Source organism: Cololabis saira, chromosome 17 (assembly GCF_033807715.1).
Source record: "Cololabis saira isolate AMF1-May2022 chromosome 17, fColSai1.1, whole genome shotgun sequence".
In the NCBI taxonomy this organism is placed as follows: Eukaryota; Metazoa; Chordata; class Actinopteri; order Beloniformes; family Belonidae; genus Cololabis; species Cololabis saira.
The window spans coordinates 19,153,679-19,297,857 of NC_084603.1; the positions used below are offsets into that span (position 1 = coordinate 19,153,679).

At 39.1% G+C, this 144,179-nt stretch overlaps 5 protein-coding genes across 7 annotated transcripts; 3 read left to right on the forward strand and 2 right to left on the reverse strand.

Moving 5' to 3' along the window:
* Positions 1-775: 775 nt before the first annotated feature.
* On the reverse strand, positions 776-72,029 carry hpse2 (heparanase 2). Its single transcript, XM_061745653.1, has 12 exons — positions 71,626-72,029; positions 69,820-69,974; positions 68,643-68,804; positions 29,070-29,243; positions 27,390-27,561; positions 21,855-21,902; positions 13,076-13,169; positions 11,538-11,644; positions 11,288-11,402; positions 7,554-7,699; positions 5,349-5,495; positions 776-2,422 (listed from the first exon to the last, which is right to left on the reverse strand). Exons 1-12 carry the CDS (start codon positions 71,898-71,900, stop codon positions 2,260-2,262), a joined length of 1,758 nt encoding a protein of 585 aa, XP_061601637.1. The 5' UTR covers positions 71,901-72,029; the 3' UTR covers positions 776-2,259.
* Positions 71,728-96,284, forward strand: LOC133463891 (metal transporter CNNM1). 2 transcript variants are annotated; one of them, XM_061745652.1, is made up of 11 exons: positions 71,728-71,920; positions 75,806-77,280; positions 82,947-83,090; positions 86,135-86,275; positions 86,420-86,589; positions 86,722-86,821; positions 88,523-88,668; positions 89,135-89,378; positions 90,804-90,908; positions 92,076-92,171; positions 92,499-96,284. In XM_061745652.1, exons 2-11 carry the CDS (start codon positions 75,819-75,821, stop codon positions 92,576-92,578), a joined length of 2,688 nt encoding a protein of 895 aa, XP_061601636.1. In that variant the 5' UTR covers positions 71,728-71,920; positions 75,806-75,818; the 3' UTR covers positions 92,579-96,284. The 2 variants fall into 2 exon arrangements, with proteins under 2 accessions (XP_061601636.1, XP_061601635.1); XM_061745651.1 differs by lacking the exon at positions 71,728-71,920 and having other exon boundaries at positions 75,795-77,280.
* On the reverse strand, positions 94,856-100,568 carry got1 (glutamic-oxaloacetic transaminase 1, soluble). Its single transcript, XM_061745654.1, has 9 exons — positions 100,361-100,568; positions 98,602-98,783; positions 98,388-98,511; positions 98,039-98,151; positions 97,850-97,954; positions 97,555-97,705; positions 97,030-97,195; positions 96,790-96,932; positions 94,856-96,032 (listed from the first exon to the last, which is right to left on the reverse strand). Exons 1-9 carry the CDS (start codon positions 100,467-100,469, stop codon positions 95,893-95,895), a joined length of 1,233 nt encoding a protein of 410 aa, XP_061601638.1. The 5' UTR covers positions 100,470-100,568; the 3' UTR covers positions 94,856-95,892.
* A 12,073-nt stretch (positions 100,569-112,641) lies between these two features.
* nkx2.3 (NK2 homeobox 3) lies at positions 112,642-116,413 on the forward strand. The gene is made up of 2 exons (XM_061745094.1): positions 112,642-113,273; positions 114,959-116,413. The coding sequence occupies exons 1-2, from the start codon at positions 112,877-112,879 to the stop codon at positions 115,609-115,611; spliced, it is 1,050 nt and encodes a 349-aa protein (XP_061601078.1). The 5' UTR covers positions 112,642-112,876; the 3' UTR covers positions 115,612-116,413.
* A 2,175-nt stretch (positions 116,414-118,588) lies between these two features.
* Positions 118,589-122,094, forward strand: nkx3.3 (NK3 homeobox 3). Of its 2 annotated transcripts, none has more exons than XM_061745043.1 (2): positions 118,589-119,031; positions 119,834-122,094. In XM_061745043.1, exons 1-2 carry the CDS (start codon positions 118,824-118,826, stop codon positions 120,388-120,390), a joined length of 765 nt encoding a protein of 254 aa, XP_061601027.1. In that variant the 5' UTR covers positions 118,589-118,823; the 3' UTR covers positions 120,391-122,094. The 2 variants fall into 2 exon arrangements, with proteins under 2 accessions (XP_061601027.1, XP_061601028.1); XM_061745044.1 differs by having other exon boundaries at positions 118,589-118,971.
* The last annotated feature ends 22,085 nt before the right edge of the window (positions 122,095-144,179 follow it).

Here is a 144,179-nt window from a genome sequence, read left to right on the forward strand (position 1 = left end):
TTTGTATAGAAAAAAAGAAAAGCAAAGGGCAAGACTTAACCAACATCCTTCATTTCTTCTCAAGCCTACCGAGCATGTGGATCAGCTGACACTTAGACAAGTGTGGCTCAGGTTTGGTCCATGTGGGCCGAAGCTGAGGTCTGGACTTTTAAACCCATCCTGGCTCCTCGTTTCCCACCAGCAGCTGCCTCATGCAGTGACAAGACACCACTACAAAGACTTGCTCCAGCAGCTTCCTCATCTGGGGCTGCAGAATGTAGCAGTTTGTGAATGTGTAAGAGACTGTGAGTGACTGAGTGACGGACCTGAAAAACAGAAACTTATATACCACAGAACCTCTGCGAAAAGATGCTGCAGGAACCTTGACAGTTTGTATTTACGGCCCTTCTGTTCACAGTTATACAGTACCTGCCTCTCGTTGTGCTCCCGTATGAGGATAAATCACATAGTCTCTGTTTTCTTTTCTTCTCCTTGCCTCATGAGCTTTCGAAAATCCTGCTGTGGTGTCTGGTTTCAATACTTAATGTCAGTTCACAGGACGGAACATAGCCGTTTATGCAGCAGTGGTTCTTAGCTCCAAATCCTCTCTTGTATGCAGCAGTTCACAGACAAAGTTTAATGAAGTCTGATGTCTGGCTGTGCTGCTGCAAACCTGCCTCTGCTTCCTCCCGGCACCAGGAACTGAGCACAACAACACAACTTGTTAGGCATTTGTGAGTATTTTCTTTTTTTTTATTAATGTAAACTTTTATTTTGTTAAAAGAACGCAGACACACTTCACATGCTCTTCAAAAAAATATGGACATCTCTACATTAAGTATAAACACGTTCAGAGGCAAATATTCTTTATATATAACATGTTCAGACACTGACTGTGGTCTTGTTCACCTTCCTTCATGTAAGATTTTAACTGTTACTCTTTAACTCCGAGTACAAAATGAGCAACATGACGTGTTTTTAAATAAGATAGAAGAAATAATACATAACAAAAGGTTATTATTTTTCCTTGCAAATATATTATATCTGCACTTGTGGCTTTCAATTGCCCCCATTTGTATGGTCACTGTTATTCAAAGAATTCATTCTTAGAATTATTTTTGATTTTATTTTATAATCGGCATCATTCCCGCTGACGTTACTGGGCCTCGTTTAATAGAACTACAGAACACAAAGAAAAGTATTTCATCATATAAATTAAATGTATATCCAATGTAACATATCAAGCTTAAATCTCTTTCATCACTCTTCTTTAATTTACATTTTATCTAGTATTGTATGATGATAAATCTGTACAAAAAAAACCTTGTAAAATATATAATGTTTTCCATAAAAAAGAGACCTAGCAGCATTAAAGGTTTATAAAATATAAAATCACACAGAGGGAACATAAGTTAAAATGCACCTGAATAGTTGGGATTTTAGAAGTGCTGGACGTGAAACAAAATACAGATTTTTGTGTGGATTGGTTCACATTGGTTTTTTTTTTTTATATTACTGGAAAATGGTAACATACTGGCTCTGACACTGAAATTGAATCGAAGCGTCCCCTCACACACACAAACAAGCCTTCAAAAGAAATACACTTCTGTTTTCTGCGACACGTCCAACATGCTGATTGTTATTAGTATTAGTAGCTTTATCGATAGAGCACATGCACACACAAACACACACACGGCACGTGACGGAACGAGGACGTTTCATCTTTGTGGGAATGGTTATGCAAGGGTTTTCTGTTGGTTGTCTGACGAATAAAAAAAATAAAAACATTAAAACAATTCAAAGCTTGACAATCAAAGAAGGAAAAAAAAATCGTAATCATGATGGTAAGACTTTTTTTTGATACTGTCGTTCTAAAACACAGAAATGCCTTGAAAGTAAAAAAACAACAACAATAACAACAGCAACAAAAATTGTCCATATAGACTTTGTAGCATTTGAGGAATTACTGGTGAAAAGAAAAGGAAAGTGTTCAGTGCAGTCCTTCACATCTGTCATGGGTAAGCCTTTGTTGGTACAAAGAATCAGCGAGGAAAGGATCAGCTTTATTTGTAACTTGCAGGAGTGGCTTAAATATCACCACAGAAATGACCATCTCAGTGGTTAGAGACCAGGATTTAACCAGAAAATCTTCCTATATTCAAGTGTCCACTCTGCTTATGTGTCCTTAAGCAAGATGCTGAAGTCCTCAGTCAGTGATATTCTGGTTGTTAATGTTTGTGTCAAGCTGGCAGAGCACCGGTGGTGAATGTAGGGTCGCCGTTATCTTCGACAGGCGTATGCGTTAATGTTTTTGATGACGTAAAAGCCTATGGTCATTGGAGGCATAGCTATTGTCCTTCCGGCCCTCAAGGTCTTTGGCTTCAGTTCTGGGAATGTCTCATTGTCCCGCATGTGGAGCTTCTCCCCGTTCAGCTGGACGTGTCTGTAAACACGAGGAGACAAGAAATATGACGATCAGAGGGTTTTCTTTTATGTTCCCTGTGGAGCGGATTATTGCACAGCTTGCAGTAATAAAGAGAAAAAGCAATAACAGGCAGTATCTGGAAAAAAATAAAATAAAATAATTAAAAAAAAACAACCTGTTATCTAAAAGTTTGAATGACAGTTTGAGTGTATTGTTATTCATCGGCAAACTGATGAGAAGAAAATGAAATCCACAGAGAGGGAATCGCTTAGATCACGAAACGTGACCACATTCCTCAAGACCTGAACTTGTACAAATCACAGTTCAAAAGGAAAGTTCACACTGGTGGAAAAAAGGCACTTGCACACGGCATCTACATAGTGCTTAAAGATATTAAAATGCATATGTTTTAAAAAATAACAAGGTTTTCTTTTTTCTCCTCTTAAGCCATATAGTTGCAGTTGATCCTCAACATGCCTGTAAAAATGTATGCCTTGATATTTAACCCCCCCACCCACAAAAAGCCCAACTGTCAGACAAAAGCTTTTGTCCTCTCAACTGCTGTGCAGCTGTGAGTCTCTGACGTGGATCAGTGATCTCCCCGGCGGTTCAGTCCTTACCTCGGCGGGTGACAGGGTTAATTTAATCTCTGTAAACTTCACCTGCTTGCAGGCACACAGAACGGTGGTAAGGCTAAGTAAGAGACGTGTGTCTGGATAATTTCATTCTACTTCTGTCAGAGTTATGATTCTGTGAGTTGTACACTTGGGGGTGCTGCTGTTACAGTTTTTGTCATTAATAAAAATGGCACATAAGTTCAAACTGACTTTTTAAGTCCAAACTTTTCTATTAAACCTAAATCTTTCTCGAATAGTTCAGGGGGAAACTGATTTTACATTGTGGATTGTAACAACTTAATCTTTTTTGCAAAAAGAAATGAAAAGACATTTTATTTGTCATGTTTCTAAAAAAAACAAAAACCTGATAAGTGATACAGTATGCAAGTGACTATAATATTGTAGAATTTCACATTGTGAAAGAATAAAAAGCTGTAAGTTGGCTTTTCAACACGTCAAACATCAAAATTTTAGAGACAATATAATCCAGTCATACAATTAATCTTATAACTACTGAAACGTTTAAATCCACTAATGAGTCTTGTGCAGCCATAATCCATTCTGCAAGAACGGGAACTTTTGTCGACTTTCTTTTTCCGGACAAAATAAAAAAAAAGGACATCTGCCTTTTGTGGAGGCTATTAAAAGTGACATTTTTAAAAACGTATTTTGAATGATGAACTTTTTCCATGACATCACTTTAAACGAGTACTAGTTAAAACAGACTTATGTCAAAAGGAATGGAAGCGTAGCTATTTCACATCCCATAAAAACTATTTTAAAATGGATATTGGCACAAATAAACAAAAACAACAGGTAATCCTGCAACAATTCAATGAGCTCAGATGACTTTAACTTTTCCCAGGTGACTTTGTTTCTCTTTACATGCACAACACAAGGTTGAACAATTTTAATTGTCAGTAATTGCTGTATAAAACATTATTTTCTTAAGAGACTTTGCTTCACTTTACAGCACAGAAAAAGTGCTTTTAACAATTAACTTTTGAACTTAAAAGAGTTGCTGTTAATGGCATTGTAAAGTTTATGATAATATGCGAATAAAGGCCATTGGTCTGGAGGTTTTTACAAGAACCAAATTCAATAAAAATCCCATATAAAATTATGCTCAATAAGAAGAAGTTACGAGTCGAACTGAATTGCTCAATGCTGCCCTTCAACAAGCATTAGCCTAAACACTTTAAAAAATCCCACCACTAGACAAATTTATGGACATCTGGTGCTGGTGAGTTGATCGTTAAAGTCTCATGCCCTGTCTTTGGTAAAGGAAAGCACTTAAGGAAAGAAAAGGGGCATGTCGTTAGCGTGGCAGCTTATTACTTGCCTTGCTATCCTGTTCTAACACCTAAAACATCCTCCATCATTACACTGTTACTGGGGGATCATGCCTGAGCCTCTATTAGGCTGCACATTGGGATCACATAACTCAAAAACAGAGACACACACACAGTCCTGAGTCATTACGTTGTTATTCCAGGATTTGTGGCTTCAGTCAAAGTCAGAATAACAAGCCAGGGGCTTAAAGGAGAGAAACCAGACTGAAACCATAAACCTTTCATTTTAAAAGACATGGACATGTAGGACTCTATGATATCAAGTATACATCAAGTATATATTTGGTAAAATGACGTAAAAAAACAACTACAATTGAATGAATGGTATTAATATAAATTAAATAAATCTATATATTATAAATCTATAAATAAATATCTAATAATAAAACAGGTTAAACAAGGTCACAGAAACAATGCTTAAAGGAAGCGGAAAACTTTGACTTTAGGATTCAGTAAAAGTACAGTAAACAGTAACAGTGGGAATAAACAGACTTTATATTGAAAAAACAATTAAAACATATTTACATTATTCTTATCAGCTTTTGCCAATTACAAAAAATGAGTATGGATAAGGGAAGGAAGAGATATGTGGCTTTAGTGCGACTTTAGTGCGACTTTAGTGCGACTTTGTTTTCTGGTGTGGGAGGCACGCAACATCATGACTCAACAGAAACGGTTCCCTGTGGTCTTAAAATTGAATTAATTTGATTCAATGCAGCCGTCTAAAAGGCCTTTGTTTGACACTATAAAAGTTTAACCCGTGAAGGGATTTATTAAATTGAAATTTTCCTTAGTCCTTCTCATAGAATCACTGATTTTCATGGTGATAATCAGCAAAAGTAAATAAAGAAATAATAACTAATGCAGCAGTTATTATCTTATTTTCTGCAAATGACAGCATTGTTGGTCTGACAGAAAACAGTTATTATTATTTTGCGTATATGTGCATAAATGTACATGAAAGAGGGGGCTAACCTGGCTCTGAGTCCCTCCGTGCCGTACGGCTGCAGTAGGTATTGATGGACAGTCTTGTTCCGTAACGTTCCCGCCAACTTGATTTTCTTTCTTGAGCGATGCAGGTTGATGATGTAGATTGTTATGGACCCCCTCACATAGTTATGACTAATGCCAGAAAGACAACAAAGAACAACACAGCAACATTACTGTCGTCTTTAAATTCCAACGAAGACTATCAGGCCAGAAGAAAAAATATAAAGAAAGGATCTTCTCCACATCTGTTACAGGAAATTCATAATATACTGCAATGCCATGTCAAATAAAATTCTCTATACTTTAAGATGACTGCAAAGAGCAGAAAGTCTTTGATAGTTTTATCACACATAGTAATGGGATAAACGCACCAGTCCTTGATCTAATCTAGATCAAAAGGTTTGCAGAAAATTAAGAAAGTAAGATAAAGTACGTCTCAAAAATAAGCTCCAAGTGGTCCTTTATCAGGGGGCTATAAACTATTATCTATATTTAGTATGATCCACATTTCAGTTTTTAAAAACAATAATCGGCTCCTTTTGTACAGTATCCAACAGTATCTATTATTAAAGCCTGCTGTTGTCTGGTCCAGGGTCAGATGAAGGGTGCGAACACAAAGGCCGACACTTCTTGAGTTACACAGACAACAGTGTCTGAGTCCGTCTCCCAAAAGCAAAGCACAGGGGAACCAATTTGATAGGAATACTAGCTAAAGGTAAATAACTAAGCGAGACAGATAGGACAAACATGATAAAATTTAATTAGGGCCCAGGTATATGACAAAGACAACATAGCTGTACTGAATACCACATGTCAGCCGTGGCGTTGAGGGTCGGGGGCTGTATGGCCTGATAGACATCTCTCACTGTTTCAATCTACAAATCTTATATCATAAAAGCATACTTGGATTTCTGTTTAATGTTTTTTTTTTTTTTTTTCCCCCTTTTAGGCACAGGAAAAGCCATTTATGCCATTAAACCTACAAGACTGAAAAAAAAAGCAGTGTACTGTTGTTGGGAACAACGTGTGGCTGGCTCCGGGTTAAACTCTTGGAGCCTTGTTTCGGGGAAATGTGCGTCGAGGTTCAGAGCAACAGATTTGATGTTTAGATGGAGGAAGATATAATGACCTTTCAGGTCTTTCGAATGATGAGGTTCCTGGAGATCCAAACCAGGAACACAAACTCGATTTAATGCTGTTTGATGTATGAGCATCACTGGAAAGAAGAAGAAAATACCATACAAACCACTAAAAGGGGTAAAAGGGGAGTGAAAGTTAAATTTCTAAGCTCTAAAGACTATTCAAACCACTGACTGCCTGGACACATTTACTGTACAGTCAAACCACCAGGACTACAATGGTTTGTCCAATTATGAACTGACTGTAAAGCCACTAAGTAGCAGAAATTATAGTGGCTTTGGATTAGAGGAAGAATGTATTAGAGCCTCGTTGTCTGATGATGAATCCAACGCTGATTGGTATGTTGAGTGGATACGAACGACACTGTGTACCATCTCTTCACTCCCAATTTCCCCAGATGACTGACTGACTGCACTTGTTGAAAACTATGTCAAATATTTGTATGCATGTCATTCATGCTGCAACTCCTGCTTATTAACCGACCATCCATCTCTCTGCTATTTTTCCAAGAGATGTTCCACCTGTAAACGAGGCCCGTCTAGAGTAAGTAAGTCTAGCCTGGTGCTGACAGCCTCTGGCCTGGGTTAAATGATAACCTTGAACAGGCGATGGTGGTACTCTTTATGTCCTCCCAGCACAGACTACCTTATTGTCCCTCCCCCTCGAATATCCCCCTCCAGCCGGTCGGAGATGGGATACAGGCCTAGCACACCTTTCAGCGGCTCTTTGACGACAGGGAGACAGAACCCGCACACCTGATAAGTGATACCCGTTAAGTTTTATAGGGTCTGAGCTGTGAATGTCCACTGACTGCTTATTTATGGGAAGCCAAATGGGTCGGCAAGGGATTTTGTTCTCCCCCACCAGACAATGAGCCTCAGGTGTTTGCAGCATGACGAGGGAGTTGTTTAAACTTCAAGCAGAGTGGTTCACATCTAAATCATCGAGGCATTTCCAAAGCACTTCAAAAAGGCCCTGAAATGCTACAAAACTAAAACCTTTAAAAAAATAAATAAAACAACTTCAAGTTATACTAGCGGCGGTTCGTACTTGGAGTAGCTGGTACAGTGGGCATAGATACGTAGCTTGTCTCGTATGACTCGCCCTGGTTGCGGCTTCCTCTGCAGTCCAGCCACTCGCACGGCTAAAACCCTCGGACCGACCAGACGCTTGAAGACCAGAGAGAACCAATAATCCTGTAAGGTCAAACACAGTCACACAAACATTTACTGGAACATTGCCTTCATGAGAGCATTGGTTACTTTTTCATCAGGATCTTATATGGTTGTTTAAGTCTATAATACATAAAAAGGCCTGTGTACACTAATTGATGAAGGTCACGGTTTAAACGGACTGACAAAATTATAATGTAAATATAACCTTGGATGGGGGGACTGTGGTTATGTAAAGGAGATAAAATATCACCAAAACCTCCCATTGTAAGAACAGTTGAGGTTTTGAAAACCCAAAACAAACAATTTGTCGACATTTAGCTGGAACTGACTGTTCCACGAACCATGTCCCCTCTCACTTCACAGCACCTGAGCTGCCTAGAAATGACAAGTCTTAAATGTGACATCTTTACAAAATATTATGCTAGTTCATAAATTGCTGTTTTTTGTAGTCACCGTTGAGTGGGCCGCCATACTGAGCCTCACTCTACAGACAACACAGACTCAACATCGCTCCAAGAGACCCAGAACAACATGTGTTCCTCAGGAAGTTCCCATGCAATCCTGCATATGGCAACATTTAAGGGCTTCTTTTTCCACGCTGGCTTTAACTTAATTTGCTGCCGAGGCATCGAAGAAACAGAGCGCAGTATAGAGCTGTATATTGTTGACCGCGGCTGTAAGGATGGATGGATGGATACGCAGTTAGATCCAAGATCGACGATGACTATGTTGTTTATAAAACAAAGACGTTATGAGTCGGTAATTCTGGCCAGAGACAGTTTATGTTTAAACTTACAAACACAAGTACAAGAAAGTCAATGTAAAAAAAATCACTAAACGGATATATTTCAATCTATGGCTTTGTTAAAATCACCGACAAGTACAGGGACGGGCATTACCTAAGACTAAAATTTCTTATTGAATATCAGCCGAGGGCCTAGAATTTCAGCAGCCTGACTGTTTGTCTGTTTTCATGACTAACTGCCTGCTGTCTCCCCGTCTGCTCCAGATTCTCCCTCCCCAGATAAACAGAGAGACAAGCATCCACTGCAGGAACAGCCAATACTTGAGCTCCAGTCAAAATACTATATAAACCAAATGGAGAGAAAGAAAGGCTGGCAAGTTCACGGATGACAAAACTCCACAAAAGAAAACCCATAAAACAGCTGCCAATCAAACCTCTGCTGCTTAGAATTTGAGGTAAGAGAGGACAGCAACACAGCAAATAATATTTAATCCTTTGTTTAACTAGTTAAACTGCTTGAAAGAGAACTTGCATATCCCTCCATTCGAGTAGAGTTCTCAAATAAACAAAAAATTATTCTTCAATCATTAGTGTCCTCAGGTTTTCCCATAAATGATTAAAGTAGCTGTGACAAATAAAGACATAAAAATGCACATGGCAATAGATGAAAAAATTTAACTGCGTATATCTATATATATCCGACTACTCAAAGAAGGAATCCCGGGTGAGATCACTGTCACTCTCGTTAGGATGTTTACATGTTTACCACCCATATCTGGCGGCAGATAGGCGGCACATGTGGAGTGAAATTTTTTTTACAAACACACACACGCACGCACGCACGCACGCACGCACGCACGCACGCACGCACGCACGCACGCACGCACGCACGCACGCACGCACGCACGCACGCACGCACGCACGCACGCACGCACGCACGCACGCACGCACGCACGCACGCACGCACGCACGCACGCACGCACGCACGCACGCACGCACGCACGCACGCACGCACGCACGCACGCACGCACGCACACACACACACACACACACACACACACACACACACACACACACACACACACACACACACACACACACACACACACACACACACACACACACACACACACACACACACACACACACACACACACACACAAAATAAGAGTAAGAGTGGGACAGAAGGGTAAGTGCAGAACAGGGGGAGGGAGGAGAATAAGTGTGGAAAAAGATGAAGTGGTTGAGCCATTTAGTGGGCTGGGGGCCTTGAGTGGATTCTACCAATGGTAGAGTCATCCCACAGGGGAAGGAGCCAGCTCATAAATTTCCCGTGAAGAGGACAGGTTGGCCCTGCAGTGAATTCTCACAGCAGGTAGGCTCGTGCAGCCTCCAGACATCCAGCCAGGTTAAAAGCATTGTGATCCTAGCAGGAGATCGACATTCCCGGAAACATAATGGAGACACGGAGGGGGGAAAAAATGAAGCCATCTTGATTGGATAATATCTTGTAGTTAGGAAGAAATAAGTGCGGTGAGAAAATAATAGACTGAGCTTAAGTGATGGGTTCATGAGCCAAAAACCATAAGCATTCAAAATTGTCTTTGAGAAAGCCAATACTCTTTTTAGCAGCTATTATCAATCAAATATCTATTAAATGCTTTTTTGCTTTTCTCTACTATTGTGGGAGCAGACTTAATATCAATATCGTTTAAGAAAGGGCTTGTCTTTTCTGTGATTCAGGTAAATGTAAACCTTGTGTTTAAGTTTTTAACAAATACCTTTATGAACTTGACTTAATGGAGCATTTTATCCCTCTTTTTCACTTACAAAGTACATTTTGGACTGATTTGAGAGGGATCAGCTTTAGAATTTATACTTTAGAAAAAATAGTTTAATAAAAAATAAAGTATGTCGTTTTTAAGTCATGAAGCACATGGCTACAGCTAAAAGTGCTTCGATCTCAGGTGTCACCACGCTTCAAAGTATCCTCAGATGAAACATTGAAATCTATTTTGCCTTCAATGTGCACATTAGTGTGTGATTACACAGACAAAGTGTTGTACACTGCAAATAAAATAAAATGCAAATGCATAATAATAATAATATTCGCTGAGAATAAGTGTCTGTGTGTGTGCATGTGTGGATAAGAAACATGCTTTTGAGATCTTAAACAAGGCTAAAAGGAGCTATATGATGTGAACGATTTACCATTCATGTCTTATTTAAGTGTTGTTGGAATGCACAACTAAACTCGTAAATTTGAAATTTTATGTTCTGTCTCAGGATGACCGAAACGCAGGGGAACTTGGCCTTGGGCAGTTCAATCCAAGACAGCCTTGCAGGCTATTTTACTCACTTGCCTGTGTATCGGGATCTCAGGTTGCAGATCTCTCACCGGCCAAGTGTCCTCACAAAGAAGCACACATTCATGATGGGGGTAGAGGGATGCAGTGACACTGTCCTGCGCTACTGATAAAGGGCTAAGGTTACATGGCATTTCGCCCCGTCGTCTAACCACTCATCACCACTAAACGCCTTTCATCTCAGCTAATAGCTCCCACGGGAAAGAGCAAGAGGTGACGTCAATTCAATTCAATTTTATTTATATAGCATTCATTACAACAGAAGTTGGCGCTTTCCAGAGACCCAGAACATGACGCCCGAGCAATTATTACATAAACATACTGTAACATAAACAGTGGCAGGTAAAAAAACTCCCCATATTACGCAAGTAATAAGGGGTTTTTTAAAACCTTATTACTTGCGTCGAGGGACTGGGTCTCGTACAGAAAAGTCCAGCCTTAGAAGGACCACTTTGGTCAGATATTTGTGATTAAAATTGAGATGAGATGCAGACTTACAGGTAAAGGGTTAAAATGTTGATCCACAAGGTGTGTGTATCCGTAGTCAAAAAACGATTGACGCAAAACCACATCGATGCCCTGCACAGCAGCCACACCCAACGTGTTCATCCATCTGGAAACCAGGAACACATACCCACAGAGAACAAGGTTAGAACTTCTACAGATGCCCTTTGTTTTTAAATATAAAATGTAATTTACTAAACTAATATGTGTTCTGAAAAAGCAACAGTATGATAACAGGACTCACAGGAAGCTGGCCGCATACGTCTCAGAGAGGTTATTGATGCCGCCTGACCATGCAGGGCCCAGGCCACCCAGCCACACCTTCTTGCCAGGCGTGTGCATGTTCACAACCTGCAATGGTGATGACAATGAAGATCATTTGACAAAATACACTCTGTAATAAACTTTGTTGATGATTCGTGGATGATTCATTACAACAGAATCATGCACAATGCAAGTCAGGGGGTTAATGATCAGGTGTGCCAATTGTAGATTCTTTGTGTTAATGAAACACATTTTTTTTATGCGCTGGATAAATTTTAAAGGCCGTAAAATGGTGGAGAGTAATTAGAGCTGGCAACAAAGGCCTTCTACAGATGCAGGGCAGCTTGTACCACAGGAGGCAGAGTGATTTATTAGTGGTGGGTGTGAGATACAAAAAGCTGTGGAGAATAAAAAGCGCAGAATGAACGTATCAATGAATAGGTGAATGTAACTTTTAGAGAAGGGTGCTTTGTTCAGCTAAAAAGACTAGAAAAGAAAATTTACAATTTACACTGAGAAAAAAATGAGGATGCACAATGTTTAATGATGCATATGTGCACAGAGCAGAAACACAGAAAACAGTGGCCAGAAGAACCAAAGTTACACTGAATGCAGTTTCACGGCTCTGCCCTCGCTGGAAACATGAAGATGAGGAAATATGGTTTAGCTGGTAGCCTAAAATCCTACATAAACTAGACCAAATATTTGAACTATAGCAACCATTCTTGCACACAACTTTAATGTTTAGCTGCAACAACTTACAACCCTATGTTTAACTGAAAAAATAATAACAAGAATGATACATTTAGATTTATAGAATAAGTAAATAGTAAATTGTACATATTAATTTAAAGTGTATGTGCAACAACTGTTGTGTAACCATTGATATAAGCACACAAGATATTATTTTGAAACTAGGGTCTGTGAAGCAGGCTTTTCGGTGCTTTATTTTTAATTGCACACAGGTGCACACAGCTCTGTATGCACACACTAGGATTTTTGTCTGTAGACATCTTTTATGCATCTTCCACCTGATCTCAGTTGATCAGTTGTAATGCAGAATGAAACCCTCTAATGCAAACATTTGTCAATTTTTTGCGTGTGTTATTTATTTAATCCTTTCATTTTTGTAAAAAATGGTTGCTTCTTTCTCTTTGATGCCGTTTGTCTCTCAAAATTCAGCAGGTTTGCCTCGTGGCAGATTTACCCAGAGCACTCACTCTTGTGGTTTGCACATGTGGCTTCTTCACAGCAAAAAACTGTTTATGGACCGAATGATCTATAACTTGGCAAACACAAAAGAAATGCAAATGTGTTTTATGATTAAATTGGATTATTCCTTCATATTTCCCTTTGAAGCGGCTGGAATGTAAAAATCGACAGAAAAAATAAAGGAACCCCAAGAAGGCCTGCTGCAAGTCTGTGATTTATTTCAGGCATAAAAAGTGTTCATAGATATTTGCCTTTCACCAGTTTATACTTTAGTAAAGGGTTAGGATTCGAAGGAAGCAGAAGTACCTCGGAAATTTTAGCAATCTGTTCTGTCAGTGTGTCCAAAAGACGGGTTTTTAGGAAGTCCTCCCCTTTCTTCACTCTGCCATCTATGTAATAACTGTAACAGAAGAGAAAGAAAATGCTGTGAGAGAAAAACTCTTCATAGTCCTTTCAACATTAGTAACAAACCTTTTGTTTTTTTACAGCTCATCGGAAAGCAATAGAAAAATGTAAAAGGTCAGTTTACATTTCTCATCACTTCATCTGTTAAAACATTCTGATGAATATTTTTTTAGAAGATTTTAAATTATTAAGTTTACAGATGAATAGTAAAATGCACAGTTTATTTACCCTCGGTAATGTTGTTATATCTTACAACAGGATAAACAATCACAAACAAATTATTTAAAAAAAAAAACACTTTTTTTTTATGAGATGGCTGCTCAGTTAATAGTAGTACTATATCCAGTTTAGTAAGTGTTTGATACGATTAGACAATAATGACAACTGACAAAAGGTAGGCCAATGACATATCAACTGTAAACACGAATTATCTTCATTAGTGCAGAACCAGACCACTCATTATACATCCATCCATCATCTACAGCCAATTCTCCCTATTCAGGGAGCAGGAGTGTGCTGGAGCCTATCCCCGCTCTATTCAGCCAAAAAACAGTCCTCCATAGGGCTGTCCACTGTAAATGTAAAATATAATGCACAACTTACTTTTCTTGTTTCTTCAAAGATATTAGAAGACATATGTCAATTCCCTATACTTTGATAAATAGGCACACACATGTTCAATTTACTTCAGTTTATTGCTACTCCAATCCTATTTGAAAATGTGGTGTTGCATAACACCAGATTTGGAAAAGCTAGACTTTTCAGACTGAGCATCAACCATGCAGAAATACATCTGCAAGGACTCTGGATGAGACAGATAAAGACACAAAGAGAAATGAAAATCATAGATGACGTTAAGCGAGCATGATGAGGGAAGAATTCATTGGCAGAGCCAAAGACTTGAAGAAGATCGCCCTGTGGGCTGCCCAAAATCCTCTCCAACATCCGCTTCAAGAGTGCAAGGAATGAAAACAAGAAAGCACAACCGCACTGGAGGTCAAGCATCAGGTATCACACAAAAATAACATCTCATTTGCAGAGAAGAGGATTCAACAAAAAAGCTGCATGAGTCACAAAATCCAAAAATGATATTTCTACAAACAAATGGTATCTAGACACAAAGTGATGGCTCCCAATTATCAAATTACTTTTGATTACTAAAGCATTAGCACTGTAAACATTAAATAGATCATTTACAAGTGCACTCAACACTGTTCGGATGGAAAAGCTGAATATGCAAGTATGTTTTCTTGTTTCGTTTTAGTGGAAATAAGCGTCTCAGTGTCCTGCAATGACTTTCAAAAGGTACCGGTACTTGAAAATTTCCAACTGCTGTAAGTAACTTTAACAGAAAACACCTCCGAGTGGTTTACAGTTCAACAGTCAACTGATCGTATAGTCAGAATGACAGGGTAATTTTTCAACATTTCATTAAAATGGAGTGAAACTCCAAACTGGGCCTCTGTTCCAAATGATTGAAGCCAATTTAAGTTATTTTTCTGCAAGAAAACAATGAATACTATGACAGGCAAATTGCACAGTATTCAGAAAAATAAGACAAATAGAAAAAAAAAAAACATTGGCATGAGCCTAAAAAAAAAAAGAGTTGAGCTTTGTCTAAGACTGTTTTGGAAAAGTCAAAGGTGTCAACAAGATGGTGAGAAAACAGCTGAAATTAGTTCATGCGGGGTGAAACAGTGTTGCAATCTGAGTTTAACCTCATTGAAATCTTCCTCAGAGCATTCAGGAGGCCCCAAGCCCCCGGCCTCTTACTGTAAACAATGCACACATAAAGTTTCACAAATGATTTAGTTATCCTGTCATCTTTCCATAGAGACCTCATGGTAATTCTGCAAAGTTCCAGGAAAGAGTTTCCACTTCATATAGAAAATGAAGACAGCAAAAATTCTTATATCTACAACTTGCATCAAATTAGGAAATCAGGACCAGCTGGATTTTGTCTGTGTTACATAAACACAAGATAACCTGTCTTTGGAAAATACTCATGTTGGCTCACACTCGGTCTGTAATTAAAACAGAAACCTTTAAATAAAATGAACATAAAAGCCCTTGAGGGTTTGTTTTTATTTGTTGTTGGTTTTTTTTTTACCAAGATTGGAGGGATTATAGATCGCTACTATGCATCAAAAAACGAACCAGGAACTCCTCCTTTCTATGTCCAACGTTTGGGGAGGTACGTCTGCAGCTACACTGACCAGACTTTAAAAAAATGCAAAAATGAGCAACATTGTGCGTCAGTGTTTTTAGAAAAAGACCCAATGGCTAGCTTGTTTTACAAAGTTCTCTCTGAGTGCCAGCACCACATCAAAGCCAGTGCTCTATTAACACAGATAAATGCCAAAGACACAGATGTGATAAAATCAGACAGAGACGGATCACAAGGGAGGAACAGCGTTGATGCCAAAAATGGAAATATATTGAAAACTAATACTATTCCATATATAATTGATTTATTTTCAAACATATAAAGGGAGTGGGAAGAAGAGACTCTTTTGAACTTAGATTGTGATCATATAAGGCATCAAATTATTCACACAGTGATTTTTAAATTATTCCAGAAAATATTCAAGTATTTCATGAGTCCAATCTTGAACACTTTACTTGCTTCACAGCAGTATCAGGCACCGTCCATCTGGTGCAAAAAGAGACTCGGGGTGAACAGTGGGGTAGCAAAGAATGGACAGGATGTATTTCATGATGTGAACCAACAGCTCATCATCAGGTCAATCAATCATTACTGAACAGCAGAAAGATATGTAGCCTCCCCCAGGAATGCCATCATAAAATTTACAGCCCCTATGCGAGTTTTGTACTTGAGTAAAAAGTTGAGTCGCAAATCTTTAACATCTCTTTCATAACTATGAGCAAAAAGCACAGAATGCTTCCTGGGATGTGGCAATACTGACATGGATCAAGAAAGATGTGGCTTTAATATGACATCCTGGCTTATTTAAAATCTGACCACATAGCTGTAGAGAGTAAAAGCGATGAGTTTATTGGTTTCTAAAGAAAAACATGGCTTAGATTCAGATTAAGGCCATGATTATTATTAAAACAAATCCAAGAATTTAAAACCAAAGACCATCTTTTATTATGACAGAGTTTTAACAGTGGGAGATTGCTTGTTTGTTTCACACACAGATGTTAACACAACTAATACCCCACTGCTGGAACAATTAGGCTCACATTATGTGCTTGACTCGGGGGCATCTAAACAAAAACTATTGTAGAAAAGGGCAAATTTGTCTAATTCCCTTTTCTTGCCCATATTTTCACAGTTAGAGCCATCTGGTCACACATTTTTGTCTGTTTTAAATCTCTCACCATAAAGCAACCCCTGTAGGTAAGGCTTTTGACTGTACATACGGTTGGAGGGCCTGGCTGTAGTTAAGTGTTTGATTGAAGTGTATGTTTGTCTAAAACCACAAATGTCAACCTCATGGCAGAACTGGTGGAAAAGCCGGGGAATCAGCATCGAGATTCATCTGCTGGGGACCGTAAATGTTTGTAAAAGGTTTCATGGCAATCTATCAAGTAGTTGCTGAGGTTTGTCAGTCTGGATGAAAGGGGTGGGCCTATATTTACCACACCTCGTGTTAAAAAATGGCTAAACAAATGGTTGAAAAAAATTTAGTTTAAAAATATCTCAACAGGAACATCAATTGCCAGAAATAGTGAATTGTTGGTGACAATGGGAGTAGAAGTGCTTGCTACTGAAGTAAACTATTCCTAACTATATTAAAGATATTAAAAAAGGGTAAAGAAAAAGATTATTGTGCATGGATACCAATCTCTAACAATGAGCAATACAATGTATTTTAATCACCTGTGAGATGAGTTACTTGGACAAAAGTACAATTAAGTATCCAAAATTATTGTGATTCTCCAAACTGAGAAAATGTACATTTCGTTTTTCTTTTTTAATATATGCTCATTTTGAACTTCATACCAGCAAAATATTTCAAAGATGTTAGGGGAAAAAGGCATGTTTACTTCTTTATTGTCAGTGTTGGACAAATGGAAGTTTTAATGTTTTCCCACTCATGTTTAATGCAGCTCTAACTTTTTTAAATTCAATGGCTGAAGAACTGCAAGCAAAACATGGCCTGTTGTTGTCTTGCTGAAATAAACAAGACAATGCCATCCAGTGAGATCATGTCAGTTTTCAGTGTGCTGTAGCTTTAGGGTAAAACAAAACATAGGTTTCAGGGCTAATTTTCAAACTTAGACTTTTTTAAGCCATTCAGGTGAAACCTTTGGACAAGTTGTCTCTGTTTATCTCAGTTCTGACAAAGAAAGCCAAACACCTATCAACTCTAAAGTTTAACAGATCAAGATAATAAGTCAAATTTTGCAACATCTGGGATTATTGTCCTGCTGCATATTCCTATTACAGCAAAGCTTTGGCTGTCACGAATATGGTCTCACATTTGACTGTATAATACCTTTGTAGACAGGGAAGTTAATGACAGACTCAACGAATGGGTAGGAAAAAAAAAGAAAATCCAAGTCATCATTATTCCTTCACCACCGTGGTGGACAGTTTGTTTGCAATGTTTGCGCCAACATGCTGTCTTTGCTTTCCAATAAATGTTTTTGCGCCAAAAATCTCCACTTTGGTCTTGTTTGCTCAAAGGACATTGTTCAACAAGTCTTGTGGTTTATTCAGGCGCAACTTTTCAAACCTAAGGTGTACGGCCATGTTTTCTGAGAGAGTAAAACAGCTTTCTCCAGTAATCCTTATAACAAGCCATATTTGTTCCGTCTTTCCTAATTGTCCTGTCATATACTTTTTACATGCTAACTGAGACTGGTAGAGTGAGGGTGCACTGACACCAGGACAGGGGACTCTGTTTGATTGAGCTGGGAATGCTGAAAAACTTCACACCTTCATTTGGTTTAACTCATTTTCATACCGCGCTCTTGAAACCGTCTGAATGACATCACACAGTTACAGCAGCTGGCCGTTCACAGCCACTATTGGCTGACACAAGCACAGACTAAAGGTGCGGGTATTCTTCTGCGTCACACACACGCAGAGCACACGGCGCACCCGTGACGTCGTCACGAATCCTTCGGACTTCTCCGTCTCTCCATTTGGTCGCGGTGCAGTACCCCCCGCGGCCACTAGTTAGCGATCTTTTCCTGAATGGTTTATCCGACTTTTTCCGGTCACAGTGAATCAAAGAGATAAGGACAACTATTGTGCAAAAAACCAAAACAAAAAAAATCACATATAAACGAAGAGAAAAGCCCTGAAAGTTCACTACTGATTCAAACCGGAAACCGGAAATGCTTCGCTTTCAAACGAACCAATCACAGCCCTCTCGGTCTGCGTGTGGTCTGCGTCTCCTCGACGCGTAGTTACAATTTTCAGGAGGTGCACGTCAGAGACGGCGCAGGTGACGGCGTGTCCTCTGCGTCGACCCAAACCACACGCCGTAGACACGGCGTTGTTTTGACGCAGAACCATAATTCAGCCTTTAGAAGGAAAAAAGTACAAAGAAGAACAAAAACCCGCTTCTGTCTCAATGCTTATATCCTTCCTTCTTGGCATTGTGCCTAAATGCTCCAGACAAAAAAAACCCTGAACACCTTTTCTTATATAGAGTTGGTCACACTTGCTGATGATCAACTGTATCTGATTTGGAGCACCTGGTTAATATTTACCCTCGTCATTTCTACGGATCACACAAGGTTGTACTCAGTTTTTCCTCTGCATTTCGGATTTTTTTTTGTTAAATAAATAATGACAGGGTGTCATATAGCATGTGGTGTGTATCAGAGCATGTATTTACCTAATTCTAAGTCCTGGTATGGAACAGATTACTTTTATTATCAAAAACTAAAAACTGAAAAAGGGTGTAGTTTCTTTTCCACTTTACTGTATAAAGTGAGAATGATTAAACACTCTTACGATGTTTAGCTGATGAATCCAGAAACGGATATTTAGTAACTGAGACAAGATGCTTCTTGTGTGAAACTCCAATGTTGCGGAAAAAAATGTCATAATATCATGCAAACTACACATCACTGCTTCGTGGTCTAGACTCCAGAGGTACATAAAAGTCTGTCCACGTAGACAACATAGTTCATCACCTTAAGCTCCAATACATCTGACCACTAAATGCAGATGGACAATCTAGCAAATTTAAATGACTTTCTCAATCAGCTTATAATGAATCTTGTTTTTTGTTTACTATACCCGATCAAAAAAGAAAAAAAAACTTCAGACGGCTCCTGAGGCATTAAAACTTGCTACATAGACGTGTGAATGAGTGTGCTCCACTTTTGTAAGGTTGGTTTCTTTTAAAGAGGTCAGAGTTTCAGTCACGCAGCCTGGTTAGACTGGAATCTGGACCTTGAGTGTAAAACAGGCTAATTGACAGAGGGAATGAGCCGGAGCATATGGTTTGATTTTAACAGTGTGGGTGGTGTTTTTCCAAGCCTTACTGACAGCCCTCTTACCTTCCGTTTCTTACAATTTCTCCTAATTATACCTGACCTTCACCTTAACAACCCCAGTCACATGGCGTTTGTCTGAGCTCTCAGCGGTTGTATCTTCTTGTACACATTTTGAGGAGAACAGGGTGGGGGGGTCACAAACTCCATGCATTCCTACAGTATGTGCAATAGACAAATAGCAGGTGGTACTCATTTAAAACACTTTCTGGTTTCTTTTCCTGTTGTTCCATTTGTAGAATAAACAAAGTTTTTCACATTATTCATCAGTCTCTCTCAGTAATAGTGTTGATAATGGCTGTTTCTGGACACTACTGACACTCAGTGTCGTGATAATGCTGCAAATACATACATTGGTACTGACTTATGGTCAGTCAAGAGTATAGTAATCTTTCAAAACACCCCATATTTGTTCAGTCTTTTCCTAAATGTACCATCATGTAGGCTGAAGGCTGTGGAGTGTGAGAAGTAGCTCTTGGGGCTTCTGAAAGATTTCTGTAGACTGCATTGTCGAAATAAAGATGAACTTGCTGGGACATCAATTCCTGAGAAGATTGGCAATTATCTTGAATGTTTTGAATGAACTGACTTAAATGCCACTTGTGAATAATCTTTCTCACTGATAGACTCCAAATTGTTTGGAAATGGCTTGATAACCCTTCTGAAACTAATAAGCACCAGCAATTGTTTCTCTGAGGTCATTGCTTATGTCTTTCCTTCTTGGCACAGAAACCTAAATGCTCCAGGTCAGAAAATTCCCAAAACTTTAGCTGATGATCGACTGTATTTTTTTTGCAGCACCTGGCGGCTATTTGACTTTGGGTCCCACAGAACTGCTGTGGTTCGGTTTAGCAGCGTTTGCGCTGTTCTCAAGTCTTACTTCAAAAGCGCTTCCAAACACCGCCTCATCTGTCGGTTTGTGAGATTATGAGTTAATGTGAAGGCTTCAAGGTCATGTGAGAATTACGCAATAGTCAATTATCTAAAGATGTGTATCTTGCTGTGTCGTCTTCTTTGTAAAATGATACATGAAAGGAGTAGTGGTGTGAGTTCTGAACATAACCTCTCCTCATATGTGGCTCAAATTTCTTCAAAAACCCTCTGAATTGTTTAACCACAGCCTTCACAGGTTGGGGCCCGCTCGTGGTATTTTATCTTAAAAAATTTACCATCTTGAACATTGGTTTGGTGACCTCAGGATCACAACTCTGTTTTTTGTGGATGATGTAGTCCTGTTGCGATCCATCAGGTCGTGATCTTCAGCTCTCGCTGGAGTGGTTTGTAACCGAGCGTGAAGCAGCAGGAATGAGAATCAGCACCTCCAAATCAGAGAGCTCGGTTCTCTGTCAGAAAAAAGGCGGATGGCCCCCTCTGGGTCTGGAATGAGGTGCTTCCTCAAGTGGAGGAGTTCAAGTAACTCTGGGTCCTGTTGGTGAGGGGAGAATGGAGCCAGAGATTGACAGGCAGATTGGGACGGCTTCTGCAGTAGTGCAGACTCTCTACCCGTCTATTGTGATGAAGAAAGAGTTGAACCAACAGACAAGGCTCTGTTTACCGGTCGATTTCAGTTCCTACCGTCACCTATGGTCATGAACTGCGGGAAGTGAGTGAAAAAATAAGATCCCAGATACAAGCGACCAAAGTAAGTTCCCTCCTGAGGTTGGCTGGACTCTCCCTTAGAGATGGCATGAGAAGTTCAATCACCCGGGAGACTCTGGGCAAATTCGTTGCTCCTCCACATCGAGAGGAGCCGGTTGAGGTGGTTAAGGCATCTGTTTAGGATGTCTCCTGTTTCTGGCATGTCCAGCCGGAAGCAGTGGCAGACCCAGGGCACACTGGAGGGATTATATCTCCTGACTGGCCTGGGAATGCCTCAGTATCCCCCCAGAGAAGCTAGTGGAGGTGGCCGGGAAGAGGGAGGTCTGGGCCTCTCTGCTTAGACTGCTGCCCCCTTGACCTGATTTCACGGCAGCTCTGCGTCCTGTGGGATTTGAGCTTTACTCTTAATTTCTTTTGAACCAGTAAGCTTCTGCTTAGTTTCTCTCACAATGATTCTGCATTTGGGATTTTTTTAAACTAACTAATGACAAGGTGCAATAGTCAAGAATAAAGTTCAATTATGACGTTTGCAAGTTAAATTCTGGATTTTTTGTGCACATCATTATAAAAGGGAAGAAAAAAAGGGTAAAATACCTACTGTTGCCACGTAACAGCATCAACAACAGAGCCAGCGTTCTTCATAAATCTAGAAGTCAGGAAAAACACAACAGATATTTAGCATATATTCATCAGTTGATCAGCAATTAGTCTTATTTCTAACACTTTACAGGTATTGTTACTATAATACAGTTTTACAAATCAGACTATCTAACTGAGAGAACCTGTGGATAAAGTGGATGGCAAGAAACATTTAAGCAGCATGCAAATTTGTTTTCGTCAACATGTCCTCATTACCCTGAAAATACTTGGAAAGCAAAGATCAATTCACCAAAAAACACGTTACTTTAACAGTCATACAGAAATTAAATAAAAAAACCACACAGATGACAAAACATTACACAATCCTTGATGAGGCTGAAAAACCCACAATAATTTCTTTTTTCATAAACAAAAACAAACAAACAAAACCCTTTTACTTGTTTTTAAATGGTCAGAAATGGAAGGCTAGCTTCTACTGCCCTATGGACACAAACCGTACCAAGCCGACACAGTCAGAAAACTCATTACATTACTGTGACTGGATATGTGGTGAGGAGCCGTAGAAGATACGCCCTTGCAATTAACCATGTCATCAGATGTTGTATGATTAGTTCTTAAACTAGGAATACAGTATATTGAATCAAGTATATTATACTATCCTCATTTGTGAAGGCAGTGTGGTGTTCTGTTAACAATAATATAACAACAACAAAGGGTAAAATGTTTGACAACATCCTATTACAGTAAGCCAACATGACGGTCATAATTGTATAAGAAACTCAAGTTTTGACATGTTGCATTTTGTTTATCTAAAAGGAAAGAAAATCAGTCAGAACAACTGAGAACGATTTCCTGTTAGGTTTGACATTAGCCCCTTTCACACAGCCAGTTCGAGGCGGGAACGTTGCGCCTTTAAGCCGCCTCGCTGTTCTGTGTGAAAGTCACGGAGGCGGAATGGGGGGGCCAAGTGGCCCCACCAATAAGCCGGCAGCGGAGGTAGTCACAGAGCCGTCACAGAGACGAAACGGGGTCTGTGTGAATGACACAGCCGGCATGCCGCTGACATGACGGTCGGACTGACGCTGTCGTCACGCCTCTGATTGCGGAACGCCGGCATGCTGTGTGAATTTACAGACGGGAGCGGCGTTATGCCGGCGTTGTATGGTTCTGTGTGAACCAACAAAGGCGGCGTATTGGCAGGACTTCTTTACACCAATATTGCGGAATCTCTGTGTGAAAGGGGCTAGTGGCAGGTGTAAAAACACTAAAGAAGATAATAATAAGACATTTGCGTGATATACGTCAGGGATCCCATTCCAGCTATACTTTTTTTCATGCATTTTCAGTTTGTGTGTCACAATCCTTCATAACTAGGTATAATAACAGGACTTCGTTTGAAACTATATGTCAGTATTCAAATTTTAAAAAAAAATCCTTATTTGTAAACAGTGTAACATGACAAGTAGGATAATATAGTAAAACTGAAAAAAACCTACTAAAACAGAAAAAAAATATGTTAAAGGTTAAAACTAAACTTAAAAACTAGTTGTGTTTATGTGGCTTTTATTGTTAGTACATCCAAGTGTCCCAAGAACCCAAAGAAAAAACAAAATGTTCTGAACTGTCTACTTTTTTCGGGGTACATCCTGTGCACCATCCTAAATAAATTCCTTTGTTTATCAGCCCTACTCCATCCAAACTGTGTTTTTCTACAATACATGACCCAAATCGCTCCATATTTGGAGCTAACAGGAATGTACATGTCTTAACATGTCTCTAAACATCATGTCACAAAAATAAAACTTTCACTGCTGTGGCTTGTTTAGTCTGTGCAGCTCTGATATTTGGAATGTTGAGCAGTTTAATGTCAAATTAATCTTACTTCCTGGCAGCAGCAGAGTGGTTGCGTTGTCAAACACAAGAGCCACCCCCTTGTAACAGTGTCAAACACACAAGAATCATCCTGTCGTTAAATGTGACACCAGTGACCCATGCGTACTCTAGCTTTCTGCTCTTCCTTCCCTCAGTCTTCCTCCTGTTCTTCTCACCACTAATCTTCTCCACCCACCTTCAACTATTAGACCACTTCTGAATCTATACACTGAAAATACACATGCTGATATACACAAACACACCTTTTCATTTATAATAAATCTGAACGTATCTGGATGCAGCAATGCGTGACAATAGAAGTAGATTCAGACCGAGGTATACATTTAACTGTTCATGCATGCACCTGCACATGCATACTAGGAATGGGCGATATTTTACCGTTCACGATAAACCGTCAAAAAAATTCCTCACAGTAAGAATTTGTCATCTCACGGTGGAAGGAAGGAAGGGAGAAAAGAGGAAGGGAAGAAGGAAGGAAGGAAGGAAATGAGCTTGAAAGAAAGAAAGAAAGAAAGAAAGAAAGAAAGAAAGAAAGAAAGAAAGAAAGAAAGAAAGAAAGAAAGAAAGAAAAAGAAAGAAAGAAAGAAAGAAAGAAAGAAAGAAAGAAAGGATAAATTCCCTTTGATGACGTTTTTGTGTAACAAACATGGCGGATCTGAGAGCGAGATAGATTTATAGTTGAAAAGGTGGAGTTGAATTGGTATTTTTTTATAGTCATTTTTATCGTTATCGGGATAAATGCCAGAAATTATCGTGATACATTTTTTAGTCCATACCGCCCATCCCTAATGCATACATGTGTATGTGTAATTTTAGAACTGATCAGACTGATTTTAGTGACTGTATTTTAGTTAACAGGAATGCTGCTTTAATATTCCACTTCACTATTTGGTTCACGTCCATCATGTTAAATTTCTTGTTCTTTTAACCCATAAGATGACGCCGGGGTCACACTGCCTTTATGTCCTGGAAAGTTCCTTACACATATAGGGTGCATAACAGACGCACACCATATATTTTCTTCAAGTAGAAATGGGAAATGATGACCGAAGTTACTTTAGTTGTTTAAACATATTACAGAGCATATTAGTGACTTTCATATCAAACTCTATAGATTGTTTCATTCAATACAAATCTAATTTTTTCTTTTGAATTAAAACATGCTTATCCCCCAAAAGGAATTATATACAGTTTTGCAGTTAAAATTCAGTCAGTACTATAGATATTAAAAAACTAAAACAAAACAGAAAAATAAACTGTTATTGAATCCCTGGGTTGTGAAGAGCACCTGAGTGTAGTTGATTATATTTAGTATCTTCTGTAGATTTCTTCGGTGAACAATCAGCCCCAGAAAAAGCCAGACTTCTCTATCAGCTTGTTCAGTTTCTTTATGTCACTGCCTCTTCTGCTGCTGCTGCCCCAACAGGTGAAAACACATACAACGGCACTCTCCACCAAAGACTTATAAACGACAGACAATTGGCCCGGTTTCCCAGATCAGTTAAGTAGCTCTTAACAGCGAAAGACTTCTTTCAAACCTTCTTAAGGAGCCTGTGAAAGAAGTCTTTCGCTGTTAAGAGCTACTTAACTGATCTGGGAAACCGGGCCAATGTCTTGCTGCAAGCACTGAAGGACCTAATGTTCCTCAAGAAGGGTAGTTTTCTCCCTTATGCAGACAGCCTCAATGTTGCATCTCCATCTCAATCTGTAGTAGACATATACATCCGGATGTCTGATGAAAATGGTGTTTGGTTTATTCCTTGTCCTTTAAAAATCCACAATCATCTCCTTTGTGTTAGTCATATTGATAATGAGATTATTGTTAATACATTATCCAACAAAGTGGCCCCCCATATAACTTTACTTAGTCTCCTGTCCACAACTGCTACACACCATAAGTGCAGAGTAATCTGAGTACTTCTGAGTTGTCCTGGAGGTGTGATGTCTACAGTGTGAAGAGAAACAGTGAGCAGTCCCCTGTAGTGCACCTGTGCTACTGACCAGGTGTTTATACACACAACCTTTCAGTCTCACAAACTGTGGTCTGTTTGTCAGGTAGTCACTATTGTCAGGGCATCCATCTGTGTTTTCTGGAGATTCTGACAACGCAGTACAGACTGAATAATGTTACATGCAATGGAGTAATTGACGAACACCACCTTCATAGTGCAACCTTTTTCATGTCCAGAAGAGAGTGGGCTTCTTGAGGTAAGAAGATGCTGGAAACTCAACTCCAATCACATGACAAAGCAAACTGCTGTGGGTACTGAAAGGTGCTTATTTGATGACTTTGGTGGACTGATAATATCATCTTTAGGATTTACAATTTGGGATGTTAGGGTGGGATGTTAATACTGGAACAAAGCAGGATGTCTTCCACAACAGCTCTACAATAGTTTTACATACATACAGCTGGATTTCATAGTTGAGTCAATGGATGCAGGTCATATGCTGAAAACCAGGCTCAAGTCATCATCCCTCCACCACCATGTTTGACAGTTAGTTTGAGGTGTTTCGGCTGCTATTGTTTTTGCCTTATAGTCAAATAAATTCCCTTTGGTCTTGTCGGCCCAAAGGTTATTGCGGTTTGTTGAGACACAACTGTCATGCTGCTATGTTCTTTTCAAAAGTGAAAAAAGGCTTCCACAACCGTTCTCAACAACTTTTGCAGTCTTTTTCTAATCGTACTGTCATGACTTCAGCGTTTCACGTGCTAACTGAGTCTGTGATCTGACCCTAAGGTCAGATCACAGGTATTTGAGGTACTCCAGATTGTTTGAAAATTATCTCATAACCCTTCCCAGACAGATTATCAGCAGCATTCCAAGAAACATCCGTTGCTCCTCAAAGCAACGATGTTTTGATGTCTCTTCTCCTTAGCATTTCATTAACACACACCAGAATATTGTAGACCAGCAAACTGTCAAAACCACTGCTTTTACGGAGCCTGTCCCACTGGTTGATGGTCAGTGCAATGCCTGTGATTAACAGCTCTTAGCTGTTACTGATCCCGTTAAGGCCATAAAGACAATAAGGTTGAACCTTTGGAGGTTCAAGTTTTTCCACACATTGGTTCTGCAGTTTAGCTTTAATTAAACAAATAATGAGATTATGTAAGTTATGTAATAATATTGCATTTACATAATTTGAAGACCTGGTAAAGATGATTTGTTCAGTCCTGATATTTAAAACCCCTAAAATTACTATATATGACTGTTTTGTTTGCTTTTTGGCTGTAAAGGCATGTTTATAAAAGGTGACATTACAATGTCAGGAGGCAGCAGCCTGCAGCTGAGATGGTGCTGTTAAATAAACAATCAGGGTCAAAAGCTGCTGTGTCTTCCTCCAGAAACTAGCAGGTGGGATTTCGTCCCGTCACCTTATTAGTCAGATGACACTTTATTTAGGCTGACACAGTGTATGTGGAGCTGAGACCCTGAAACCTCCAGAGTGAAAATCCATAAACACTGAACTATACTGCAATGTGTGTGTACGTGTGTGTGTGCATGAAACGCAGTGAAGCTCCATAAAGTCTAAAACTGCTTCAGCATACTTTCCACTATCTTCCCCCTTTTTTCTCAGCAGGATGGCCTAACAAGGAGTGGAATCCTGGCAATCAACATTGTACTTAGTGACTCACCCATCCAGCAGCAGGATGGCATTCTTCCTGGGTCTTCCTGCATTGGGGCCAAAAAGGTGAGCTCTGTGGTAGTAGCGCACGGACTGCAGCAAGGTCCGCAGTCTGATGTAGTCCTGCGCTAACTGGGTGCTGTTGACTGCACGGCCCACCATGCCGCGGTAGGCATTTGGCTCTAGTAAAAGAAGATATACTACAATGAGCCACAAAGATCACACAAGCAACAGTGAGAAAGGGGGAAGGGAATATTGTTGTTGTAGTCTGATCTTGCTATCTTACAGAGTATCCAAGAGCCAGTGGGAAAAAAAGAAAGGGATAATTGGGCAATTCGCAGTAATATGTATGGATGGACTCAGTGTCAAGGGAATGGTTCAAGCACACATGGTGGCCTTGCAGATTCATTAAAGAGAAAGAAAAAAAAATAAGAGCAGGAGGGAAAGATATACTTCACCCAGAAAGGAAGACTACTCGCTTTGCAGATTTAACATTGTTTAACCATAGAACATTATTCCTTTCCCTTTATTCAACCTCCAAAATCTGCACAATGTCTGCACTGCTTTGATGATTTACTTGAAATTATTGCTTTTTCAATGGTTCAAATCCTCACTCAAATTTTCATATTTTTAGATCAATGGATTTTGCGTGATACTTTCAGGTTTAGGGTCAAAAGTTTCTTTGGTAAGTTTTTTACATGTGAAAAAATAAAACATGGCTCGTGCAGCTTCTGGTCTCAAGATTACAGTAATCTAATTATAGATATATTAAAAATATTAATTTCCACATAGACAACTATCCATTTGAAGTGACATGAACAAATATTTCCGTAATATTGAATAAGTGATTTTTAGCGCAAAATGTTTCTTGTAAGGAACGAACTGTCAAGTTTACGTATAACACTAGAGCTGCCTGTGTGTTGCCAATTACTTTTCGTATTTTATTTATTCTAAAACCTCTGCCAAAGGTATGACATGTCTAACTATTCCTGTCATTACTCAGAGGCTGATAGAACAAGTTAAGATCTTCAAATTCTGTTTTGAGCACAGCATACCATCAGGAAGCAACTGAGCCACATTCATTCTGGAGCATGACAGGGACCCCAAACACACAGCTAGATCTCTGGGAACTACTCTCAAGAACCAGGACACAAAGGAGTCTTGCAGCAGATGGTATGACTCCCATAGGGCCCTGATCTCAACATCACAGAGTCATCTGGTATTACATCAAGCAGCAGACTCAACGGAGAGACACTACCTGACAGTGATGTACCGTGCTTTTGTTATTGCACTGTTATTTAGTTTTAAAAGTATCTTCATTCCGTTTTTACTTTTAAAATGTATACATTTAAAATGAATATATATTTCTGTTTAAACTGTAAAAGTTTACTCTGCTTGGTGTTATATCCTTGCTTTTAACAATACTTATTAAAAATGAAAAAGTAATTAAATCAAGTGGAAAAAAAACAAGCTAAATATGAAAAGTATTTTGGTTGCTTTGTGATTCGGGAGTAAAAAAAAAACCTCCAAGTGAAGAGGAGGTACTTCCAAACTGTAAATCAGAGTCAGCAACACTTACATGCATGCAGCAGCTGAGGAAAACAATACTTAAGAACTTGCTCTTTTACAACAGACTGAAGCCTATTAAAGACCACTTACAAGGCAGCATGTGGTATGTTGTTGTACTGACCATTGCCCAGCTCCCAGGAGATGTTGTACTTCTTGCCAGCGCCGTACTTCAGGAGACTCAGTGTGGACGAGGTGTTCCAGGAGTTGTCTGGGTTTCTGTGCAGAGCGTTGAGCCCCAGGATCAGGTGCAAGCCAGCACAGTCAGCAAAGTTGTACAGTTTGTCTAAAGACCTGGCTGGGAAAAACCCACAAAGCAGTTGTAACTTTGATTCTTTAAATTCATCTGGAATCATATGACCATATGAACATGATCAAAACCATGTGGGGCTCATGGATAGCCTGATATTTGTGCTTTATTTATTTATTTTTACTCTAAATGCCTAAATACTTTGCTCTACAACCATATTAACGTTGATCTCCCAGCCTCTGCTGCTATGTAAATATTTGCAAACAGGGCTTTTTTTAAACTAGCAATGTGATGTAAAAGAACATGAGAAACTGCTTCAGCTGCTTTCACTAAGTAAAATGTAAAGTAATGGATCCAGGGACCAAAATGTGTATCCAACAGTAGCCATAGGTGATTAAATTTGGAATAAGCCTTTATAAACTGGGGTCACCAGTGGCCTGCAAATAATTCAAAATGATAGTGTTTTGTGTACTTTTTAAATGTACTTCAGGAAGGTAAGCGTGACATGAGCCTCACTGTCCTTGATACCTATAAAACAGAGAAGCCATTGATCTGGGGTTTGGGTATCGGTCGATACGGATCCAATTTATTGTTGAATTAATTAGCTATATACCTCGCTATTTGGAAGACACTAAAGGCAACAGGCTTCACTTCGACATTTCTTTCCAAGCAAAACAATCCTTTCCTAAGACAAAATGAAACAGTGTAACATATATACAAAAAAGTAAACAATATAAATCAGATGTACATAGATCGATTATAGCAGCTCCAAATTGAAAATACATATACCGTAGATGACCATTTAGTAGCCCGGGCGTTTAATATGCTAAATCCACTTGGACCCCAGGTGTTTATAAGAACCAGGCGGGTATTTGCACCAGGCTACAATTTATTTTTGCAATGAGCAGCACCAGACCATTACTTACAAAGAACATATGAGATCACCATAGTACCACTGGAACTAAAATTGTACACACTGTACACAACACAACACCTCACGACGAGCTCCCGATCACGAATCGTGAGGTCGCAAGAAAATCAAGCGTGTTTGAAATCCTGGTCGCTCCTCGTGAAGGAATCACAGTTGAAGCAGCTGCGACCCAATTTGACTCATCCTTTCACAGAGAGCATGCACAATCTCTGATGTTACGTCAAAAACTATTATTTGTAGTTTAAGTTTTGCAAATTCACATTACAAATCATGTTTTAATAGCAAAAAAAAAAGAGCGCATTTCCACGTATGGTGCGGGTCGCCGCGTCCCCTACGCCGAAGGCTCTGCGTTGGTGTAACGCGGAACCATAAATCAGCCTTCAGTGTGTGCGCTGTCTGCTCTTCTCCTCTTTTTTCTCTTCTCATTTTGCTGGACGCCGGGTTCCTCCACCGAGACACAACTTTTGCGGTACGCGTTCTTTGTTGTGTCTAAAAATGATTCGCAGTGCACACACCCAATCAGAAACGGTACAGATATTTTGGGATTTTAATATATAAAAAAATAAAATTAAAAATAATAAAGAATCCCCTCGCCGCTTCACTCCGCTCACATGCTCTGGTATACAAAGACAGTTTGTCTGTGTAACGGCGACACACGGAGCTGATCAGAGCAGTATGAACGATACTGTACACAATACAATGCAAATACAGTGTTATTACCAGGTTATTACCGGTAGTCGCCCGGGCGTTTAATTGAACCGGCGTTTATTATGCCAAATGGACTCGGACCCCCGGCGGCTATTAGAGCACAGGCGCGTATTTGCGCGCGGGCGACTATTTGGTCATCTACGGTAAGCTAAATCTTTTCCTATGTCATAGATCCGTTCTGGCTCTACTAGCTCGATTTCAAGAGCTCCAGTTCGGTTCGACTACAGCCCGATTAAGGTGTATACAAGGCTTTTAAAACGTCAATATCAGTCGCAATAAGACAATAATTTGACTTTCTCTAAGTGCATGTAAATGTATTGAGTGTTAGACGGATTCATTTTTCTGTCAACAAGACTTTGCTTGAGTAGGCCATCCAATACATTACCAGCTGCCAAGGGCAAGGCAAGGCAAGTTTATTTGCATAACACATTTCAGCCACAAGGCAATTCTAGGTGCTTTACATAATAAAAGTTACAGTGCAGTGGCAGAATAAAGAAAAGTTACACTCAAACTAGAGTTACAATTGAGTTCTAAAATGAACACGGTTTAAAGTTAAATTCAGAATAATTTAAATCAGGGATTTTCAATTCCGGTCCTTGGGCCTCCCTGTCCTGCATGTTTTAGATGTTGCCTTGCATCAACACACCTGATTCTAATTAATGGTCCTCATTAGTTTGTCATCGAGGTCTGTACAACTCTGTTGATGACACAGCCACTTGTATCATGGTGTGCTGAAAGCAGGGTAGCATCTAAAACAAGCAAGGCAGGAGAGCCTGAGGACCGGAATTGAAAACCCCTGGTTTAAATAATTCAGTCAAAGGCAGCTGTAAACCACATTCGTAGTATTTCAGCGTTCCTGCAGTTTTCTGGAAGTTTGTTCCAGATCTGTGGAGCATATAAGCTGAATGCTGCTTCTCCATGTTTGGTTCTGATTCTGGGGACAGAGCAGACCTGGACCAGAAGACCAGAGAGGTCTGGATGGTTGATATGGCAGCCCCTGGTGTATTTTGGTCCTAAACCATTCAGTGATTTATAAACTAACAGAAGCATTTTAAAGTCTGTTCTCTGAGATACAGGGAGCCAGTGTAAAGACCTCAGAACCAGAGTGCTGTGATCCAGGCAGCAGCATTCTGGATCAGCTGTAGCTGTCTGATTTACTTTTTAGGCAGATGTATAAAGACACCGTTGCAGTTATCAATTCGACCGAATATAAACGCATTGATGAGTTTTTCAAGGTCCTGCTAAGACATTAGTGCTCTGATCCTGCAGATGTTCTTCAGGAGATAGAAGGCCGAGTCTGTAATTATTTTAATGTGTCTCTGAAAGTTCCACTACGCTACATGACTACACTCACATTTTGGGCCTTATCAGTGGTTTGTCGCTCTAATAAATGAAACTGTGTGCTGACTAAACGCTCGTCTTTTGGTCCAAAAACAACTACTTCAGTTTTGTTTGTGTTCAACTGAAATAAATTATGGCACATCCACTCATTGATTTGTTTCAGACATCTACTCAAGATGTGCATGGGCTGATTGTCTCCAGGTGACATTGTAATGTAAAGTTGTGTGTCATCTGCGTAGCTTTGGTATCGTATATTGTTGTTTATTATTATATGAGCTAGCAGAAGCATGTAGATGTTAATATGAGGGGTGCTAGGATCGAACCTTGGGGAACCTCACATTTAATTTTTGTTAATTCCGATGTGAAGTTACCTATTGACACAAAGTAGTATAGGTCCTTTAAAGGGGACCTATTATGAAAAACACATTTTCTCTTGCTTTAACATATATAAAGTGGTCTCTCCTCAGCCTGCCAACTCAGAGAAGGAGGAAAGCAACCAAATTCTGCAGTGTCTGTACAGCCGCCCGGATGAGCCATCCAGTGTGATGTGGCTTCTACGAGCCGTTCAGATTCTGCTCCCGTCCTTACGTAACGACGGGAGCGATTTACATAGGTTGGCCTCTGATGCGTGAAACCACGCCCACAACTAACTCTGCCGGCCGGAGCTTCCGACATTTTTTCGTAGCGGTGTATCGCGTCATTCAGGCAGCCAATCAGCACAGAGCCTCATTATCATAGCCGCCCCGCCCACTCAGAATCCAGCATAGATAATGAGGTTAGAGACTGGGAAGATAAAGACATGGCTCAGAGGCTGAATTTCTAATTTATTTAGCTTGTTTTTAAGACATTCAAGGGCTGTTTAAAATAGGTATTAGATGCCATAATAGGCCCCCTTTAAGTAAGACTCAAAATAGTCAAGTACTGTGCCAGAAAGACTGACCCAAATCTCCAAACGCTCGAGCAAGATATTATGGTCAACGGTGTCAAATGCTGTGCTGAGGGCCAATAATACTAGCACTGTGGTAAGTGAACACCTTGACAAGGGCCAAAGTATATTTGATGACCCACCTCATCCTTCATTTCAATTATTTAATCTGTCAATAACAATCCATCAGTTGTACTGTTTAGTATTTCATGTTAAAGGATTTCCCTCCGTATTACCTGACCTGTCCTGTCTTATATTTCTCTACATCCACTCTGACCTTGTGGATAGAAAACAGTCTTCATCACCACTCTGACGCCTCGCCTCTGAGCCAACAGTGCCACATTAACAAAGGCAGCAGATTAGCCAGGTCCTGACCTGACAGTGGAGATGAGGTCAGACTACAATATTAGAGACTCACTGGTGAGGTAGCTGAACTACTCAATTATCGTACTTTGAAATGAAAATATTTTCAGTGGCACACCTTATATAAGACATCATTTAATACATTCATTTAGGAAAGCGTGTCTTTAGGTTCATATACTGAAAGTAATCAAAAACAAAATGTATGACTAAATCAACGTACTGCTCCTTGGAGTAGGAAACAGCTTGAAAGAGTGTTTCTCATCCCTTGGCTTTTATGGTTAAGTGTAAAGCAACTTTCACCTCTTCAACTTTACACTTAACTTCAGCATTGTTTCATAAAACATTACACATGTTCCCAAAAAAGAAAATGAAAAACTCCAGCAGTTAAAACCAAACATATAAATTAGCCAGATGCTGGATTTACAAGGCTTGCTCATTCAATAAAGATAGCATTTCTCAACCATGAAGTGTTTATAGGTATCTTGCGAACTATGTATTTGTATATACGTTGAGCAGCACTTTGATATTTTAAAAGCAGAGTGCATTTCTTTGTCATTCACCAGGTGCTAAACATTATACTTTTGCATTATGTGTCCGTTTGTACACGACAACAGATTTTCTTCTCCAGCAATGTTCAGTGAGAACTCAGACAGACTGATTTTCCCATCATGGACTCCTGTGGTGTTGTGCCCCACAAAGCATCGAGCTCTGGACTCTTCTGCTCTGCTCTGCAGCTGACTGCTCACTCACTTTAATGTCTGCTGTCTGCATTAGAATACAATATTCACCCTGTGCAGGAAAGGATAGGGGGCCTACCACAGATGTTGGCATATGTGAGAACGCCAAAAGTATTTGTTTTTATTTTAAAGTGTGACTGCAAACCTCTCTTGGATACCTAGAGATTTTGTTTTGAAATTTAATCAGTTTGGAGTAATTCCATTAAAGTAAATATTACCCTGAACTGCAACCCCTACTTCCTAGGTTCAACAGGAACCAGATGAAGTCTATACTGATCTGGTTTTACTAGAATTTGCCCTAAATTCTGGATTTGGGACCAGTGCAGCATGCCAAATGGTAACTTCTTCCAACATGAAAAGAAGAGAAAAGCAGAGAAGGACTGGGTGCATGTGAGGTTATTTACTTTTCTCAATATGTGATATGGTGCTGAAAGGACGTGCAAGGTTCTTCAGAACACAAAAATAAATATATATACACATGTATATAAAGATATATGAAAACAAACTTAAATCTAAAATGAACACATAATTAATAGGACTAATAATAATTTACTGTTGGTTTGTATCTCCAGTAAGTCGCTGGTTGTGTATAATAACATAACAGAAATAGAGAAAACTGCTTTTGGTTGTAGCACCTGGATTTCATAAGCTATCAGCAGGGCAAAGCCTGAAAAAAAGTACAAAAAAAGTGAGCAGTAACAACAGTCCTGTTGCACACAGGATTCTACAGAAGCATATTTCTCCTGAGTAAACTGTCTGCTCTCCATCTAATTAATAACCACCAATAATGTTATTATCAAAACCGCTATTACCCTAACTCTTTTCCTCTGTGGTTGAATCAGAGCGGTGTCTGTTTGCAGGAGCAGAGTTGAGGGCAACAGCAGAGAGAAAGTAGCGCCAGATGTGGCTGTAAACATGAGTGATTCCAGGCCTTTCCTCACCTGAGATCTGAGCAGACGGCAACCAGGCTTGCTGCACGACAGAATAAGCAGGTCGGCACGCACATCATCGACGCATTATGAGATGCATTACACTGCTAAAAATACTGTTTTCCTGTTGGCAGGTCCAACAGCAGCATGTACAGTCAAATAAATATCCATGCACTGTTGTCAGTTAAGTCAGTTTTACTGGTTCAGCTAAAACATCTTCAGACCTTTTTTTTTTTTTTTTTTAAATATACCTATAATTTTGACAAAACTTAATATTCAGCACCACTTGAAAGTATCAAATAGATTATTAGTTAAAATCATTTTTATTATAACTAAATAACTAGAAGAGAGAATGGTTATCCACCAGAAGCAATGCCTTGTAGTTTTTTGTTTTAAAAGTAATCTAAATTTGATTGGTTTCCCCTATTCTGACTCTCTAGCAAGTTTCATGAAATTCATCTTGGTAGTTTATCCAAAACCTTGCACACAAACAAAAAACTCTGCATGCATACCTCCACCGCAGCCCTCTGCATCAGTGGGAGAACAAACCGCAGTGAAAACATATTTCAGGCTTGGCAGAATACTTGAGTCATGCCGACTGTAATAACTTACTGCAACAACTGAAATTACTTAAATCTTAGTTTTATTAAAAGAATACTGAATATAACACATTTTTTATCTTATTTCAAATGGTAAAAATTTGGATAAATACTTGTGGATAAAATGGCAATGAAATTGACATTTTATCAAATAAAATGCAACTGTTAATCGCAGCATTAATAGCAGGCCATTTAAATGATGAGCTTAAACATTACAGGAATTTGTACATTTTTTAGTTAAGGCTAACAGTTTATATTAGGTAATCAGGAACACTGTTCAGCCTTTCCCTTTGACGACAGTTGATACTCTGTGAACCTACTAGTGAGCACTTTCTATAGCTTCTGTTGCCTTTACACTGAAAAAACAACACATTGTCATCCATGGAGGACATATTATGCAGCATGCATTATGTAGCAGCAAAACTGAAAAGGACATGGTTTCATATGTATATCTCCTAAAGAACGAGGGGTTAGATTTACCTTCCCAATGTTCATAATATTGCATATCAGCAAGGCCTTAGAGAAAACACCAATTAAGATATGCTGGATCTGTGAGTTTACCACTCCTTATCAGTGAAAAACTGGAGACAAGAAATCTGCAGGATTCAAGGAAATACTGAGATAAATGGTAAATGTAAGGGGGATAGCAGAATTTACTGCTTTTAGACAATCACTCTTCCACCTGGGAGTAATACAAATGATGTACTGTTTTTTAAACAGACAAGCAGATAATCAGTCAAGACAACACACATTTACCTTTACATCAAGTGAAGCTCATGCCATTGATGCTCAGAAATGTTTTTGAGTAGAATATTAATGTTAGGTATAACTTGTTGTGCACTCTAACTTTGCACTATGGTTTAAAACCGTCACAGCACACTGGCAGTGTCTTTGTGACCCTTAGTGTGCTATGAGGGTTTAATGGGTGCCAATTAAGCTTAATTGCACCCTCACTAAGATGAAGACCTTTATTAGAGGTCAGACTTAACTGTACTCACTCAGAGGAAAACGTCTCCTTTATCTGACAAACAGTACAGCTAGAAACAAGGAAAGCAATTCAAGAAAGCTGAGTGTGTAAACTGTATGTGTGCGTGTGCCTGCTCCTGCGTGTGTGTGTGTGCATCTAACGTGGCGTGCCTTTGTGTGTTTGTGTGTAGCGGAAAGAGTGGGGTCTGGATACTGTCAAGCTGTCTATCTGATAGAAAAGCCAGCTCTGTGAAGCAGAGAGGCCGCAGCATCAGTCAGTGCTATGCCTCATTTCGGCTGCTCTGCATATTCCTTCTACATACACAGGGTCTGCAGGCACACACACAAACAACGTTTGCTGGTTTACATACCATCCACATGAAACAGAAACCCATTTTACATTTCAAACAAAACCACATTGGTCTCCGCTGCTGCACTTTCAATAAGTTACTTTCAGTGGGTTAGACAGGTGTATTTTTAGCCAGTGTGATTTTATATTGTTATTAGATTCACTTTGAAGCTGCCAGTCACCTTTATGTGCACTGCTGCATTAGGAATATTCCCATAATTGATATGGGAATCTTAAAGAACAAGATAAGGGAGGCTGAATAACTTTCACCTCTATCAGTTCAACAACATCAGACATTATTCATATTTGTTTAACTGTGTAACCAATATGCAAGATAAAGACAAAAAGTGGAAATCTTGTATAGGTGACAGTGTCAAGAGTTTCTGCTGACAACAGTATTTCAGATACACGTTCTTATTTACCTTTCCGTTGGTTTAAAGGAGCTTGAGGCCGGATTGTGGTAGGATTTATGAAAAAAATCTGTATACATTTTAAGTTTTCTAGTAATAATGTCAGATGAAGCGTTCCAAACCCAAAAGAATGAGCCCTCTAGTGTATCTCTCCTTTCTCTTGAACAGGCTGTGTGCTGCAAAATGTGCTGCAATTCGGTCCCGAATTTCCCGCGCTGGGCTGCGGATGTGACGTCACATGACGCTGCATGCGCGTTCTCCCCGTTCTCCCGTGCTGGCTTCACTGTTGGCTGCAGTACCCCCAACGGCCGTCGTGGTGAAGGGTGGTGCTAGAGAGTCTCATTTCTTAAAAGGAGCCTCAAGCTCCTTTAAGAAAGATATTCAAATCAACATTTATGAGGTATTTTTAGATGATCAACTTCAAATATACTCTTTAGCTTTAGCCAGGGGCCCCGTTTACGTTTAAAAAGTTAACTAACAGCCTTTAAGGATTCTTTTGCAACATTTGCTTGGCTGAGCACATTGAGTCCATGCTCGTCGTGTGAAATGTGCTTTATAAATAAATTTGCCTTGCCTTGCCTTGCACAAGAAGGAGAGTGGATCGTGACTATAACTATGCAAATTGCAGAAGAGAATTTCCTTTCTCAAATTCCAATTCTAGCGATTTGTAAAAACAGTTCTTATTCTGAACTTTGAAATCACATTTTAGAATTGCTAATACAGTCCCACATTCTCCATCATTTGCCTTGGGAGGAAAAAATGGCAAGAGTAGCAAACATTTCTGGTTTGTTCCTAGTTTAATTCAATACAAGATATAATGACTTGCAGCCAGACAGCACACTGCCATGGAAAACGTCAGTTTGTATGTTTAGTTCCATCAAAGTCAGTCTGGAGCATACAAGCAAGCACACAAACACGCAAATGCATACAAAAAGACTCTGGCTCACTTTAAAAGTCAAATCAAAACCAATTCCTCAAGGGGGACGTGCAGACAAGGAAGAAGGCTGTTTAGAGATATTAATTTTGAGTCTTTTTTCCTGTTTGCGGATACAACGTGCTCTCTATATCTAAAAACATGTATCTAGCTTCCAGAGCCCTTAAAAAAGGATTGTCTGTGTCGACAAGGTTGATGAGCAGACCCGTAGCAGGATTTCAAACATTGTACATGTAAATTAAAAACACTGATGCAAAAGCAAATGTGTATGAAATTATATTACACTCATCGCACTGACCCCAATGCGTACGAGATGCGAGTAATTTCTGTGTCAGCTGTAGCAAGTCACATTACACGGCCTCCAAGTGTGCAGTAAAACATACACACTAAATTTGCATTGAGAGCTTGGTGGGGAGAGCGCAGTGGAAACAGCTAGTTCGAGACTGTACATTAATCAAATTGTTCTTACCAAACCGAGGACAATTGCTGATGACAGTATTCAAAGTTTTACCATTCGGTAGAAAATGAATCCAACATATATACTTAATAAACACCACATGCACTTACAGACAACCAACAAGACCAATCACCAAAGATTTAGACACTGACAAAATATGCAGGGAAACCCATGTGCGGTACATTCATCATCACTGTCTTCATCATGGTTTCAATCTCTCTTCTCCACAAGAGTCAGTGGTTCACCTTTTTCTGCCTTCTGTTTTGTCAGTGGCCCAGTTCCAGATCCTCCACAGCTGCAGACCAAAATGCTGATTGAAGCAAGGTTATGTCTCAAGACTTACATTTTCAATTTTACTTATTTGATGGTCACAAAAAGTCTAAAAAGAGATATTAATGCAGCTGGATCACTCATCTGTATGGGTCAAAGCCAGACCAGTATACCATTACTGGCTCATGTACAGAAAACTATTAAATGTGGTGTTTTGCTATGTTAGCATGGTCTGTACGTGACTGATCCTGACGCTAACTTGACACTGTGTGATAGGGTTGCACAGGGGGAGAAATGTGGTTTCAATATACTGCAAGTCTGTGCCGCTCCACCAGCATGTTGCCCTGAATCCACTGCCTCCATGTTTACACACACGCACGCACGCACACACGCACTCGTCTCCACATGGACTCTTCTTTCATACAGACTGGCTCCAAAATCCAACAAAACCATTCAGGTCAAACCACTTTTGTATTGTGGAAGAATGCAAAATATGTGTTGGGCACCTGTTTTCGATTCTGTTAGTAAAGGGGTACTGATTCGTGTGTGTGTATGTGTGTTTGTGTGCGTTATTGTGGAAACCAAAATGTGAGATGAGGATTACCCAAATCTGTGAATTTGCTGCAACTAGACTTGCGTGTGGCCCCCTTCTGTGAACCCCATGTAAGGAGATGCAGAGCAAGTCGACAGGCCGGTGGGTAGGACGAATGATATGTTAACATGCACTGCTCCTGATGTAATGTACAACCACTCTGCGCTGCTGTGAGTGTGTCTGCTCCAGCCCAGACAACAGGCTGCAACAGACAACAAATCAAAGACAGAAAAGTGGACGATATAACATTAACTGTCTTTCACAGGCTTTGGCCCATATAATCCAAACCATTTGTTGGGTGAGCAGGGTGTGAGAGAAATGTGTATGGTGTGTGAGTGGTTTTCACATCTGTTTGGCAACGGTCTGTCCATCACTCCCTAATAGGAAAAGTACGCTTTTTAGATACTAATGACCCCAATGTGTTGGGCTTGTAAAGAAACGAGGTGTGCGGAAGTATTCTTTTCCCAGGGGTGAAACATCATTATGTCTCTTCCTTGTGTTTGCACTGCTACCTTTAAACTAACAACTAAACACAACCAAAGGGAGAAGAAGTTTAGCACGTGGCAGCCTGAGCCAAAACTGTTCAGGAATGATTACTTTATTACAAACTGAGGGGGGGGTTTAGAAAGTCCTAAATCCAAATGAAGATTTATCTTTGGCTCTGATGCAAATAAATGTGTTCATTATCCATTATTTCCAACATCTGCAAGTACGGGAGTTTCTTTGCACTCTGCAGCCCATTCTCACATTCAAAACACCCACCTCTTACAAAATTGATGTACAAACCCCTACTTCCACACTGTCTGATATTTTTGTGTTAATAAAAGGTTATGATTACAACTGAAATAGCTCCTGTAACACTTAAGCCTTTTACTCAACATTACAGGATTGTTTATAACTGACAGCTCGGCTAAGCTCTGGTTCAGAAAAAAACCCTCCATAAATGTGAAGGACAGTCAGACAAGGCACAATGTATGCTTAAAAAACACTAATAAATGTAATTAGCTATGGAGCTCCCGTAGGTTACTTTTAAAAGTCGGGCTTTTTCCGAGTTACCTGCAGATATTAGTGATACAAAAGACCTTGAACAAAGCAGTGCATTGAAACAGATTTAAATTGACATGGTATACATTTCTGCTCTACAATGTAGACATAATGTTGTGAAAGTGATTTGAATGTTGTGTTGGCAGATTAAAGTTGAGTTAAATATGTCATGAATAAATATCAAAGTCTTCATGTCTCCAGTGTCAGATGGTTGAGAAGATGTTTGATTTATGTAAAATGGACCTTAAGTTCCCCCAAGAGTCATGGGATGAAATGATCCATCAGACTCTTTTCATATTATTTACTACCTTTGGAAAAAATGAGACGAGGGACCTGCTTGGGAGTTTCTGCTACAGGAACAAGAGTACATTTGAGCTGACCTGCAAACAGCTTTACTGTTTTTTTCATACAGTTAAGTTATTGCTTCTGAAGAACCTCATCTGGGACCATTCCCTGAAAACACTCAGAGGAAGATACCGTTGAGAGGTCCCATAGAACTTCTGGGCAAGGTTCAATTGATTGGATGAGTAAAAGTTATTTTGGAAAACTGGCAACCTATCAGAAGCAAGATGAAGAACAGGAGGTTTCTGACTGAAATAAACAGTGACACATCAACTATCCTGGTTCCCTCTTTTGTTCAGTTATTTTCTTTTTATTTAGTTCAGACACAGATTTATGACTTACGTGGTGCTGGCGAAGTCTGAATTAATGTCAACATTGTGGTTTTCATAATCCGATTATATCACATCATAAATCCATTGGATCCCACAACATAATGTAAAAAGAAGGCACAAGAAACTAGGTTTGAGAGATTTATTCCTGTAAAACTTAATGGAAAATATGAATCATGCAGTATGATTTCAGTAGGCTGTTGAAAGTAAACTTGATGTAAAGTGAAAAATATTTTAAGAAAGAGGATGTCCTTACTGAAGCCTAAATAAAACAAAAATGAAGTCTGACATTAAGCAGATGGAGTTTGAACTGAAATCTGATTACCATCAAACACTGCCGTTGTTTTTGTGAAGCCTGAGTCCTTACAGACAGAGCTGTGAGCGCCATACTCGACATTTTTACTACTAGAGATTAGTAACACTGTCATGTCCAAAGAGAGCAGTTGTAAAGCTTCACCTCTTATCTGGTTATCCGTCTCGTCACACACCTCTGCTGATGTTGTAATTGAGTCACTAAAACTCTGTAATTGCAGAGAAACAAGACTCCTCTTCACAGATCGGCTGAAATGTTAGGGAGACCAACCTGAGGCTGTCCAGCAACTAATCCATCAAAGAGTTTGCACTTAAAAGAACTTTGGCGGCTCTGCACAAAACACCTGCTTAAGATACAAAAACTGGGCAGATAACTGATGACCAAGGCTCTCAACAAAGGTCTCAAAACAAAAAAAGGCAAACTAAGGGCAAACAAAATCTTTACTGGAGTATATAGCACGTCTACTACATTTGCTATCCAAGAGGACTATCTTTGATCCCAGGGTGTATGATGAATGAGGGTTATGAAGACCAGATCCTAAGCAGGGCAGCAATACAAACACACGGTATCCCAGACTCCCTTTCATTGCTGGAATAATCACCATAATCACAGCAATCATCCTCCACTCTCAAACTATATCCACACACATTTCTTATGCTTCAGTTAGACTAAGGGTCTGTCTTTAGCTGAGAATGCAAAGCCAAATTAAACACAGAATCCCCATCTCCTATTGCAGTAGTTTTAAAGCTAATTATTTATACATTTAAAATGTATGATCCTGCAAACATTTTCAAAATGTTTTGACGACTGCTTCTTTCCACATGATACTGGCAACACTGAATAAGTAAGATTTGGCTATTTAGCAAATTCAAATTAATGACTGATAAAAGATCATAATTGAATTAAACAATTGGACAATTTATGTAATAATGTAAGAATTATACTAGGATGAAACCTTTACACATGTGATTACATATTGCCCATTGACTTTAGCCATGAAATAATTCTCATAAAAAGTTGCCTTAGATGCAAAGTTAACAACTCTTCTTATTTCATACGTTTTTAAAGTCCTAAGCAAATAGCTAAAAATTGTCCTAATTTTGCACAGTTTTGAATGATTAAAGGAGAAGTGCTTTAGACTTCAAACTAAGTGATGATCATGCATCATGTCACTGCAGTGAAATAGTGATGTAATGGTGCAGCAATGTAGCTCATGTTCAAAAAGTAAAAGAAAATACAGTTCACCTTCAAGATGATGGTCCCTTTTGAGTTCATGAAGCAACCCGTTATGACAAACTGTGAAAGATAGTTTAGCCAGATGTTTATAGAAAGCCAGAATGAGAGTTTTTCCAGCCATTCATTTTGACTAATAACTCCCAAAGTCACAAACCATAGTCTCATCACTCTTGCGTTAGGGTTTTTGAGTTTTCTGATCATGTCTTTTAGTTATCTAAAACGACTATTAAACTAAATTTTAGACTTCTTTTTGTATATCTGATAGCTTATTTTCTTTCCCTCCATTTGTGCTTTTCAATCACACTAAAGACTTGTTGGCAGAGGTTTTCATGCAACTGAGAATTTGATTCGCTTTGGTCAATTACTGTGTTTAGACATTTAAATTTTGAAGTTTAGAAAAATTAAAATCTACTTTCGGGCTTTAACACTTGTGGTAGTACTTTGAGCTCATGAAAAAACCATGAAGCATGCTTAAATGTTTACAATCAATCATAATCAGATCTTTTAAGTTTTACAAATAAATACTGCATTTCCCACTGTAGAAAACCTCAGGGAAAACAGAGAGATGTCAAGTTATTTCTTTGAGCCCATCTTTCAGGACAAATGCTTTAGTGTTTATTTTGTTTTACTGATTTGATTTGCACAATTCAGACAGTATGACATTCTCTGGAAACCAATTTCAAGTAAATAAAGAAATAGTTCTGAAAATTTGTTTTGGATAATATCAGCTTTCTTATATTGGGATCCACTAATCTCCACCAGTTACAAAACCTCTGCAAAAAAAAGTTTATATATATATATATATATATATATATATATATATATATATATATATATATATATATAAAAGCACATATCACATTTACAATGCTGTACAAAAAAAATGAAACACATAATTAAACTTAGTGATGTAAGACATGCAGGGTCTTATGACCGATGAAGGCAAACACCTACTAAATTCCTGGTTAATTCTTGATTAACAAGGAAATCAGAACAGTGATATTAATAACAGCAGCAGCACACATCAGTGAATACAGATTTATACTTTTTACATAATGTTGTGAGACAAAATTTCAAATATCTTTGTTGATTTTGGATTTGTCTTAACTCTTCAAGCTGAACTAATTTCAGCTCTCAAAATAAAGTAATGCAAAATATCCCATCAATCACTATTACTCTAAAAATCCAACAAAACAGGTTTGGGGCAAGCCTCCTTGTCAGACAGATGACATAATCTAATCCATAAATCCTGAATCTAAGGGAGTAAACAAGCTCCCGTAGATAGCTGCCTAATTTGACGCATGTTTTCACTGACTTGTGCAGCAGACAACCACCAAATTTAATCAGTGTGTAATTCAAGTCTAAATTGCCCCCCGATATTTCAAACCTGTTTATATCAAGTTAAATATATTTTTGATTTCTGAAGATAAATTTGATCAAATCTGATGAAGTTAAGATGTTTTAAACTTTAAAAGTATGTCAAGTTGGCCAGAATAGACTATGAAAATAAAGATACTCTGCAAAAAATTCCCATCTTTGAGTTTTACGAATTTATAACAAAAATAATACTGACACAAAACGTGCTTATTTTGAATTATGATTTGCTCCCACTTTTTAAACTATGCTTTAAAAAATATACAATTTCTAAAGTACTTTAGATTCCTATAATTAGGACTGAATGATAATAAAAAGCTTGCTATGGTGTGAAAATGATGGTAAATTTGTATAAGAAGCAGGTGATGGCTGTAAAGCATCATCGCTTAACAGCTCAACTGCAGACATCACTGAGGTTTTGAGTCGCATGCTTGTGTGTGTGTGTGTGTGTGTATGTGTGTGTGTTGACTCAGCTCTTTTCCCATGTCTTTTCTGGACCTACAGTGCAGGTCTGAAGGCAGTGGACTGGACAGACGAATGGGCCAAGCTACTGGTGTCAGGAATGGAGCACGCTGGCTAAGACAAACGTGGGTTTCCCCGCTCTCCAAAGGGAAGGACCTGGCCAAGCCAAAGCCAGGCACACATCTGCTGCTGGTTAAAGGTGTCAGCTCATGCCATTCACAGCAAAGGTTCAAAACCTCAGAGAAAGATTTCACTTGGCCTCTTCTAGCCCCGGCCACTGCAAGCAGCCTTGTGCACTCCCTGAGGGAATGCAGGTCTGGAGAAAATACAACCGAAAATTCAATTCCACTTTTCTTTTCCGTGCTTCGCCCCTTTGACCAAGGCAAATTTCATTACACACTTACAGACTCATAAAATTCCTTCAATAACATGGCCCTATCCCACAGACCAAGGTTCTTCTAAACTTAAAAAGCCTCAGAATAAAAAAGGCTTTGAGGGCAACCAGCTATAAGTAGGGAATTGTTTCAATGTGTAAGCTATTCATTCAAGATTCAGGATTCACTTTATTATCCCACACTGTTAGAAGTAAAGATTGGGCTTCAACTCATATAGATTTCACAGAAAGATGGAAAAGAGGAATCCATGACAAAAATAGACAAAAAAAGGAATTACAACTGGAAAACAGTCATTTATAAAGCTCTGCAGTCCATGCTTACTCCATTCCTACCTCGTGAACATCCCTTTGAAATGTTTTATTGAAGTTGAGATGAAAAAATCTCAAACAAATCGCAGAAGTCGTGTTTCATTTGCTCCAAATGTAACTGCAGTATAATGTGTCTCAGTGCTCTATGTCACATGATTTCTATTTGTTTATAAAACCACCCCTTGCATGACATTTGTTGACCTGAAATGGTTTCAAACAATGTACATTTTCACATTTGTCTAAAATTGCCAGGCTGGTTAGAAATATTGTGTTAGAAATAAATAATGATGTATTATCCTAATTCTTTGGCTCGATGGAAGAACAGGAGTGCCCCCTCTTTCAATTCGGTTTGGAAATAGTGGAGGGGGGGCATGTGATTGTCATGAATAACAATACATCATGTATTACTCTTTGCCATTATTCATTTAACAAAAACTTAGCCAACTGCAGAAGAAGTGTGTGGAAAAACTTAGCACGGCCTCACTGCTTCCAGGATATAAGAGGGTGAGTAGCAGCCACAAATGCACTTCATTATTTGATCTTCACCCAGTTCGACCAACAAAAGCTAATGTTTTGGCAGTTCAGTTCACTCAGGTATATGTAAACTTAATCTCAAGGAAGAAAGACATCAGCAATAATCTCAGAGAAGCAATTTTGTTGTTGTCTATCAATATGGGAAGGTTTAAAAGGCCAAGTATATTCACATGTGGAAAAACATTCAAGACATTTTCAAAACTTGGACATCTCAGCGAATTCACCCCAAGATCAGACCGTGTAATGTTTAGTGAAATTGCTAAAAAGCCCAAGAGGTACATGTCAGATATAGGCCTCAGTGATCATGTTGATGCTCATCCTGGGAAGACTTATGAGGCCAGTGAGAAACATTATTCATTAGTGGACTTTCAAATCAGTTCATTCAAAATATCCTACAGACATGCCAATCTTCTGAGGAGTAGACCTGCCAGTAAGTTCACTTCAAACTAAATGCTCAAAGAATTTGCAAAAGGAAATACATCTCTGACTCTTCAGTTTCAGATTGCATCCTCGATGTCAATAATGGAGTGCATGTAAGAGTTGCAGGGGGTAATTTTTCTATTTTAAAAAAACATGATAGCTTTACGTTTGCAAAGTTGCATCTCAACAAACTCCCAAACTTCTGAAACAATGTCCATTGGACAAACAAGACAAAACCACAGATATTCAGCCACAATGAGAAATGCCTTGTTGCATGACCATGAACTTGAGCCAAATGTGAGGCCATCTGTCTGACAGCTAAAACTTGACCAGAATTGGGTCGTGCAACAGGACAATGATCCCAAATACACCAGCACATCTACAAAAGAATGCAAATGAAAAGACCAGAAAAGTCCAGACCTCAAAGTGAAATGCTGTGACAGGATCTTAAGAGAGTAGGACAGAAATGAATGCTGCAAACCAAAATGAAGTCAAACAATGTTGCAAATTTTTTAAAAATCCTTCTGAACAATGTGAGACACTGATAAGTGTCATATAGAAAACAGCTGCTTAATATTATTCCTGCTTAAGTTGGTTCTACAAGCTAATAAATGAGAAATTTAGTTTTTCCACATACTTCATTGTTTAATATCAGCAATGATTAAGATTGTTGGTTAAACATTCCAAAAGTACTGAGAAACAGCAAGTGAATGAGAAGAAATAAGTGCAGTCATGTCACAAAACCGATGACTATAGTCGCGTTTCCATTACACTTTTGCGCAGAAGAAAATGTAATCTCTGAATTTGCGTTGAAGGTAGCGCTGCAGGGAATCAGTGTTTACACTGAGTTTTACACTTAGTTTTAATAACTCTCTATATCTTGTCCTCTGAGACTTCTTTTCAAAACAACAAAAAGTAAAATCCTCAACATTGAAGAAGATGGACAAAAAAAAGTTTAATCTTTTAAAAAATGATTGCGATTGCTGGTACAGCTGTTGAGAAAACAGCCAGATGATGAATGCAGCAGGTGATCATTCAAACGATTTTTTCAGAGGAAAGGCCTGCATGTAATGCTTGAAGAGAAAAGTGTAAATGAGAAAAATGATATTTTAATTTCTTCGTTACAGAGTCTGTGTTTTGATTTTCAGATTTTGGGTTTTGAGTCCCACATTTTGATTCGCAGTACATTTGGCGTTGAATTGACTCTATCGGAGGGACTGTTTGTTCTCTTGTTTCTCACACAAGGGTAGACCAACTTACTTCACGCAGCTACACTGTCCCCATTTTGATTGTAATGTAGAGTATGGATTAATATTTTGGTTTCACATTACATATCACTCCTTTAAAGCAGTATTAAATATATGACAAGGTCTAATACAATGCATTTTGTTGGTCATCCAAGAATGTAATTATACACATTTTAAGATATAATAAGTACCAGATGTTGTTTTTCTCAGATAAATAAAATCTTGGAATTGTAGCGGAGTTTCCTTTCTTTTCAATAAGCCGACAACTGACAGTGTAACATATTAGATAGTTTGCATCAACGTTGTATATTCATACAGCATTTAGACAGAAACGGATGCTGTCTTATACCTAACATCTTTCATCTTCCCATATATCAATTCAACCTGTTTTGAATTGGACTACTCTGAGGTTACCATGATGACATATTCAGCCTTTCAAAAACTTTCTGGTAATAGATCCCAGTAAAATTCAGAATAACACTTGACATCCTTCATATGGTTTTTGTCTGCTATTGAGACAAACAATATACATCAATCCTTTTTTACAGTACTTAAAAATGTTTTATATTTAGATTAAGAGATCAATTAAAAGTACTTTAAATATGCATCACTGCTTGAAAGACCAAAAGATCATAAAGTAATATACATATGTTCTCTGTTATTGTCCAACAATCCATAAACGAGTAACATCTCCGAATAAAAACCCATTGTCCCAATTACTGGATACTGCACAACAAGGCAAAAAAAGAAACAAATGTGTGTTTGTGCACATGAATAAAAAAATGTTTGTTCACACATGTAGTATTAAGTGTCCATTACATCTCTGATGAGACAGTAGATTTTTTGGATATGACTAATATTGAGTTGTATCCAAATTGCTATCTGAGACTGGTCTCATTAAAAATATATTGCCATTTTAACAGCCAAGTGTGGCTTCCATTAAGTGCCTGTCCAAGTTTCTAACAGGCATTTTAAAATGTGAAAACAAACCCAAATACAGGTACTGCTAAGATGTGGGCTCACACTTGAAGATTCAAAGTTCTGTCTGACAAAAGCACACAGCCCACCGTGCTTACATTTTTTTCAACTGACAAGTGTAAACAAAAAGTCACGCTGACCTGAAAGTTGTTCAGTAATCAGAATCTTTCACAACAAACAGAAATGCAAAAGAAATTTCTAGTAGAAAATCCCTGTGTTTGTAAGACTTTGCATTTCAACCGTTTCTTGGAACTAAGGATCATGCTTTTGGATACTGGAGATGTTTGTTATTTGGCAGTTTATTTGATGTCTGTGGTAAATCATTGTTTTGAAAGGTCACTGGGCACCTGTGTGGTTCCAGTGTCTACTAAACAGTATGTATAAGGGCCTTTCTTGCATTTTTATTCTCAAATTCATGTGTTGTTTGCTCATAAGACTGATTAGGCGTTAATTGACCAAAATCATTTCATCTTTAGGCATAAGTTAAGACCCTTGAGCTGCTTTCTTCAACTGTTAAAGTCTTGCTTGCAGTTGTGAGTGTTGCTGCATATTCATGTTGCAAGTCAATAGTTCAAGAGAACAAAAGTCGGTTTAATGAAAAGTACAGGACATTTTGTCCAGGTAAGAAAAAAAAAGCTTGCAGGACTGAATACAAAAACAGTTCAAGTGTCTTTTGTTGCCATAACAACAGCTGCTACATTTTTGTGAGGAAAAAAGAAAAAAAATGTGGCAAGTGCAAAGAAAATGACTTTTAAAGCTAAAAATCTTTTTCCAACATATTGAAGTGCAACACATTTTATGGGGGTGAGAAAAGTATGGTGCTTACCATAATTTTTTAACAGGGCTGTATTTGGTTTAGACAAAATGAAGTACATACTGCTTACTTCTGCATACTTCTGACTGACCGAGAGCCAGTTTGAATATTTGCTCCACTTACTACAAAACCACCTTTTACATTTATAATTACAACTAAATGAGAAAACTATTGCCTTTTTTCCATAAAGGATGCAATTTCCTGAAGTCTTAATTAAATATATTTGACATTCTTTGGTCAAAATACCCTGTGGATACAAATGTATCGTGGTTTTAGAGGGGGGAGTAGAATCATGTGGGCCTATTCCACCCTCCACCCCCCAAAATAGGTACATCCAAACTACAACTCTTTTCAGATCAGTCTCACGGGTTTGTACAACCACGGAAACATAAATTTGGACCCAAATTGCACACTAGCCCCCAGTGTAGTTACAATATTACCCAACGGGATGCTCTTCGGCACAGAAAGTTTTATGCTTTTCATTATATGTCCATTTTAAGGGAAGACATTGACTTCGCTAACACATTTGAAAGTGCTCTGTTTTCAACATTTGGCATGTTCTTCGTCTGAGAACTTTAGTTTTTTTTCTTCCAAAGAAAGTTCTGAGCTGCAGAAAAATAACCGTGTTAGAAAATAATATTGCTGGTGTTTTTGCAACTGTAAAAGCTACAGTTAGAATTACCAAAAGTGAACTGTTGAAATGTATTTCAATTGAAATTTGCTACACGGAGATCCAGTTGTAGACATTAGACTAATACCATTCTATAGGTCACTGAGCACCAAGCAGCAGGTTTGTCATAAGATGTTGATTCAACCAAAAGATTAGTCATAAAATTCTTACAGAGAAACATATTCAGTCATACCACAAAAAATAAGTATTAAAGTCCCTTAGTTTTGGGGAGATAAGAGAAAATACAAGACCACAACTAAGGCCACAAGATTTCCATTTGGCATTCATCTTAAATTCTGTCTGAAAGTATATTTGACATTATTTTGGGTTATCTAAAGATGCATTGTTCTTAGTAAGAGATACAAAGATAATTTTATTTTTTTTCCTACTTTTGATTGTTTGTTTTTTTAAAACAGCAAAAGCCAGATGTTTTTTTTTCTTTCAGACGACCTCAGATATCAACTTCTACACAGGATAAATAGGAAGTGGCTTTTTTACCATATACCCCTCTGAGGCATCGACATGTTCTCATTTTATGGGGGGGTCAGAGGTCTGGGACGGCCAAGAGCGATGACTCTACAGCACATAGACTCGTCTTTATAACCCTTAAAAAAAGGAAGAGCAAGTTTTTTTTAATTATTACATTTAGATCAGTATTAGAGCATCAACAGTTTTTTCGTGTGGGCTCAATAAAGTCTCTTTCTGCCAGGATCAAGATATTTTTACATAATCTTATATTTAGAAAAATGCACTTTTGATGCCATAGAATTAATGTGAAACAGTTTTCCACATAAGTGTCAGAGGTAACCAGAATTTGACGCTTGTTATTGGGTTGTGAAAGGTTTTTGGAAACATCATTTTTGTTAAAGATGTTTTCTTAAGAGGGCCTCAGTGATGTTATATGTGCTCTGAGGCTGTTGGGGAGTTTAACACTTGTGAAGCTACTGAACCACGAGCACTTACAGTTTTGCTCAACCGTTTAGACACAGTTTTACACAACAGGTGTTGGCTCAGTCAGTGGACCAAGACGGCCAGGGCTAGCTGCCACAGTAAAAGACTAGTTTCAGAAAGAAAACGAAAAACACTCTTTGTTTCTCTCTTAAGAGAAAAATATTTTAGGTTTTCCTCTTTGTTTGCTCTTTTTACCCCATCTTCCCATTCTTTTTCATGTGCCTTGGCTGTTCTTTCATCTCCCTCCTTTTCCATTCGTCCATTCCCCTTACACAGTTTTAATCTCACTTTGTTCAACCGTGCTCTTGTTTTTCTCATTTTGGGGACTGAGAGCTGTGCTGTGAATCTGCAACTCAGCAGGACACCACGGAGTGATAGATGGCCTCTGACAAGGTCCAGCACAATCCAACCAGTCATCTGCTCCAACTCAAGAAAAAAAAAAAAAAAATCGAATTAAAGAGGATTCACAAGTGGCCAGAAAAGAAACATGCCAAACTCTTATGCAAGCAACATTTTCCAAACTTTACGTAAATATACGAGCAGGCCCTTTTACACAACGACATTAATGACCCCAGTGTTGGCGTACGAACACAGACTGGCATTTCTTACGCAGGCATTCCTAAATGATTTAATCTCTCACAATATGAGGTGCCTTCTACACATGGAAAGAGGCATGCTAGCAGGCTGCATTAGGTCCCGATAACGGCTTGCAAAAGGAAACGTCTACACTGGCTGATATTAAACTTGGAACCTGACCAGCAGATGAGTAGATAGAAGAAAAATGACTAAAGAAATTGAAGAGAATAATGAAAAGTGTGTATTGCATTGAGTTAGATAAAAGAAAGTGCTGACAACTTTTTTGTCTGAAATTATTGGAGAAAAAAAAAATTTAAGGTAAGGAATTTTGTTAAGGTGTCCAGGTAAAAGATTTACTGAATTTTTCCAATTCTTAATGATGATGAATATAATCTTGTTTAAGTTTTCTTCTCTTACTGTGAAAATGAGACACTTCCGTCACACACACACACACAAATGTTTCAAGTTTGTGTGAAACTAATGACTGTGTTAACTTCCAGTCTAAGTTTTTGAGAGAGGAAACATTGGTGTAACATTCTTAAGAAACGGGTCAAATTGCTTCTCTAAACAGTGGTATGAGGTTCCAACTCTATTACTTGCCCTACTTTGAGAACAAACTTTACTGATGATAAATACACAGAGACGCACACAGACACATATGCACAAACTATAAATAATGGATGAAAACCTGATAATCAAATTAAGGGAATAAAAATATGTCTTGGAAGTAACAAGGGAAGCATGTTTTCCTTCAGAATAAAAATTTCACCTGGATTTGTACGAGGATTACTCACACATTGTAAGTGAGTATAGGTGCACATACACACTTACTCTACAGATGTACCGGTATTCCAGCTACAAACTGGCCCAAAAGGAGTCAACAGTATGGTGCCATGATTTGAAATCTGACACAAAACGTATGTTTTCTACAGTTCTGAGGGAAAATGTGGAGGTTGGATGTCATGCCAAACAATCTTAGGAGAAGAAGGGCTGCTTTCAAACATTTCCCAGGCATCAGGCTATTAAAATGACATTCGTTTGCAACTTGCTGGCACTTGTCTCAGGGCATATTGCAAACACATGGAATTACATGTTATGTCCATCCGTGATTTAAAGACTAGGTACTGTTTCGATCAAGGAAATACACACAGTGCTATATCTGTGCAGACCATGTGGAAAGAGTCAAAAAAGGCAATATAGCAATCAAGACTTTGCCACAGTGAGATTACATCATGGTTAATAGTAAACTGACACATACAGCAATAAATAAAATAAAATAAGGCATTTTAGAAATACAGCCAAAGAAACACAAAAAAGGTCATGTAATCTTATATGTAGTCATATTCTGACAAAGCTTCTTTGTCTGAAGATGCCAGTCTGTGTTACATTGTAAAAGGTCTCCATGTGTGAAACTCTAGTGTTGCGCTGCAGGGCTTCATTCTGGACCCAAACTTTTTCACTTTGTACATGAACACGAGTAATCTAATCATCCGAGTTATTTAAAGGATGGTTGTCATTAGAGATACACCAAAAATAAACATGACTTTAAACACAACTTTGCTAAAAAGTTGCATATGGTGGCCGAAGGTAAGAAATGCATTGATCCAAGTCAAAAGTATACGACGCTTCAAGCCTTTTTCGCACATGCGCCACGGCACTGAATTTTTCTAACTCTTTCTTGAAAGAGTTATTGAGGGAAAATGAAAACGTCACAATCTGATGTACAGGAAATTGTGCTGACTTTACCCTGCCAACTCACTAATACACCCAAGTAATGTCTAACAAAGGCCATGTGTGAGGAAAGCAAGTTATGTCTAAAAAAGTAAATGTGCTCTCTGATGAGATTTGCCACTTGATACTCTTTTGTGATTGTCTGTGTATAACTTTACACTCTTTCATCAATATTGGAGAGATTACAAATATTTGTTTTTGGATCTAAAACTAAAACAAAACGAATGTTATTCACAAAAAGATGTTTGCAAGTTGTATGAATTATTTCAAAAGCATCACCCTACACCTCAGAAAATCAAATATTGTTTATTTTCACATACCTCTGGAGAATGCTAATGCTGATTCTGCTGATTAGTCACAAGATTACACACTTTCGCAGCACTTGAGTGGCAAGTTCAAGTGTTCGTTTTTAGAGCTTGATGGCTGCTTTTTACAAAGAAAACTTTCTTCTTCTTTTGTCTATTGTTACTTTATGTACAAATTGCCACAGCATATGCCATTTATTAATTTGAAATTGGTTCTACACCAGATATCCTTCTTGACACAACCTTCCCTGTTTATCTGGGCTTGGCATCATCACTATGAGTGGCTGAAACAACAGGGTGATTTTAAAGTTTAGAGTCCTGCCCGGGGACAAGTTGATGGGGTTGGGGATCGCGCCAAGAACCTTCGGTTTGAAGGGCAAGTTACCCTACTGACTACACCACCACACCCCAACAAGCATCTCAAACTTAATGAAAATGGTTGGGGAACAGTGGCTTTTGCCAAAATTGACTTAAAAATACTTAGCACATTGGGCACCTTCATTTCGTCAAGTGTACCTCCTGTTCTTTGTAATGCCCTTCATCTTCAACAAGCGGCATGTCTGATAAAGGGGAAGGTAAAAGTTTGAGAGTAACTATGCTTTTATAGGCCTATTAACATCGAAGGTTTATTAGATGTAACTTGACAAAAATATCAACACCACTTCAAACAGGAACTAAAGAACTTTGTGCTGATAATGGGCTTCATGCACAAATCCAACAGGTGCGACTTGAGAGGGTAAGGGTGTCATTTTCTCACTAGTGACACCTATGGTTTAGATGAATAATACAATGCCTGTGGTGAAGCAGCACTATAAACAATCTGCTCCCACATTTACCATGGCATTGGGCATAGAGAAGCGATTATTATTTAAATTACTTAGCCATCCATAGAATCACAAATAACTCAACACACAGATCCTATCAGGCGACAGGTTGCTCAAGTTGACTGAGCTCTCTTGTGTCCTCCAGTGGTGGCTGGTGGTCGAAGCAGAGCATGAAGAATGAAATGTTTAACCCTATTATTGCAAGAGACGTACCATTGGCATGCTCCATCATAAACAAGCCCTTACATGGAGATCGCTAGTGAAATTATGGGAGAAAAATAAACAGATACTAATAACATACTGTAACTAATTGTTGCAGTTGTAAGCTGTAATCAAATGGAAGTAATTATTCCATTGTAATTAATTACTTTATTATTGATCAACAATTGTATCTATTATTGTTTTATTAATGGACACTAAAAACCTGAGATAACTATAATGTACTATACATAAAGTAATAGTTTAGAGTAAAGTGTTGCCATAAAGCATTTTACCCTTTACCTGATTTCCAACAGATTGCATGAGGCAAAGTTGGTGGCTCTTCTTTTTAAAAGAAGAAATGTGATACTTAATTCGTGTTGGTGCAGCTTTCATTATTAGTCTGAGAACAATGCAGCAACCCTAAATGTAACATGTGTGTTGTTTTTCCTTTGTTTTTGTTTTTTATTAGGTACTGGTCGTCGTTGGTGTTCTCCACATTTGTAGTAAACAACGTATCATTAGTTCAATGATAGGTCATTTAAGCGTGCAAAAGGTCAACAAAACAGTCTGCTGCTTTTATAGCCTGGTAATCTTGAAAGTGAATGAGTCATTACATTTAAATGTTTCCCTGTTCGTGAATGTTAAAATTGTCAAATAAAAAGCAACCACCCAAACATAAGAACATTGCACCACAACACAAAAACAATCGTACAGCAGCTGCCTCGTCCTTCATCCTGTATGTGCTTTAAACAAAACGCTGTGATTTTTGCAGCTTACTTTCGTCACCATGTCTCACTCCAGAGTGCTCTCCCCAGGCTCCACACTGGAATATCTCCAGTAGTGAAAACGTGTCTGACATGGATAATCTCCTGCTGTCTAGTATATGTGTGAAGAGGAAACTGTGGAGAAGCATGAATAAAAACAGTTCAAGACTGTAGTGGAAAGAGTTCTGATTACAGAAATGCTCTTGGAGAAAAATCACAAAAGAAAAAAAACAAAAAAAGAAATAATCTTGAAACAAGCACGTGAAATAAATATGGTTCTTGCAGATGGGCCCTTATTGTGGTTTTTTTCTTTTTCTTTTTCTTTTTACAACACCCAGCATGACTTTCAAAGTGTAGTGAACCATTTTATGTTGATTGCAAACAGGATTATGCTCATTTCAGAAAATTTGGATTTTTGAAATAACTTCAGTAATGTTGTGGAGCAGTTAGAAAAAGTATTTTAGGGGTTTTCCCCTGACCATGAATATTTTTGCCATCCCTTGGCAGTGCTGCTGAAGATGGGAGGAGTTTAGCTGTAAATTATGATAAAAAGTTAAGCTTAAAACAAAACATAGCTTAAATCCTTTTTAATCCTGAGAACAAAGAAGCATATCAGAACTAATAGGAAACTTTATAAATATTGACTCTATTAAACATTACAAGAATTTTTTTTTCATTTTCTGGTCTGTACAAGCATTAACTGTCTTCGTTGCATGATCTCGGTCACACCCCCAATCCTCATAAGATGGGCTTGTTTGATTCTTTAAACTAAATGGCCCATAGCGCTTTCTTATGTCAATGTACAATAAAAGTAACTTCTGACATTAGCCATCATTACATTATGTTTTTAGCTGACAGTCAATGAGGTGACATCTGAGTCACTTTGCTGAAGTGTACAAAATTTACCCGCTGGTGAAAATGAGTGCAGCACATCCTCCTCTTTTTCTGTGGCTCAATGCATCATTTTAGGTATAATGTAATAAGGAAATAATATTAACATTTTACAAGCATTTCCAGTGCATGTAGCCTGAGAAAAAACCTATTAAATGAATAAATCTGGCTTCCCTTCCCTAAGCACAACCTTTAAATGTCTTTGAATTGTGCCAAAAATGCACAACAGCTCTCAATGGTTCTCATGTCCAGAAATATCTTTATAGATAAACATTTTAAAGCAGATTATATTCATTATTATGCCAACTCTGCAACTGGCTGTACTCTGGTGCAACAGTGTGAAATCTGGCAGGAGAATGGCAAATATTGCGATAGCTTGGAGAGAACCAGGTACTGAATTTGTCAAAGTTTACACCTTCTGTGTTTGGTCACTGAGGGAATTTTAAACAGAGATTAGACAGGCATTGGAAACCCACTATTTATTTTACAGTGTTTAAACATCAGCTTCGTAAGCACATGGGAAAGCGGCATACCAGAAACATGAAGTATGGGTACTTCTACCGCAAGAAAATATGTTTTGATTTTCAAGTGAGTACAAACAGAAAGGTATAACTAGAGGCACTCTTTGAACAGCTGTACCAGTTTGTTTTCATGAAAACAAGCTAATCACAGATGTTTAGTGAAATCCTGTTCTGCGCCTGCTCTGCGCATGCTCCTAAAGTTTGTCTTTCCAGACTTTTTGACATTCCGTCTTCTTAGACTTGTGCTTTTTGTCAAGAAAACTTATTTCACCTCATTGTTATTCATATGTATTATCACTCCATTATCATATCATGTTTTGTGCACAAAAATCTCAGCTAATGAAGCAGCTATAAAATACTGATTTGTGCATTCATTTGTGTTTTGCCATAGTTCTGTTAACAGAAGTGTATAAATTTGAGTGGAATGAGAAAAAAAGAAAGCACAAATAAGTACAAATAACTAATTGACTTAGTATTCCAAACCGATCTGCTATTTCACTGGATGCATTATTCGATTTTCGACCCACTTCCAAGCTTGGTAAAAGAATCCTTTAAATAAACAAAACAAACATGCAGAGCTGTTGAACTTTTAAAATGCATCATTCCAACATGCATGAGTACAGCATTGTCATCTTTATAGCTTCAGGGATCATTATGAAAAACAACCAACATATTTTCTTAATTTTAGTGTATATTCAGATTCAGAAGACCTTATTAATTTAGGGAAATTGAACTGTTGTAGCAGCAACAGAACAAGAACTAAAAAGACAAGTAATACTAAAATAATAACCGTTGATATTTACACATGAGAAGAAGGTATATACACATACTGTATACCCATATATAAAATATATATTTGTATATTCATATATATTTTAGATCCTGACTTAATGGTCAGTTCAGTAGCAGCAGCAGGCAGGAACAACCTCCTGTAGCGTTCCTTCAGACACAGAGGATGGAGGAGTCTGCTGATCAAGCTGCTCCTCAAACTACCCGGTGTGTCATGGAGGAGGTGGGAGTTATTGTCCATGATCGCCTGCAGTTTTGTCAGTACTCTGTCCCTTGTTTAGTATGTTGGTGTCTTTTGTGCCGATGCCTGCCCCCCAGAAAACCACAGTAAAGAAGATGATGCTCGCAACAACAGACTGATAAAACATGTGGCGCAGTGTACTGCATACAAGACATGAGTCTCCACAGGAAGTAGAGGCAACTCAGACGCTGCTTGTACTTGGGTCTACTACTTCATATACTTGGGTATCTAAAATAGCTGCAAAACCAAAAAATCCAAAAAAACAAATACGTGATTTTGTTTATGATGGCCTCAGTCTGAAAATATATCACTTAATGGAGATCAATGAGTATGATTATGATTGCATTATTTGTCTGTTTTTATCTCTCAATTGTGTCTTAATCTTGTACTAATTGTTTGTTTCCTGTTTTTAATTGCATGTAAAGCACTTTGTGACTTGTTTTGGAAAAGTGCTCTATAAATAAAGGTATTATTATTATTATCAGGTTTCCAGACCTTTGTCTCTTCCCACATTGAATCATGCTGCATTTGCTGTATCTCAGAAGTGAGAAGTGCAAAACTCTACTGACATGGGAGTTGAGTGGGGTTGAGAAGCTAACTCCACCCCTCAAAACTGCCACGTATGAACAGAGGTAATTAAAAGGGGCTTTTGCATTGTTTTCCAGTGGTTTGTTTTGCCAAAACAAGTGATGGACACATCATTATGACACTAGGGAAGTGTCGATTTTCAAATAAATACCATATGTCTCCGGTAAGTTACAGATGGAAAGATTTCAAATAAATAATGTAGCCACTACGTCATTAGAATAACAACATTACACTATTGTGTGTGCATCTGTGAAAGACTTGTGAAAAAATTGTTTAATGTTTTTTATGTTTTTTGCTGTTCTTGTCATGTCCCAGGCCAGCATGTGCACTAACATACTGACCTTCAGTTTGACCCTCTGACCACCTCGTCTCTGCAGTATATCAATTAAACATGTACCAGTCGTAATATAAATACATAGAACTCTTATTGCTCCAGCTAACTGATAATTGCAACTAATATATTTTGTAGTATGATGTAGTATTGACATTACATCTGTGCCTCTCCTCTCTCTGTTCTTCATCCTCTGTCCTATCTCACTCCTCTTTACTTCCTCCACCCAGCCAGCCTTCGGCAGGAGGGTCTCCCCTTATGAGCCAGTTCTTGTTCTTTTAATATTTGGGTGGGGTGTCATGTTCTGGGTCTCTGAAAGGCACTTTCAGGCAATTTTTATTGTAATAAATGCTATACGGTCCTGCACTTCCATATCAGTTCACAGAGAGGAACTTGGGTATTAATGACTGATGTACCATGAGCAATGTTAGCTTTAACCTAACAATTAATTACACATGAAACATTCCTGTCACACGATACCATGCAAGTTACATCAAACTATAAAACAGATAAAGCATAGAAGCTAAATAATGATGTCAGGTTTCAAAGCATCTGCTTGACCACAAAAACAATTCTTCGCCCATCATTCAAGACCTTATGAAAAGCTAAACTAGTGATATGGTTAGCCTTCTTTCATTACTGTCTATTGATATTGACGAGCTTCTTTGGAGCATTGTACCACGGGGATTTTCTATGTTCCACTGAGAACAAACAACCATTGTGATTTGAAATCCTGCTTCTCTAATATAATGCCATTCATTCACGAAATGGGAAGTCAAACTTGGAAGGTTCAAGCAGTTGCAGCTCTTGAAGTAATTTGCTCTGTTATGCTGACTTTATACCAACTTCTACATCATCATTGCATGTGGATTATTATAACTTCCTAATACTGTACAATTGCTAAGCATGGACTTGCCATAAATGCTATAGACTGCAAAAGGAGAATTGGTCAAACCGTCCGTGATGTCAACCTTAGGTTTCTGAACAGTAGTTTTAAAATTTAAGCCTAAGGAGGAAGTGACTCTGCTCAAACCTGGTCAATCCAAACATGGGCAAATGGCCGAAACGAACCGACCTGGCAGTCAGATAGAAAATATCCAACTTCACACAGTTACCAAAGGCTACATATTGTAGCTTAGCCTGGCTCATGTTAACTTCGGATGCTGACTAACATTACTTTACATTTGTTCGCATTTCTTATGTCACTACAGAAACAGAAGGAAGGTTTGCCAGAGTTGTAATGAGGACTAGAAGAGCTCCAGCAATGCTCCACCACAGCTGCCATGGTCATTAGTTGCTAGTCTAGCCTTTATCTAGCCTAAGTGGCTCAGGTAAACAGTTTGACAGCACCAGCAATTAGACTGCAACCGCAACTCAGACGCTTACAGGTGTGCCCCTGAATGGTACAGAGCCATAGGTGGCTCGCCCAGAGCAGGTCGGCCCGGAGCTGCCAATTCGGTTCCCGTCCATCGGCCAGCCAGCCATCAGCAGTCACACCCAGCAAAAGGCCTCAAGGCTCAGCCAGAGGCTGCAAGCCGTTCACGGGACTTCTTCAAGTAAGAGTGATTCTGGTCTGTTATTGGCTATCATCTAAAATGATAAGGTGTTAACATCACAAACTGTAATGCAACCGTATCTTGGATGTGAAATCTAGCTGTGGAGACCAAAACCTTTTTTGTTTTGTTATATTTTTTGTATTTATTTCGTTTTTGTACTAGGCTGTGAATATGTTTATTTCTGCTGTAAAATTGCACATTATAACATGGAAGCTCATGGAGATTGAGTTGCTTTTTGAACACGGAGCATACAATTGTTCAGAGAGCTGCAAGTACTTCTGTACTGATGCAACTCAGATGCAGCCCATTGATAAAATACCCAGAGTTTTGCGTAATCAATGGTTGCTGAAACTTTGGTAGCTGAGCAGCTGGTGATAGTAAATGGGAAAGTAATTACTCTTTCAACATGGGCGACAACTTATGCGCTTAAGGCAGATACCTGTTAGATTATCTTATAACTCTGCTATCCAACCTATTAAATTTTCCAATGCTAACGTTATTAGAATCCCAAAGCTATGACTATTAGACTAATTTCGTTTGCCATCTTTTCTATTTAGGGAATATTGTGAAGTAGGCTACTGGCAACAGCTGTGGAGCAGTCACTTTCTTGTTGGCCACTGCCAGCCACTCACTTTTCAGTGCCAACTTATCATTGGCCGATCAGTAAGCACATTCAGCAGGGACATAGCCTCCAACTACAAGTACACAGCCACTGCTGACAGCTCAATAGTCTTAATTTCCTTTCATTACACAGCAGTAGAGCCTCAGCTTGTACCTCTTGAGGGAAGTCCATCTGGGATTTTAGGATATGTACAGTATTGTTAAACTGTTGCAGAATTCATCATCTTTCTTTTCTTTTTGTCATAGCGTCTACAATTTATTGGTATTAAACGTAATTAATTGTTCCATCTCCGAGGCCAAAGCATGCTTAACAGGGAGTGTGTTGGAGAGATTTTGATTAAAGTCTTCAGATATTTTTGTCTCCAAAAGATGTCTTTATTCATAGCAGCCAAAACGTTCAATTTTCATTAGTGTAAAGAAATTGTTTCCTAAATAGATTCATTAAGGTATTGATTTACAAAACCCTGGTCCTGTTTTTATGACGCGGGAAGGTTTTTCATATCTCGACTCTGCCATAAAGATAATATTTCTGTAGGTGTCAATGCTCGTGCAGCAGTGCACAACCAGTCCAAAGTCTGGGATTTTCTGGCTATTTTCTATTTGGCTTTCTAGCAATCCCACAAGAAAGTCTTCCTTCTCTTTTAGACTTTAATCCTGCCAACACAGTCATGAACCAGATAAACAACTACCCAGGGCTGTATGCCATATGTTTATTTTTATTTTTTTTTGCTTGTGGTCTTGTAGCACGAAAAAACTACTTCTAGAACAAAACCAAAAATTGAATGAGAAGACAAGTGATGTTTATTTGTGTGTATGGCTGTTTGCAAAAATACATCCTAAACTGCTGATAAGGGCTCAGTTTGCAAAATGTAGCCTTCAGTTTGAAAACAAATACACAATCCTTAAAATCCAATAAAAAACTTGGTGTACTACTTCTGGAAACTTTTCCAGTATACAAATCCTAGTCTACCTTGAAACGTCCCACCCTGACCTGTTGCATAGCAGGCCTATAGAATGACAGGTGTTGGTGGTCAAATATTTGAATAAAGAACACACCTGCACATTCGGTGAACGTATGATGCTTCAATGAATAAGACATCTGGTTAGAAGAGCACAAATGATGTAATAGAATGGTATAAATTACTTTACTTTTATAAATGGCTATGGCTTCACTGACGTTATACTACCCAGCTTTAGAGTTTAACCCTGTACTGAAAATCATATCAATTATCTTCAAACAAAAAAAATCCATAAGTTATTTTTCCAAAAACAGATGCTGAGAATCTGAGATCAAAATTCCTCAAATTTCCTGTCGAATGAAAAAACTGAAGGAGGTTCACATGAAGGTTCACAGTGAAATATCTCTCTCTGGGGATTCTTAAGAATTTGTTTTGGTTTTGACCAGAATAATTGATCATTCTATCGTGACCACAATGAAACTACAGAACATTTATATTATGAATGTATTTCTGTTAACAATTTCTGGGATGATTTGCTTTACTGAATGCCTCTTAAATGTGTCGAGCTTTGTGAATCTAACAAAAGGAAAGTGTGTTATATTATAAATGATCCTGTACATGACCTGGCCATCTACTCAGTAGTCATTCTTGGACCGACTGCTGAGTGTAACCAAATTTCCTGATGGACAGATGACATATCCAGGGTAAACCCCTGCCTTTTGCCCGTACTTAATTGGGATAGGCTCTGGCAGATCGCCATGACCCTATTAATCTCTCATCCCTGAAATAAATGTTTTAAAAAACAATGCCATGTAGCATTCAAAATCAGTACACTTAAATGATGGTCTATAACTACCATGTACTTTAACAATCGCACTAGTAGGATGAGAAACAATAGCAGTGCCATGACATAAAAAAAACACTTTGCACAGAAGAATTTTCTTACACACTATCTCATGCCTTTTGGAGTACAGTCAATCTTTTCATCCCTTACAGGAGGCATATTATCCTTTCATCACAAGTTGACAAAATGTCCTAAGTTCTTTATCAAATGTCTGAGAAACTTTGCTCAGCGCAGGTATACAGTGCATATTGTCTTCTTAGGCCCGTTTTTACCGCTCTGATCATAGAAGCTAGTTTTAAGCCCCAGCCACTCTGGACTAGTGTTACCTGGACAGCTGTAGTCTGTGATTTTCTATCATTTACAAACATTAATCCTCAGATGTGTTGGATGTGTCACTTTACAGCTACAGTAACAGTAACAATGCATATTTTGACAGTTGGCAAAATCTGAAAATGATGTATGTGTTTAAGTTGCCAAAGTAACAGTAAATTAAACCGTAGGCTAACTGTAAATTGGTATCTGCATGAAGCTTAATACATTTATATTGGATGAAAATCATCCCAAGACTTCTGTGTTTACTGAAATGGGGTAGGTGAGTTGAGGTGGAATTTTTATGATTATTACAGATAATTTCAGGTCCCCAGGTAATACTAGTCCCATGCACTGTTTTTTTTTTATACGCAGTATACCTGAGCAACAATTCAAGTTCAAATTTGTACACAAATGACAATAAATAATCCTTAAAGCACATTATTATAGTGGTGTAGACCAAAAAAGGGATCTAGCATGAGAGTTCACAAGATCACGCAGCCAAACAAAGCTTGTACCACCGCACACCAAACAGACAGGCAGTTTTATTTTCAGCTATGTATATTCCTTTCATCTGAAATTTGGTCCTGGATGCAATCTTTCTGCATGTCCTTAAAAAAAATTAAGCAACCTGGGTGGTAAATAAGTCAAAATTAAGTTGTAATTCCTTTTCCTTTTGAGATTCCAAGTTTGATGTTCATCTAAATAATGTCATCAAGAGATTGGAATTCTTAGTTGGGAACAGAAGTAAGGTTATCAACTCTAACTTCTGAAATGTAAGCGCTTCCCAAAAAAGATCACATAAAAACAGGATATAGCATTAACAGGTCAATTTTATCTTACATTAAGTGAACTATACAACTAGTGACAAAAAAAGCTGAAGCAAATGGAGCTTCAACCTTCCAGTTCCAAGATGCAGTAAATGCAGCATCATGTGAAGCTGTGGAGATAAATACAAGGTGGCTCGATTGTCGTACTCTGAGCTGAATTAGGTTTTTTTTCTTTTCAAATTTCTGATTCTGTGAGTATATTTTTATATAATATAGTAAATACAGTGTTATCTTCATTAGAAGTTGAGTTTAATTACAGCGACTTAAGCCTGTCTCCACCCATGGGCTTTGTTCAATATTCTGCACATCACCCATCTGGATTACTGAAGCTCCCTTCCAAGGAGGATGCATATCCCAGGCTGGCTTCACACCGACAGCATGGGGTGTGTGCGTTGTGCATGCAGAGCATGATTATTTTTATTTCATTTTCCATGTTAACTGATCGGGTATCCACACTGGCCGCGCGACATGCATGTCTCAGCTGGCTCAAGCCACACTGTAACCATGTGCCATTTTTAGTGGTTTCTGGTGGTTCGAAGACAAACAAACGGCTTGAAGCATTTGTTAGTTTGACCACTTATCAGAAACAACACACGTTTCATGGTTTCAATGTGCAAACTATGTCAAAGACATTAAAATATTGTATTCCCTGTTAGCATAAGCCATATCCCCCCCGTGCTGTGTCTAGAAGCAGGGAAAAAACTCACCAAGTACCACAATTTCTATACTATTAAAGAGCATTGTATCCTTTATTTATATTAACTATAATTTATATTTTTATTTTTATTTGTTGGAGAGGTTACTTAAAAGAAGTCCAAGAGTACACGTTATTTTTGATTTCCTGAGCATGCTAGATAGTGTAGCTCTTTTTGGTGGTGCAATCATTTACAACTAGATGCACTGTGTGTACATTTAATTTATTTGGCAAATTTCCTGTCGGTTAAAAACCAATGAAAAAATTGACATTTAAAAGAGTAACACTTAATATTTCCAAAACAAATATCAAGCTACTTTTCTCATTACTGTCTCCTATTGTACTATCAGAGGCTGCAGACCTTACTGATAAAATCACATTTTACTCCCATTTCTTCAGTTTGTTTTGAGAGAATGTTTTGCTTGTGTCAGGCTATAAATATTCATCAATTAAGTGCCACAATAAACATTCTTCAATTAAGCCACAATAAACAACAATAAACGAAATATAAACTTAAGAAAGAAAATGAAGTTGCATGTTTAAGTTGTGGGAAGGAATTAATAAATTACAGGAGCAAAGGAAAGAATAAAGAGTAAAGAAAAAATTTGAGGAAACTAGATGGAAGGATTTATTCCTGCAGAGACATGAAATGACGCTGACCATGACCTTGTCTATGTCGAGGTAATAGCTCAACTTAATTCCCCTGCTGAATGTTGGTGTACATGTTAACAAATGGTGGCCCCATTACTGATGGCTCTAACAAGCCTGTGTCAAAGGCCAGACAGCGGTGAGTGGAAAAGGATGGTGCAAGACTGTTAAAAAAGTCCTTTGAACACCACCTGCCTTCACACACCCATACAGGAACATTGACTCTGGACTAATTGTTACCAGACCATTTTCAAACACATCCGCAGTGCCTCTAGACACCTATTTCTCTCCACTAAAGAGATGACATGTATTTGCACAGATTTAACGTGATTTCAGTTTAATCAGCTTGGAACGACCATTCAAACATGTCCACGCTTCCAATACTTTGTCAGCATCACCATGGCTTATTCTGCTATTTCTCCACTACAATATATGTTGAATTCCACAAAAAACAAACAGGATTGGCATCTTCATAGGTTTTTTTGTTCAAAAGTAACCTTCAGACATGTGAGTGACATCTCCCATTCTGACTTGCAGCTAAAAAGCAGCGTGCTGCGTCTCACTGCCTCTCAACAGCGTTTTCTACTTCTTAATAGGAACCATTAGGACGAGAGCTCTACATCAGAGAGACAAAATCCTCCATGGGGTCCCAATCCATCAGTAAACCGATTCAAAAATGTCTAGCACATGGGAAAAATAACATTTTACTGTGATTAATTTTCACCATATGTTTTACTGCATCAATATTTTCAAATTATATTTCAGCTTTTCCCCACCTGTAAATTCAATTTTAATATTTACTTTGAGATTATAGACATTTGACCAAAATAATTAGTTTCAACAACAAGCTTTAAAAAAAAACATGCATATTTCATCATGTGTAAATGATTTTATATGTTTATTTTTAAGTCATGATCACAGACACAACTGGTTTCCCTCTATCCTCCAGATTAAAAAAGTAAGTGGATATCCTCTTGACAGGAAGCTGCAGGGTTTATGGGTAACGTGGTCCTGAAATTAAGAAACATTAGCAGTATGCCACACGTGTGTGAGACAATGACTAGTCCAGTAAACGAGTAGGAAACTCAGAGAATAATTGTATGACAATAGAAGTGCATTAAAATAACAAAACTTCACAAAATGAGGGCTTTGCTTTGATTACTGTAACTTTGTTTGGGCAATACTAGTGTATCTTTTTTTTTAAACGTAGGATGATTGTCATACAATATTTTTTTAAGTGTTGCTGTTGATCAGTTGGCCAGTTAATTAAGCTGATTTTGAAATTAGAGGCTTGTGATTATTTCAAGAGACTAGTTTGACAGCTGATCACATGCAAGAAGCCTTGACGATGCAGCTGCTACGGAGCGTCATTGATCACAAGTTGATATTTGACGATACTACTTTTTTTCTATTCAAATGCAAGACAGAACACAGAATGCAGCTGCTGGAAGAAACAGACAGCAGAGACATGCAAGTGCAAAATAGATAAATGTCAATGAAGTGTCTCACTTCTATTTAACAAATGACTATATATGTTCTAAAATGCAGAAAAACAACATTTTATTGTTGTTATACAGTATATACGTCATGGGCTGCTCTTCTCTCTGTGACAGATCCAGAAAAGATAAGACCCTATCAATATAGTACATCCAGAATGGATGGATAAATTTGATCTAAGCAAAAAGATCATCCCTTTCAGAAACTGAGAAGATCATTTATTGCAGTTTAGAAAGTGACACCAATATTACCATCGTTTTTTTCTGCGCCATGCCTCATGTCCATTTCGTATATGTAAAACTTTTTTTTTAAATAAAACTTGAACAATTCAAAGGAATAGTTGCAAATTCACTTATGCTGTTTTTAATTAAAAAAACAAAAAGATCTGATTCATAGAAACTTTTAAGGTTAATGTTGATTGTCTAAAAATATTGAAGATGAGTAAAACCCTTAGGAACAGGTGATTATAAAAAGACTATAGTGTTAAAAGGCCTTCTAGCATGCTTGCAAAATTTAAAAATGAATGTGCTACAGATCATGTCTCCTGAACTAAATTTGTTGGCCGACTCCTTACACGAGCAGGTCCAAATTCTTACTATTTGTCTTCTTTGATAAATGTTGGCTGGAAATATTTTGACTGTCGCACTTGAGACGATTTGAAAATGTACAGCTGATGTATGCGGCTCATATCTCGCTTTTTCATTTATGCAACCATGCATGGGTCAGTTTCTTGCAGGAAAGCAGAACCATCTGATACATGAGAAATACACTGCAGGCGCAGTCATGGGAGACCCTCGGTTCTGTCTTAGCAACGACCGAAAACATACGTGATCAATTCAACCAGGCTTGAGTTGATGCAGATTGGGATTCTTTGTTTTTGTGTAATTTGTCAAAGTCTTTACAAAATATGTGGCCAAATGTTTCATATGTCCCTGTATGAACAGTAAGTATGGGGTTGTGTGCTTTACTACTGTATACCCAAGCATTTAACCACTTTGTAAGGAGGATTTTGGTTCTGTCTCAGAAGTAAATTCATGTTTTCTCTAAGAGTGAGTGACCAGTCAATTCCCAAGTCCAAAATAACTTTTCTGCAAGATCCCTGGTTTTCAAGTCTCACTTTCAGGGTGTGTATCTGTTTTGGGATAAAAATCCTGCCCGAACAACAACAAAACAACCACCACAAAGTAACTGAATTTTCAAGATGCTAAGAAAGATAAGAAGCGAGAGGGCAACAAAAAGGTTCTATTTATTATAGCTAAACAGAATGTTTGCCCTTTCGGTCGACGGTCAGCATAAATAATTTCATTTGGAAATAAAAACTCTGTAAAACAAAACAAAGAGTAATTCCAAATAATTTCTGACAATTCACAGTCAGGACCTCTATTTAAGACAATTCTGTGCACTGCAGGCAAATCCTATCTTTCATTTATGGCTCATTTATTCTCCACTGCGGATAACGTTCCCATCCTAGTCAAGTACAATAACAGATATGAAATGCAGCCCACCCAAAATCAAGACTCCAGAGCTCTTTCTGCGGTTGGGCTGCACTAGTTGCAATCACATTAACAGCGAAAATCTCAATGCTCCGTTTACCAGCCTCTGCTGCCGCACCTCACTATCCAACCCAAAATTCCTTCTTCCTAAATTACATTTGTCGTTCTGAAGCTGATGGTTGAGTGGTGTGCCTGGAACCTTATGTAAATGCTCACAAATATATGAGCATGACCAACAGAGTCCAGAGGCCGTGGCGGAATATGAGCAGGGACACACAAAAAAAGCGATTGTGAGTGATTTCCTACCTGTTATTGTAATGTTGCTGTAGATGTTGGATAGCTGCTCTTTCAGCAGGACCAGCTGAGTACTGGCAGCCTTCTCCCTCTGCAGCTCCAGCATTATATCAGGGTGGTTGGCCAGTTTGCAGCCCTTCTGTTTGTCCAATGCTATGTCACTACGCACTATATCTGCAAGCCAGGAAAAACAGAAGTTAGTGCTACAGTAATTAAATACATTTGAAAAGTTTATTTGTGATTTCATATACACACACACACATACATATATATATATATATATATATATATATATATATATATATATATATATACATATATATATATATATATATATATATATATATATATATATATATATATATATATATATATAAACGTTGTGCTTTTGTGTCTATTGGTATTCATGGAAATAAAAAAAAATCTGCAAATTAAGCCAGTTGTATCATTTTGACTTTTTTTAATGGAATGAAAATATAACAACCCCTATTAACTTTTTTATGCATTTTTTTAACCATTATTTGTTTCCTATATGCACTCAATTATAATTTAATAATTCTATCAGTCCATGCACTGCCTTATAGCTGTATAAATATCCAGCCTTTATGATTTGAAAATATAAGTAATGGTAAGTAATAGGTAATGTTGCACGTGTTGAAATGAGGTGTTAAGTCATATATGACAATTTTAGGAGTTATATTCAATTGTAGCCTATCCTACTGTATTTTACTTCAGGTATTTCTTATATTATACCAACATAATTCCGTGAGGGCTACTTAAAAATGAAAAGTACACCTTTATTTCTTTAATTGGAGCTATGACTCACGAGGACACATTGTCATGTCCCTGTACTGACAATTGAAGATGAACGGGAGCGTGGAAAAATGAGTTAATCTGTCCAGGGACGCTTAAACTCGCCCAAACCGACAACGCAATCTATTTCACAAATACGGCGTCGAGTTCTCAAATAAATAAATATCACAACTTTAAGGAAAATTATAACTGTGTTCCAAATGTTGCTGTGACTGTTCACAGAGGGTGAAACAAAAGGACATGAGAGCAGCAGACGCGGACGGCGCTTCTCAAGGCTGATTTATGGTTCCGCGTTACACCAACGCAGAACCATAATTCAGGCTTTAGGGCAGGAGCGCGAGGCCTCGGCCACGAGCCGTGGTCGGCGTCCATTCACCGTCCTCGTAGTTCTTCAGGTAGTAGTCTGGTCCCGGGCCCCTGAACTTGGCCAGGTTCTTCTGGTTGTTGAACTGCAGGAAGTCCGTCCGCTTTCCGCCGAAACGCAGGAAAGCGGGCGACAGGCCGCGCGCCAGGGTCACCAGCCGCTTGGAGCTGCGGACACAACACAAAACAAAACAAAACAAAGTAAACTCACTGAAGACAAAAAAAAAAATAATGCGCCACAGATTTTGCCTCTCACCAGTGTGTCCTCAATTCACAATTAGAGAATTATCTAAGAGGGCCAGAAGAAGTTTCTCCTGTCTGTTAATGTATATATTTCACAGCTCTTGAGTTGTTCAATATTAAAACGGAATATGAAGTAAATACACACATATGTTTGTTTTTATATATTTGAGTGGACCAAGAAACGACTTCCGTCCGCAGGGAAAAGCGCTGGACAGCAGCGCAGGTAGGAACAGGGCAGTAACCTTACGCAAGATCAATTAGGGCGTACCTAAGTGTTTAAAATTTGAACAGTTATTTTGTACCTTTCTATTTCTTCAACTCGTGCTGTTTTAATTGCCTCCTGCTACAAAACAAAGTGGCATCTGGAAGCTGGTTGGTCATTGCGTAGAGTTTCGCATGCAGGTTGCCCTGATTTATAGGGTAATTGAATTCACTGTCTGGCGTATTAATATTGAGAAATGAAAACAAATTTGATGAGGTTACAGAAGGGACTGGCAATAAAATGGGAGGAACACGAGAAAAGTAGGTTAACGGGCCTTACAGTAGACACTTCAAGGTTACACTGAACTTTATTTGTTGAAATAACAGGTTTATGATATTGTTCATTGCAATGAATGAGAGTGAAGACTAAGAAATAGTAAAACGTGTAACCTAGAATAAAACAGCAAGTATGTGATGTGATGGAAATAAAATGAATTAAAATGCTCCCATAAAACAGTAAAACATTAATATTCCATTATTCATATTCATACTTGAACTCGTTTTTTTAAACTTCATAAATAATCTGAAATTCACAAAACTTAATTAGATTTCCTGTGTTTACAAAGCCCCAGTAAATATAAAGATAGAGTCTATCCTCGGGTTTCTATACTTTTTTTTCCACTTTTATGAAGTTAGTATAAATACTGAATTGAAGTTATTTTGACAAGTCAGTGCGTCACGTATCATGTAGCCCGAGTTATTGTGCCACATTTTGACTCTTCAGGGAAATAATCAACTAAAAAAGTAATAATAACAATTTAAAAGGTACACATTTGATAATATTTTTTTATACAGTTAAAAATATGTGGGCTAAAGTCGACATATATAAATAAAATTACATTTGTACTGAAATTTTAAGTTATTCTTGCGAAAAATGACTAGTAATTACGAGGCAATAATAATAAATCTGTATAACAAGGTATACTAACTTCTAAAATGAATACTAAATATTGCAAACTAAAGAGCAAGTGTTTTTCTAATCGTGCTGGTCTGTGTGCAGCAAGCTGTTTCACATCTGCAATTGCGTAAAATGGATCAGCATCATGTCCATAATTGATAGCTTATTGTATAATTATTGACTTTACGGCTCGCTAGATTATCTAATATGGCATGGACATCAGTGTGAATAAATGCCGAGCACTGGACAGCTCGGTTGCTGCTCTGAGAGGATGAAGCGTGCATGGATGACTCCATGACAATTCAGACAACGTGGCTGCGTGCGTAATGGATAAAAGAACACCCCAAACATTTCAGAGGTGGCCAATCATGCAGACCGCTAGGATGACAAGCAGGAGAGCTATATATTTGCTCATACCTCAGAAAGTCCAGCCAGCCGTCTTTGATGATCGAGGGGTCCAGCTGCAACGAGAGGAAGTTGTTGTTGAGGACTCTGATCGGACTGCGGGTGTTGACATCCAGCAGAACCAGCGTTCTTCCCATGAAGCCCGCTCGCTTCCCACCGGCTGCAGGTCTCTGATACGTGGAGGAGGAAGAGTACGAGGAAGAGAGCGCGGACTGCACCACCAAAATAACCAGAGATGCTAACCACAGGGAGGACCAGGAGGACGCGCGCGGGGAGGATTTGGGCATCTTCTTGGTTCGGAGTAACGGTGGGAATTAGTGCGCCCAATTAGTGCTGGGGAAAAAATGCGCGCTTTCAAAGTTTCGATGGCAGTTCTTTACTTCAATCCCATCGATCTGGGTCTGTCTTCCTGTCTAGCTGTCTCACCCTCTTTGCCCCCCGCCCTTCAGAGTATTGTTGGGAGCTGCGCACAAGAGCGCACGCCCCGGGCCAGCCTTCCCGGCAGTCGCAGCCAAAAACTGGGAGGAGGAGAGGAGGCAGCACCGCCCCTCTAAAGGCTGATTTATGGTTCCGCGTTACACCAACGCGTAACCAACGGCGTGGGTACGCGGCGACGCGCGCGTACGGTGTAGGGTACGGTGCGTAGCCTACGCCGTCGATTTAGCGCGGAACCATAAATCAGTCTTCAGGTTCGCTGAGGTATGAGACCGTGCAAATGCACTTTTTATGAGCTCAAACTGGTAACAATTGGCTCTTGCGAGAAGAGGATACATTGTCCTGTAGATACTAAATATTTTCCAGCGGTGTTGAGGTTTTCATAAAGTGGAAATCAATATTTTATAGGTCAAATACTGAAATCTGATTTGAATTTGGAACTGGGTCTAACAATGAGGTGGCAACTGAAGAGAAAGCACTGTCACCAAGTTGAGTACATTTACCCTTTCTTGGCTATAAGTTTTTGAAGGCAAGGCTCTAAAAAAAAGAAAATGAAAATTAAATCATGAAGATTTTGGGATAGACAATGACCAAAAACTTGCGGTAGTGGTTACTTCAAGAAGAATATGACTGAGCGGATTAAATGAAAACATGGCATTTAAATATTTAAATGTCAAACTCAACTTAAATTGACTCAGGATAAGCTCCGTTGCCCATTACACCACGAAATTACAACTTCAGATCATCCTAAAAGGGCATATTCTTATGAATACGTTGTTGGCGGCACATTGTAAATTACATTTTCCAACAAAAAGGAAAGAAAAATCACATTAAGCCCACAAGAGTCTCTGGGCTGCGGTTTAGTGAACAAAGCGAGAGAGCCAGAACAGATACAATCACGTAAACAACATATTTCATGTTTGCTGACCAAACAGCATTGCATTTGAAGATGATATTTAGAGATGGTAATATGAACATTTGGTCTCTTTTCCAGAAACATTCAAAACCAATTTGCGATTGAAGTTTCTTCACGCGGAATAGGATTATTCTTTTTTTTTAAATCCAGATGTTTTTTGGGCACTGCATTGGTGAGCGAGAAAAACAAGAAACACAGAAAATAAAGTACATTCTCTTGCCATTCTCTGTTTGGCAAGAGGTGGTCGTTTAAGGTCAATACTGTCTAATGCTCCGTAACAGATGAGAACTTGAAAGGAAAGTGAGTCCAGTTTCAGAGTTTTTTTTATCTTTCGTTCTTTTCATTTTTTATTCTCTCTTGGCAATCAGGACGTAAAACATAAAACATAAAATGTGCTCACGAATTCTTTAAATACAGCCGTAAAGTGTGGGCATTTGGGACGCGGAGCACCATTCAAAATCGTATTACATCATATAAAAAAATTCAGAGAAAGATTTTGCGATATTCAAATGAGGGCCTACTATCCATCTAAACGTCGAAAGTTTATAGGGGTCAAATCTGACTGTCAGAAGCAGCACGTATTAAATGAACAATATGTGTCATATACGGCCTGTTGGAAGCTGATGTTCGTGCAGCAGAGAAGCCGAAGACGCAAAGCTTGTTGAAACCCCCTGTTGTTTCAGCACAACCGCAATTTTTGTTTTCAGAATAAGCATAGGCCATGATGTTATTTGTGTATATTTGTAAAAGCGCAAAGTTCTTACATTAACTCTGACATGGTTAAATGTCGAATGGAAATTGCTTCAAGGATGTCATTCTCTGCAAAACAGGAATTAACGAAACATTGACGCCGCCGAACTCTGTCATATTTTAAAGAAAAACTGACGCGTGCGCCTAAGTGTCTTGAGCGCACATCTTTATGTAGTTTTACTCTGAATATTGCCCCAACTTTCAAGACTCAATTCTCTTACCGATCAGTAGCAATCGGAAGCTGCGCAACTGAAGAAGCAAAACAAAATACAAGCCTCTTTGTTGATCAGTGTCAAATTCAATTTAATTCACTAAAGACTTAATGTGTGCAGGGGCAGCAGCTCCAAATACGGAACCCTCAAGCTTTACATATTTAACAAGACATATATTTGCATATATCACTTTTAATTGGATGATTTATTCAATCAGAGTTGCGAATATTGTCTTATTCACTAGACCTATCCAGGAAAACCTGCCAGTTCTCAACAAGCGCTAATTTATCGATTCTTAAGGTGGAATTGGAGCACTGATATAGGCTATAAGAAAATAGAATAACCTGTCAACGCCTAAACTCATCATTTACTTTCATTGTATCTGAATTCAGCCAAATATTTAGCCAAAGATTGCTATTCTAAGGATCATTTAAATTGTGTATTTTTTCCTGATGTTTTCTTTATCAAGTGGATATTTTTTTTATCTATGTATTTTTATTTGATTGTATGTATGTATTTTCCTTCAATTCTGGATGCAGAAAAGGGATCGATCATTGTTTAATAATGAAGCCCCTGAAAAAAATCCACTGACCCTATTGATTTGCGGTAAAAGAAGATGGCGTTATGCTTAATACCACAGGTCATTAATTGGAAAAATGCTTACACAAATATTTTAAAAATCGCCGAAGAGAAGTAATGATCTCTGAGTCATCTGGGATTTTTTTGTTGGTCTTTGTCAACCCCGGTATTCACTGAAAACAGGCTGACAGTGGAGTGAAGTTTAGTTGTTTTCCAGAAGGACCAACGATCGGGATTTTTTCTTTTCCTCTCTTGCGTTCAGAAATTAGGCTATCCTTTAAACTTTTTTGATTGGAAAACATCATTAGAGTTATAATCCGACGAACAACGACATATTGAAGTTACATACAGGTAATTATAAGCAATGAAAACACAACGCGGTAACAATAATAGACGCTTATGAGATCGCGTTTAAACCTACTGAACTTGCTTAACGGAATCAGTCAATTAAATGTTTAAAATCTCAACATTAATACTCCTTATATGAAAGTGACATCAACGTAATTAGTTTATATCCAAAAAGTAAGAACAAACTAACAATAACAAAACAAAAACAACAAAATAGAATATATTTTCAACGAGGTCAAAATGCGTACTTCTAAATGATGCGAAAGGTTTTCAACTATTGTTATACTCACCATTAGATGTAATTTCTGCCATAAAAAATAACGTATCTTTATCTGGAAATAAATCTGCACGTGCTGACTGGACTAATTATCGAACATAAACTCCATCAGGCGACTCATGCGGTCAATTCACACACGATTCAATTTAAACAGGTGATTATACTGCCATCTAGTGGACCATTTAAAAACAGAATACATTTCATTGCTGCTGCAGCTCCAAGACTGGTGGTGAATATGGCGTCACTTTGTTGATATGAATGGACCGTTTTCTTACATAATTTCCTTATGAGCGTCTTTCTTAAAATATTGTGTAGCTGCGCCGTTTTCATGCATCAAACCTCCAGCGGATCTTAGTTGTAGCCTATTGGCTACAGGCTATCACAATAATCATTCATGATTGGGTATCTCCTACTTTCTATTTTTAGAAAGTGGCAGAAAACAAGTCGTGGGCTACCTACGTCAGGGATGTCATTTATATTTCAGTACTCTCCACCTAGACTGTCTGAATGTCTCTCTCTCACTCTCTCTCTCTCTCTCTCTCTCTCTCTCTCTCTCTCTCTCTCTCTCTCTCTCTCTCTCTTTCTCTCTCTCTCTCTCTCTTTCATATATGCCGCTCCATCCATCCATCCCTCCATCCGCACACCACGTGACTCACTTCTCCCCATGCCCTTCAGTAGTTCATTCAGCATGATGGCTGCGGATGCTGCGGATGCTGCGGATGCTCTCTGCTGCATCCTGTTTCCGCGCCGGCTCCCTCTGCTGTTCCTGGCCGTCAGCCTCTCCTCCCTCCCGGCCTGCAGAGCGCTGCTGCTCGGCGTCCGACCAGAAGACACGCAGAGCGGAGAGCTGTCCGTGCAGGACGGGATACTGAAGGCGACCGAGGGGACCCGCTTCATGTTGAGGGTTTACTTCTCCGCATCCCCAGCAGCATCCGAGCATCCCAACAGCCTGAACATCAGCGGCAGCCCCGACGGTGCACCTGCCGCTCCGTGGATCGCATTCATCGAGGAGCCAGGTGGGGACAGAGAGGATGGAGAGAGGCGGCTGCGGGCTGGAGCAGGGAACCCCTGCGAAGAGGAGAACGCCCGGAGCTCCGATATCGAGCTGCTGGGTTCTTTCAGGTCCACTTCAAGTTATAACTCTGTGCTGGTAGAGCTGCTCGCCAAAGACCTGCGCAGGGATGAAGTGATCAAATACTACTCCATGTGTGCTTTTGATGGAGTTAAATGGGAGCATTTCAGCACCAGAGACTTCTGGTTGGCAGTAGTGGAGAGACCCCCGGAGGCGGATGTGTGGCTGCAGGCGGGGGTGTCAGTTCTCCTGCTGGGACTGTCTGCTCTCTGCAGCGGTCTGAACATCAGCATGCTGGCTCTGGACCCCGTGGAGCTGCGGGTCCTGCAGAACAGCGGCACGGAGAAGGAGCAGAAATACGCACGGAAGATAGAGTCAGTGCGTAAACACGGGAACTACATCCTTTGCACCGTGGTGCTGGGCAACGTGCTCACGAATACATGCTTTGTGGTGTGGATGTGCCAGATTTTAGGAATGACTCCCTTCTCCACTGCTTCGTGCACGTTGGGAATCTTCTTTATTGGCGAGATTTTACCTCACTCTTTGGCGTCCAGACACAACCTCGCCATCGCCTCCAAGACCCTTTGCGCGACCCGTTTGCTGATGCTGGTGTTCTTCCCCATCGCGTACCCAGTCTCCAAGATTCTGGACATCATGTTGCACCAAGAGATCAGCAACTTTTACACCAGGGAGAAGCTGGTGGCCATGCTGCGGGTCACGGACCCCTACCACGACCTGGTCAAAGAGGAGCTCAACATTATCCAGGGAGCGCTGGAGCTGAGGACCAAGACCGTGGAGGACGTGCTGACTCCGCTGTCAGACTGCTACATGCTGTCATCCGACGCCGTGCTGGACTTCTGCACCATGTCCGACGTCATGCAGAGTGGCTTCACTCGCATCCCGGTCTACGAGAACGAGAGGTCTAACATTGTGGACATCCTGTTCGTGAAGGACCTGGCCTTCGTGGATCCAGACGACTGCACTCCTCTGAAGACAATCACTCAATTTTACAAGCATCCCATGCACTGTGTCTTCAACGACACCAAGCTGGATGTGATGCTGGAGGAATTTAAAAGAGGTAACTTAGCTTTAAATCATGCAAGATGCTTGGTCGCTGGGAAAACTCTCTCTCTCTCTTTTTTTAATGTTTTTCTTTTGTTTTCACATGTCCACTCAGTGCATGACTTAGCAGTGAGGAGACATTGGAGACCGTGCGAGGCGCCACATGGTTCAAGCCAATCTCCTGCCACCTAGGAGTTAAAGGTCCTTTGAAGTCACTGTGCACTTAAAAAAATACATTTTCAGTGCAGAAGTCAATGTATACATCAGTCTTATGGCTTAAAGTAGGCCTGCCAGGAAAGCCCTTTGATCTCGACAGCAGTGAGAGCCATATGTGAAATGCGATACTATGTCACACGGTGGGTTTAGTTCAGCCAGAGGTTAGAGACTACCAAGAACCAGGATGAAGTTATCTTAAGAATTTATGTGATGAGAGACTGAAGTAATTTTCCCATGACAGCACCATGAACTTCATCCAGCCTCACCATCTCTTAACTTAGCCCCCCCACACCCAGCATGTCATCTAGAAACTCTGCCGTAACATAAAACTGTATCAAAAAGGACATTTGTAAGATTTTGATGTCACTGGTTTGGCAATAGTAACATTGAATTCCATCCTTTTTCTCTCTCACTCATCTCGCCAGATACGATGTTGTTGATTGATGGTACTACAGGACCCTCTCCTCACAAAGATGTGGCCTGATGACTCTATTAAGTCTGGATAACAACAATTTATCAAATTTGGAATTGGTGCTTCAAAGAAAACAGCGCAGGCTGCTTCACTGCCAGTGCCACATAAAATAAATACCACCGCAACTGGCGTAACTGTTATCTAAGGATTCCAACAGCTGCGGTTTATGATGTGGGGATTAAGATGTAAAGCTATTTCGCTAAAGAAATATAGGAGGTCAGCACATGTTAGAAGGGGGAAGCCGTCGACTCGGGCAGGGTCATAGGATTGTCAGTTATATGCCAGGAAGTCTAGTGCTTCATTGAATTCAGATTATGAAAGTTGGCTTTGGCCTGATCCTTTGACTCATGTCTGACCTTTGATTTCAAACGTGCCTGTTTTTTTATGTGTTGTTTACAAATAGAGCAAAAGGTGAAGTTGTGCTTCACCTTCACATTATTAGTGTGCACTTAATTGTCACCCCACTGTGACTTCCTCTACTCAGCAGGTCATTGCCATCCAAACCTGAAGAGCAATCATGAAAAATTCAGCTTCAACCTTTACCTCACTCTCACCTGCTTCCCACTGTGCTCTCAGGGATTAAAGGCTCCTGCTGCGCAGGAAGCCTGGCTGGAAGCTGTGGCGCTGTCTCAGTGAGACGGCTGCAGGGCTGCAGGGCAGCAGGGCTGCAGACTAAGTTTGAGAAAGAAAGAAAGGAATGTCACTATAGTAGCATAGAAGGGAACGTAGTGAGGATTTCATAAGTTCACACTTAATTTCCAGAAGAATTAGGAAGTTTCCTCCAATGCAGAGAAACTTTAATCCGCTATCTGTTAATTCTTCAATGTATTTAGAGGATATTAATAAACCTACAATGTGATACCAGTCTATTCTTATATAAGTTGAGAAATATAGGCAAAAAAAAGGCAGAAAAATGTATATGACACAAGTAACCCAACACAGTCTACAATCTGTAGCCTAACTAACAACAGCTGATGGCCTCAAGATTGACATATAAGGAGCACATAACAAAGTACCGACAATTTGTTGAATGAGGACTCGCTCCTTATTCACCAAACACTGTCAGAAATGCATCCGCTATCTACACGCACTGACTCCAGTTCAGGGTCATAGTGATCTGCTGGAGCCCATCCCAGCTCTGTTTGGGTGAAAGGCCAGGATACACCCTGGACAGATCATCAGTCCATCGAAGGGTCAGAGAATAATCAATCAGCAGGAAAAACAAAAGAAAAAATCTGTACAAAAATGAAAAGATTCTGGTTCTTTCTGCATAAACATAACCTGAAATCTTTTTTTTTTCACAAAAAAACTGAACTGAGTGCTCTGCAGTACAAGTTCATCTTAGATAGAACAAAAAGACACTCGGCAATAGTTCCGCATTCAGATGAGTCTACGTGTCAGGTTTCGTTGGAAAAAAGAAAAAAACAAAGCACACATGTCTACGTGTCAAAAATGAAAAAGACCATCCAGGCTGTTAAAAGGGAAAAGTGTAAAAGACAGCGTGGGGATGCATCAGTGCCTATAGCAAGACTGAATTTCATGTGTGATGGTACCATAGAAGCAGAGCTATAGAGGGAACACAAATAACTAGAAAAATACCAGGAGTTGAAGGAAGTACAAGAAAATATGTATAAGTGAAATCAACAGTGGTGCCAGTGGGAACTGGAGCACTCACAGCTGTGGCCTCTAAGCAGGGAGAGTGTCTCCGGCACATCCTGGAGAAGCATCAGAGATGTCTGTCCAGAAAAGCACAGAAAAAGAAACAGCACAAATACTGCATAGTAGCCTCAAGCTCCCAGGCCTCTGGTAGAGGACCTGAACTTGAGGGAAATTAAAAAAAAAACGACTCTGTCGACAGAGAGTGGGCGAGGATGGAGTTATTGGCGTTTACAGAACTTCATGACTTCTAGAAATTGGTTATTTAGTCTGCTGAACAGTAAGAATGTTCAAAACTATCATTTTTTTATTGCTTCTTTTTCTGAGTCAGTGCTTTGTAACCATAAGTTTTAAGTAAATAGATACTGCAATGCTGTGCATCTCTGTTGAAATATCTGTGTGGCATTTCAACCACAGCTCATACACAAACAAGTTCGTGTGGGGGCAGATTTGATTACAAGATGCCATTTACATCATCCTGTTTCCATTCAAGGAAAAAAAAAAGACCTTCTGGAAATAAGGATACAATATCAATGTTCAAACCAATTATACAGTTACAAAAACACGCACAATTTAAGTGTTCAATTCCAAAAGCAGTTAAGACGGGGGGAATGTGAACCGCTGTGTTGCATCACGTCTTATTTTTACAATCGCTCTGTAAACATTTGGGAACTGAGGAAACCAAATTGCTCTTGTCTTGGAAACCAAATACTTTCCCATTCTAGCTTGATATAGGATATCAGTTGCCCAACTGTGCAGGGCCCTCTATGTCATATTTAATATAATTATACCCCAAATATTTTCAAAGGGGCCCCAGTTGGGAGAGGCTCCAACACCTCCAAACACCCCACACCCCCATCCCTCACCCCCTGTTACCCTGACCTGGATGGATGGATGGATGGATGGATGGATGCATGGATGGATGGATGGATGGATGGATGGATGGATGGATGGATGGATGGATGGATGGATGGATGGATGGATGGATGGATGGATGGATGGATGATCAGAGTAGACAAATCAGACTTGTTTGCTCCATACCATGCTGTTACATGCTTACATTTGTCAAATGAATTTGTTTCTACAAAATTGTATATCCTTCAGCCGTTCTGCACTAATGATATAACAGTAGCACTAGCTGCCTAAGTTGCCTATGCTGTATGATCTAATGAACCCCCGCATCATCACAGATGCTGGAGATTGAAGCATGTGTTGAAAATAACCTCGACCTTCCTTCTACTCGTTCCCTCAGAGATGACTGAAAAGGGAAAATGCTGGAAAGTCTCTGAAACAGAAAGCCCAGTGAACAGCACAACATCATCCAAGACAATCCCACCGAGTTTTTGGAAAGATTAAACAAAGTTCTACCTATAACAATATCAAAGAAAAGAGTGTGTTTGGGGGGGGGGGGTTAGTTTATTGGACAAATTATTTATGTCATCTGTCAGAGATTGTAGGAAAGGGAAGTAATCACTTTAAAAGATTGTGTTTGACCCTGCACTGTATGAGCTGTTACCAGGAAAATCTGAGTCACAACCCTAACATTTATAAACGTATAGTATATATACGTATATATATATGTGTAGTATATATAACTCCAAATCACATAAATGTTCAAATGCAAGGGCTTTGCACCTAAAAAGAAGTTTAACTCATAATAAAAATTCCAAAACATGATAAGATTAACACAACCCTTTAATTAGTTTGCAGATCTGACCACCAGACAATGAAATGATTTCTTGTGAGTAATGAGCAGGGTTGCAAAAAATAACAACAACAACAAAAACAAGCTATTAGAAGAAAGCTTTAGCATTAACTACATAAGAACAGCAACCTACAAGAAGCATAAAGAATTAAGTCCCTAAAGACACAGTCAGTATAAAAAGCTGAAAAAATATCACTGATGAACAAATTGAGTTTCAACATCACAAGAGAGCCAATGTATGCAATTGTGTATGTGTTTTGCTACGTTCATCCAGTATTATGCATTTAATAAATGAAGTATTATATTATAGATGATAGCTTTAGATTGAAACAACATTTGTGTGAGCTGTTATCTGTGCACATCTTTAAATGGTGGTTGATAGAAAATCAGGTACATTCAAACGTACAATCTAAAAGGATGCATGAATTTCCAGTCTAGACTGGGGGACTCTGGCAAACTGCTAGAGCAGAAACATTTGCAAAAAGGACATCCACAGAGGACCCAGATCCCCCCCAAGGCATGTGGGTCCGCATGTGTGAGTCTGGCAAGTGTGTGTGTTGTTCTGCAAGGGTATTATGTAACACCAATGATGTAAGGCAGCGCCCGAGCGCATCAGCAGCTGAGGCAAAATCCTCCTCTGATTCACCTGCTCTCTGCCGACAAGCTGACCCGAGCTCTGAAGGCAATCTCAGACACACTTTGTGGAGATGGCCACCTGCCAATCAATCAGGTTTTTATGCTTTGTTTTGTTTTTTTGGACTGGATTAAAGCACTTTTTCTATTTCATCCGCTGGCTGTGATCCTCTAAATCGGCCCATCTCCAATAGTGTGAGCCAGTGATTTTGTTCAGAGCAAGATTGGGAACTGTCTGAATGTCGCCAGTAAAATCTGGCTGAAACATCATATGCATGTATATCGTCACCAAAGTGGCTTAATGATTGCAGAGTGAGTGATTAATCCGGAAGTATTTATTTGCGCTGTAACTAGCACAACAGCAGTGGGCTACTCCTGTTCCATCCTCCTTGTGATGTGCAAAGTTTGTGGCAACATTGACTTGTCACACTGGCTTTATCAACTCAAGGCAGGGTTGCTAGCGAGCTGTGTCATAATATCTTGCAGGCTTGTCATGTTCAGCTAAACAAAGTGAGCAGGGCAGGGGTGCTGAGTGGGAGGTTTGCTCATGGATGTGTAAAGCGTGCATGTGTTGTGTTTACAGAAGAGGCAGCAGTATGGGCAGTTAATTTAGCAGATGCAGGCAACCCCAGACTGATTACATAATCTCAGTGTTTATATAAGCGGTCAAGGCCTAAAAAGTGCCAAAGTGTCAGATTAATCCCACAAGGTTTCTCCGTTTCTCTTCTTTTCGCCTAGAGAACTTAGCATTAAGGCAATCATGAATGTGAAATTATTACAAATTCGCACTGTAAGACGGATGTCTCCATGTGTTCATGGTCTCAGCTCCGTCTCCACTGCTGACTTTCATCCTGACCGCTCCGACCCAGTTGGAGGCTGTTGGCTTGAGTTATTTTTTACTCAGTTTCATTGTTTGTCGGTTCATTGGAAGTTCATTTTTAGCCTGACTTAAATTTGGAAAATATTTAATTCATGTTATTGTTATTTCTGATGAATGCAGGTAAGTCCCACCTGGCTGTGGTACAGAGGGTGAACAGCGAAGGTGAGGGAGACCCTTTCTATGAAGTTATGGGCATCGTCACCCTGGAGGACGTCATCGAAGAGATCATCAAGTCTGAAATTGTGGATGAGACGGACTTGTTCAGTACGTATAAGCACAGGTGTTATCATTGCAGAATAACCATTTCATTGGGTCTATTGATTTATTATTGGTATTTACAAATCTCAAATAGATTTTTTGTTCCAGTTTGTTAGAAAAGCTGTCTGCCTTTGTTAAACTTATCTCGAAAATGCTGAGGTCAGAAACATCATCAGTCATGCGATAAAGAAACTACACCATTTGCCTGAAGCATTCACATCTGTGTTAACACTATGGTAAAGAGGAAAGACATCAGCAATTATCTTAGAGAAGCAATTCTTGTAGTCCATGTAGCTTGAAAGGGTTATAAGGCAATTTTAAAACAATTTGTAGTCCATCATTCTGTAATAAAACTGTTGCCAAGAGGAAATCTTTCTTTGCCAATTATAGCAGCCGTGGCTGCAAACACAAATTTGGGTTTGTTTTGCGGCACCACACCTGGGCACCATTTAGTCTTGTGAGTCATGAACTTTTCTGTAAACCAAAGAGTCTGATGCAATCTGTTTGAAAGCAAAAACGTTGCAGACATCAGTTGATATACTGTAGGATGACAATAGGCCCCTAAACACTAGCAACAACAAGTTTCAGTTGCACAAACACATTACGAGACCCCAAGTTGTCTCTAAACGCTTTCCAGAGACCCAGAACATGACGCCCAGCAAGTATTACACAAACAGTTGCAAGGAAAAACTCTGCTTTAGGAGGGAAGAAACTATTTCTAGAAGAAAGTATGGAAAAATCCAACACTTATCTTTAGTGAGTTTATACAAGCAAATACCTTTCAAGTGAGCATACCAACACAATCGAGACTTGACAGTGAGGAAAAGCCAGAGAAATGATAAAGAGACAATTATTTATACTGCCTGCACAGGTATGGTGCATGGAATAGTTTTCCATGGTTTTAGACAGCGCAGAAGTCAAAACAAGATAATAAGGAGCCAAAAACAATTTCAGTGACAGTGACCTTCAGTTCTTTCATAACTCCAGCTCTCAGCATTGATGCGCAATAAAAAAAGCCTCGATCACCAATGACTTAAAAGAGCTGCCGAACAAGAGCCTTCAGGGAAGGAGATGGGTAATTGTCAAGGGCAGAACAACAATAACTTCAAGTTAACATTAATTCAATTCATTCAATTCAATTTTATTTATATAGTGTCTATCATAATAGAAGTTGTCTCTAGGCGCTTTCCAGAAAACCAGAACCTGATCCGAGCAATTGTTACATTAAAAAAAGGCAGGTAAAAACTCCCCTAGTGGGAGAAAAACCTTAAGCCAAAGCAATGGTAGGGGGAAAAGAGAAGAGAAGAAACCTTGAGCGGGACCTGGATCATAAGGGGGGACCATACTGCTGAAGGCCAGCCGGGCAGTGCATTAAAAAGGAGATAGAACAGAGAGGATGAAGAACAGAGAGGAGAGACACAGACACACTGTCAAAGCTACAAAATACAACAAATATTAATGTTAATTATCTGTGAGAAATCACTGATACGTGGTTAGGTGGTGTACTACAGGGATGACTATTTAAACAGATGTGGACAGCAGACACTGAGGTGGTCAGGGGATGGGACTGCAGGTCAGCATGCAGCTCCTCAGGCTCTGGCCTGCAAACATGCACAGAAGAGAAAAGAGGGGGCAGACCAGTACAACAAACTACAAGAACAATGTAGTGCAATTACGCTGATAAGGTACTTCTAATTAATACCTGAGGGTTGATCTGAAGAGACAAAGGGATGAGGGGCACCGCTCAGTGGATCCATGTTGATGTCCCCCCTGCGTAGTGTAGTCTCATCGCAGCATATCTACAATGAAGCTATGTTTAAGACGAGCTGCTCTAGTCTTGTCCTGTAGCTGCAGCTATGACTACTGGCCCTAACACACTAGAGTTTACACTAACTACAGTCTTTACTAAACAGAAATGTTAAAGGTGGAGGTGGGGTCAGCCTCCTTAACCCAAATTGGAAGTTGGTTCCATAGTAATGGTGACTGATAGCAGAAGGCCTGTACTCTAGATCTGCATTTGGATACTCTAGGAACTATAAGTGAACCTGCATTCTGGGAACAGAGAGCTCTATTAGGAACATAAGGCACTATTACCGGAGAGGAAATCTAAAAACTCAGACGGAAACCATAGATAAGAATCAGCAGGGGGCCGGTACAGCACCACTAACAAAACTGGCTTCTCTGATTTCCAGCTCGGGATTTTTAGACTAAGCCTGAGGCTTTTGAACGTATTATAATGACATTTAGGTTTAGATTTTATTCGAAGACTGGAGTTATAGAACGCTGCTACTCCTCCGCCTCGTACTTGACTTATTTAACGACCGTGCAAGACTAAACAGTTTTGTATTATGTCTCAATGCATAGAACCTTAAAACTGAAGCAATATTATGAATAATCAACTGTAATTTCCTATTTATACCATCTACTTTTGTATATTCTCATCAAATTATTGATTCCATTCCCCCCTGCTGTTTCCCAGCTCCTTTCTGGTGCATAATTAAATCATGTGGATAGATGACCCAGACACACAGATAAGCACCATAATCCGCTCATTTTTAATTGGCTGGAAAGCTTTTGATAGAGAGGCATTCAAAAAGTCTCTCATTCTAATTTTAATCTGCGGTTTACTACCATCATTGTGGGAACTTGATTTGGTGTTCAAATACTGCAAAAAGCCCTGCTCCCAAGCATAAAACCATAAAAGTGCAGACACTTTGCATTTAATCTCATGCAAAGTGTCTGTCAGTGGTGTTGTTGCACTAATGTTCATGAATCCATTTTGTTCTTTTGTGTTGTTTTTTTTTAATCCTTTTCATTTGCATGTCTCTCATAGTAATTAAGCCTGTCTGTTTGCATGTTTTTGACAGACTTTGCATGCAGGTCTCTTTTGCATCAACTGTTCTGATTACAGCTGCAGTACATTTAATGGAACGGTGTATTTGACTCCCCTCCCATCGACATGTGTTCATAGTGTTAAACAAACTTCCGCCTTTCAACCTAGTCAGTGGAGTTAGATCTGTGCCGTATTTACCGTGTTTATGGATTCACAGCTGACAATCGGACCAAGAGGCGGGTGTCCACTCATGAAAGGAAGAAACAAGATTTCTCCATCTTCAAATTGTCCGAAAACGAGATGAGGGTGAAGATCTCACCCCAGCTGCTGCTTGCAACACACCGCTTCTTGGCGACAGGTATTTTGTGTTAGGTACACACAGTTGGTGAAATAAAGGGGAAAATATTCAGATGTGATTGTTGGCGGGGGGGGGGGGGGGGGGGGGGGGGGGGTCCTTTGTCTCTTTGTTTCATGTGTGTTTCGATCTGAATCTATTTTGTAGAAGTGGAGCCTTTCAGGTCGTGTCACCTGTCAGACAAGATCCTGCTGCGTCTCATCAAACATCCCAGCGTTGTGCAGGAACCCAAGTTCAACCCCAAGAACAAGCACGCTCCTCAGCACTACCTCTATCAGAGAAACAAACCTGTTGACTACTTCATCCTGATCCTGCAGGTATTCCCATGTTGGCGTGTGAGCTGAGGACAATAAGTGATAGTCATGTCTGTGCTTGAAATTACAGATCAAAGCTCTTTTCCACATTATATTCAACCTTATTCATGTAAAATGGCTGTGTTCATGTTTCAGGGACGGGTGGAGGTAGAGATTGGGAAGGAGGCTCTGCGGTTTGAAAATGGGGCATTTTCCTACTATGGCATGCCAGCACTCATCCCACCCCTGCATACGGGTACGTCGCTTTCTGTAAGATATAATTCTAGTGGACTTAATGAGGATTGTAGTGATGATAATTGCAGCACAAGCGGCTTGGCAAAAGGATTGGCAGTGGTGGATGTTTTTTTTGTTTTTTTTCTTCTGTCTGACTGCCACCCAGCATCTGTCAGCCTGCAGGAGACGCAGCACAAGCAGAAGGAAGAAAGTAATTAAAAGAAGTGATTTCAGAGAATTTCCCAGTGGAAGGACTTGACCTGGGAAGGATTATATGAAATCCAGCTCTCCGACTGTGGAGCAAGCAGAAAACCTGTCTTAGATTCTCTTTTCGCTTCTTGCGGTGGTTGTGAACACATTTAAAAATTTCTGATGTTCAAACTGAGCTTAAAGCCATTGGAGATTCCTGTTAAATATTCGAAGCTTCCTTGTTGGGAGGTTTAAGAATATTCCCTTTTTTTAATGTGTTCGCTGCATATGTATAGTTGATATCGAATTTTTACTTTTTCTTAATGGCACATATTACGCTCTTTACAACCAATCATTGCTCCTTCAAGTTCCAGAAAGCTGTATTTCAGTGTAAAATGATAAGAATAAAATACACATATCCACCTTTTGTGACACCCAGCTGAGCTCTGGTGTATCTTCCAGTGGCAGGGTGGAGAGGTTGATGGGACACGCACCTGTGTCCCATCCGCCTGAGTGGCTGGTTCTCTCCACCCTGCCTGCCTTATAAGGCGGAGCTGGACAGCAGCAAGGGGTCGGAGGAGCTGCGGGTATGCTTGCGCACATGTTGGCGGTGATTTGTGGCAAATAAAGGGATTCTGCACTAAACTCCGTGTCTCTCCATCCTTCGAGGCCCCACATTGGGCGCCAGTGTAGCAGTGTGAGTGCTACGGGGGCCTGACCAACAGGATGGAGAGACACAGAGTTTAGTGCAGACCCTTTTTTATTTAAGTTTCACCAACACACACGTGCCCAAGCACATCAGCACCATCACCCAGCTTCACAGAACCAACAGTCTCAGCAGCAGCTTCTCCTCTTATAAGGCTGGCAGGGTGGAGAGGTTGACGGGCCACACCTGTGTCCCGTCAGCCTGAGTGGCTGCAGCTCCTCCACTCTGCCACACTTCCAGTGGTCCATGTGATACTTCTAAGGTTTGCTCCAACAGTGGCCTCTTTCAAAAGCAGACTAAAAACGTACCTTTTTGCACAGGCGTTTGAGCAAACTCTACATGGTTGGCTGAGTGATAGCATTTTTGTTATAATGGAATTATTGTTGTTATTGTTGTTTTTCTCTTGATATACTTTTGTCTGTTTCTGTTATTGTAAACCTGTAATTTTGTTTGTTTATGTATTTGAGCACATTGAGTCCATGCTTGTTGTGTGAAATGTACTTTATAAATACATTCGCCTTGCCTTTGCCTTGCCTTCTGCAACTTGACAGAAGACCACTAAGGAAGGATTTATTGATTTTATTGCATATAATTAAGAACACGCTCACAGTCAAATCTTGGGGTGAGAACCAAACCATGAAATTGAGATTATTGTCTGTCAAGCAGTAGGACACGACAGCGTTATGATGCAGAATCCACAGAAGTATAAAATAACTTTTCTGCACCATTTAAAGCTTAAAAGGACAGTTTCCTCCAGTTTCCCAAGTTGGGAGCCATGAAGACACTTTTCTGGATCTAACACTATCGACAATTTTCTTTTCTGTTCAGCTCGCAGGTACAGCTCGCGGGGCAGTGGCCTGAACCAATCAGATTCATTGCTGAGTGGAGGCAGCATGGGTCAGCTCACTCTGGGAGGAGGGGTCTATTTACCAGACTACTCTGTCCGACAGCTCACAGACCTGCAGATTATCAAGGTTATTAACACAAATGCCTAAACACAATGCAGAAACACATGGGAGAGAACACTATTATTACTAACTGTATGATAGCCACAATTTCCTGTTGTAAAAATGCAGTTAAATGTCTAATTTCCTGTACACTTAGAGCAATATCACCCACATGTAACTGAACTCATAAACTCTCTCCGTTTAATCTTCAAAGTTCTCAGAAATGTGCTCTGCTGCAGCATTTTCCTTTGATATGTCCTAATCCCTGATTCTGACTGAACGCAGACACCCTGTCTCACTCTCCCCTCCACACACCCTCTTTCCTTTAATCACAGTACAAAAGTAATTGAGCTCTATTTCAAGCTTAAATAGATGGATTTGCCCTCTCCCTTCACCTCTTCTTCCCTTTGTCCAAAGGAATCCATGTTTCCAGTCATGCATGCGTCCACGGTTGATGTGTCAATGATCATTCTTGATTCCTGCGTGGCCACAGATCACCAGGAACCACTACCAGAACGCCCTCACAGCCACACGGATGGACAGCTCGCCCCAGACACCGGACGCTGTGGATGCTGAGCTGAAAGGCAGGCGTCCGGTCCCAGAGGCTCGCTCTAACAGCATCGCCCTCCCACTCACGAGCATGCACACTCGGCTGGGGCTGGCACGCCTTGCACACCTCCATCCCCACAGTGGCCTTCGCAACACCTCCCATCTTAATCAGAGGAACCGCATAGTTCGTAAGTACCAGCTTTTTGTGCTTAGGTTGGCTATTCTTGCTGGTTGTCAAATAATCTGGATTTAAGCCACAAAATCAGTTTGGTATTAGCTACAGATATATGAGCCTCAGGGTCTAGATACTGTTTGATGTAGGAATCTGATGGAAGCTCTGGAAACTCAGTCCCTACAGGACTGTCTCAGAAAAGAGAGAATATTGTGATTTTCTGTAATGCAATTAGAAAAACAAAAATGTCATATATTCACGATTCATTACAAATCAACTGAAATATTGCAAGCCTTTTTATTATTTTAATATTGCTGATCATGGCTTACAGCTTAAGAAAATTCAAATATCCTATCTCAAAAAATTAGAATATTCTGGGAATCTTAATCTTAAACTGTAAACCGTAATCAGCAATATTAAAATAATAAAAGGCTTGCAATATTTCAGTTGATTTGTAATGAATCCAGAATGTATGACATTTTTGTTTTTTCAATTGCATTACAGAAAATAAAGAACTTTATCACAATATTCTAATTTTCTGAGACAGTCCTGTATCTAGCACGATGGGGGACAACACAAAAATCAGTGGTTGATAGATCTAATCCTAAACCCTAATCATGATGACTGAAAATTTGAAGCATCTTTTGGATGTTTATTTCTGCTTCTCACCACCACCCGATGTCAGCATGTGGCATGACTACCATGCGTGGTCTGGCTCCATAATTTGTTAATTTACTGATTGCAACTCTTACTTTTAAACTTCTCCCATAGATCCTATGCTTAGGCAAGGTAATTACATTTTAAGTGATTGAAAGTGTGCTTGAATAAATGAAGAAGTATATACAAAGTATATTATTCCACAGGTATATCAATGATAGAAGATTGGACATTATGTTCATGCTGGCTGAATAACAGACATATTGGTATTATGTTGTTAGAAATGGCCATAACTGGAAATATGAGGCAGTTGATGTAACAGTTTATGTGTGACATTATATTATATAACAGCGGACTCTTTATGAGTCAAGCACTACAGATACATCTCTTACCAAACTGTTGCAAACACACCATCAAGCAGTCGTGTAGGTTTATAGAACCAGCTGTTTTGCAACTCCCAGTTTGGGTTTCTGTTTGTGTCATTAAGAAACATTACTACACAGATAGCTCCACTGGTTGTCAATAAAACATTATTTTGTCTTTTTTTTCCTGTCGCTTAAGCATAACTTAGCAGATCTCGCCGAATAAATCCTTTCCACTAGTAGTAGCTCATCTTTAGTTGGAATGGAAATCTCTAAATCACTCACTGTTACATTTGACCTTCAGTTAGACCCTAAAAAAACAACCCCAGTCTGATATATATTAAGTTCTCTGCCTCCCTCTAATGGCAGAGTTGTAATCATGCCGCCGATGAAGGTATTATTATGGTCATTTCTCGTTTTAGGCAGTAAATCTGATGGGCAGAGGAGCCCAAATGACACAGTGTTCCTTCGCATGGATGACATTCCGTTTATCCAAGAGGACCGGCCAGAAAGTCCTGCAGACAATGGTAAGTGCCGAGTTAGACATTCTGAACTATGACCCCTTTGATCCTCCTGATTATTTAACACAGATTGTTTTTTTTATCAAGCAGCACTATAGGACTTTTGGAGGATATAACACATCTGTAATCTGTTAGGAGATGTATTATGTATTTCTGAAAAAAGATGGGTAAGATACCACAGAGAAACAAAAGCTCCCCTTTCAACCATGGTTTCAGATCTCTGCTCATAGCAGCTGGTTGGGAGTAGAGTCTCAGCCGTCAGGCTCCATCGTATGCCTCTCTTCCATGCCCTGTGCCTCCATTTTGTGTTGCCCGTTTCCGAGGTTCCAGCAAGGGCTGGATAATCCTACTCTTCTCTTGAGTCTGTGATGTCACAGTACCTCATAAATCTGTACAAGTCACTGAACGACAATTAATCAGACTGAAGCTATTTATTTATTTTTTATTTTTTTTATTTTGATCATGTGCTCAATATGGTACACTCATTCATAACATGTCGTGTAATCATTTGGATCGAAAAGGAATAGGCTGAAGCTCTGAGCTTATAAATGCCTACCCTTTAACCTTCACATTATTATTATTTACACTTTCTATAACATATAAGAGCATTTCCACCCAAAAAAGAAGCAAACACAAAACACAAAAAAAATATATGTAACAACAAAGAACCAGTAAGAAAAGAAAAAAGGAAAAATAAATAATAAATAGTCCCGATTAAAACAAGGACAAAAAGATCAGTAATTATTACCTGCATAATTCCATAATTCTCTCTCTTGCATCGTATCCTTCAATCTTGTTGGTATTTACTAATCATGGTCTGTTTTAAACTATTTTTAAACTGTATGATGTTTTTACTTTGTTTAAGATTATCTGGCAAGCTATTCCACAACTTAACCCCTGTAACTGAAATACACATTTCACAAGCTACCGCATACATTTTTAAATTAGCACTACCAGTAATTTCAAAAATCCAAATAAATGGTCTCAAACACAAAAACATGTTTTTTTCATATATGTCCCGTCTTAAAGCTTCTAAACTGAGGTTGACAACTTAAATCTCACATTTACATCTTTATAAGAGACAGGTTTTCCAAACTATCACCTACAGATCCATTGTACAAATCCTTCCTGCCCCTTTATTTTGCCCTGTCTGCTCTTATTCGTCTCTCATAGATGTGCCAACGGAGCCGTCCATCTCTCCCTTCATCAGCTCTCTGTCTCTGTCCAGCTCTGATGAGAACATCGGGAAGAAGATCTTGCGTAGATTGAGTGAGTGAGCAATGTGTCATGAACACCAGTCCCACAGTTCACCCACACATACCGTCAGATGTGCCAGAACTTTTTATGTCAGCCACAGCATTAGTCCAGAGTGTATCTTAGCAACAGGTGATGTGTCACATCCCTCTTAGCAACCTGCTGCATCCTCCAGGTGCAGCTGTCCTCTGTGGCTCAGATATTTGACTAATTTCTCTTTATAGTCACCTTTCATCATCATTCGATATATCAGGTCATGATAAATGTAAAGTAGAGGGAAATGTGTGCAACTTAAGCAGCACTGATGCAATAGTATTTTAGCATCTTCTCTTTGGTTTCTAGGTAACAAGAGGAGGAAAAAGTCTCGGGATGAAGAAAAGAGTTTGGAGGAGGGCTCAGAGCAACTCTCAGTGACGAGCTAGCACAGTGACACTAAGGAGCAGGAATGAAGCATCCGCCATCTCTTTATTCTTTCCTGGGTATCGTCATTACCTACCACTTCTTCAGACTCATTTTACACTCAGACTCAACCCTCGCTGGAGACTGAGTCATCCTGTCTACCGTAGCCAATAATACTCAGGACCCCACTGACTCACCTTCCTCCATCTCTTTGTCTGCCTCTGGCGATCATGAAAAACTTGATCTGACAAATCTAAACAACAGAGTATTGGATTTATCCAGCCTTACACTGTACTGCATGTACCCTAGCCGGTTTAATCACGTTTTGTAGCTCATGGTGCAAACCTTGTTTGTCTGACCTTTTATGGTAGTTGTATTCCTAATATTAACACTTGAGCCATAATGTGCAACTGAAATCCCTGTATACGGAGCCAACAACGTCCTTAGACAGTATCTGAGCCAGCTATGACTTTTTACTTGAACAAACATGGAATACAACAGCGTTTCTTAGTGAAATGTTACTAATAAGCAGTTCCCACATAATGAAAATGTTTGCACAGGGAACTCTCCTGATGTTGCCAAAACGGCGCACTGCCAGCACAAAGAAGCACATATGGCTAAGAGTAAAAAGCTACCAACACAAGCACAGTTTTTAAACAACACTGATTTAAAAAAAAAAAACAAAGAAGAAAGCCATACAATGCTCAATTCTTACCTTGAATGACCACTAATTGTATGAGGTGTGTGCACAGCGTTGTAAACAAGAAACAACATATTTTCTTGCATGAATTTTATATGGAAGTGTCAGGAATACCAAATATAACTTGAAGACTACAATGCAAGTCATATATCACCACACAAGTTCATGCATTTACAAATTCCAACTGAAATGCATGTTTCCTACAGCGATCGTACATGTTTTACATTGTTTCCTACAAAGACACGCCCTTCTCTACATATGTAGCTGCACAGACAGTTCTAGTGTTTCTTTAAAACATCTTCACCTCTTCACCTACTTCAACTGTGTTTTAAAAACTCATTAGGCTGTTGCTTGAGTGCATCCAAGCATTACTCTATTGCTGAATTTCCTCGCCTCCATATATCATATTTGTGAGTTTTACATGTGCAGGTTATCTTCAAAAGGGTCGGTCACTAAGCTGCATACACCAACTAAAATAAGCTAAAGGGTTTGGGGATCTCTGGGTCTATTCTTGAAGAAATAGTTGCTGCTAATATGCATGTTTGTTTCTGCTGCTTATTCTGTAGAATTAACCCCAATAGAAATGTGCATGCTTACATAAAAAGGATGATTCATGTAGGATGATACAAATCTGCACTGCATTCACCCCATGTATATGCAGTCTGCTGGGTGTTTTGTTTGAAATGTCAAGCAGCCATAGAGTTTATGAGTCTCACACGGACGGCAGGCTCAAGTTTAAAAATACATGCCTCCATAAAAGTAGAGACAAAAGACTGTGACTGCAGCTTTCTGCAGTTTGCTAACAAGGTTCAAAGGGATGGAGGGTGTAGTATGTTGTTCAACAAAGAAAAAATTAAAGCTACTGCTTTGGAAAAAAAGTCATATATAACTGCAATAAAGAAGTGATATTTGATTATTTTGAACATGTCTATAGGGGACTATGATGGCAGGTGCGCTGCCTAATGTAACAGAGAGGAAGAGATTTGACAGATGAAAGCTATGACACACACTGACGTCAAGCCGCCGCCTCCCTCGCCGCATACACAATCACATACAGGTGGTGCTTGGGTGCACGGCAAAGATACATCCAGTCAGAACAAAGGACAGTGCAATGATAAGCTATTCAAAAAGAGAGCGAGAGAGGGAAAAAACAGCCAGCCATGCACACAGAACATCTGAGCAAAAGTCTTTTGGTCTGACAGCTGACAGAGAGGATTTGTGTGAGGCAGAGACTCTAAATAGAGAGCTTTCAGATTATTTGCAGTTGATTTGAATTGCTTTATATTTGTAAGGACTGGTTAACTGTTTAGGATAAAGAAAAGCATTTTATGATGTAACATTTCTATAATTTCATATATATACATATATATTAACCAAAGATGTGAAGTAACATACCATATGATCTACAGAAGGATAAATCAATGATTGAGAAATTAACTGAACCATTACTATTGCCTTCTTTATGTTGTTTCAATAATTTATTGTTTCCAGATAAAGTTAGTGACAATATCATTTTCTCTCCATGCTCAGAGGGCTGTAAAAAGTGCTGCATAAACACAAACCCTTATCCATTTCAACGTATTGGGAAACAATGCAAGCATTATGTCTACAGGTCTTTATTGAGTCATTCAGTCATTCTTACAGCTTTAATTAAGTTGCTTAACAGTCTGTTTTATTAGTGTGCAATAAGGAATATGACCGCTGGCTGGTTGATCATTAGTATGTTTGTACCATGACAGTCTTGCATAAGAGTGCGATGGTGCTCGGAACAGTCAACATTCACTGGATGGTACCTGACAGAACCAGAAACATCAAGGCATCCAGCAGAGAGCAAAGATTTCTCTGCTGTCTGCACACAGTGCCCCTCTGTGCTCACTCAGTACAAACTGGGAGGAAAAGACTCAATTAATTCGAATGAAAAGTGAGGTAATTAGTACAACTCAAGTCAGGCAGATTGCATTATTATTGATAAATAACATAGTTCAAGATAAAAACATATATTCCTGAAAAATAAGCATTTACATTTCATCCAGCAATAATAGTGATCCGTCATGGATCGGTCCCTGAAAATTACAAATTAAATTAGTTTGGTCCTATTAACGATGTCCTATTTTGAGATGTTTTAACAGTAGTTGATGCTGACTAAATAAAACTGGAAACATGTTATCAACATTTGGAACAAAGGACTCGTCACAGTACATCTCACATCTTTAGACAATCGAGTCCACACAAATGAGGTAACTGCAACACCGTCTCAGAGTTACTATCCTTCTCCAAGGTCATCAGCTAACAATGCAAGACGTGGAAAAAAATTGAGGAAAAATACAAAGACCTGATGATATATATGTGACCAACACAGAAAAACAAAAGAAAACAACAATATATGAACATGAATACATAACTATGTGATATTCTCAAAATTATATCTGGTGTATAAGAAGGTGAATATTTATATTACCTTAGTCCAGCATGTGTTTATCCTAGCCTAGCTTATTACGATAATTAAAACACAAGGGAATGGGCAGCTGAGCTGTCTGTGCATTTGTGTGAAAGACAATTCATATTTGTGCAATAAAATCTGCTGGAAACAAACGGTGTCCCTGCAATCAGGACGGGTAGCAGGGAGCGTGGAGAGCTCTACTGCACCTTGGTGACGGCCTCATAGATGGACTTGGCCACGTAGTCGATGTTCTTGGTGGTCAGACCGCACATGTTGATGCGGCCACTGGCCATTAGATAGATGTGCTTCTCCTTCACCATGTACTCCACTTGTTTCGCTGCAGGAAATACAGCAGAGCAAAGTTCTTTTAATCGTTTATATGTGATGATGTTACACTACTTTACAAAGCCTGTAAACACCTGTGTGTCTCAGAGGGGACTATGTTGGGTGATACAATAAACAAATGTTTAAAATGTTGGAATTCTTCAAGTATAACCTTCAACTTTTATTTATTTATTTATTTATTTATTTAATGTTTCTTGAGTGTTTCACTAAACTTTCTGCATAATCATATAAGGAGCATTGTGTGTTTAAAATTAAATAAAACTCGAAACCAGAAAAAGTTAGGATGTTATTGAACATGCAATCTAAGAAAAAAAATTTCTTAAATTCACTTTGACTAAAGTTGTTTCACATCAATTACATTTCAACCATGTTTTTATTTCCGGCCTGTAACACATTGTTTAAAAAATTCCCAGTACTGCAAAGCCTTTTAGGAAGTCATTATTTTGTCCTTTTCTTCCTGGAAACACATTTTAAGGTGTCCAACAATACAGGGTTTAAGTTAAAGTAATGCATTTCTTTCCCTTTAATGTCCCATCTTCTTCTGATTTAGAGTTATAAATGTAACTTATTAAGTATACATGACAACAAATCTGAATGTTTCTGAGATTAAAGATATAAGCCTTGTGAAATTCTTTGACCACAGGACGTTCCCCAGACTAGCTGACAGGTACGTGTGTGTTTGGTAGTTGTGCTGAGGTAAGCATGTGTGTGACACAGAGTGTTTGCCGTCTGTGGGTCCTTGAACTCACTGTTCAGGCCTGTGAAGCTGAACATGCCAATCTGGTCCGTGATGTGCTCCCAGGTCCCTGGCGTTCCCAGAGCTTGAAGTTTAGCTTTCAGCTGAGCCCTCATCAACAAAACTCTGTCGGCCATGGTCTTCACATTGTTTTTCCTAAAGAAAAATGATTTGACCAAGAACAATTTAATATAAGAGATACTTCTGCTGCTGTGATTGTTGGCCTTTTTATAAAAAAAGATTGCGTGCTGACCATTCAGAAAAGAGCTCGGGTGAATTAAGAGTGACAGCAACGATCCGAGCTCCTTGAGACGGCGGGTTGGACCAGGTGGTCCTGACAATCTTTTCCATCTGGGAGAGAATCCTCTTCAGGTTGTCTGCATCACGAGCTACTATTGTCAGGTTGCCCACACGCTCATCTAGATGGGAAAAAGACACAAGTGATGTGTAAAACAGAGATTGAATTGGCAGACCTGCATGCACGGCAGCTGCCAAACCAAACAGAATTTCTGCAGCTCCACCAGCTTTTGATCTTATTCAAAGCCCCTGGAGACAAACATGTAAAGCACTTTGTGCTACATTTATGTATGGGAAGTGCTTTATAAATAAAGTTGGATTGATGATTATTTGAAATTTGTCAAATCTGACATGAAATGGTGACGGATCACTGGTTTTACAAAACTAAATCTCTTCAGGAAGTCCACATAAAACCTTATGTGACCGTATCGGTTTTGGGGGTTTCTGCAAACACCTCTTAATGCACCAAAAGCCCACTCACTGTAGAGGCCAAAGTTCTTGGAGAATGACTGAGCGCAGAACATTTCAAAGCCCTTGGAGACAAAGTAACGGACGGCCCATGCATCTTTCTCGAGATCTCCTGAGGCAAATCCCTGATAGGCCGAGTCGAAGAACACAAACAGCTTTCTTCTCTAGAAATAAGACAAGTTAAATGGTTAAATGGTCAAACACGTCATATGGTGACAATTATCTGCTGACATTGCTTAGTGGTGATCAAATGAACAATGGTTTACTTTGCTTTTGTGTGCATTTATTATTTATATGCGGTTTAATACCATCATAACTTCAGCAATTTTCTTCCACTGCTCCTGCGTGGGGTCTGTTCCAGTCGGATTGTGGGCACAAGCATGCAGGACAAAGATTGAGCGCTCTGGACAACTCTGCAGAAAGCAAGACAAGAAGACATTGTTGTAAATTCCCAGAGAAAATAAAATAATACCAAAGTCATTTTGGGTGCTGCTTACTTCTAGATCAAAGAGGAAACCAGCCAAATCGAGCCCTCTCTTCTCTCCATCCCAGTACTTGTATGGACGAACATCATCAAAGCCAGCATTGGCGAATACAGCGTTGTGATTTTCTGTAACCAACAGTAAGAACAATTCTGATGTCCCTCCTTGCATTTATGGATTATGTTTGATGCAGATGAAAACAAAAGATTGATGTAATAAAGTTTATCACATCCAAAATTATAAAAAACAAGATAAGATGTGATAGTAAAAGGACATTTGCTTTGATGTCATCCTGAGTCTAAAGTCTGCACTGAGTCTACTTTGTGCTACTCCTCTTTATTTGTGTGTTTAAGTGTAGGTGTACCCCAAGTAGGTGCAGACACGTAGACAGGTGTTTTGGTGTTGTTGTTTCCATTATAAAATCGCCTTAGAAACTCTGCACCCATCTTCAAAGCACCAGTACCGCCCAGACATTGGACAGCTCCAACCTGGCAAATAAGCAGAACAAGACAGTCAGCTTCAGTGTAAATACATAAGTATAACTGCTTCAGCACCGTTTGTCATTGTGCAACACCAACCCTGTCATCCTTGATGGCAGGACTGTCGTCTCCCAGTGCGATCTTGGAGGCGGAGGATCTGAATTCAGGCAGGCCAAGGATGGGCAGATACTCGTGGTTTAGCCTGTCATCGTGCACAATAATCTTCTCCACCTTTTTCACCACTGGCAGAACCCAAGGCTTGGCGTCATCTGTCCTGTAGGCTGCAAGGAAAATGTGACTGGATGTTATAGAAAAAAGTGAAAGAGAGCATGCTGGAAATAGAAAAATGCCTTACTGCATTGCATAATATACAGTTTATGCGGTTGAGGCCTGGTTTTATTTAGTGAGAATCTTCTATAAAGAAGAGCATAAATTCTGTTGATGTTCAGAATTTCGTTGTGCAGGAATGGCTTCTTTGGGCATATTTCTAGACATGGTCAGCACTATCACAGATTCAGTTGTCTGTATTTTGACAACTTCCATTCATTTATTGGCGTGTGATCACAGTTTGAGCGTTGATCAAGACTGATTCTGTTATTTGGAGTTGCAACTAAACACCTGTTATATGACTCCAACCAACTGGTTAAAACCAACACCAAAACTCTTGCCTAATGCATGTGGACCTGAACAACAGTGGGACACTGACTTTGTACATTGCTTGCTTTGAAGACATTGTAACAGCCGTGCACTTTTATCTGCTGTAAGTTAACTGAACTCTATGTCACTATCTGATAAGACGCTGAGCATACTATAACCTGTTTACCTTCAGATCAGAGACCATCAACTAGTTTTGCAACTCATTACTATCTATTAAGATAAATAATACCTGAATCTGACTTGTTTTTGTCTTTCCTTCTCAATCATCTGCCATTCAAAAGCAATTTTTGCTGAAAATATTACACATGTAACTGATTAATATTCTATCCTGTGACTTATATTTTGGTGGACTTGCAATGTTAGCTCAATAAATGTATGTGCGGTTTCAGAAAGTGTGTGCCCTACATTTACCAGCTGCACAGTAGCGTTTGACCATCTGTGCTGCTGCATGTCTTGCACAGGGGGATTATGGCCTCAGCCTGCACTGATCACGTGAATCGGTTGGCTGTGTCCTGGCACAACGGATCTAGACATTGTTTCTCACTTTACTCTTTAGATCTAGATCTCTTAGATCCTGAAGTAAGATTTTTAGGACTAAGGACTGAAATCTAGCATTTGATTTCCTTAAAGAAAGACAGGACCAATTCATACATATTTAAAGGCCTTCCGAGGGGCATGATCCTGTAACAACAGAGCAGTAATCCAAATCCACTCCCAACCCCACAGAGCAGGTTTTATTGCAGAATAGCAGCAAATGGGAGAAAACGACAAGAAACCAGAGCAGGATAGATGTAACTGAGCTAGTGTACCACATCACTGCACTGCATAGCCCATAAGTGATTATTAAATGCTGGAAACAATAACACTGCACCTTACTCTTTTGCTGTCCTTTGTAAATAAATGTATTTAAACGACAAAATGTTACATTACAACCTAAATCAGTGATAAAACAAAATCTGCTTTTTTTATTACAAGAGTAGACCTAATTTCAGTTCAGAAATGAGGTAATAAACGTCTAATAATTTCATTATCCTGTATTTGAAATTATACGGACTCTCAGAAAACATGTCACTTATTTAGCTATTGAAACTATATTAATTCATACATGGTAATTAATACATTGATGACAACAATAGGAATTGTTGAACAGGTTGCCGGGGGTAACCGTTACTATGGCCCGTTACTATGGCTGACGGCTTACCTCCCACTCCGAGGTTCACTTTGTCGGGAAACTGGTCGTTGGCGAAATCCTGCGATAACTTAAAGACAGCCACGGGGGCCGCTTGTGCGACCTCAGAAAACACCGACATGGCTTGTTCAAAGTGAAGCCTGCAGCGACGGGAAAAAATGACCCTGCTGGTGTAAAGATAGCGGGATGTAAGAAGACTTTCACCTTCAACTGGGTTCGGACTCTGAAGTGGGCGTGAGCGGATTAACCAATAGGAATCCAGCTTGTGACGCAACTACCACCGAGCCCATCTCAGCAATGATGTATGTCAGGTCAAAGTTCGTGAAAATACACGCACGGGAGCTGTGGACCAATTAATACCTCCACAGCATGACTGACAAATGCCTCAACAAATGTCTGCGTTTGGAGGGTTTACTGCGTTGACAGAATACTGCCGCCAGGTGGCGCCACAACCGCAGGAAAGTCTCGAGAGCGTCAATGTAGACCCTGAAAAACCCTGTAGTTTCTCATGCTTACAGATAGTCTGTACTTTTCTGCTAAAATAATCAAGTGATCACAGTTGTTCCACGTGGTTGAGTGTAAAGTCCCATGATAAATGATCATCTTAATCCTAACTGCTCTGACAACTGAGTCAAATCAGTCTAAATACACATATTTCACTTATAATGTTTTATGTATCAGGAGATAATATAAACCATTCAGTCCTTAGTATTAGATATATGTAAATACAACCTAAAATGAACCATAGCACGCGTCAAACTGTCGGTTATTTCACAAAAACTTTGCAAAATAAATAAATAATAAACAGACATTGTATAAAATAGCTTCAGAATCAGAATCAGAATCAGCTTTGTTGGCCAAGTATGAACATGCCAGACAGGGAATTTGACTCCGGTTGTTTAGCTCACTGTATCCAGGTTTAAATAGTGGCAAACAGCAAATAAACAAATGTGGCTCTTATTAACATATATACAATTAAAAAAAGTGAAAGGTGCAGCAGTATGAGGTAGACATGGTTATTGGAAGGTGCATTGTTTCAGCATATGATTGTGGTTATTATTATTATTATTATTATTATTATTATTATTATTATTATTATTATTATTATTATTATTATTATTATTATTATTATTATTGCACAGTGATTGATTACTCTGAGAAATACTCATGTAGAAATACCTATCATAAGAGTGAGTTGAAGTTTAGTTGATTTGTAGAATAGGTTTAAGTCCTACCACAGCATGACTTGATGTCTAGACTGAGATGGCAACTTTTTTTCCTTTTCGTTTTTTAGTCATTTTGTCGTAGATTATTGGGATCACTGAACTCATCAATACAGTTTCAGCACAGCTTTAACAACCACTCATTATGAGAATGCACACCTAGGTGCTGCTGCCTTAGCAGTTTGAATTCATTTTCGTTTGGTACAGTAAGCACTGAAATATTGGAAGATGCCATGTGTTGTTTTTCATCTACCAGATGATTTTGTATGTAAAATATGAGCAAGGTTTTTTTTAAGAGGACAAGGTCATTTTTTTCACATAAGTGTGCATGCTTAGAGTCCTCTCTGTTTGTGTGAGTTGTGCAGGTATCCTGAATAGCTCCTCTGAGCCGCCCCTGCAGCTGTCTGTGGGATCTGAAGTGGCTGATAAGTGAAGGCCAGAGCAGCCTGCTCTTTCCCAACCACGACACTAGCTTTGTTGGAGAGCAGGCCTTGGGAAATGCCTCTGAACACTCAGCTTTGACTTTTAATATTTTGTTTGGTAAATCACTTCCTTAGTTAATTATATATACAGCCTTCGCCCTTACTCACTGTGTTCTGCATTAAAATGTATACTTTACTTACATTTTTTCAACTCAATTCCAAAACAAAACAAAAAAGAACTATTAAAAGAGATATCTTAAAATGAAACAATATGCTCATAAATTCTATTGTGGAATGTTGTATCATTAAAATTTGCTCTACTTTCATTATGTAAGATATGAAAAGACTGTTTATGATTATCTTTTTCAATTGACATTTATGTCTCTCTTGAAACTCAATTTAACAAGTTGATGCACACAAAGTTATTAACATTTTTTTTAAATGATTAAGTTTAGGTCCACGATGAAGCTTAGCTGTAGTGACACCTGAAGTCTCATTGATAATAATAATTAATCAAAATTATATTTTTGAAACAATTAATTTCATATTGAGAACTTTAACATTTGAAATGAGCCAATTGTATAATGAAGGGGGCTTTTTTAAATGAAACTGAATTGCGAGAGTCAGATGTAGTTTTAGGAAATGGAGAAGTCAATAATTCTGTATTCCTAAAGTTTTCTTTTTTCCAGTCACTGACTACTACTAATACTACTACTACTGTCATTTAGCAGACGCTTTTATCCAAAGCGACTTACATATGAGAGAACACAAGCACAAAAACTGACACATGTCTAACACACAGAGCTCAAGTGTGGAATGCAGAATACACCTCAAGTCTCTGGAGATCAAAACGCAATACTCTTCTGTGTCTTATGCACTTAGAAATTCAACATGACTCTTTATGTGCAACAAACTGCACAGGGATTCTCTGGCAGATGCAAAAACCTGACATAAAGTTACTTGTTTGCCATTTTAAAAAACTGCAAATCTAAAATCTGATTGCCAGATTGTGAAGTCACCAGTCAAAATGTGAAAAAGAAAAAAAAATCAAAGATAATACACTTTTTCACGACAGGAACGTGGATTAATGTCGAAGCAAGGAGAAGGATAAAGCAGGGGGAACGTTTAAAGCGTGAGAGGAAGAGGTTTGGGTAAAGGGGCACAACGAGGATGTTTATGGAGTTCTGCAGGCAGCATGAAAAGCACTTCACATTGTTGACGTGGCTGCATTCCAGGGGGGGAAGAAATATCTAAATATCTTTTTTTAATTACTTTTACTTGAATTTGCATAAGTTATTTCCACCATGAACTCCGATGCATTATTCTGCTGACAACCTTCTCACTTTTCGCTGACATACTTATGTAAGGCAGCTCTCGGCTACCTGTGTCTATTTACTGTAATTCATAATTTCTAGGACACACACGTTTATAATATCTCATATTTCCCTGTACGTGTCAGACACTATCATAAGAATAACAGCCCTGCATTTCACCACCTAGATAGAATTGTTTCAAGGCACAAATCCAAAGAAGGACCCAAGAATTTTTTGCAGGATTTAAACTTAAAGCAGCACTGTGTAACTTTTCCACCTTAATATAATATTTCCAGAGTCATTGTGATGGTACATCAACTTACAACAGGTTTAATGACACCTCTGTCATGGTCTGAGGGGTCTGTATCGCCTTCACTGACACTATGTAACTTTGAGGAGCATGGTAGGAACCCTTCCACACTACTGGTAAAGCACTACCAATGTTTACATTGTGCTGCTTTAAAAGAGCCCTTAAGCCTCCATCCAGAACCACCAACAGAAGTCCCAGATCTGGCTGTACAGTCAAACTGAGCAATCAGATATAATGTATTAGATGGGTCGATAACAAGCCTGTAATCACTATGAATGAGGCTCAGAGATCTTTTGTGGAGATGGTATATGGACAACTTTAGATAAGCAACACCAAAATAAGCCCTTTATAATAAGGTTGCAAACAAAAGCCATAACACTGGAAGTTTTCCAAAAGGCATCCGACTGAATTTTAGAACACAAGAAGCAAAATCACCTCCCACCTACACGTGATGGAAATTAGGCACTTAGCAACATTAAAAGCATCCCGACTGTGGCGCGGACAAACATTGAGTGATCCTGAGTGTAAACCCTGATGATCTCAGGCTGAGATAATGGTTCAGGTTTCAACCAAACAATGACTGGAACCGAACCTTCAAGAAAAGCTCACAGAGATTTTAGAGTCACCCAGCTACAGTCTGGGCCTGAACCAGTGGAGTATTTATTTACACACACAATAATAACCGAGTGCTGACGCTCCCTATTTAACCTGGCTGATCCTGTTTCTGCCATGAGGAACAAGAGAAATCTCAAAAGAAACATGTGACATTGTTTCAAGAACATCACTGTGGCAACTTTAACCCACCACAGTTGCTAAAGATGCTTAAATCAAATCATTTCTTAAAAATGCTAACTTACTAAATGCTTTTAACCTAATGAGTAATAACAGTTGAATTCATGCTTCATCAATCATGAATAAATGATATATCATCCATTGATAGAGCAAAAGGATTACCTTATTAAATCTCTGCAAAGTAACAAAAACATGCAATTAATCATAAAACTGGTTGTCACAGAAAAGAGCTCATATACCCCTCCCGCATTGTCATACATAACTGACTTTTCCCCCAGCCGGTCCCACCCCCACTCATCTCCCCGCTTCACGCTGACAGTAGATGTTTTCATTCTTTCCGACCAGGTGAGGGTGTCTCGTATGTTAGCTATCACTGTCATGCCTGGCAATTATGGGATTTGAGCTTCCAGAGCAGGGCTCGGGGGCGATAGGGTAGAGTCTGGTGTGTGTGCACTGAGGAGGCCCCGGGGCCACAATCTGGACCGTGATGTGAAGAGTGAGTCAGAGCAAGGAGTGACAGGAGGAGCCCCCTGGTAAGGCCGTGCTGGCAGGGGGAGTGTGTCACATCCTAGTTACTAATGCCACCCCCATCCATTTCCTACATATTGCAACACTGAAATTTATTTTGGCATCCTGATGTGCCATTAAATTGTAAATATATATATATATATATATATATATATATATATATATATATATATATATATATATATATATATATATATATATATATATATATATATATATATATATATATGTATATATATATATATATATATATATATATATATATATATATATTATAATTATAAAGATATTCCTTTGCACACAGGCCATAATTGCTGCTGCAGGAGGCTAGCACTAAAACACACAAAGGCACACATTCAGGCACAAGACAGTCACATTCCAGCTGTGGTATCACTAAAACACAAACAAGAGCGCATGCACACACACACACAAACACACACAGACAGACACACACACTGCTGCACATTCCAAGGCAGGCGTTGCAGCGTTGCTCGCATGTTGCCATGGCCCCTCTGTCTCTGGGTCACAGAGCTGTGGTGAGTGACCACCTTTTCAGCTTGCCGCCTTGTTTGTTTTCAAAAGACAGTGTCATCAATTCTCTAACAAGGGACTAGACACAGCAGCAACAAAAAGGACAGGACCTCCCTGTTCAGCCCAGTGACTGATGGAGCTTGTACGCAGTAACATACATCAGTCATCTGTGCGTATGACTGCATTCCGTCGAGTGCATTTGCGTATATGTCTGTTCAAGTAATGTGTGTAAATGCCTTTTTATGCTCCAACTGATATCATGACACCTGATCTTTTTCTTCTTCTTTTTAAGGTACATGCATACTACCCTTTGTGCTTCACATACATCCAACAAAACCCCAAGAATTCGCCAGTTTGCAAGTGAACTTATAGTACTGATGTTGATCAAGAGTAAAAGATAGCCATCTGAGCGGTATGGATCGGAGCATTCATGATAAATGAAAATACAATAGTCATGGTGGAAAAATGCATATCAGACATCCCATCAGTAATGCTTTTTTCGGTAGGGGATAGTTCAGTGGTGAAATGATAATAACACAATTACAGTAAAAGTAAAACAGGACAAAAATCAATTACGGTGTTTGCAATCTGTATGTCATTTGGTGCTTTGAAGTGGCCTTCAGACAATGAGGCTGGGTTGAACCTGCTCTAACTGATTGATGTCGTCTTTTGGCTGACTCTAGCACTCCTGCTTCAAAGTAATGTCCATGCTAAGACACAAAGACAGGAAGTGGAAGTCTTGAGTTTGAATGTTTTAAACCCAAATACTTATTATTATCGTTTGTGTCCATAAATGCATAAAATGTTTCTGTTGTGCTTCCCAGTTATTGCAGTATATTCTGCATCAGCTCCTAGAGCTCATCTCATATTACATCCTCGGGCAGATAGCGGTCAGAAGTCAAGTGCAGCTGCAAAGCCTGATGTTTGCAGTAATGTGAAAATAGAGAGTGTATGTTTTTTTCAATTCTAAGGTTTTATATACAATGAAATAATGAAATATAATATTGCCTTTAAATTAGGGATAAGCTACACAACCTTTGATAAACAAACGCATAATAAACAGTGGGTTTAACAAAGTGATGACCAAATAATGTATATTAAGTTCTGATATATAAAACGTGAACAGAAAGAGGGTGTTTTGGTTTATCACTCGTCTCTTTGCTCAGGCTCTACACTGAATGAGAAATTGCATGGAAAGCTGCATGTATGAATATGAACAAGTATGTTCAGTAACTCCTCTGTGTTGTCTGCAGGCTCCACAAATGTTGATAAATGAAGGCTAGTGGTGTCTGCTCTGCTCCTTCAGGACTGTTGCTTAGTGAGATCTGATCAAAGCGGTTCAGGTGTCATTTCAAAGGTTTCACACAAATATGGACATGACCTGTTCAGGAATTACAGCTATTTCAAACAAAGTTAAGTCAATTTTTAAGGTAAATGTTTCATTGTCAAAATCTACAATCAGGAGATGCTAAATCTAATACAGGGGATTTACAATGGGGTGCAAACCACTGGAAACATTCACGAACAGCAAAGCCGGATTAGACTTTGGCATCAATGTTCTGGAATCCGGGTATTTGTACAGATGAAATGAAAGATAAACTTGTGCCAGAATGATGAGAGGAGTAAAGGATGGAGATGCAACACAGCTCACCATCATCATGTTATGTCATGCTATGTGTTTACAAACATATCAAATACCCCCTGAAAATGAAGGCAGTTTGTGTAGAACAGCTGTTATTCCTTGAACGAACAGTGGTGACATATCAGTCTTGGTCTTACTGGATCTCAGTGCTGCATTCGACTCGGTTGATCAAATTATCTCTATAGCACGGTTGAAGAGCTGGGTGGGACTTTCTGGCACAGTACTTTCCTGGTTAGAGTCCTATGTGAAATACATGGACTATTTTGTGTCTTTAGGTACCGGTAACTACAAATTGGAGCTAACAAAAATAATATGAGGAGTTCCTCAAGGGTGAGTTCTGGGGCCTCTGTTGTTTAACATCTACAGACACACAGATCTAAATAACCATTTTAGCAGGACACTATAATCCAATTCGAACACTGATAAAATGCATTGATAAAATTAAAGAATGGATGTGCCAGAATTTTCTTCAGTTAAATGAACACAAAACAGAAATAATCGTGTTTGGAGACAAGGAAGAAAGATTAAAATTCAGCACTCAGCTTCAAGCAGTAAAGCAATAAACAATTAGCCAAGCCAGAAATCTGGGAGTGGTTCTGGACCCAGATCTGAATTTTAACAGCCACATTAAGACAGTTGTGAAGTCAGCCTTGTCCATCATCATTTTTTCCACCCCAGTGCTCCTACCTAAGTCAGTCCTGGGCATTGCTGAGCCTCTCCCAAAACAATCCATCAAACAGCTGCAGTTAGTCCAGAACGCTGCCGCCTGGGTTCTCACTAAGACCAAGAGAGTTGACCATATAACTCCAGTTCTTAGATCTTTACACTGGCTTCAGAATAGATGTTAAAACCCTGCTGTTGGTTTGTTCATCTCTGAATGGTTTTGGGCCAAAACATGTCTCTAATCTCCTCCATTATGAACCAACCAGAACCCTCAGGTCATCAGGGTCACGTCTACTTTTTGCACCCAGAGTTAGAACCAAACCCGCTTTCAGCTTTTATGCTCCTCATCTGGGTTGAAAACCTTTTTATTTACAGCATTTCAGTAATGCACCGCAATGCACTACAACCTTTATATCTTGCACCTCATTTGTTCATTTTTTTAAGTGATGTTTGTTAGTCTTTAATTATGGCTTTTAACTTTTTTCTACACTGATACTTTTAAATTTCAGTTTCCAAACCTAATGACATTTTAAATGCAAATTATGTTTTATTTTATGTATACTATTATTATTATTATTATTATTATTATTATTATTATTATTATTATTATTATTATTATTATTATTATTATTATTTGTTTAAACTTTAAATCATGCTTTTTATGTATATTTGAATGTCTTTGTAAAGCACTGTGAATCACCCTGTTGTTGAATTGTGCTATAGAAATAAACTTGCCTGGCTATCATCTGCCAATCAATTAATACCTCTTAAAATTTTCATTGCATTTTCCATAATAAAAAGATTTACAGCTGAAAGCGACTTTCTTTCTCACACAAAAGTTACGCCAAAATGTTCCACCTATAAACAGGAAATTCAGAGTATCAATGTCATCATCCAACATTGTTTTATTAAAAAAAGAAATAAAAGTATCAAGTATCAAGAAATAAAAGTATCAAAGAGGTTCATGATTTCTAAAACAATACTGTATGAAGATACTATACCAACTGATAAGTTGAAGCTGTGATACCTGCATGAATTTGTTTTGTGTTTATCCTCTTCCATAAGGAAGACCTCTTTACATACTGAACTTCATACAACCTTTTGAACATTTTTAGATTCTTGTTTTCACCAGATCTCTCCATAAAGCAGAACAAACATTCAACAAGAGCCCCAAATATCCTTCTCGGTGAAACTCCACCTCCCTGCAGTATCTTGATCTGCGTGCCCCGTTCGACAGAAAGGATAAGCTTATTTGGGCTGCATGTTTCCTCCCAAACCAAATTCCCAACACTGTAGATCACAGATATTATGGCCCTTACATCCCCTTGTTAGCACTCGTATATACAAACACACACCTGCTGGGCCAAGGCCGTCTGGGAGAGAATTACAGCAGCCTAATTTATGAGACCCAAGGGAGGTCAAAGGTGAGTCGACCCAGACAGGCTTGACCTGACTTCCTCCTTTCAGGGTCTCCAAGCTACACAAAACAATGTTTTGGTTCAGGGTTTGCGTTTAATACACTCTTTCAAGCAAACTGCCTAATTAGAGTATCTTTTACCTAACACGGTTAATACAATGAGCCCAGAGGGACTGCTGGAACACGCAGGTTAGCGCTGCTGGAATATATGAAGCTTTTGAAGCTGATAACTGGGTGAGAACAGGGTCTTGCTAAAAATCTAATCTGACCCTGGGCTCGCCCCTGGCCTTCTCATTTCCTTCGGAGAGAAGGCACTGTCATCCGTCACTCGGGCCCAGGCAGGGGTACAATAGCCCAGTCTAGGTCTTGGCTACTGACACCATCACATGGGCTGCTGATAAGACTCACCTTCCTGAACCTAGAAGAAGTGAGACTTTGCTGACACACAACAGTTTGGTCCTTTGCCATTCTTACTGTTGACCATGAAACTACAGGAAAAAGGAAAGCGCTACGAGGCAGCCATGCTCTGCATGGAGCTGAGCTGCTTTATATAATTTCAAGGACTTTCATAGAAGCATAGCTCCAACTACAAGCTGCTGGATAGAAGCACACAACATGGGAAACACAGTGAGCGGACATACTTGAGTCTAATCTATTCTCTTAAAGTAGCAATCTACTGTAGTACCAAACCTTTATTAAAAGCACTGTAAGACGGATAGATTGTCACAGTTCAGCTCGTCAAGCACTCATTTAGGTTACTTAGCAAACACAACAGCACTTTTGTAGAAAGATTTTAAGTGCTCTTCTGCAAAGCTTTTTCAAATCACAGCACATGCTCTCCTAAGCAGAGACACCCCAGACCTCTTCCACGGGCTGCAGGTGTTGATACTGTGACCGTGGAACCACCAGGTGCCTTTTGCAGAATCAGGGGTGAAGATAGTTAGAGTAATTAAGTCATCAAATATGCATCATGCACTCAGGGGTCTGCAGTAATCAGAGAAGACCCTACATCTCCCATTAGACTGGTTTCCGGGGCTTGTTGCAACTATTGATATGATTGTACACCTGTCACTTTGAGACAAAGAGCTTCTTGCTCTTCAGAGATCTAGAGCAGCAGGAGGGAAACAAGAAGAGACCTGCTTAGCACTCCCTGCCAAAACCTCTTCACTTATAAGGACTCAACAGAGAGTGAACTGAAAGGAATGACTGAAATGTGAACAAGGAGACTTGTCAATAGAGTTATTAAAACACGTTTTGTTCTCAATGCTGTTCAGAGTGTTATTTATTTATCTTTTTAAACCACATCCCTGGCTGATCAGTGCTGCGGACCTGACCTCAGTCAGCTTATCACGACGGTTCTGAAATGAAGATGATGTATTGGGGAGCCGCACTCTGCACCGAGGAGCTCCTTGAGTCTCTTGGAGAGTCTGGGTTTTGTTACAGGCAGGAAACAGACTCTTCCGCTCCGTAAACAAGCGGCCCTGCTCGGCCACTCTTGTGCGGACGGTGACACGCCAACATCGTCCACGGTGATGGTCAGTGGAGGGCTGGACAGGAGGAACATGCCATACACGTATTTAGGGTCAAAAGTGAGCCATTAGAGTGACAATGGCGACTGGTACCTGTAGTGGACTGAAATCTCTCTCCAAGTCCACCTAAGGAACCCCATCAAATTTATGAAAATAAATACATAAATTAAATAAATAAATAAATTAATTAATTAATACAAAAATACAAATAAACCTGTGGACTGGTTTAGTTGAATCCATTCAGACTGAAACATGAACTGACCACACATAGCTTGTTTTTTTTATTTATTTATTTATTCATTTACGTTGACATTTATGGCAAATCTTTGTGTTCCTATACCGTCACAATACCTCTCTGTTATCCACCCTTCTTCCAATGCCTATTTTAAAGAGCGCTCTCCTCCAGAAGAGACTGCTCTAATCTAAACAGCGTCTAGCTGGTGGTGAGTGTATGAGATTATGTGGACATGCTCTCCTTTTCTTTCCACGCGGTTTAAGAGCAACAGGTCCTCCCTGGCGCCTGCACTCGGACACATGTCGACCCGGGGAGAGGTGTCCCGTTACAGCGCACTGCTTGGTCACAGAAAACGCTTACAATATTTTTCATTCTCACCATATAATAATAACAATAATAATAATTATTATAATAACAATAATAATAATAATTATAATAACAATAATAATAATAACGCTGATATAACCTACTTAATATGTATTTAAGGGCTGCTGCAGACGGTTTAAACTACTCTTGGTAGCACTGGATATTCATAGTTAAATCTGAATTTTGGAGAAACGGTTAAGGGGAATGAAAGTAACAAACGGAAGAAAAGAGAAACTTCAGATTTGTGTCATTGTTGTCTTTACAAGTCTATTCATATGACACACACTGCGTATAAAAAAGATACAATTAAAAATCTTATTCTGTTAACAAATCAAACGGGATCCAGATGATGATGATTTGAATTTCTTCAGCGCGTAGAAACTTGTAATTAAACCAGCTGCATAAACTTTTCCTATTAGAGATAACGCTGTGAAATAAATCTAGAAGATTAGTGGAGTGGAAACAAAGTAACGAAAAATGAAATATGCTTGATTTAAATATAATGAATTTGCCTAAATAAAGCCACCGATTTAGATTTTCTAACCCCGTGAACTAATATATTATTTTTTTAAATCAATTCATTTTAATCTATTCTTTATAATATTTCTATTCATAAGTGTTATGTTGTTGTTGTTTGTTTTTGTTTTTTAAATATACTGGTCTCGTTTTGGCCAAATACTGATGAAAGACCATTCAAAATTATCTTCATATTTTGTGGGAAGAAAAAGAAGATAAAACCCTGCATTTGTGTTCTTTGTGAGCGCTGCGTTTGCCAGGTTTCTCTTTTCCCACATTCGCGATGTATTCTCTTATCCATGGATTGCTGAGACAGGAAGAAGATATGCATACATCTCGAAACAACTGCAGTGATGATGGGAACAGCTGCTCTTCTTATTGGACCCTCCATCACATGATTAAACACTATATTTTTCATTGGAACTTAAACAATTAAGGGTAACGCCAAATTCAGAATGAATCCGCATTTGAGATTTACACTATTAATATATAATATACTAGTTTTATTAGAGGTAATACAGTATTTTATATAATTAACTGATAACAGTATTGTCCTTTGGTGTCAGCGTCTCTGCTGCTAACAACAAGCATGCCAGTAAAACTTTCTTACCTTTAACAGTCAGGCGATGCTGTCAGTATTATATCATAAATTAGGAATGTCTTCCTGACACACAGGTACGCTTAGGCAGATGACTGAGACTCTGATAGTCCCTCCCCCGTTTCAGGACGTCACTGAAAGGGAGAGCACAGCATCTTGGATGGGCCAGCTCTTTCTCCATAACCCAATTCAGCCAACCAAGCAGGATCGACCTCTCCCGTATACTCAGCCAGCCCTGCAGCCACAGACGCATATCTACTGGAGAGGGATGTCACAGCTGAAAGAAAGCCAGCCCTCATCGGTCTGCATCAAAAACAAGCAGAGCGCGACCATTTTTTCACCTTTACGCGCGAGGTTTTGACTTTTACGCGCCATCGGGAGATAACGTTGGTTCATTTTTCTGCTTGCTTAAACGCCTATTTTGATATCTGTGGGTGGTGATAATGATTCCCAGTCCGGTCTTAACTTCGTCTACCACGCCTTTTTCTGTGAAGGACATCCTAAAACTGGAGTTGCAGCAACAATCTCAGCAGCAGCAGCAGCAGCAGCAGCTCCAGCTGTTCTCCTGCCTCGGTCTCTCCGGTGCGCTGTCACCGCCCGGAGTCTTCCCAAACAAGTCGTTCAGCTCTCATTCGCCGCCTTCCTGCATGCTGGCAGGGAGAGACAGCCCCAGTCCCATCAGCTCCTGCCTGTCGGAGAGCGAGGAGAGGATGTCTTATCTCAGTGCTCAGGACCGGCTGCAGGCGGAGTCCGCCCTGCAGACAGAGGCGTATGACAGCGCGGCGCAGAGCCGCTCTGCGGAGATCCGGCTGGAGGCCGAGCACGAGCTCCAGGAAAACAGTGAGTACATCTAATTATACATGTATTTTAACCAAAGACAGGAATGGGTTTGCTATATCAACGTAAATGCCCGACGAATAAATCTGGAGCATGTATATGTAAGCAAAACGCATCACATGTCATCCTAAAAAAATGATTAAATTGAAACTGATATCATACAATGACCCATGAATGTAAAACAACAGAATCTTAGCAAAAGGGAAAGAAGAACTGGAATAATTTCTATAAAAGAATTAAAGAAAACTCTTAATTGCATTAAAATGCTTTGGCTATTTTATCCTGACACACACACACACACACACACACACACACACACACACACACACACACACACACACACACACACACACACACACACACACACACACACACACACACACACACACACACACACACACACACACACACACACACACAACGACATACAACGACACACACAACCACTCACACACACTTCACACAAACAAATAATCACCAGTTTTGTAACTTTTTCATTACAAAGTTGAGCCTAGCTTTAAGTCTTTTCAGTGTTTTTTATTCTACTGATTTGATCATTTTCAATCATCCACGTAAATCCCTGAGCCGAATCCAATGAAGTAATGAGCAACTGCACATTATCCGCTTTACAGTTATTGGCGTATTTTCAGTAGGTGCATATGAAGGCTTTAGTTACTATTTTTAATGATCTAACCCGCTATTACTGTGGATATGATGTGATAAATTAACGCTTCTTCTGTCGCCATATTTTCTTTACATTTGTTTTTAAATGAACACTTGGAAATACAAGTAAAACTATTCTTAAAAGAAGAAAAAAATATTCTAAAAAGTATGTATAACTCTAATTTCTTTTTTTCTTTTTCTTTAACAAAAAAACAAAAAACAAAAACAATATATAATTATTTTTACACCAAGAGAAAACTAAGCTTGATATACAATTGTATAAAGTTATACAGAAGAAAGAGAAAAAGAAAAGATACTTCCATTATTACATTTTATAAAGGAGAAGCTCAAATGTGAAATTTAGAAAGTGATGTCATATTATTCTACATCATTGATTTTGAAGAATTGATTTTATTAAAGACCCAGGAACCTCATCAGCTCACCCTGACTGGGGTCTCTCGAGTCCACTACATTTCTCCTTTATTTTCGCTTCACTAGACTGGCTACCAGAAACAGGCTACAGTGAAGCGACAGACAGAGCAGGGAATCATGCATTTGTACAAATTTAGTGAGAGAAAGCCGCTTGTCTTCATGCCTGAGAAACTTGACAGCCCCCTGAAGTTTTAAGTGGGCATTAATTTTTTTATAATCAATTTTTTTATGGGTGACCTTTATTGATCCTGAAACCCAAAATAAGACTTGCAAGAATACAGTTACTTGAGTGTCATGGACCTTTATTTAGTATTTGGAGACTGTGGTAGGGGGTTTTATATGTGATGTTTAACGTTTTGTGTGTAAAAACAAAACAAACAACATTTTAACACCTTACCGTCATGAATACCTCAGAAGTGACTGCCGATATAGGCTTATGTTAGAACTAAAAAGTACTGCGTATCTGTACTTATTTGTGTGCTGCATGAGTCAGAGAGGGTCAATAGAGCAAATAATGGCATGCGTTCACAGTATGAAAATATTGAAAATGAATCATGTTTTGGAGAACACTAATGAGTTCCTTCCTCGTCCAGAGAGCTGCGGGGAGCTGCGGGGAGACTGCGAGGATGCGGACTCGGAGAAGGCCTGCAGCAAGCAGCAGCGGACCCGCAGGAAGCCCCGCGTCCTCTTCTCGCAGGCGCAGGTGTTCGAGCTGGAGCGGCGCTTCAAGGAGCAGCGCTACCTGTCCGCCCCGGAGCGAGAGCACCTGGCCAGCTCCCTGAAGCTCACCTCCACCCAGGTCAAGATCTGGTTCCAGAACAGGAGGTACAAGTGCAAGAGGCAGCGGCAGGACAAGACTCTGGAGATGGCGGGTCACCATCACCACCACCACCATCACCACCACCACCCGCCGCCTCCCCCGCCCAGGAGGGTGGCGGTGCCGGTGCTGGTGCGGGACGGGAGGCCGTGTCTGGCCGGAGCGCAGAACTATAATTCCCCTTACACGGTCGCAGCTCCAAACCCGTACGGCTACAACGGCTACCCACCTTACAGCTACAACAACTCGATGTACAGAGACACTTATTCTTGTACTTACTCCAGTTTACCTGCTCTTCCGCCGAGCGGTTCCACTGCAAACGCTTTCGTGAACATGAACATGGGGAACCTGCAGCCGCAGAGCCAGGCTCCGCAGGGATCAGCGGTCACACCCTGCCAAGGAACTCTGCAGGGCATCCGGGCGTGGTGACTGCATGGTAGACTGCCCACATAAAGCCCGAATTATGGTCTTTGTCTTGTGGACTGCGCCACTTTGGGTCTATTACAGAAACTTCTCGTATAGTTCTGTACGACGTCACAAAGGTGAAGTTGTGTAGCCTATCCTGAATTATGGTTCTGTGTTAAATTGCAAATTTAACACCAATTGCAAAATTGGTGTAACGCAGAACCATAAATCAGGACCATAAACCATAAATCAAGACTTCATGGACTCAAGCATGCAATGCAATGTAATGCAAAGGTGCGTTACTGGTCGTAACTCTACACAGGTGTATATGGCTCAACTTTTATCCACTGACTGAAATGTGTATTTAAAACGCATAAAAACATATGGGCGTTTTCTCTGAGTTGCTTGTTTAGAAAATGACTCAAACTGAACGAAAATTGTCTTTTGGCTGTGCGTTATGGTTTAAAATCGATGTGATGTGTTGCAGAAAATACAAATAAAATTATACTTGGAATTTTGGGCATATGGGCATGGAAGTTTTAGGTGTGAAATCTGGCATTTAATTAGTTTATTATTGGTCTAATCTCCCCTGTTTAAAGAGAACAAAACATTGCATCACTAGCGCTTAACATAGAAGAATGGTGCTCATTAAATGTATGTTTTTTTCTTTTACTTTTTTTGATAACACGGCTTTTATTTAAGCATATGTCCTTGTTTTTAATTTAGGTAAATTTAAAGGCCTATTACCTTGATAAAACATTGGAAATATAAAACAACACCCAGTGTTTGCTCCAGTGGCAAACACAGTAAAATTAAATAAGACATAATGGCATAAATAACAGTGTTGTGCTGATGTGTTTCTGTGTGAGTGTGTCTGCGTGCGCGTTTTGTCAGCTTGCATTTCCTATTTTAATTTGACCCTGAATAGGAAACCATTAAAAAAAGAGAGAGGGAGAGAGAGAGAGAGAGAGTGAGAGAGACCGAGCTGGATTTGTTATTACATTTTTCATCGTCTCAAATAGTTTCTTAAGCCAAACAACCATTTTTCTTTTTCCTGTGAGAAAGCCCGCCTGGGTCTGAGACAAGAACCAGAAACAGAGAATTTAAAGGCGAGCTAATGTCCGGTCAGGATTCACAGATGGACATTAACCAGACAGCCAGCATCCCCGGGACCCACGCGGGGAACAAACCACCAAACCTCAATGATAGAGACCGTTTAAAGAGTATCTAACACAACACAAAAACAACAACAATAATAATAATAATAATAATAATAATAAAAATAATAATAATAATAATAATATAATAAAAATAATAATAATAATCATCACTGCCCACATTCACTATATATTCTAACCATAGACTCACACACACAAACACACACATTCCGACGGCTGCAGATTAGTTTAAGTAAATACCTTCACCTACAAGGCATGGCCGACCGCGCAGACGCTATTAATGGAGATGAATGGCAAAGTAAACAGGGTGTTTGTCTCCTCTGATAGCCTCACCGGCCACTTCCTCTGGCTACTGCGCTGCCGGTAGGACATACCTGGTGTCAGCTCTAAGTGCTGCAGAGTCACTAGTGTAAATAGAGCTGGCGACAGGACGGCGATGCCTGAGGAGGACAGCGGCCTCTGACAGACTGGCGATCACTATCACGGTCCAAAGATAGCAGCTCGGCGCATCGCTGCGCCACAGAGCGATTGGAGTTTCCCAAAACAGTAAGCTCTCCAATAGCAAGCACTCAAAGAGCTCCGAAAAAGACTCCCTGGTTCATATAGAGAATGTAAAACAATGGCGCATAGCAGCAGAGAAAAGTTGCATTTCCAGAGTTGTCGCAACAGCATGGAATCAATACGATGCGGATTTTTTATGTATTTATTTATTATATTCAGGTAACATTTTAAATAAATGGCGACTGCCCTGACCAAATACGTCTGCTTAAACCATTAAGTCATCTTCAAATTTGACATTTCTGTGTCCACATATCTCATTTGATCAAAGCCAAGCGAGTTATCACATTAGGCATAATCTATACACAGAGTATAAAAGTGCGACACAGATTATAAGGAATACTGCAAGCATGAAAGAAGCTACGACCCGTATTCGTTTCAGTCACCACTTGTTCTGGAATGCAAACGCTACATTTCCACATAATCACTTGGAACATTATGTTTATTAATTAATAATGAAGTATTTCGGCTTGCCTGCATAGTGCAATGCCCGTGTTTACTCTGCAGACACTCGTGAGAGGATCATGGCTTTGTGGTAAGAACACATTTCTCTGCTTAGTCAGAGGAAGAAGAAAAAAACAGCACAAGAAGAGGCAGATCACTACATCTGTCAACACGTCTGCTCAACTGAAAGCGAGGCTTGCTGATTGTGTAATAATGGCCTACTTCCACTTGGGTGGGGGTGCATAGCTGCTCTCTTTAATTTGGACTCGAAATTAATTTGTGAAAGCGTGAATGCTGCCCACGTGGCGGCGCTATTTACCAGTTTCCACTGGAATGATTCCTCATAATAAAACGATGGAGGGTTTTGTCAAATATAACAAATAAATAAAGTGCGTATTTACGCACATTTATACAAAGGCTGCATTTTAAATGAATAAACACTTGATCAACAGAAAACAACTATATTTTACCAAAACAATTTGCAGCTTCAACTCAATATTTCGTAAAAGTCATACAGGCTTATTTATTTATTTATTTATTTATTATTTATTTATTTGGAAAATGCGCAGGATCTAAGGAACCTCCTCTTGTCCTCATATTGACTCTAACAAATTTCGCCTTAACTCTCGATAGATAGACGCTTAAAGTTACAGTGTATTTTCTTGTTTTAAATGCAAAGTAGGAAAAAATAATCTCACCGAGGGAAAACCGGCTCGTAAAATCACACTCCTTCGTCCTCAGATTGACGCCGCGCCTGGAGACGGACGTCGAGGGCGGTGCCAAGGAGGGACCAGGCAGAGAACACAGCCTATCAAGTCTTAACCAGTTAGGACTCAAGTCTCAACTGCTGAGAGTATCCTAACAACGGACAACTGCTGGTGCATGCTCATCAGTAGACTGGATTTAAGTCACCACCATTAATTTAGGGACATTTACGCGCAGCGCTGGAGAGAGCAGCCGGCGAGACGGTCGAGGTTTTAGAGCGACTGGCCTCTGGATGCCTCCACATGACTCGCACGAGGGAGTGAGGAAGTACCTGCGCTCTTTTTGTGAAGCATGACATTAAGTTTTTCGCGTTTTTCCATCGAAGACATCCTCACCGGACGGGATGCCCGCGGGAGGCCCGGCCCCGCGAATGCAGAGCGCGACCCGTGCTTCAGTTCCGAGACCCTCATCCTCCCGGAGAAACCTGCTCCTTGTTTAGGTGTGTCTTCTGGGAACACCCGAGCCGAAACCTGCAAGCTGGAGGCTGAGCCCGGAGAAGGTAGGGGGTTTATTTAAAGAAGTGCAAAGGTGCAAAGTATGAAAATGTAAAGAATAATTTTCATTTCTTTTTTTCATCTCTATAAAATAATTATAGCTGTAAATTGTGCCAGGATGACAAACATGTAGGCCTATGTGATTCCAGTCTTGTCCAGAGAGAGGGAGACGCACTTCTTTTTTTGTGATCAAATAATGTTTTTATTTATTTTTCATGATTTTCTTATTATAAACGATGGCATCCACAATGATGTTAAACAAACATTAACACATATTCTCACTCCCTTCCAAACCCAACCCTTGGACCTAAGCATTCGATGAAAACAATTTATAAGAAAAACAGAAAAAAAGATAATACAAAGATAATAGAACAAAGGACAAAAAAAAAAACAAAGGCAAAACATAATAATATCAAAAACTGGGCAAGGATGTATGTACTATATCAATTCTAAATAGATATTTCAAGTTTGGCCTTTATCTTCTGCCATATACCAAAATAAAATATTTTGTTATTTTGCATTATGGATTCGGGCTGTAGATATTTCCAGATAGATAATATCAAGAAAAGTCAGATATGGGAGATGTTTAGCGCTATTATCTTTTTTGCTGCTGTTAGGCCAGCAAGCAAAATTCGTTTTTGACATAGTAAAGCATTGATTGTTGATAAATTATTTAAAACAAGTGTTTGAGGGTTTATTGGAATATTCTGTACTGTTATTGAGGATAATGCAGTTTTTGCAACAGGTTTGCATTCCCAGATCATATGAAGGTTCTTCTTATCGTCACACACTTGTATTGTTTTTCAGCTATTGTGGACTCCAACCCAGAGCCTCGTGTACAACAGGGGGGAGAGCAGGTGGATGCAGGGGGGGAAGGACACCACCACCACCACCACCGAGGAGAGACGACCAGCATTTCACCGGAGGAACGCCAGCGCGCACCGGGAACCAAGAAGCGCTCCAGAGCGGCTTTCTCCCACGCGCAAGTGCACGAGCTGGAGCGCCGCTTCAGCGGCCAGAGATACCTGTCCGGGCCCGAGCGGGCCGACCTGGCGGGGGCCCTGAAGCTCACGGAGACCCAGGTCAAAATCTGGTTCCAGAACCGGAGATACAAGACGAAACGGCGGCGGATGGCGGACGTGGGGGTGAGCGCTCTGGGCGCAGCAAAGACGGTGGCGGTGAAGGTGCTGGTGAGGGACGACGGACAGCAACACCTGGCCGAGGCCGCGCCGCTGTACCAGCAGTATCAGTGCTGGCCTCACCTGCACTGCTGCTGCCAGCCCTGCAGCGGGGACTTTGGCTCTCTTATGTACACAAACTTCTCGTACAGTTCTGTACGACCTCTCAAAAGTGAAGTTGTGTAGCCTATATAGCCTGAATTATGGTTCTGCGTTAAATCGACGCAGAGCCTACGCCGTAGGGTACGGCGAGGCCACGCCGTAGGCTCTGCGTTGGTGTAACGCGGAAGCATAAATCAGCCTTATGGTGTTTATTGTTTTATAACTTCAAGGTTTATTTTTTTTAGTAATGAAAAAACGTACGAGCAGCAAGCAAACGCAAACTTTGGATATATTGTGTAAGTTGATAGAACATAATAAAACACGTTTAAGCTGTAGTATACCGAGGCTCTTTGATTCCATAGATTTGACTACAAAAGCATGATAAAGAAAAGAAAAACTCCAAAGTCAAGCCAAGCTGAATTTTATTAACTGCGAACGTTTCTTTTTCTTCTGGGTACATTTGGATCAGAGGACATATTTACTTGATTTTATTTATCAATTGTGGAAACTTGGAAAAGTGGTTTCCATATTAAAGCCCTAATTCCTACTCGACATACCTGAGAGAGCATGAACAGCCAATGCATTTCAGAAGTACCCTGTTGGATGTTTATTATCTAAAAATTCCCCTTCATGTTTCTCCTCACTCTAAATGTTTTTGCGGCAAGACTTCTTTTTACACCAAGAGAAAACTAAGCTTGACCTATACAATTGTAGATTATTCTTCAGCTTTTACTTTAAATGCTTGAGATTAAGTTATACAGAAGAAAGAGAAAAGAAAAGATACTTCCATTATTACATTTTTATAAAGGAAACGCTCAAACGTGATATTTAGAAAGTTATGTCATATTAATCTACATCATTGATTTTGAGGAATTTATTTTATTAAAGACCCAGGAACCTCATCAGCTCACCCAGACTGGGGTCTCTCAAGTCCACTACATTTCTCCTTTATTTTCGCTTCTCATCAGAAACAGGCTACAGTGAAGCGACAGACAGAGCAGAGAATCTTGAATTTGTACAAATTTAGTGAGAGAAAGCCGCTTGTCTTCATGCCTGAGAAACTTGACAGCCCCCTGAAGTTTTAAGTGCATTCATTTTTTTATAATCACATTTTTTATGGTTGACTTTTATTGATCCTGAAACCCAAATAAGACTTGCAAGAATACAGTTACTTGAGTTTCATGGACCTTTATTTAGTATTTGGAGACTGTGATAGGGGTTTTTATATGTGATGTTTAACGTTGTGTGTGGAAAAAACAAAACAAACAACATTTTAACACCTCACCGCCACTGAATACCTCAGAAGTGACTGCCGATAGTAGGTTTATGTTTTGTATAAGAACTAAAAAGTACTGCGTATCTGTACTTATTTGTGTGCTGCATGAGTCAGAGAGGGTCAATAGAGCATAGAGGCGTTGCACCATTCAACCTGGGTGCACATGTAAGACAGCACACATTCATCATCTTTTACCGAAAAGACTACACCCTTATCTGGAAGGAATCAACAAAACCACTATGCTTGCTATGAAAATAAAACACAGTTCTTCCTCAAGGTGAGAGTCTTGGTTGGTTAGTTCTTCACTGACTACATTAAGAAGCCCGGTTGTGTTGTACACGTGCTAGTGCTTTGATAGCAACAGATGAGCAACAATGCTAAGTTGTTTAATGTACATAAACAGTTGGTTAAAGGCCAGTGAGAATTTGTGCAACATGCTCATGGGTATCACAGTGACGCAAAAGAGTACAGGAAGTTTGTAAGTTTTAAAGCGAAATTGTAAGTCTGGCAAATACAAAAATAAAAGTTGAAAGAGGCTGTGACATCAAACAATTGAGATGTAAAATAATGTTTTGAACTTCCCATTTTCCAACATAGGCCACTTATTCATGGTTGATCACCTTGTGCTGCACTCTGGCACCAGCCCAAACCCCATCTACTGTATCTCTCACATCAAAACACCACTTCAAGTTATCGTAAGTGGTTGGAATTGTGCACAACAGGTTCCTGGGTGGGAAGAAGAGCACATCTGATCCTGGCTGTCCAAATCTAAGCTGCCACATCACCATTCAGTCTCTAACTTTCACTTAGACATATTTGCCATTCGAAACATTGAAACAGAAAGAGCTGCAGCACTCTGGCTGTCAGGTATGTCGATTTCTATGAGCTCTGATTATTCACATTGTGCTCATGAATAGTTGCTCTACTCATTGCTTTCTGCCGTGACCAGATAAGACCTTTCCTTTTACAATACTGCACCCAGTCTGTGACGTGGGATTAATGTGACCTTCCATTGATAACACAAGAAAGACAGTGACAAACGAATGTCACACACCCCTAGTCATTTGTAGCGCACACATAGCGTAGGTGTTTTAAGCTGTTTCTAAAAAGACACCTCGATTAAATAATAGCTTCAAAGTCAGAGTACATGCAACCAGTTAAACAGCCAGTTAGATCAAGGCCAACATTATATCCAAACTACTTTATGTGAGGGCTCATTCTCCATTCTTTATCAAATTAAAATATCTTTATCTATCACTATAGGAAGAATGTTTATATCACAGCTTCAAGAGGATGTTTAGTGTGGACTACTTACTCCAGGTAAGGCTTGTATATAAGCAACAAAGGGATTCAAGGTGCTTAACAAAGCAGAAAAGAAAAGGTAGTGTGTTTTTTTCTGTTTTGTTTGCCAAAATAACTGCAAGATTATCCGACTCTTGTTTTTTTTTTGTTTTTTTTTACCTGTTCATGGATCTCAGCTGCATTTTCCAGCCTCTTGGATTTACTTTTAGTGTTCAACATTTATATTATTATTTTGCTATTTTAATAATAGAATTGCACTGGAGAAATCAAAGAATGTGAACTGCAGCGCTGCCTGCTCTGTCCAGATGACTGTGGGTTCAGCTGCACTGAGATCCATGATCCAGGTAGAAGATTAGGCTGTTGATGGGTGACAGGAAAGCAGCCTTGCATCAGTCTGATCCCCCTTCTGCTTGCACTGATCATCTTCATCTCTGACTGCACACCTCTCAGGTTTTGCTAGAGCTTTTTCTCCAGATGTTTTTCAGCACAGTTCCTTCTTCTAAGTAGGAGTTAGAAGAACTCCTAGTTAGGGCGATGACTGATATTTTCTGTTTATCAGAAACAAGGCTACAGGAGGAAGAGTATGTTAGTTTAAATGAATCGGATCTGCGCCGTTAATTTAATTATCATATTCCCTGAAGCACGGGTCAAGACAGAGGAGTAGTGGGGATCTATAACTCCAGTCTTCAAATAAGATCTAAACCTAAATGCAATTATAATATGTTCGAAAGTCTTATGCTTAGGGTGCGTCCCAATACTCCCCCTCGCCCTCCTTTTCTTCCCTAACCCTAACTTTTGCGCGTTCCCGTGAAGGTAGTGGTGTCCCAATTCCTCTTTTCACCTAGGGGGAGGGGGCATAACGAGGGCTAGGGGCTGAGAATAGCCCCTTCAAATCGAGGGATTTCAGATGCTGACTTGGCGAGCGAGGGGGTATGAAGATTTCCCAGAATGCTTTTCGTCGTCATTTGCGGACTGAATCAAAAAAAAAAACATGGAGGACATTTCTGTTTTTTTTGGGAGTAAAATCAATATTTTGAGTTAGTTTCTGCATAAAAATGCATTTTGATTACATTTCTCGGCGCAAACCGATATTTTACTTTCATAATATTCACTCAGTGAATGTACATAATCCCTTTTTTGTCCGTTGTTCGCTAAGATCGCGCCGGAATATGGTTACGTAAGCTACGTAAGCTAGCCGTAGGTTCCGTAAGCTACGAGGAAAACATGGGGTGCGTCCCAATACTCCCCCTCGCCCTCCTTTTCTTCCCTAACCCTAACTTTTGCGCGTTCCCGTGAAGGTAGTGGTGTCCCAATTCCTCTTTTCACCTAGGGGGAGGGGGCATAACGAGGGCTAGGGGCTGAGAATAGCCCCTTCAAATCGAGGGATTTCAGATGCTGACTTGGCGAGCGAGGGGGTATGAAGATTTCCCAGAATGCTTTTCGTCGTCATTTGCGGACTGAATCAAAAAAAAAAACATGGAGGACATTTCTGGTTTTTTTGGGAGTAAAATCAATATTTTGAGTTAGTTTCTGCATAAAAATGCATTTTGATTACATTTCTCGGCGCAAACCGATATTTTACTTTCATAATATTCACTCAGTGAATGTACATAATCCCTTTTTTGTCCGTTGTTCGCTAAGATCGCGCCGGAATATGGTTACGTAAGCTACGTAAGCTAGCCGTAGGTTCCGTAAGCTACGAGGAAAACATGCTTTACAGACTCGTCTCGATTTTGAGCAAGCAAGCATTTTTTCATTTTTTTGAGTCAAATGGCGAACTGCAAAGAGCAGGAGGATATTGAACCCACAAATGTAAGTATAATGTCCCATGGAATTAAAAAAATCAGTGCTTTTGTATGTTTTAACAGTTTGAACAGTACATAGAAATACCACATTGTTTATTGTTTATTTTTAATACCAAAGAGTGAAATTACCGGAGTCAAATTACTTGTTGGACAATGTTAGAACCTGGCCAATAAAGATGATTCTGATTCTGAGTTAACGTAAGATAATATGTGGCTGTTGATGATGAGTCGGGTAGATAACATGCCGTGTCCTGTTAACTACTCGTTAACTCTCATATTTTCTACAAATTTGTTGTATATTTCACATTACTATAAGGCAGCAACGTTATTTGGGGGGGGGGGTTACGAAGTAATAACGTCGCTTGCTGCCTTGTTATCATAGTTCAAACTTTTTTTTTTGTTGTTTGTTTGTTTTTTTTTCGAGGACGTTTGTGCATTGCAGTAATCACATTTCATTCCAGGGACTCCGGATCAGGTCCGACACCTAATAAGCTTTAGGACTACCAACGAGGAGAATTTTACTAAGAAGAAATATGCTGCTAAACCACTGTGTGAGTGAGTGATCTAGCTATCTGCTTGCAGAATATCTGTGATGGGGTCCTTAACCATGGTATAACTACTATTCATCACTGTTTTCTGTTACAGGAAACTCATCAAAGAGCTTTCTACAAAGATATGCATGAGCTTTTGGGGTCCAGACCTTCAATCCAGCCTCCATGTTTGTTGGCGTCTTATGAAGATCCCTCGCAAATACTCATGGTAAGTTTAGCAGTAAAAAAGCACAATCTTATTCCCCAGTCCTTCTTCCTATAGGTAGCTTGTGCTACGACCGGTGGTTCCCTCCTGATTGTGAGTGATACGACACTACAGTACCTGAAGATCTAACTGTTATTTTCTTTTCAGAACATAATCGACCCTCCATCCTCACCGGTGTCCTCTCTGACAAATTCAGAGGTAATTTTTATTTATACAGTGATAATGAACCTGGTATGATGTTGTGGGTGTGTATGATAGTCCAGTCATGTGTGTAATCAACATGTGTATCCATCTTTTTTTTTTAATCTCAGAACACTTTGGAAGACACCAGCACATCGGCCTCAAGCTCTGCCTCACCAGCTGGAAGAGGAAGCTGGAAGCTTCAGGCATCAGGTCCACTTTCCCCCCGATCCCCCCAAAAAAAGAAACTCTCTATGCAGGACTTCCTTCAAGCTGAGGCCGCCAAAGAAGACAGAAGATGTCAAAAGAATGAAGAACACATGGACAGGATCCTGAACCTTTTAGAGAAAATGGTGGACCAGACACCTCATCAGCAGTAGCAGCACATACACTGCAATTTTTTTTTTGTACATATTTCTGTGCAAATTTTTTTATATGGAACAGCACCTTTCTTTGTTCTGCGTGCAATGTTTACTTTTTTCTTTTTAAAAATGTTATTTGAATATAGCAAATAAAGCCTTTTTTACTGCGGATTCTCTCACTATCCTTATTTTACTATTGATCTTGTTGTACAGTTTATAATTTGAGACATTACCTTACTTAGAGAAACCCCAGAAGAGAAAACTGTTGTGAAACAAGTTTTATTAGACAATTTAAAAGTATTTCCAAGTGAGTAAAACCACACAAGTACAAAACTATATGAAGAACATATCGACAGGTTCCTAAACCTTTTAGAGAAAATGGTGGACCAGACACCATCATCAGCAGTAGCAGCACATACACTGCAAACTTTTTTTTTTGTAAATATTTCTGTGCACATTTTTTTATATGGAATATAAGTGCCATATTAACAGAGCTACAGCTGAAATTAAAACAGCTTTTGGCTCTCAGCTTCCTGATCAGGTTAGGGATGAAAACGAGGGGTAGGGGGAGTATTGGGACAGGCACCTGGGCCAAGTGCCCTAGATTTCAAGTGCCCTAAAATCTCCCCCTTCTTTTTTAGGGCTTAGGGAAGAAAAGAAGTGCGAGTGGAGAAAAGAAGGGCGAGTGAAGGAGAATTGGGATTGGCCCTTAGTCTAAGACTCCAGAGCTGGAAACCAGAGAAGCCAGTTTTGTTAGTGGTAGCGTTCCGGCCCCTGCCGGTGTCTATCTAGAGTTTTTGTCTGAATTTTCAGATTTCTTATCTGGTTTATTGATCAGTACAGACAAAGTCATCATAGTGGGTGACTTTAACAATCATATGGATGTTGACATCGATAGTCTTAAATTAGCTTTTAATTCTCTTCTAGTATCAATGGGCATTTCACCAAAAGTAAACAAACCGACGCACTGCTTTGATCATACCCTTAATCTCCTCCTCACCTACGGTGTGGAACCCGATAATCTGTTAGTGTCGCCTGTAAATTCCCTACTATCCGACCACCATTTAATAACATTTGAATTTAACATTGTTGACATTAAAGCGCAAAATAGGAGGTATTACTTTAGCAGATGTTTATCCGATTAAGCTATTGCTAAATTTAGGTAGACCATCGCTTCTCATCTTGCTTCCTTCCTTCCATAGTGGAACATAGTGAAGCAGTTGAGGGTTATGACCCACGTTCTACCTCTGCAGATGTTGATTTCCTTGTCAGTAAAGATGTAGATTTGCTACACTCAGTTTAGATGCAGTTGCACCTATGAAAAAGAGGGTCTCTAACCATAGGAGCTTAATACTGAAACAAAAAGTGCATAAAATGGAATGGAAGCGGTGCTCTTGTAAGTCTGTAGATTCTTATTTTGCATAGAAAGTCTAATAGTATATACAAAAGCCCTTCATAAAGCTTGAACAGCTTTTTATTCTTCGCTGATAAAGGGATAATAAAAATAACCAACGTTTTTTGTTCAGTACTGTAGCCAGGCTGACAAAGAGTCACAATTCTGTTGAGCCGTGCATTCCTGCAGCTCTCATTAGTGAAGACTTTATAAGCTTCCTTAGCAGTAAAAATCATCAGAATTAGGAAATCAACCAGGCCCACCCTGTAGCGACTGTCAGCATTTCTTCAGCTTTAGTGGCTTCCTTAGGCTCTGACTCGACTCAAGACTGCTTCGTTCCTGTAGACCGCCCTGAGCTGACCTCAGTCGTCAATTAGAGCAAAATCATGCACTTGCCTGTTAGACCCCACCCTAACTCGACTACTCAAAAATGTTTTTTCTCTTATTGGTACGACAATACTGGAGCAGATCAACTTATCCTTAAATTCAGGTTGTGTGCCACAGGTTTTTAAAGTTGCAGTAATTAAACCTTCACTTAAAAACCATCTCTTGACCCATACATTTTAGCTAATTATAGACCAATTTCCAACGTTCCATTTCTATCTAAAATTCTGGAAAGCCAGTTACTGTAAGTGACCATTTGAATAGAAATGATCTATTTGAAGTTTTTCAGTCAGGTTTCAGAATATCATAGCACAGAAACGGCACTGGTTTGAGTCACAAATTTTTATTTATTTATTTGGTAGGGACAACGCACATTAATTAACATTTCTGTAAAAGCGTCAAAATTAGCCAAAAGGCTATATTTCATCTGGTCCCTGGACAGAATTACCTTCTTATGGCCTCAGATAATGGATTACTCTCCATACTAGTCCACTGGACTTCAGTGATGGTTTGGACACTGTAGATCACAGCATTTTACTGCACAGGTTAGAGTATGTTGTTGGGATTAAAGAGACAGCTTGAGGTTGGTGTAAATCATATTTATTTGACAGATTCCAGTTAGTTCATGTACATGAGGTTTCTTCAGAACAGACGAGGTTCTTCTACGGTATCCCACAGGGTTCAGTGCTATATGAATGTCCAAACTTCAGTTTTTACATGCAGCTCTTGGGAAGTATTATCCAGAGTCACAGCATTGATTTCCATTGCTATTCTGATGATACACAGCTGTATTTTTCTATGAAGCCAGATGAAAGAGAACCATAAGCCAAACTTCAGGTATGTCTTAAAGACATTAAGGAACTTTAGGCATGTCTTAAGACATTAAGGACTGGATGTCCACTAATTTTTTGCTTCTAAATTCCAATAAAACCGAGGTTATTGTTTTTGGTCCCAAACACCTTAAGAAGGGATTAGATGTTGTTGCAATGACCTCCAGTACAACTGTGTGAAACCTTGGTATTATTTTCTATCAGGATTTGTCGTTTATACAGCATATTAATCAGGTTTGTAAGACAGCGTTTTTTCCATCTTCATAATATTGCCAAGATTAGGAGCATCCTCTCCCAGAGAGATGCGGAAAAACTAATTCACGCATTTGTATCTTCTAGACTAGATAACTGTAATGTGTAATTAGCAGGATGTCCAATTAATTCTCTGAAAAGGCTCCAGCTGATCCAAAATGCAGCAGCATCAGTGCTGACAGGAATCAACAAGAGAGACCATGTCTCTCCTGTGTTAGCCTCACTCCATTGGCTCCCCGTAAAACTCAGAATCCAATTCAAAATGTTATTACTTACATTTAGAGTCCAAAGTGGCCTAGCTCTGCAATATTTGCAAGACCTAAAAGTGCATGATGTCCCTAATAGAGCTCTCCGTTCTGAGTGCAGGATTTCTTGTAGTTCCTAAAGTTTCCAAATGTAGATATGGAGGACAGGCCTTCTGCTATCAGGCACCATTACTATGTTTGTTGTACTGCTCTGCCCCCTCTTTTTTCTTCTGTACATGTTTACAGGCCAGAGCCTCAGGAGCTGCATGCTGACCTGCAGTCCCATCCCCTGACCACCTCAACGTCTGCTGTCTACATCTGTCATCCCTGTAGTACACCAACTAACCATGTATCAGTAATATGTACATAGAACACTTAGTTCTCCTGCTAATGGATAGATAATACTAACATCTTGTCTTTTGTACCTTACAGTGTGTATGTGTTCGTCATTTCTCTGTTCTCCATCCTCTCTTTCCTATCTCCCTTTTTCCTGCTCTGCCTGGCTGGCCTTCGGCAGGAGGGTCCCCCCTTATGAGCCAAGTCCTTCTCATTGTCTCTTCTCTTCTCTTTTCCCCTGCCATTGCTTTGGCTTAAGGCTTTTCTCCCACTCGGGGAGTTTTTACAGTAACAATTGCTCGGGTCAGGTTCTGGTTCTCTGGAAAGCGCCTAGAGACAACTTCTATTATGATAGACACTATATAAATAAAATTGAATTGAATTGAATTAATGTTAACTTTAAGTTATTGTTGTTCTGCCCTTGACAATTACCCATCTCCTTCCCTGAAGGCTCTTGTTCAGCAGCTCTTTTAAGTCATTGGTGATCGAGGCTTTTTTATTGAGCATCAATGCTGAGAGCTGGAGTTATGATAGAACTGAAGGTCACTGTCACTGAAATTGTTTTTGGCTCCTTATTATCTTGTTTTGACTTCTGCGCTGTCTAAAACCATGGAAAACTATTCCATGCACCATACCTGTGCAGGCAGTATAAATAATTGTCTCTTTATCATTTCTGTGGCTTTTCCTCACTGTCAAGCCTTGATTGTGTTGGTATGCTCACTTGAAAGGTATTTGCTTGTATAAACTCACTAAAGATAAGTGTTGGATTTTTCCATACTTTCTTCTGTTATTTACCTTTCCAGAGTGAGGTTTAATTTTCATGACAGGAGTTTTTTTTCCTTGAAACCACAACATGAGTTAGACTTATTAAAAATTGAACCAAATGAATGGATGTACATAAAAAAAATGTACACTATGTTAAACATACAGTTTTGCTGTGTTGATGAAAGAGCCACTGAATAAACTGCCTTGAGTGAAAATGAGCCAGTAAGCCTTGTATCAACTCTTTGTCCCAGTAGAGATGCTATAAATCGTTGTATAGTTTAATGTACCTTTGCAAGTTCAAATGAAGAAGAGGAAATCAAGGTTGAGGACATAATTTACTCATAATTTGCTCAGCGGCAGATTGTCATGTGTGAACGATACAATGACGGTCACTAAAGACCAACCTGATCTCACAAAAATCCGTGAAATGCCCACGACCTCTCACCACTATTTTCCGTGGTACCAACACGGAAACTGGTAAAATTACGTGTGGGCACCACGGATATTGTACCATGCAAAGTCAATGGGATCCGTGGTCGTGATATATACACGGATTATGACATTATTATTATTTATATATTATTCTTTGTTATAGTGGCTAAATTATGCGTTTTTGTCGCGCAAGGTACGGTTTTTTACTGTCAGTTTGTAAAAACATGTTTTTAATGCTGTTTTAGCAGTGTTTTAATGAGGTTTTAATCTGAGCACCACGGATATAGTACTATGCAAAGTCACTGGGGGCGTGGTCGTGATATATACACGAATTATGACATTATTATTATTTATATATTATTCTTTGTTATAGTGGCTAAATTATGCGTTTTTGGCGCGCAACGTACTGTTTTTTAATGTCAGTTTGTAAAAGCCCGTTTTTAACGCTGTTTTAGCAGTGTTTTAATGAGGTTTTAATCTGAGCACCACGGATATAGTACTATGCAAAGTCAATGGGGGCGTGGTCGTGATATATACACGAATTATGACATTATTATTATTTATATATTATTCTTTGTTATAGTGGCTAAATTATGCGTTTTTGTCGCGCAAGGTACGGTTTTTCACTGTCAGTTTGTAAAAACATGTTTTTAATGCTGTTTTAGCAGTGTTTTAATGAGGTTTTAATCTGAGCACCACGGATATAGTACTATGCAAAGTCACTGGGGGCGTGGTCGTGATATATACACGAATTATGACATTATTATTATTTATATATTATTCTTTGTTATAGTGGCTAAATTATGCGTTTTTGGCGCGCAACGTACTGTTTTTTAATGTCAGTTTGTAAAAGCCCGTTTTTAACGCTGTTTTAGCAGTGTTTTAATGAGGTTTTAATCTGAGCACCACGGATATAGTACTATGCAAAGTCAATGGGGGCGTGGTCGTGATATATACACGAATTATGACATTATTATTATTTATATATTATTCTTTGTTATAGTGGCTAAATTATGCGTTTTTGTCGCGCAAGGTACGGTTTTTTACTGTCAGTTTGTAAAAACATGTTTTTAATGCTGTTTTAGCAGTGTTTTAATGAGGTTTTAATCTGAGCACCACGGATATAGTACTATGCAAAGTCACTGGGGGCGTGGTCGTGATATATACACGAATTATGACATTATTATTATTTATATATTATTCTTTGTTATAGTGGCTAAATTATGCGTTTTTGGCGCGCAACGTACTGTTTTTTAATGTCAGTTTGTAAAAGCCCGTTTTTAACGCTGTTTTAGCAGTGTTTTAATGAGGTTTTAATCTGAGCACCACGGATATAGTACTATGCAAAGTCACTGGGGGCGTGGTCGTGATATATACACGAATTATGACATTATTATTATTTATATATTATTCTTTGTTATAGTGGCTAAATTATGCGTTTTTGGCGCGCAACGTACTGTTTTTTAATGTCAGTTTGTAAAAGCCCGTTTTTAACGCTGTTTTAGCAGTGTTTTAATGAGGTTTTAATCTGAGCACCACGGATATAGTACTATGCAAAGTCACTGGGGGCGTGGTCGTGATATATACACGAATTATGACATTATTATTATTTATATATTATTCTTTGTTATAGTGGCTAAATTATGCGTTTTTGGCGCGCAACGTACTGTTTTTTAATGTCAGTTTGTAAAAGCCCGTTTTTAACGCTGTTTTAGCAGTGTTTTAATGAGGTTTTAATCTGAGCACCACGGATATAGTACTATGCAAAGTCAATGGGGGCGTGGTCGTGATATATACACGAATTATGACATTATTATTATTTATATATTATTCTTTGTTATAGTGGCTAAATTATGCGTTTTTGTCGCGCAACGTACTGTTTTTTAATGTCAGTTTGTAAAAGCCCGTTTTTAACGCTGTTTTAGCAGTGTTTTAATGAGGTTTTAATCTGAGCACCACGGATATAGTACTATGCAAAGTCAATGGGGGCGTGGTCGTGATATATACACGAATTATGACATTATTATTATTTATATATTATTCTTTGTTATAGTGGCTAAATTATGCGTTTTTGGCGCGCAACGTACTGTTTTTTAATGTCAGTTTGTAAAAGCCCGTTTTTAACGCTGTTTTAGCAGTGTTTTAATGAGGTTTTAATCTGAGCACCACGGATATAGTACTATGCAAAGTCACTGGGGGCGTGGTCGTGATATATACACGAATTATGACATTATTATTATTTATATATTATTCTTTGTTATAGTGGCTAAATTATGCGTTTTTGGCGCGCAACGTACTGTTTTTTAATGTCAGTTTGTAAAAGCCCGTTTTTAACGCTGTTTTAGCAGTGTTTTAATGAGGTTTTAATCTGAGCACCACGGATATAGTACTATGCAAAGTCAATGGGGGCGTGGTCGTGATATATACACGAATTATGACATTATTATTATTTATATATTATTCTTTGTTATAGTGGCTAAATTATGCGTTTTTGTCGCGCAAGGTACGGTTTTTCACTGTCAGTTTGTAAAAACATGTTTTTAATGCTGTTTTAGCAGTGTTTTAATGAGGTTTTAATCTGAGCACCACGGATATAGTACTATGCAAAGTCACTGGGGGCGTGGTCGTGATATATACACGAATTATGACATTATTATTATTTATATATTATTCTTTGTTATAGTGGCTAAATTATGCGTTTTTGGCGCGCAACGTACTGTTTTTTAATGTCAGTTTGTAAAAGCCCGTTTTTAACGCTGTTTTAGCAGTGTTTTAATGAGGTTTTAATCTGAGCACCACGGATATAGTACTATGCAAAGTCAATGGGGGCGTGGTCGTGATATATACACGAATTATGACATTATTATTATTTATATATTATTCTTTGTTATAGTGGCTAAATTATGCGTTTTTGTCGCGCAAGGTACGGTTTTTTACTGTCAGTTTGTAAAAACATGTTTTTAATGCTGTTTTAGCAGTGTTTTAATGAGGTTTTAATCTGAGCACCACGGATATAGTACTATGCAAAGTCACTGGGGGCGTGGTCGTGATATATACACGAATTATGACATTATTATTATTTATATATTATTCTTTGTTATAGTGGCTAAATTATGCGTTTTTGGCGCGCAACGTACTGTTTTTTAATGTCAGTTTGTAAAAGCCCGTTTTTAACGCTGTTTTAGCAGTGTTTTAATGAGGTTTTAATCTGAGCACCACGGATATAGTACTATGCAAAGTCACTGGGGGCGTGGTCGTGATATATACACGAATTATGACATTATTATTATTTATATATTATTCTTTGTTATAGTGGCTAAATTATGCGTTTTTGGCGCGCAACGTACTGTTTTTTAATGTCAGTTTGTAAAAGCCCGTTTTTAACGCTGTTTTAGCAGTGTTTTAATGAGGTTTTAATCTGAGCACCACGGATATAGTACTATGCAAAGTCACTGGGGGCGTGGTCGTGATATATACACGAATTATGACATTATTATTATTTATATATTATTCTTTGTTATAGTGGCTAAATTATGCGTTTTTGGCGCGCAACGTACTGTTTTTTAATGTCAGTTTGTAAAAGCCCGTTTTTAACGCTGTTTTAGCAGTGTTTTAATGAGGTTTTAATCTGAGCACCACGGATATAGTACTATGCAAAGTCAATGGGGGCGTGGTCGTGATATATACACGAATTATGACATTATTATTATTTATATATTATTCTTTGTTATAGTGGCTAAATTATGCGTTTTTGTCGCGCAACGTACTGTTTTTTAATGTCAGTTTGTAAAAGCCCGTTTTTAACGCTGTTTTAGCAGTGTTTTAATGAGGTTTTAATCTGAGCACCACGGATATAGTACTATGCAAAGTCAATGGGGGCGTGGTCGTGATATATACACGAATTATGACATTATTATTATTTATATATTATTCTTTGTTATAGTGGCTAAATTATGCGTTTTTGTCGCGCAACGTACTGTTTTTTAATGTCAGTTTGTAAAAGCCCGTTTTTAACGCTGTTTTAGCAGTGTTTTTATGAGGTTTTAATCTGACCAGCACGGATATAGTAGCCTACTATGCAAAGCAACCTGATCTCACAAAAGTCTGGGAAATGCCCACGACCTATTTCCGTGGTACCAACACGGAAAGTGGTATAATTCCGTGTGACCACCACGATATAGTACTATGCAAAGTCAATGGGATCCATGGTCGTGATATACACACGGATAATGCCCACGACCTATTTTCCGTGGTACCAACACGGAAAATGCTATAATTCCGTGTGACCAACACGGATATAGTACTGTGCAAAGTCAATGGGATCCGTGGTCGTGATATATACACGTTTTTTGACATTATTATTATTTATATATTATTCTTTGTTAAAGTGGCTAAATTATGCGTTTTTGTTGCGCAAGGTACGGTTTTTTACTGTCAGTTTGTAAAAACATGTTTTTAACGCTGTTTTAGCAGTGTTTTAATGAGGTTTTAATCTGACCACCACGGATATAGTACTATGCAAAGTCAATGGGAGGCGTGGTCGTGATATATACACGTTTTATGACATTATTATTATTTATATATTATTCTTTGTTATAGTGGCTAAATTATGCGTTTTTGGCGCGCAAGGTACGGTTTTTACTGCCAGTTTGTAAAAACATGTTTTTAACGCTGTTTTAAGAAGAGACAGGTGATATTTAAAGTTTCTCCCATTTCGTCAACCACAGGGGATTCCCTGGGCGTCCCCTCTACGTCATAGAGTGACGAGGGGGGATCCTGATCACGTGACGGATCCCCCCGAATAATAATGATAATGCTAATGATAATAGTAATATTAATAATAAGAAGAAGAAGAAGAAGAAGAAGAAGAAGAAGAAGAAGAAGAAGAAGAAGAAGAAGAAGAAGAAGAAGAAGAATGATAATAATAATAAGAATGATGATAATAATAATGATAATGATACTAATAATAATAATAACAATGATGATAATAATAATAATAATAATAATAATAATAATAATAATAATAATAATAATAATAATAATAATAATAATAATAATAATAATAATGCAGAAATTAATTAATTATTTATATTAATCATAATATTAATATTTAGTATAATAATAAATACACCTGTAGCACAAACCAGTGTTTATAGCAAACATTCAGAGACATTATCAGACAATGATTAATGACGCAACACAGTTTCACTCCGGAGGCATGTGCTTGTGCTCTTACAACGCCATATTAAAACAAATTATAAACCACATTAACACTTCATAAAAACAAAGATCGAGGGATGAGGTCTGAAAGATCTGTTTTGAAACGTGGCTTAATACGTTACGCCACTGAACGCAACCCTTCCTGTCGCCGAGATAGGCAGCAGGACAAAACGTTAAAATAGCACTAATAAATGCATATATTGATCTTGTCCATCACATACATCTACTCACGATATAAATATACATTTTATGGTCACACTTTGTCTGTTGAAAAATGAGCGGATATATTATTTCGGAACCCTAATGTCAACATCTGTTATGAGATTCTGTTATAGTGGGAGGCCCCGCCCCCTCCGGTGTTGTCATGGTAACGTTTTGCCCCGACTGTTAAACAGGAAGTGCTGTACAGCTGATGTCTCGAACGTTAACCGTTGAACGTTAATTAAAGCAGAGACGTTCAATAAACTGTATAGCGTATCTTTGATTAAAGTACTGCTGAAGTGATAGAAACGCTCCATGTCTCCTCTCCATTTATTGAACACAAACAACATCTTAACCCTAAACCGGAAGGAGGTTACCAGAACTTTTGAACTTTTTTTAAAAACATTTTTTAAGATGTGTTTGCATAACTTAAACACACAGAAATGTATTAGCACTATGATATATTATACATTTGATCATCCTTGATCATCCAGGATCATCCTGTCAGACTGGGGAAGCGGTTAAAGGGTCTCTAAATAGCCATGTTAAGTTAATGGGAAAATTTCAAAAGGTGAAACAATCAGTATTTAAAGGGGAAAATAAACTCAGAACTGGTCCAAATTGAATAGTATGACTGTGTATAATACTATCATCGATATCTTAAAGAAATCTGGCCACAAAATACTCGTTAAAAGATTTTGACTGATTGTTTCCAGCTCAGCCCCTTAAATAGGTCTCTGAATATACAAGTCAAACATCCATGATCTGTACCAACAAGAAAATCAAACTTTGTCGTAGGACAACAGTGAAGACATCGTTGGAAAGGTCTTAACCTCAGGAGCAACATATGTCAATATGAGATTTGTGGGCAATTCCTGCTCCCCAGGTGTGCCCTTTGAACCTTGTACCTGTGACACTTTTGAAGGCCTATAATTCAACAACAAAATATGCTAGAGACATGGGGTCAACAGTTTTGGAAAGCTCTGCACCTCTACTATCATGCCCGACAGTAGTCCAATAGGGGGCGCCACTGAATAGGGTCAAAACCTATAAAAAACATGATTTCACCCTCTTACCAATACAAAAGTCAAAATCAGACCGAACAGGCGTGCTTCCCACCCTTAAAAACATATAATAAGCTTGCAAAGTTCGTGATCACAGTTTTATATAAGCGCTAATTCATTGGAACTACAAAAGCTATGACGTAGCACAATGCTGTGTATTGTAACTTGGCGCAAATTGTAGTTCTGTAACCTCTTCCGGTTTAGGGTTAAGATGTTGACATTAGGGTTCCGAAATAATATATCCGCTCATTTTTCAACAGACAAAGTGTGACCATAAAATGTATATTTATATCGTGAGTAGATGTATGTGATGGAAAAGATCAATATATGCATTTATTAGTGCTATTTTAACGTTTTGTCCTGCTGCCTATCTCGGCGACAGGAAGGGTTGCGTTCAGTGGCGTAACGTATTAAACAACGTTTCAAGACCTCATCCCTCGATCTTTGTTTCTATGAAGTGTTAATGTGGTTTATAATTTGTTTTAATATGGCGTTGTAAGAGCACAAGCTGTTAAAAATAAGGGCAGTAGAATACAGCAGGTAAGTATTTAATTTAGGAGTGTCATCAAACCACACTTTTAAATTGAAGTACTGCTCTGATCGTCACATATAGACGGGATTACATTGGAAGTGTCATACAATTTGGTGTATTCTATTTGTGTCTGAAAATTTCTCGCTAGAAATGTCATCAAACCATCTTTTAAATTGAAGTATATGCATTTAAAAAAAAAAAGAGGAATGGGGAAGCCGCTCGCGGTGATCACCTGCTCCGAGCGTCAAATCTAGCCGCAGACGGGATTACATTGCAGCCAATAAGAGCCTATTTGCGCCTCCGGAGTGAGACTGTGTTGCGTCATTAATCATTGTCTGATAATGTCTCTGAATGTTTGCTATAAACACTGGTTTGTGCTACAGGTGTATTTATTATTATACTAAATATTAATATTATGATTAATATAAATAATTAATTAATTTCTGCATTATTATTATTATTATTATTATTATTATTATTATTATTATTATTATTATTATTATTATCATCATTGTTATTATTATTATTAGTATCATTATCATTATTATTATCATCATTCTTATTATTATTATCATTCTTCTTCTTCTTCTTCTTCTTCTTCTTCTTCTTCTTCTTCTTCTTCTTCTTCTTCTTCTTCTTCTTCTTATTATTATTATTAATATTACTATTATCATTAGCATTATCATTATTATTCGGGGGGATCCGTCACGTGATCAGGATCCCCCCTCGTCACTCTATGACGTAGAGGGGACGCCCAGGGAATCCCCTGTGGTTGACAAAATGGGAGAAACTTTAAATATCGCCTGTCTCTTCTTAAAACAGCGTTAAAAACATGTTTTTACAAACTGGCAGTAAAAACCGTACCTTGCGCGACAAAAACGCATAATTTAGCCACTATAACAAAGAATAATATATAAATAATAATAATGTCATAATTCGTGTATATATCACGACCACGCCCCCATTGACTTTGCATAGTACTATATCCGTGGTGCTCAGATTAAAACCTCATTAAAACACTGCTAAAACAGCGTTAAAAACGGGCTTTTACAAACTGACATTAAAAAACAGTACGTTGCGCGCCAAAAACGCATAATTTAGCCACTATAACAAAGAATAATATATAAATAATAATAATGTCATAATTCGTGTATATATCACGACCACGCCCCCATTGACTTTGCATAGTACTATATCCGTGGTGCTCAGATTAAAACCTCATTAAAACACTGCTAAAACAGCGTTAAAAACGGGCTTTTACAAACTGACATTAAAAAACAGTACGTTGCGCGACAAAAACGCATAATTTAGCCACTATAACAAAGAATAATATATAAATAATAATAATGTCATAATTCGTGTATATATCACGACCACGCCCCCATTGACTTTGCATAGTACTATATCCGTGGTGCTCAGATTAAAACCTCATTAAAACACTGCTAAAACAGCGTTAAAAACGGGCTTTTACAAACTGACATTAAAAAACAGTACGTTGCGCGCCAAAAACGCATAATTTAGCCACTATAACAAAGAATAATATATAAATAATAATAATGTCATAATTCGTGTATATATCACGACCACGCCCCCATTGACTTTGCATAGTACTATATCCGTGGTGCTCAGATTAAAACCTCATTAAAACACTGCTAAAACAGCGTTAAAAACGGGCTTTTACAAACTGACATTAAAAAACAGTACGTTGCGCGACAAAAACGCATAATTTAGCCACTATAACAAAGAATAATATATAAATAATAATAATGTCATAATCTGTGTATATATCACGACCACGGATCCCATTGACTTTGCATAGTACTATATCCGTGGTGCTCAGATTAAAACCTCATTAAAACACTGCTAAAACAGCGTTAAAAACATGTTTTTACAAACTGACAGTAAAAAACCGTACCTTGCGCGACAAAAACGCATAATTTAGCCACTATAACAAAGAATAATATATAAATAATAATAATGTCATAATCTGTGTATATATCACGACCACGGATCCCATTGACTTTGCATGGTACAATATCCGTGGTGCCCACACGTAATTTTACCAGTTTCCGTGTTGGTACCACGGAAAATAGTGGTGAGAGGTCGTGGGCATTACACGGATTTTTGTGAGATCAGGTTGCTAAAGACACATCTGATTGCTGACAGATATTTTATCTTGCCACATATCCCAGCCAACAAGAGAGCAAGCACTGAGCCGCTGTTGCTGCAAAAAAGTAGATCCCATGGGGTATGGGCACACATCAGTCAACTTCAATGAAATATAACCCATCATATCAGACTTATAGAAGGTCAAAACGTTTAGCCTGGAGAATCATTTTTTTCCCTTTCCACTGTTGTCTCATGCTTGCTCAAGCTGAGACTGAAGTTAACATTTGATGAAATCAGTTGGGTTCCTTAGCGCAAATATTTGTTACAAAAAAAAATCATCTGAATATTGAAGTTTTGGACTCAATTTGACTGAGGTGGGTTTTCAATTATACTGAATAGGAATACATTGGATTACACAATAAATTACAATGAATTTTAATCAGATTAGATTTAATTTTTGTTTTTGTTGCTGAAAAAAAGTTTGGAGACCTGCTGGGTGACCAAGTAGTATTTGACTGCAGTCATGTTATAAGTTGATGAGCTACAAGTGCTATGAGGAATAAAACAGCCTCACTACCACCAGCACTCAAGCCTGTCAAGAAACTGTAGTCGAAGACACATGTAGAAAAATAAGAGGCAATAATTGAGGAAATAATTGTCTAGTTAGCGATGAATGAGAGATGAATCATTTCTCAGCTGTTCAACACAGTGCACACTCTCTTACCTGCTGGAGTTGTCTGTTCTTAAACCTGCAGCCACTGATTCGTGGCAACTTTTACTGAGTTGGTGACTTAGGTCAACTCACCTATCAATAAGACAGTCTCACAGTATGAAACCCTTATTCTCTGCAAGTTCCTTCCTCATCGTTGTAAATCGCTCTCAGGCCACAGTTACATCTTACTGTAAACACTTTTCTATTGGGGAATGTAATCCAGCCAGTATTGTACAAGTACTAGTCTGTCTATGAATATGTAATTTTAGAGTATGTAAACAATTTGTTTTTGTTTGTTTTTTGGGGTTTCCTTTATACCTTTCTATAAATGGGAAAACATGTAAGAAACCAGACAGTCTTGTCAATGAAACAAGAACATCTACAGAGGGGGTTTTTGATATTGGCGAGTCGTTTACTTCTCGAAAAAAAAAACATTTGCACCAGCATCAAACATCTAACATAACTCGAGTATTAAAAGGCAGATGCTTATAAGTTATAACACTTATTGAAGCTAGTGGAAACAGGATATTTCCTCTTGTCTTTATGTTGCTGCAGACTTCTCTGCTGAGAGGAATGCCTCGAGGGTGGGGCTGCTTCTCCGGTGTGCAACACAGGAATGGCAGGCCTCACCTAATCCACGCTTGGCTGTACTTTCAAGATACACATCTATCGACAGAGAATTCTCACAAAGGAGCAATTACACATTAATTTCCGATCGGCCTATTGTAACAGGAATCACATTTTCGAGGGCCTTGTTGACTTAAATGCAGCATCGTCACATAACGTCTGCTGGCACAGAGACTGCTGGGCGAATCGAATGGATTTAGAGCTTACGCGACAGACACTGGGAGAGGCCCTTCTTTCACCAATTTTTTTTCAAGACTAATTCAAACTCAGTCAGGTATGGATTGGTGATTATATTTTGCTTTTGACAAAAAGAAGAAACAGCATTTGTGTTTCAGACATAGGGAGGGACTACAGAAAGACAGGGGTCATGGTTAGTACTGCTGTTTAAAAACAGATCTGTTTCCCTTTGACCTGGTCTCCATCTCTTTCTCAAACACACACAGACCCCCTCTCACACACTCACTCACACACACACACACACACACACAAGTAATCCCACCCAGAGGACTCTTCAGACTAGGCCCAGAAACTATTAGCAGATAGCATCAGTGTATGCAGGAATGTAAACATTTACAGTAAAGCTAAAAGACATCAACCCCCCCCCAGGGGAGACACATCCATCACACATGAATGAAACCACATCAGCTCTCATAAGCTCTCCTTGTTTTTAAAAGGAACTAGACATCGCACCTCTTTTGCACAATTTCATCTGATCCCTTATAATCAGCACTTATTGTGCTGGCACGTCGGTAATGTTGCCGCTGTGTCATTAGGCTGCCATGTAAAAATAGTTTTTTTTATTTCCTTCCATTTCACGCTACACAAAGGAAATCACTTAATGGAAATGTACCTGTTGCCAATTTTAGATATTTTTAACTGTTAAGATGAGCATGAGTTGTGATGCCAGAGAAGTGGGTGTGTAAAGAAATGCAGTGACCCCTCCTCCGTGTTTGTAGGAGCGTGAGCTTGGGTCATGGCAAGGATTAGAAAGGACAGGGATGAGCCCACCCAGAACTTATAAAGATAAGGGTCAATTTTAAAGAAGAAGCAGAAGTCTCCCTTGTGTGCACTAGGTCCATTAGGTGCAGACAGAACTTGTCAGAAACGAGGACTTTAGTCTATAGCCGAGACTCAAGTTGCACTAAATGCTAAACATATTCTAGACAATTTTCAAAAAACTCTTGAAATATTTTTAAAAGACTAACATATGACATCCTTTTACATCTAAAGGCAATGTTTTAAGCTGCAGAATGGAGATTGGGGGTCTCACTGGGCCACTATTTTTGCAACTACAACCACAATTTTTAGTGAATTGAAAGACAGCAACATTCCCCAAATGGTTGCTCACACAAACTGAGTCATGCAATGACACAGAATAAATGAAACAAGACTGGTGCTTTTATTAAACATGTTTGATTTTGTCTAACACCAAGCCGTGGAAAAGACTGACCCTGAGTTGCCGCCTTACACCTAACAACTCAGATCACAAAAATGTGCTATCACTCAAGCATGACTCATCATGGTTTTCTCCTGACTGTGGGGATTCATCTGCAATCTTGAAATTGCTTGTAAAATTGTTAAATTTAAGGTTGGAAAAGTCACAGACTAAAGATTTTGCAGAGACTGGAAATCCTGCAGAATCCTTATTTACATTAATGCAACCTGATTTCATAACCTTGGCTTTGCCAGCCCATTTAGTCCTATTTCATCAAACGATGAAATAGGACTAAAATGATACAATTGCTATTTTACTGAAATGAAGGAAGTATGCCCCAACTCAACTTAGACTTCATGATTTTCTTCCATATGCAGAAATGTGTCTTTAACCTTGAAATAAGTTTTAGATCATAAAGTGTAAGGTCAGTTTAAGTTGCATACACCAGTGACTTGAGACTTGTCTTAAGCTTGTTCTTGAAAGACTCGACAGTGGACTCTGACATGTGATTTGATCCGGATGGAAAGTAAGGGATCGTATTCACTGATAAATGTACAGGTGAAACAGTTTGGTGGAATACAGTGATGTATTCAAAGGAATTGAACGAAAGACAAAACAAAAAAAAAACAAAAAAAGTTGTATGAAAGAGTAGCAACACAAACATATGTCTTAGAATATATAATTGCTCCCCTTCACAAATATCTTGACGGCGTGTTTCTTGACCATGTAAATGCATCTTGCACTCTTTCCTGTTCCTGGCAGCCCCCCTACTGCTGTGCATACAAACTCTAGGTTTTCTGAGGGCTCATTTTAGTTCTCTCTATAGTTCACCACCACATTTTTTTCCATCTGGTGCTATGACTCTAACAAAATATCTCAAACCAAAATAAATAACATTCTATTGCAATCTAAAAAAAATTGCTTTCAATGTCCTGCTTAACGACCAAAAGCATTAATCTCAAAACTACTTTTCCGTCTCCCAGAGTAACGTACTGTGCCCTAAATCAACCGATTGTCATTTCAGGGGCCGCACCTTGGTGTTGCCTCACAAATTTCAGACCCTGGCGGGGTTCTTTCTTTGTAGAGTTTCTCTCCATGTTTGTTGTGTTTTTCCTGGTTCCTTCCCATAAATCAAAATCATGTATATCCGGCCAACTGGTCATTCTAGATTGCCTGTAGGAGTGATTATGAGCATGTGTGGTGGTTCATGCAACCTGTCCGTGGTGCCTACCCCTGCCTCTTGCCTAAAGAGAGAGAGAAGTTCGGCTCCTTTGTTAGGATTTCCCTGCCAACTACTTTGTGAGAAGAACAAATAAATATATTAGTAAATCAAGCTATGCAATGCCAAGGCTGTACATTTGTCCTCAATTTGTCCTGTGCATATTTAAAAAAAGCTGTAGGACAGTTCATAGGACAGTGAAGTTTCCTCACTGCATGATAAAACCCATGGTTTATTGTAGGAAGGGTGTTGTTTTACTCATGGGCTTTATTTAATTGTTTCCCCTTTTAATGGAAAGTCCCAGGAAATCCCATGATATGTCACAGAAATCATTCCAGGAAGACAGCGACTTATGTAGGAGAGTATCTTAAAACATTATTCCTGAAGTTTTTGGCCTATCTTTTAGCAGTGGTGATGTCTTGGCATTTGGCCGTGA

Excerpts from the sequence above, each read along its gene's own strand:
- hpse2 (XM_061745653.1), bottom strand. The coding sequence starts at position 71,900 with ATGCCCAAATCCTCCCCGCGCGCGTCCTCCTGGTCCTCCCTGTGGTTA. Across the intron at positions 68,805-69,819 it reads CCTGAAGAACTACGAGGACG|ATATAGTGCGTAGTGACATA; the intron begins GTGAATGGACGC and ends CCTGGCTTGCAG. Across the intron at positions 21,903-27,389 it reads GCCATCCTGCTGCTGGATGG|ATTTATGAAGAACGCTGGCT; the intron begins GTGAGTCACTAA and ends CCTGACTTCTAG.
- LOC133463891 (XM_061745651.1), top strand. The coding sequence starts at position 75,795 with ATGCCCTTCAGTAGTTCATTCAGCATGATGGCTGCGGATGCTGCGGAT. Across the intron at positions 77,281-82,946 it reads GCTGGAGGAATTTAAAAGAG|GTAAGTCCCACCTGGCTGTG; the intron begins GTAACTTAGCTT and ends TGATGAATGCAG. Across the intron at positions 88,669-89,134 it reads CAGACCTGCAGATTATCAAG|ATCACCAGGAACCACTACCA; the intron begins GTTATTAACACA and ends GCGTGGCCACAG.
- got1 (XM_061745654.1), bottom strand. The coding sequence starts at position 100,469 with ATGTCGGTGTTTTCTGAGGTCGCACAAGCGGCCCCCGTGGCTGTCTTT. Across the intron at positions 97,955-98,038 it reads GTTTCCTCTTTGATCTAGAA|AGTTGTCCAGAGCGCTCAAT; the intron begins GTAAGCAGCACC and ends TGCTTTCTGCAG. Across the intron at positions 96,033-96,789 it reads CAGCTTCACAGGCCTGAACA|CGAAACAAGTGGAGTACATG; the intron begins GTGAGTTCAAGG and ends TATTTCCTGCAG.
- nkx2.3 (XM_061745094.1), top strand. The coding sequence starts at position 112,877 with ATGATTCCCAGTCCGGTCTTAACTTCGTCTACCACGCCTTTTTCTGTG. Across the intron at positions 113,274-114,958 it reads GCACGAGCTCCAGGAAAACA|AGAGCTGCGGGGAGCTGCGG; the intron begins GTGAGTACATCT and ends TTCCTCGTCCAG.
- nkx3.3 (XM_061745043.1), top strand. The coding sequence starts at position 118,824 with ATGACATTAAGTTTTTCGCGTTTTTCCATCGAAGACATCCTCACCGGA. Across the intron at positions 119,032-119,833 it reads GGAGGCTGAGCCCGGAGAAG|CTATTGTGGACTCCAACCCA; the intron begins GTAGGGGGTTTA and ends ATTGTTTTTCAG.